The sequence below is a fragment of the Mustelus asterias genome, chromosome 2 (assembly GCF_964213995.1).
Source record: "Mustelus asterias chromosome 2, sMusAst1.hap1.1, whole genome shotgun sequence".
In the NCBI taxonomy this organism is placed as follows: Eukaryota; Metazoa; Chordata; class Chondrichthyes; order Carcharhiniformes; family Triakidae; genus Mustelus; species Mustelus asterias.
The window spans coordinates 104,594,645-104,702,546 of record NC_135802.1 but is presented as its reverse complement, the minus strand read 5'-3'; the positions used below and the strand labels follow the sequence as shown (position 1 = coordinate 104,702,546).

At 42.5% G+C, this 107,902-nt stretch overlaps 2 protein-coding genes across 7 annotated transcripts; one reads left to right on the top strand and one right to left on the bottom strand.

Annotated features, from left to right (window-relative positions):
- Positions 1–527: 527 nt before the first annotated feature.
- fkbp14 (FKBP prolyl isomerase 14) lies at positions 528–27,201 on the bottom strand. The gene is made up of 4 exons (XM_078239702.1): positions 26,875–27,201; positions 13,601–13,749; positions 9,775–9,902; positions 528–3,173 (listed from the first exon to the last, which is right to left on the bottom strand). Exons 1-4 carry the CDS (start codon positions 27,099–27,101, stop codon positions 3,015–3,017), a joined length of 663 nt encoding a protein of 220 aa, XP_078095828.1. The 5' UTR covers positions 27,102–27,201; the 3' UTR covers positions 528–3,014.
- Positions 27,202–27,357: 156 nt separating this feature from the next.
- On the top strand, positions 27,358–80,709 carry plekha8 (pleckstrin homology domain containing, family A (phosphoinositide binding specific) member 8). Of its 6 annotated transcripts, none has more exons than XM_078239672.1 (14): positions 27,358–27,477; positions 34,977–35,093; positions 43,951–44,106; positions 49,057–49,190; positions 58,400–58,552; positions 62,830–62,870; positions 64,710–64,843; positions 66,644–66,827; positions 67,738–67,823; positions 70,728–70,786; positions 70,931–71,061; positions 74,475–74,545; positions 79,024–79,085; positions 79,188–80,709. In XM_078239672.1, exons 1-14 carry the CDS (start codon positions 27,438–27,440, stop codon positions 79,383–79,385), a joined length of 1,566 nt encoding a protein of 521 aa, XP_078095798.1. In that variant the 5' UTR covers positions 27,358–27,437; the 3' UTR covers positions 79,386–80,709. The 6 variants fall into 6 exon arrangements, with proteins under 6 accessions (XP_078095798.1, XP_078095789.1, XP_078095780.1 ...); XM_078239663.1 differs by having other exon boundaries at positions 66,641–66,827; XM_078239654.1 differs by having other exon boundaries at positions 64,707–64,843.
- The last annotated feature ends 27,193 nt before the right edge of the window (positions 80,710–107,902 follow it).

Below are 107,902 nucleotides of genomic sequence, written 5' to 3'. Positions count from 1 at the left end.
AAATACAAGTTGGCAAGAGTGGGCTACAAGAGGAGAGAAGACAAAATAGAGCCAAAGTGAGAACATAAATATTAAGCTTGGATATGACGTACAAATGGACAGAAGGCATTTGGATTAGATGGTCTGACCATAGAGAACATGGAGAAGACAATGAGAACCTGCAGTGGCATGAACATATACATGGTGTGGAGTGAGCTGACAGTGCCGACAAATCAGTACTGAGATTCAGAGACATTTGTGGAGAGGAATCCAGCAAACAGGCTGGTATATGTTGTCTAATGAAATCAGTGGGCGGAGCTGGAAAATCACTCCAGCAACCAGAGTTGATTGTAATGTTCTAACCAGATGTGTTTCAGGTGTTAGCAGTACACACCAGCAGATCTGGTAGACCAGCAATAGAGTCAGAAACAGTGAGAGTGACCAATATCCAAGAGATGTCCTGTCATAGTAAATAAGTTTCAAATATAAATATTATAATCGGATATGGTAATGTAAATAAAAACATTTTAACATCATCTCACAAATAAGCCATTTAAATGTCATTCATTTTAATTTTGAGAGATCAAATTTGCTTCTGACATGTTTCATTACCATTTTTTGAACAAGTCAGCTTGGTGGGGATTTATACTATGCACTCGCATGTTGCCCAGATCCTTTGCCTGTGATGAAGGTCTTTCTTACATCTAAAAGGTTCAAGGAAAACTTAGATACGACTCTAGTTCTCTTTTAAAGCTACAATTTTACACAGTATAAATAAAGATTGTAGATACCAGAAATTAATAAAATTAAGATAAAAAAGAAAAATAAATTAATTGGATTGAAAGAAGCACTAGTTTTGTTCTGACACTTGTGGACAACCACTCATTGAGTTTCTAAACCAAACTGCCGAGAAATCCACAATGGTTGAGTTTCTGTTCGCAGGCTTCAACCTGCTAGATCATCTGGAGTCATTCGAGGAAAAAGAGAGTTCCAGTGCCCTGGGAAATTTAACAATCTTGGCCCCATCAGTGAGTCAGACTAGCTGGTCACTTACCAACAGCATTCTAGAGTACTGCAAATCTTCCTGGGTCAAGTATTGGATTGGTGATACTACGGTCATTGCTGGCAGTATCAATTGGAGTCAACTCAACTGTAGAGATCCTGCTTCACAAGGAGGGGGCCATTCACTAGGTAATTATTACACAATGACAGATGTCAATTTGAGCCTTCACCAGGCAGACAACAGATTACCAGGAACTCCTCAAGTGATGGATGAGAAGGCAAGGAGAACATCTCACCATTAAATATGCAAATACGTAGGAATCATCCTCCAGATGTTGATATGCAGTTGACCAAATCTTATATTACTTTCAAATTATGGATTCTCACTTTATGCAACTATTTCCAGATAAGCTGAAGTAATGTAACCTCAGGATAATGTGTAAACATTGTCAGAATTTGAACACCACACAGTTGCAGCCTATCATATCTACTGGCTATTAATTGTTTACAATACTGAACATATAGGAATGACAGTTTTAAAGATCTGTTGGTACAATTTCACACTAAGTGCTCTTCTAATTTATTTTGGCTTTTACAGCAGTAGGAAACCTTGTCTCATGTAGGAAAGGGAAAAGTATAATCTGTGACTGTTTTAAAATAGGTAAGTTTGAAATTTATAGATTTGACATGTAACAGATCCAAGGAATGCAGTGCATACTGAGCTATACTAGTCAGAAAACATTATGACCAAACCATGCAGTATCTTGTCAGATCACACTTTGAGCAGTGCATACAAATCAGGTTGCTGAGACTTGAGAGACATCCAAGTGCTGGAGGCAGAGCAGAGAAAGGTCACAAAGGTAGTGCTAACTGTCTGTGTTATCAGAAAAGACTAACATTTTCAGCCTGGAAAGGTGACATTTAAAAGGTAATCCTAGAAGTATAAAAATAAAATTGATTTAGATAGATATTAGGTGAGATTCTCCAGCCTCCCAGCCACGTGTTTCCCGCTAGTGGGAGGTGACACATTGTTTGCTAGCGGTGGGATTTTCTGGTCCCGCCATTGTCAATGGGAATTCCCATTGATTTTTAGAGATCTGGAAAATTCCGGCCATTATTTTAAATTGAAAGAGTGGGAGAAGAGGACATGCATTCTAACTAATAAAAGCTAAATTTAGAACTGCTGTCTAGTGTCCTTTACAGAAAGTGAGCAACATATGCAATACACTTCCAGACAGAGTAGTCAAGGCAAAAACTCTGGCACTTAAGAAAAACATTGAATGTGACATTTGGTGGACCAGAGGATCTCCCTGCATAGACAAATTAAGTTCGCTAAATTATCTTCCCCATCTATAATTAATTATCTTGGCAATGATTTAGCACAAGAAAGTATATTAAGTTACTTTCATAAACAAAAAGACAATCAAATTGAATTTTCTTGTCGTGACAGGGTGGAGGTGAGGAAAAATTACAAGTGGGAAATTTGTTTTAGATATCTTGTACTGTAAAAAAGCTCCCCTGGAACATATTTAAATATACTCTTCGTGTTTTAATGTAAAAAAAATCCAATGACAAAAAATTAAAAGGACTGTGCAGTTCACTGGTAAAGCACAGACTGGATTAACTGTTGTCTATCATATAAACACACAGCTAGGTGCAGAAAATAAGACTTCAGCAACGCGCAATTGAAAAGGACAGTGTCCCTTTTCAAAATGAACAATCTGTGGCGGGCTTGCGATTCCATAGCCCCTTCTCTTGAAGACTCACACAAATATGATTGATGTCAATGTCCACACTTACTGAGTGAATGTTTAAGATAAAACATTCAAAACGAGAGGCAAATTTGCCATCCAATGAACAATTCATCCAATCTTTTATAACATGCCATGTTTGGTTTAAGAAAAACGTGAGGGATTTAATACATCAAGCTTTTCAATGGAGTGATTTTTTTTTTCCTTTTTGAGAAATAAATCTTTGAAATCACAAATGCACAAGTTCTCATATGCTGGTGTGGAACAGAGCTATTAATTAATTTACAGCTCATCGTGTTTATATGTAAATTCCCTGGCAGAAATAAATCCATCTTCGTCTTCATCTTCATTTGTAAAGATGTCTTTAACCATAGAGTCCTGTTGGGTGTCATTTTGTGTAACTCCATATTTGTCGAATTCCCTGCGGAGATACTCTTTCACCTAATTTACAAAGATAGCACAGGATTAATATAGCAGAAAGGAATATTCAAAGGCATACATAATGTGTAGAAAGTTTATATGTGAAAAATATTGTAATACTGGGGAAATGGAAACGCAATTAAAAATAATTAAATGGACATAATAAAAAACATTAACAAAGTACAAAACATTAAGCATCCACATTCACAGGCTTTACTTATTGAAATTTCTTACCCATTCGGAAGGTAGTTATCAAATTATTTTTAAGATATTCTGGTTGGGTAAAGGTTTGGTGTGACATGTGTGCCTGTGTGAAGTGAGCTTAACGTGCCTGCTGGAGGTTTAAACTACTGGCACTGAGTTTATGGGTCGGGTAAGCTCTTTTATAATGTGGTAATAGGCACCTGGTTCAACAAAGGTTGCATTAATGGTACCTGTCTGCTTTAAAGGTAGCATGGTGCAAGTATGGAGTGGTTGGAGGCAGGATGTGGCTGAAAGCAATGGCCAGAATTTTATGCCCGTCTGTGGGGTGGGTGGGTAGTGAGAATTTGCATGAATGGGATTCCCTTCAGATTCCTGACTGCCGGCTCTGACCTGGTTGCAATTTCACACTGGGGTGGGCAGGGCCTCGGACAGGAAGCTCAAAAATGGCCACTTAAGGGCTTTTTTTTTAGGCAGGCAGATGACAGTTTGGGGGGGGGGGGGGGAGGTTCGATGAGAAAGAGGCCAAAAGAAAACAAAGTTCAATCTTGAACAGGAGTCAGGGGTTCCTCCATCAGAGGGCCTCTTCCGACTGAGGGCGTCCACCATCAAGCTCCAGAGCGCACCTCCTCTCACCCCCACCAGCCTATTCCTGACACTGTGATCACCCTCTGTCACGAGCCCCCAGGCATTCATCACCCTCCCAACCCTGGGACCCCTGCCACTTACTTGTCTTCTTTGTTCAAGTACTTAGTTCTGGGCAGCTTCTTGCAGTGTTTCTTACGACTACTGCAGTGCCTGGAGGCACAGGAGAGTTCCGGTCAATCAGATTGACCGGCAGTTCTCCAAGATGGGGCTTTTCCTAAGGGAGGGTGGAAGTCTCGCCTTATGTCAATCAACACTCTTTAAGAATCAAGCACCCCACCAAGTCTGGTGCAGAAGTCAGACGGGAAAGGAGGCCAAACCATGGCTTACATGGGAAATTAGTAGTAATATTCAATTCAAAGAAGAGGCATACAAATGGGCCAGAAAAAAACAACAGACCTGAGGATTGGGAGCAATTTAGAATTCAGCAAAGAAGGACAAAGGGATTGATTAAGAGGAAAATAGAGTATGAGAGTAAGCTTGGAGGGAACATAAAAACGACTAAAAGTTTCTATAGTTAAGTGAAGAGAAAAAGATTGGTGAAGCCAAATTTAGGTCCCTTACGGTCAGAAATAAGGGAAATTATAATGGGGAATAGAGAAATGGCTGACCAACTAAATACATACTTCAACTCTGTCTACACAATGGAGGACACAAATAACATAGAAATGTTGGGAAACACAGGGTTTAGTGAGAGGGATGAACTGAAAGAAATCAGTAGTAGGGAAATGGTGTTTTGGAAATTTATGGGATTGAAGGCCAGAGCCTGATAATCCACATCCTACAGTACTTAAGTAGCCCTAGAAATAGTGGACGCATTGGTGGTCATCTTCCAAGATTCTATAAACTCTGGACCAGTTTCTGCAAGTTGGAGGTTAGCTATTGTAACCCCACTATTTAAAAAGGGAGGTAGAGAGAACACAGGGCATTGACTTAGATAGTGGGAAATTCTAGAGTTGATTATAAAAGATCTAATTGCAGATCACCTGGAAAACAGTGGCAGAATCAGACAGTGTGGATTTACAAAAGGGAAACCATGCTTAACAAATCTACTGGAATTCTTTGAGGATGTAACTAGTCGAGTTAATGATGGGGAGACAGTGGATGTGGTTTACCCCGCCACAGATTTCCCAGCAGTAAGTGGTGTGATTAACAGGAAACCCTGCTGAAAATGGTGGGACTGTAAGATCCCGCCGTCAGCAAGCGCGCACCACTTCCCATCAGCGCAAAACACGTGGGAGAAAAATCCTGCCCAAGACTAACTTGTAAAATTAAAGCGCATATGACTGGGGGTATTGCACTAAGATGGATAGAAAACTGATTGGCAGACAGAAAACAAAGTAGGAATAAATGGGTCTTTTTACTGAATGGCAGGCAGTGACTAGTGAGGTACCACAGATGGGTGCTGGGACCCCAGCTATTCACAATATATATTAATGATTTGGATGAGGAATAATGTAATAGCTCCATTTTACAGAAGACAAAAAGCTGGGTGGGAGGGCGAACTCTTAGGAGGATGCAGAGATGCTTTAGTGTCGTTTGGACAAGCTGAGTGAGTGGGCAAATGCAGTATAATTTGGAAACGTGACAGGTTATCCACTTCGGTAATAAAAACAGGAAGGCGGATTATTTGAATGGCTATAAATTAAGAGAAGGGAATGTGCAACAAGACCCGAGTGTCCTCCTACACCAGTCGCTGAAGGTAAGCATGCATGTGCAGCAGGCGGTAAAGACACAAATGGTATGTTGGGCTTCATAGCAAGATGATTTGAGTACAGAAGCAAGGATATCTTTCTGCAATTATACAGGGCTTTGGTGAGACCATACTTGGCATATTGTGTGCAGTTTGGGGCTCCTTATTGGAGAAAGGACATTCTTGCTACAGAGGGAGTGCAGCAAAGGTTTACACCAGACTGATTCCTGGGATGGCGGGACTGACACATGGGGAGGGATTGAGTCAGTTAGAGTTATATTCACTGAAGTTCAGAAGAATGCAGGAGGGGCAGGGGATCTCATTAGAAACTTATAAAATTCTATCAGGACTAGACAGGGCAGATACAGGAAGGATGTTCCCAACGTTGAGGGTGTCCAGAACCAGGGGTCACACTCTCAAGGATACAGAACCGAGTTGAAGAGAAATTTCTTCACTACGAGAGTGGTAAGCCTGTGGAATTCGCTACCACAGGAAATAAATGAGGCCAAAACATTGAATGCTTTCATGAAGGAGTTAGATCTAGTCCTTGGGTGAAAGGGATCAAAGGATATAGAGGGAAGGCAGGGACAGGCTATTGAGTTGGATGATCATCCATGATCATAATGAATCATGGAGCAAGCTCAAAGGGCCGATTGGCCTCCTCCTGATTCAATTTTCTATGTTTTTATGTTTCTACCTTAAAAATTCAGGCCAATATTTTCTCATTTAATGTGAGAGACTCTGGAGGAATTTTATACTCATTCAAAATAATCAACAATATAACTGAGGAAAAAGTACAATTTTGCATCCAAATGTCAGTTAAGATTTGCCAGTATATGTCCACCTACGTTAAATATTGCCCATTTGCAGTTAAATTGTTGCATGTTTTTAATACAACAAAGCATGCAATGGACCTGGTTCACAGAATCAAATAAGTAGTTAATGCAAGGGCAGGGAAGCATCAAGCAAACAGTGACCACAATATTATTAGGTTGAATAGAAAAACTGAAAAGAACAGATGACATGACAAAGTACTTGACTTTTGATAAACAAACCTCAATTAAGTAAAAAGGGAATTAGTTCAGATAAACTGGAATGAAAAATGTTGCAAGAAGTCTCACAACACCAGGTTAAAGTCCAACAGGTTTATTTGGTAGCAAAAGCCACTAGCTTTCGGAGCACTGCTCCTTCGTCAGGTAAGTGGGAGTCCTGTTCACAAACAGGGCATATCTATTTACAAAATAATGGTTGGAATGAGAGTCTTTACAGGAATCAAGTCTTAAAGATACAGACAATGTGAGTGGAGAGAGCGTTAAGCACAGGTTAAAGAGATGTGTATTGTCTCCAGACAGGACAGTTCGTGAGATTTTGCAAAGCCAGGCAAGTCGTGAGGGTTACAGATAGTGTGACATGAACCCAAGATCCCGGTTGAGGCCGTCCTCATGTGTGCGGAACTTGGCTATCAGTCTCTGCTCAGCGACTCTGTGCTGTCATGTGTTGTGAGGGCTGCATTAGACGGCCTTCACAACACACAACTCATTTACAACTCATCCACTTCATCCTGGACCACACTGTCTTCACCTTCAAAAACCAGTTCTTCATCCAGATACACGGAACAGCCATGGGGACCAAATTCACACCTCAATATGCCAACATCTTCATGCACAGGTTCGAACAAGACCTCTTCACCGCACAGGACCTTCAACCAACACTATACACTAGATACATCAATGACATTTTCTTCCTTTGGATTCATGGAGAACAATCACTGAAACAACTATATGATGACACCAACAAGTTCCATCCCACCATCAGACTCACCATGGACTACTCTCCGGAATCGGTTGCATTCTTGGACACACGCATCTCCATCAAGGACGGTCACCTCAGCACTTTACAGTACTGCAAGCCCACGGATAACCTCATGATGCTCCACTCCTCCAGCTTCCACCCTAAACACGTTAAAGAAGCCATTCCCTACGGACAAGCCGTCCGTATGCACAGGATCTGCTCAGATGAGGAGGATCACCACAGACACCTCCAGACACTGAAAGATGCCCTTATAAGAACAGGATATGGCGCTCGACTCATTGATTGATAGTTCCAATGCACCACAGCAAAAAACCGCACCGACCTCCTCAGAAGACAAACACGGGACACGGTGGACAGAGTACCCTTCGTCGTCCAGTACTTCCCTGGAGCAGAGAAGCTACGACATCTTCTCCAGAGCCTTCAACGTATCATTGATGAAGACGAACATCACGCCAAGGCCATCCCCACACCCCCACTTCTTGTCTTCAAACAACCACACAACCTCAAACAGACCATTGTCCGCAGCAAACTACCCAGCCTTCAGGAGAACAGTGACCACGACACCGCACAACCCTGCCACAGCAACCTCTGCAAGGCGTGCCGGATCATCGACACGGATGCCATCATCTCACATGAGAACACCATCCACCAGGTACACGGTACATACACTTGCAACTCGGCCAACGTTGTCTACCTGATACGCTGCAGGAAAGGATGTCCTGAGGCATGGCACATTGGGGAGACTGTGCAGACGCTACAACAGCGGATGAATGAACACCACTCGACAATCACCAGGCAAGACTGTTCTCTTCCAGTCGGGGAACACTTCAGTAGTCACGGGCATTCGGCCTCTGATCTTCGGGTAAGCGTTCTCCAAGGCGGCCTTCATGACACACGACAACGCAGAGTCGCTGAGCAGAGACTGATAGCCAAGTTCCGCACACATGAGGACGGCCTCAACCGGGATCTTGGGTTCATGTCACACTATCTGTAACCCTTATGACTTGCCTGGGCTTGCAAAATCTCACTGACTGTCCCGGCTGGAGACAATACACATCTCTTGAACCTGTGTTTAACCCTCTCTCCACTCACATTGTCTGTACCTTTAAGACTTGATTACCTGTAAAGACTCACATCCCAACCATTACTTTGTAAATTGAGTTTGTGTCTTTATATGCCCTGTTTGTGAACAGAACTCCCACTTACCTAACGAAGGGGCAGCGCTCCGAAAGCTAGTGGCTTTTGCCAAATAAACTTGTTGGACTTTAACCTGGTGTTGTGAGACTTCTTACTGCATTTACCCCAGTCCAACGCCAGCATCTCCACATCATGAAAAATGTTAACAAATAAATTAGTACAGATACAATGGAAAATGCTGAAACACAAAATGGTAAGGGGGCAGATGGAGAGATGCTGTCACAAAGAAGAAATTGTAACGTAGCAAAAAGAGTTCCTTCAATAAGTACAGAAATTAAAATTAGACTACTCAACAAGGCATATGACAAATTTGATAATACTTTTCACTGTTACCAATACATGTGACAATAATACATCAAGTTGAATGGAAAGTCAGAGAAAATAAAGCCAAGTTGAACAAAAACAGAGGGGGAAACAAAAGAAATTAGGCTGAACACAGTTGTGAAAAAAGACTAGCAAGGAATCTAATAACCTGCATTTTGTGAAGAAAAAGCAGAGAGTATGAGTATTCACTGTTACTTTGGAGTAAATTGGACAAGAATTTCTGGCTTCTGCACATGCAGAGTTAAAGGCAGAAAATGGGAAGTTGCTATCTGATTTTCCTTGTTCTCCACAAGTTTCGTTACAACATTGATAGATTTGACATTAATATACATGAAATACATGAACCTGCAGTACTTATCCACTGGTTACTTGCTAATCATTCCAGTGAAGGTTAAGGCTGATGCATGCTGAAGTAATTGAATTTGTTTTAGTGGTATGATGAATCTTAATTCTACCAAATAACTTCTATGGTCTTAAATTTAATTTTACAAATCTAGGGCGGTATTCCTTCAAAATTTAATTATTGATGAATTTTTTTTTACATTAAAAATTGTATATATTTTGAAAATTCTCTGATCTATAACTAACTTTCTTGATTACATCTTTCTTTCCCTTTTTTTGCTTTCTGTACAGGATTTTATATTGAACTAAAGATTATAATTGATCTTTCCTAGTTTTAGATTTTTCGGCCTTGCTTTTAATCTGGAGTGTAGAGAATATTTATCGACAAATAATTTAAAAAAGTCTTACCTCAAGTCTGGACAATTTCCAGTCATCGTTGAGGTCCATCTCCTGGAATGATTCATGAGATCGTGGTCCATTTTTGATCTCAAGAAGTTCAACTTCAAATATCAAAGTGCTTTCAGGTGGAATTTTTCCTGCATAACATTTATTTTAGTTAAGAATTGGAACAGTTGCATTCAAAATTAAACAATGTTATGACTTTACTGAATTTTTGAGACATGATCCACTTCCATTTCACCATTTATGCCAAATAAAGCCAGTTAGTCAGGGATAATCATTTCCTGTCTTGCATCACTAGTTTTGTGATTGACATAAATATCAAGATATTCTTAGTAATATGGGGATACATTTTTGATGTCAACTGTTATACTATACACAAATTATTAATGCTATTTATTGCTTTTAAACTGTTTCCGTGAATTTTGTGGGAAATGGAACACTTCATAGAAACATAGAAACCCTACAGTGCAGAAGGAGGCCATTCGGCCCATCGAGTCTGCACCGACCACAATCCCACCCAGGCCCTACCCCCACATATTTACCCGCTAATCCCTCTAACTACGCATCTCAGGGACAATTTTTAACCTGGCCAATCAACCTAACCCGCACATCTTTGGACTGTGGGAGGAAACCGGAGCACCCGGAGGAAACCCACGCAGACACGAGGAGAATGTGCAAACTCCACACAGACAGTGACCCGAGCCGGGAATCGAACCCAGGACCCTGGAGCTGTGAAGCAGCAGTGCTAACCACTGTGCTACCGTGCCGCCCTATTCAGATTCTGGGCATCCAGAATCAGTACCAATCTCTCCCGAGAGATACAGCGTGACTAGACATAGAGTAAGTTTTCTCGACTCTGCCCCAGTAACACAAGTGCATCCATTGTATCATTTTTCCATTTGTCTTCCAGCCATTCTGGATGAGATGGTCAATTTATTGCTGAATATGGTGTGTCAAGTGATGTATACTGGTAACTGGATTAAAATTGGTCAGATTCATTTAATGAACAAAGTTTATAGGCAGCAGAGTGGAAATTCACATTTTATTATTCCCGCTGGATTTGAACTTTGGGCTGGAGAGTACCTGTTAATTGTAGAAGTCAACATCTGCCACATTTGCAGACTCTCCTGAATTGGGAGTGCTCAGGATAGGCACTTGCGATATGGTCACCTGTTGATGATATGCAATTATAGACCTCCTGAGTTCAGTGGCAGGATGTCAGCACAACAAATCTTTGAGGCTATTACCTCCTTGCAGGACCCTGGAATACCACTTTTAAATAGCTATTTTCCACATGTGAATATGGCCAATGAGAATGGATAAGCTACTAGAACTCAGGAAGCATCACAGTTGAGTTTAATGTTTTTAACATCCAATATTCAATGTTTATCTTGTCTTAACTGTCCTTCATATTTCTAACATACACTGACATCTAGAGATTAAATAGGTCTTAGCTGTTGAAGGTAAAAAGGTAACAGGAGTTTCAACCACACTGAAATTCAGAGTGGTACTATGACCACACGTATATACTATGGGGCAGATCTTGCCAGATTGCGTGCAAATATTAAGCATGATTATGATAGATGGAATTAGTCCATTATGATATTCCTTTCACTCACTTGCAGCCAACCTTACCAGAAAGTAAAACTGACAACAGCCAAAATCAGCATGCAAAGTTCACTGGGTAACGGAGATTTCAATTCAAGAGCATGCATTGAATATGCATGACCATGTTAGCTGTTAACCAAACAGAGAGAGCATGGAATGGTTAGTAATTTAACAGTAATAACATTAACAATTTTCATATTACCAATTGTTTAGTACATTAGTTGAAAAGGTGAAAAGGTAGATGCAGGATATTTTGGCTATAATATTAAATGCCTACACAAGCACAACATCTGGTGTTCTTCCTTGTATACAATATCTGCACCAAAGCAATTAGAACTTAAAACTGCAGACTGACTTTCCTGAAGCATGTATCATCTCTGTTAAGTCAAATTTTATGAATGTTGACCTTATAAAATGGTTATGTTTTAAGCTCTTTTAATTTAAAGTGAGGCAAAATGCCCTGGAATGGGGAATGTGACCATCTATGAAATCCGACCAGAGACAAACCAAGTGACCTGGTTGTCATGGAAACAGAGACCCAGATCAAAACATATTGAAAGAAAGAAGCAAGTTTTCAAACCTCATCACAATGAAGGTGGCAGTTAGCCTTGCTACTCACAGACTCTCAATCAGTCAGACAGAGATTTGGGGAAGAAGATTGCTCTGCTTCCAGAGCAGCACCTAAGGACTGCTTTTGTGTTAACCACCAAGCAGAGTTCTGGTTAGGATGGATTCCCTGTTTGAAGAGGCAAAGACCAAGAAATCACCAGATGGTGCCTTCCTACTGGTAAGGCCACACTTGGAATATTGTGTGCAATTCTGGTCACCCTATTATAGAAAGAGTGCAGAAAAGATTTACTAGGATGCTACCGGGACTTGATGGATTGAGTTCTGAGGAGAGGCTGAATAGACTGGGACTTTTTTCTCTGGAGCGTAGGAGGCTGAGGGGTGACCTTATAGAGGTCTATAAAATAATGAGGGGCATAGACAAGGTAGATAGTCAATATCTTTTCCCAAAGATAAGGGAGTCTAAAACTAGAGGGCATAGGTTTAAGAGGGGAGAGATACAAAAGTGTCCAGAGGGGCAATTTTTTCACAGAGGGTGGTGAGTGTCTGGAACAAGCTGCCAGAGGTAGTAGTAGAGGCGGGTACAATTTTATCTTTTAAAAAGCATTTAGATAGTTACATGGGTACGATGGGTATAGAGGGATATGGGCCAAATGCGAGCAATTGGGATTAGTTTAGGGTTTTTTTTTAAAAAGGGCTGCATGGACAAGTTGGGCCGAAGGGCCTGTTTCCATGCTGTAAACCTCTATGACTCTATTGTAGTCCATTTGATTATGCTCAGTAGGTGGAGTGATGGGACTGTTTTTAAAAAATGGGGGAGGGAAAATAGATCATGTTAAAGTTGTGAGGAGCTTGGTACTTTATATAAAAGACTACATCTCTGCTGGGAATGTGTTTATTAGTTGCCAACTATAAAACTAGTATGGAGCTTTCAGTTGTGTTAAGAATTTAACGCTAGTATCTTTTCTGTAGTTTAGTATATCAGTTGCCTACTAAGTAAATGTTTTGTCAATGTGGATTTTGGTTTATTTGTGACAGTAAAAATCTTAAAACATGAAATCTCGTCATGCAATCCTTTGTATTGGTCACTAAAAAATTCAGATTTTGTTTCAAGTTCCCAGTTCCTATCAAGATCATAACACAAAGCAGTTGTTCATGAGTCCCGACTAGAATAATGCTTGCCTTCTCATACTTGACCTAATACTGGAACTATAGAACTTTCACGCTATTTGATTTCTTGTACCCTCCAAATTACCTAACCCATCCCAAATGTTGTGCTTTTATTAGATTACTGAATGGCAGCTAAAATCAACTGGGTTGGATAGGAAATGACTCACTATAAAATATATTAAACACAATGTCGCAAAACTCATATACTTTGAAAGATTAGGTTTTGACTGAGCGATGTTTTCCAGAAATTACTATTTCAGCAATCCAATGTTAATCTTGTGCTATTATCTCAAAGTATCTAATATCAATCAGCATATCTAATCTAGTATCATATAGTATACATATCATTTGAGAAATACTTCCTGAGCTGATGGTTAAGTATTCTGAAAACCTATTTAGACTGTGCAGCAGGAAGAATGGATAGACTATATTTTCTGGATTAAGTATTAACAAAAACTCATCTGTGTCATTAATTCTGGTGCAATACCTCTTCCTTCTTTCCCATATGCAAGGGCTGGGGGAATGATCAGTTTTCTCTTCTCTCCTGCGCACATCTCACGTAACCCTCTGTCCCAACCGATAAGTGATTCTTTAATCCCAAGTGTGAACCAAACTGCCTCGCCATTGTTCTTATGACTGAAATACAATAAAACTGTTTAGTACCAAAATCTGACAGCATAGATATCATAAGTAGATTCTTTCAAATTGAAAAAAAATGATGAATAAACCACAAATGTACAGGTATACTGAAGGAACTTGTGCGAAGGAAATTATGTTTCGTTTCTTATGGTCATTAGCTCACACTGCCATCCATATAAAAATAAGGATATTCTAAAGGTACTTCATGGAAGTGTGATCAGACCTTGTCAGGCAGAAATAGTAGGTGGTGACAGTCCCTCTCCACTGTTCCATTTTACCATGAAGAGACTGTTTAAAACATAGCCGTCTCATAATACCTCACACTCATGAAGATCCTAAGGTGCTTCACAGGAGTTGTCTAAAGCAAATTTGGGCACTTATCCATATTAGGGTAGGTGACCAAAAGCTTTCTTAAAGCAAGAAAAAGAGCTAGAGGTTTAGAGAAGAAGTTCCAAAGCTTAGGGCCATATCAGCTTTTTGAACAGCCATGAATGACAGAGCAATTAAAATCAGGAATGCTCAAGAGGCCAGAATTAGATGAATACAGATATCTCAAAGGGTCGTGGAGCTGGAGGATATTAAAGAAAGGAGGAACAGTGAGAAACTGCAGAAATTTAAAAACAGGGATGAGAATTAAGAAAAAAAAAATGTTTTTGTCCAGGAGCCATTGTACGGCAGCAAGCAAGAGGTTATAGGTGAATGGGATCCAATGCAAGTAAGGATGGAGGCACCAGAGTTTTGGAATCATAGAAATCCTACAGTGCAGAAAGAGGCCATTTGGCCCATTGAGTCTGCACCGACCACAATCCCACCCAGGCCCTACCCCCATATCCCTACATATTCATCTGCTAATCCCGCTAACCTACGCATCTCAGGACACTAAGGGACAATTTAAGCATGGCCAATCAACCTAACCCACCCATCTTTGGACTTATGGAACTCATATCAAAGGCAGAATGTTGGCAGCCAGCAGTACTTTGGAATAATAAAGTCTAAAGGGAACAAAGGTATGAATGAGGGTTTTGGCATCAGATGAGCTAAGGCAAGGAGGAAGTCATGCGATATTATTGAGGAGGTGTGGTCTTCATGTTGGCATGGGTGGTTGGAAGTTCATCTTGAGTTCAAAGATTAAACCTGTGGTGAACAGTCAGGTTTAGTTTCAGTTAGCAGGGAGGGGGTCGAATTAATATCAAGAAAACGGTGTTTGGAGCAGAGACATGGCTTTGGTCTCATCAACATTTATATGGAGAAAATTTCTACTCATTCAGTTTATGGATGTCAAATGAGCAGTCACCATCTCATTGAATTGTGGAGCAGACTCGATGGACTGAATGTCCTACTTCTGCTCTTAAATTTGCGGTTTTATAGTCTGATATGTTGATAAAAATGGAGAAGAGAACTGGTAATGAAGTAGAGCTAGTTGCTGCCAGTGTATATGTGGAAACTAATATTTTGCTTTTGGATAAAGTTGCTGAGGGGCAGCATGTGGATGGAAAATAGGAGGGGGCCAAGTATAGATCCTTGGATGATCCCAGAAGTTAACCGTGGAGTGGGAAGAAAGCCATTGTCAAAGTCACATAGAATGCCTCTTCGAAGTGGCCCAGCTCCAATTTTATGATATGTCCTCCTGTCCATGATTCCCCCATGAATAATGAATAATGAATAATGAATAATACATTATTCATGTAAATTGAGTCTGTGTCTTATAAGTTCTGTTTGTGAACAGAATTCCCACTCACCTGAAGAAGGGGCTCAGAGCCTCGAAAGCTTGTGTGGCTTTTGCTACCAAATAAACCTGTTGGACTTTAACCTGGTGTTGTTAAACTTCTTACATGATTCCCCCATCAGAGGTAATCGTTTTTCTGGATTTATTGGATCCTTTTAACATTTCTAAAGACTTCAACCAGATCACTGATCAACCTTCAATATTCAAGCCAGGTCTATACAAATTATGTCATAATTTAATCCTCTAAGCCACCTTCTGATGAATTTGTGCGACACCATCTCCTTTCTGAAGTTCAATACCTAAAATTGCATTTTAGGGTAGGGACAGACTCTGCACACCTAATGCATAACTACTTCTTTTGGTAATAAAAGCTAATATTCACTTAGCCTTTTTGATTACTTTTTGCATCTGTCAACTAGATTAAAATGAGTATTGCTGAAAAATAGAGACATGTCAATGTTTTACATCTTTTAAAAAATTCATTCATGGGATATGAACGTCGCTGGTTGGACCAGTATTGCTCATCCCGAACTGCCCTCCATTTCGGATCATTTGAGAATCAACCACATTGCTATGGGTCTGGAGTCACATGTTGGCCAGACCAGGTAAGGGCAGTAGATGTCCTTCCCAGAGGACATTAGTGGACCAGATGGGTTTTAATGACAATCAACAATGGTTTCATGGTCATCATTAGACTTTTAATTCCAGAATTTTATTCAATTCAAATTTCACCAACTGCCATGATGAGATTTGAACCCGGGTCCCCAGGTCTTGCCCTGGGTCTCTGGATTACTGGTCCAGTACCAGTGACAATACCACTGCCTCCTCTTTTCAGTATAAATGGTTCTCCTACATAGTATAAATTGTTGTTTTACCCTTATACTGATACTCCTGAGAAATATCCTGAGGAGTGCAAGATGAAAAGCTTCAGCATATCTCTTTTTTCAATAATACTAAAGTTCTGTACTCCCAGACAACTATAAGTTAAAACGACTAGCGGAACAGAAGGGCTGATACTTAGAGATATCGGAAAGGTATAACATACAACATAAGACACAGAAAATGGAGGGAAAGAAAGAGGGAGTTCAACAAATCACTAAGAGAAAATGGCTTATCAAGCAGTACATTTCCCTCAAGTCACTCTCCCATCAGTAACTTCAAACTCTCTGCTCTACTTTCCCCTACCATTGGAGCCCTACTCTACATCTTCCCCCACCCTCTAACATCCTTTACCAACTAACAATAGCCACTTCTAGGCCTACAATGTTGCGTCCCTCCCTCAGTCTGGCACAGGGTATAGCAGTGCAAGGGGTTTTATGCTGCTATTGGAGTAACATGGAATACAAATTCAAATCCTACCATGACAATTTAAAAATTTTGATTCAGTTACCAATAACAGTTGTTCATTTACTGATATTGTATCAGTGACCATGAAACTGTTGGATCTTTCTAAAACACAAATACACTGCAGGGAAAGGAAATACCAGTCTGAAGTATGTGTGACTCCTGCACCAGACCAATATGGTTGATTCTTATTTCCCGCATAGTTAAATTAAACCTTCCAGCACCTTCACTACTCAGTCAGAACTCTCACAACATCAGGTTAAAGTCCAACAGGTGTATTTGGAATCAAGAGCTTTCGGAGCACTGCTCCTTCATCACCTGATGAAGGAGCAGTGCTCCGAAAGCTCCTGATTCCAAATAAACCTGTTAGACTTTAACCTGGTGTTGAGAGAGTTCTCACTGTGCCCACCCCAATCCAATGCCTGCATCTCCACATCTTCACTACTCAGATTTCAGTGGTTTACAAAGCCAACCCACAACAGCTTTCTCTGCAGAACTGGGGGTGGGTAATAAATGCCAGTCTTGCCATTGCTGGCCTACATCTTAAAACAATTTTTCTTTTAAATCCTTCATTTTGACTTCCCAGGCCAATGCTAGGGGACATTTATTAGGATCTTTAAAAAAATTATGTCCCACCAAAATCCTTTCCAATAAATGCTTTAAACAGAACACAACATGTAAATCTTTGGGATATGATTTACTCTCTTGATTGTAACACGTTTTCCAATCTGACAACATATCTGTTTATGGTCAAGCATCATCCATCATTTGTCAAGTTACAGACTGCCCTCCACGGAAATCAGAAACAAAAGAACTCTGAGCAAGGACACTATCGCGCATGCTTTTGGGACTACTTACCAATGGGTTGCTCTGTCCCAGAAACACAGTAGGAAGTTTAACAACACCAGGTTAAAGTCCAACAGGTTTATTTGGTAGCAAAAGCCACACAAGCTTTCAGAGCCCCAAGCCCCTTCCTCAGGTGAGTGGGAATTCTGTTCACAGACAGGGCATATAAAGACACAAACTCAATTTACATGAATAATGGTTGGAATGCAAATACTTACAGCTAATCAAGTCTTTAAGAAACAAACAATGCGAGTGGAGAGAGCATCAAGACAGGCTAAAGAGATGTGTATTGTCTCCAGACAGGACAGCCAGTGAGAGTCTGCAGGTCCAGGCAAGCTGTGGGGATTACAAATAGTGTGACATGAACCCAATATCCCGGTTGAGGCCGTCCTCATGTGTGCAGAACTTGGCTATCAGATTCTGCTCAGTGACTCTGCGCTGTCGTGTGTCGTGAAGGCCGCCTTGGAGAACGCTGACCCGAATATCAGAGGCCGAATGCCCGTGACCGCTGAAGTGCTCCCCAACAGGAAGAGAACAGTCTTGCCTGGTGATTGTCGAGCGGTGTTCATTCATCCGTTGTCGCAGTGTCTGCATGGTTTCCCCAATGTACCATGCCGCGGGACATCCTTTCCTGCAGCGTATCAGGTAGACAACGTTGGCTGAGTTGCAAGAATATGTACCGTGTACCTGGTGGATGGTGTTCTCACGTGAGATGATGGCATCTGTGTCGATGATCCGGCACGTCTTGCAGAGGTTGCTGTGGCAGGGTTGTGTGGTGTCGTGGTCACTGTTCTCCTGAAGGCTGGGTAGTTTGCTGCGGACAATGGTCTGTTTGAGGTTGTGCGGTTGTTTGAAGGCAAGAGGTGGGGGTGTGGGGATGGCCTTGGCGAGATGTTCGTCTTCATCAATGACATGTTGAAGGCTCCGGAGGAGATGCCGTAGCTTCTCCGCTCCGGGGAAGTACTGGACAACGAAGGGTACTCTGTCCACCGTGTCTGTCTTCTGAGGAGATCAGTGCGGTTTTTGGCTGTGGCGCGTCGGAACCATTGATTGAAGAGTCGAGCGCCATATCCTGTTCTTATGAGGGCATCTTTCAGTGTCTGGAGGTGTCTGTTGCGATCCTCCTCATCCGAGCAGATCCTGTGTATACGGAGGGCTTGTCCGTAGGGAATGGCTTCTTTAACATGTTTAGGGTGGAAGCTGGAGAAGTGGAGCATCGTGAGGTTATCCGTGGGCTTGCGGTATAGTGAGGTGCTGAGGTGACCGTCCTTAATGGAGATGCGTGTGTCCAATAATGCAACCGATTCCGGAGAGTAGTCGATGGTGAGTCTGATGGTGGGATGGAACTTGTTGATGTCATCATATAGTTGTTTCAGTGATTGTTCACCAGGAGTCCAAAGGAAGAAAATGTCATCGATGTATCTAGTGTATAGCATCGGTTGAAGGTCCCGTGCGGTGAAGAGGTCTTGTTCGAACCTGTGCATTAAAATATTGGCATATTGGAGTTGCGAATTTGGTCCCCATGGCTGTTCCGTGTGTCTGGATGAAGAACTGGTTGTTGAAGGTGAAGCTATTGTGGTCCAGGATGAAGCGGTTGAGTTGTAAAATTGCATCTGGAAACTGGCAGCTGTCGGCGCTGAGCACTGAGGCCGCTGCAGCAATGCCATCGTCATGGGGGATGCTGGTGTAGAGTGCCGAGACATCCATTGTGACGAGGAGCGCTCCTGGTTCAACTGCTCCATGTGTGCTGAGTTTCTGTAGGAAATCCGTAGTGTCGTGACAAAAGCAGGGGGTTCTTTGTACAATGGGTTTCAGGATGGAAACCAAGATAGAGTCCATATTCTCAACTTGCGCTCAGGATGCAGACCAGCTGCGAAACTCTGCCAAGCAGACGAGACAAAGGAACTACACCATCTACATGCACACCAAGAACAGGAAACTTGAGAAAATCGGCATCATCACCAGCAGGAACCAAGCCTCCCCCAGTACCACAGTAGAAAACAGTCCCACTGCAGGGAAGTCCATTGTCAACTTGTCGGACTACACACTTCAACCAGATGAAATCGAAGTCCTCAGCCGAGGGCTTAATTTTTGCCCCACCACCAAAATAGACCCCATCAGTCTCGCAGCGGACACAGAGGAATTCATCGGGCGAATGAGGCTGCGGGAGTTTTTCCACAAACCCCAAGAGGCCAACAGCGAACACAATGAGACAGCCAATGAACCGGAACAGCCGACAGAGATCCGCAGTACATCCGAAGAGGAAAGAGTCGAATTGGACTCCTCCAGCAGGCCGCTGCCCTCGACTTGACATGTATGCCCAAGCCATCAGGAGGTGCGTCAACACCAAATTCATCAGCCGATCTCACAAGACAGCCCCGAACATCACCCAAGCACAACGCAACGCCATCCGCGCTCTCAAGACCAACCGCAACATTGTCATCAAACCAGCAGACAAAGGAGGGGCCATCGTCATACTGAACAGAACGTATTACTGCAAAGAAGTGTACCGACAACTAAATGAGGAACACTACAGACAGTTATCCTCAGATCGGACCAAGAACACACCCGTCAACTCAACACTGATCAAGACCTTTGATCTGGACTTTCAAAGCACCCTCCGTGCTCTCATCCTACGTACTCGCCACGTTGGAGATCTCTACTGCCTCCCAAAGATACACAAGGCAAACATTGTATCGGGCAATGGGACCGTGTGAGAACCTCTCTGGCTATGTTGAGGGCATCCTGAAACCCATTGTACAAAGAACCCCCAGCTTTTGTCACGACACCACGGACTTCCGACAGAAACTCGGCACACATGGAGCAGTTGAACCAGGAGCGCTCCTCGTCACAATGGATGTCTCGGCACTCTACACCAGCATCCCCCACGATGATGGCATTGCTGCAACGGCCTCAGTGCTCAGCGCCGACAACTGCCAGTTTCCAGATGCAATTTTACAACTCATCCACTTCATCCTGGACCACAATACCTTCACCAACAACCAGTTCTTCATCCAGACACACGGAACAGCCATGGGGACAAAATTCGCACCTCATCTTCATGCACAGGTTCGAACAAGACTTCTTCACCGCACGGGACCTTCAACCGATGGTATACACTAGATACATCGATGACATTTTCTTCCTTTGGACTCATGGTGAACAATCACTGAAACAACTATATGATGACATCAACTAGTTCCATCCCACCATCAGACTCACCATCGACTACTCTCCGGAATCGGTTGCATTCTTGGACACACTCATCTCCATTAAGGACGGTCACCTCAGCACCTCACTATACCGAAAGCCCATGGATACTCTCACGATGCTCCACTTCTCCAGCTTCCACCCTAAACACGTTAAAGAAGCCATCCCCTACGGACAAGCCCTCGGAATACACAGAATCTGCTCGGATGAGGAGGATTGCAACAGACACCTCCAGACGCTGAAAGATGCCCTCATAAGAACAGGATATAGCGCTCAACTCATCGATCGACAGTTCCGATGCGCCACAGCGAAAAACCGCACTGAGCTCCTCAGAAGACGGACTAGGTGGACAGAGTACCCTTCATTGTCCAGTACGTCCCCGGAGCGGAGAAACTACGGCATCTCCTCCGGAGTCTTCAACATGTCATTGATGAAGACGAACATCTCGCCAAGGCCATCCCCACACCCCCACTTCTTGCCTTCAAACAACCGCACAACCTCAAACAGACCATTGTCCGCAGCAAACTACCCAGCCTTCAGGAGAACAGTGACCACGACACTACACAACCCTGCCACAGCAACCTCCGCAAGACGTGCCGGATCATCAACACAGATGCCATCATCTCATGTGAGAACACCATCCACCAGGTACACGGTACATACTCTTGCAACTTGGCCAACGTTGTCTACCTGATACGCTGCAGGAAAGGATGTCCCGAGGCATGGTACATTGGGGAAACTATGCAGACGCTGCGACAACGGATGAATGAACACCACTTGACAATCACTAGGCAAAACTGTTCTCTTCCTGTTGGGGAGCACTTCAGCGGTCACGGGCATTCGGCCTCTGATATTCAGGTAAGCGTTCTCCAAGGCGGCCTTCGCAACACACGACGGCGCAGAGTCGCTGAACAGAAACTGATAGCCAAGTTCCGCACACATGAGGACGGCCTCAACCGGGATATTGGGTTCATGTCACACTATTTGTAATCCCCACAGCTTGCCTTGACCCGCAGAGTCTCACTGGCTGTCCTGTCTGGAGACAATACACATCTCTTTAGTCTGTCCTGATGCTCTCTCCACTCACATTGTTTGTATCTTAAAGACTTGATTAGCTGTAAGTATTCGCATTCCAACCATTGTAAATTGAGTTTGTGTCTTTATATGCCCTGGTTGTGAACAGAATTCCCACTCACCTGAAGAAGGGGCTTGGGGCTCCGAAAGCTTGTGTGGCTTTTGCTACCAAATAAACCTGTTGGACTTTAACCTGGTGTTGTTAAACTTCTTACTGTGTTTACCCCAGTCCAACGCCGGCATCTCCACATCATGACTGTCCCAGAAAGCCAGACAGTGACAGATAGACATAGAACAAATCTTTACACACTTTTAGTAAGCTTTTAATTAGAAATACACATCACAAACATACAGCTCCTAGGCCAACAACCATTTTATCTGTTTATATTTATACCTCTTTTGTAGGATCCATCCACCATAAGGTGCCCCATTTATGGGTGTACAAGTGAATTCCCAACTACTGCTCATCACCTGCATACAGTTGACATAAAAATTAACATGAGCTGCCTGGGGACTTCAAAAATTTGACAGTTAACCAATTTGGAGTTTTGTTGTAGCCAGTGTAAACTTATGCTAGATGGCTCACGGAGGGGTTTTCACACTGCTTTACTGCGGTCAGAAATCAGAAACGGAAAAGCACACAATTCATGGCATCATTTTATACATGAAACCATTGCATAGCAATGTGAAAGTAAAGTCCAACAACCCTGTTACACACTAATTATAACTATCAGGGGTGTCACTGTAGAGCCTTCAGCATATGAACGAGGTTGGTACTTCAATGCAGTATTTTCACTTATTTAGCAAATCCAAATCCCCGAAGTCATGCAATAATCTCTTCATTTGCTGAGTTTAAGGTGATTAGCCTGTAGAGGGGACACTCCTCGGAAATGTGCAGCATGGATTGCCTCTCTCCACAGGTACATAAGGTGTTTGTACTGAGGCTTCAGCAGAGGAGGTTGGCTGCAAAGGGATGCTGGCCTGTCCGTTCTCATCATGGTAGTTCAAAGCCTGCCCTTAGATAGACGTGGTTTGTCGCAAAGATCTTTTTGGTGACTTCCTGTGTTTCCCATTCCTTCATCCAGAGGATGTTTGCTGTAAGATCTTGCTCAGGAAGGTTGCTTCACATAGGGTGTCAAGATAGGAGTGGGCAGCAGGTGGGCTCAATAGGTCATGACGGAGCAGTAGCTGAGCTGCAGAATGGATGGTTTCACCAGTTTTTGGCCTTCATCAATCAGCAGATGTGTGGCTGAGTGATGTTTGCAAGAATAAGAAGCAAGGGAGGATGTTGAATGGAAGCTTCCAGTTGTAATATGCATTTTTGCATTCAATTAAGTGTCAACAAGATGTGTGTTTGATGACCTTTGCCAGACAGGTGCACATTACCGTGCAGTGGAGTAGGATAGGGGAAATGCTAATATCCAGTGTTGTGGCAGCAGTGCCCCACTAGTTTGGTTCGTAGATAGTTTCTGATTTTGAACTTTGTTGCCGTTTTCTTCAAGTGTTCTGAGAAGAACAAAATCCTAACTAGAGTAATTTCCAAGTGTGTTGGGTTGGGATCTTGCTTTCGTTTCTGGCTATCCATGTAGATATTTTTTGACACAAGCATTGTCGAGGTGGAATACACTCAATTTAGTTTTAGAGGGATTCTTGAGAAGCCACAAGAAATACAATCAGTTCTTAGCTGGCTGCCAATGTGATATCCTTTCCAGGTTTTGAAATGGCAATGATTTTTGCCATGACACACCTTCAGGAGAGTGAGCTGATGGTTCTTGTGTAGCACTGAATCAGCTAGCCATGAGCATGGTGGCCTAGCTGTTTCAGATGCAATGTTGCCAAAGAACCATAGAATCCCTACAGTGCAGGAGACCATTTAGTTCATCAGGCCTGCGTCAACTCTCTGAAAGAGCATCTTACCCAGGCCTGCACCTCCCCACTCTCCTCTATCCCCATAATCCACACATTTAGCATGGCCAATCCACCTAACCTGCACATCTTTGGGCTGTGGGAGGAAACTGGAGCACCGAGAGGAAACCCACACAGACACGGGGAGAACGTGCTAACTCCGCAGCGACAGTGACCCAAGCTGGGAATCGAACCCAGGTCCTTGGCACTGTGGTGCTAAGCATAGTGATCTTGAAGCAATCATGACTGCATGTTCTCTGCACTGCTTGTGACGTTTTTCCAGTTCGTTTTGGGTGAGGCATTTTATTTTCTATCCCAGTGGTGCCCTCATGGTGACTGATGGACAATTTGGCCTAGAAGATTTTTGGGCTCCTTAAAGTTTATTTATTTATTAGTCACAAGTAAGGCTTACATTAGCACTGCAATGGAGTTAGTGAAATTCCCCTAGTTGCCACACTCCGGCGCCTGTTTGGGTCAATGTACCTAACCAGCACGTCTTTCAGACTGTGGGAGGAAACCCATGCAGACATGGGGAGAACGTGCAAACTCCACACAGACAGTGACCCAAACTAGGGATTGAACCCGGGTCCGTGGTGCTGTAAGGCAGCAGTGCTCACCACTGTGCCACCCCTCCTTCAAGCGGCTCCAGGATTTCTGACTGGAATGAGTGGAATTAAGTCCTGCTGTCATTTCCTCCCATTTGGTGTAGCATGCAGCACTTAGAGACTCAATGAGGTGGACTGTTGTATCAGGGTTACCAGATGATTCATACTCCTTCAGGAGTGGCGTGCTCTCTGCATCAAAGCATGGGACATGGTTGGGCCGACAGATACAAGTGATAGAAACCATAGAAACCCTACAGTGCAGGCGGAGGCCATTCGGCCCATCGAGTCTGCACCGACCACAATCCCACCCAGGCCCTACCCCCACATATTTACCCGCTAATCCCTCTAACCTACGCATCTCAGGACTCTAAGGGGCAATTTTTAACTTGGCCAATCAACCTAACCCGCACATCTTTGGACTGTGGGAGGAAACTGGAGCACCTGGAGAAAACCCACGCAGACACAAGGAGAATGTACAAACTCCACACAGACAGTGACCCAAGCCGGGAATCGAACCCAGGTCCCTGGAGCTGTGAAGCAGCAGTGCTAACCACTTAGCTTAACGGTTAGCTTAACTAACCGGTTAGCTTCACTTCTGTAGTTGGGAAAATGCTGGAATCCATCATTAAAGAAGAAATCGCAGGCCATCTGGATAAGAATGGTTCAATTAAGCAGACGCAGCATGGATTCATGAGGGGAAAGTCATGCTTGACGAACTTGTTGGATTTTTATCAAGATGTGACTAGTGCAGTTGACGGAGGGGAACCTGTGGATGCGGTGTTTTTGGATTTCCAAAAGGCGTTTGATAAGGTGCCTCACAAAAGGTTGCTGAAGAAGATTGGGTCACACGGAGTTGGGGGTAGGGTGTTAGCGTGGATTGGGGATTGGCTATCCGACAGGAAGCAGAGAGTCGGAATAAATGGGTGCTTTTCTGGTTGGCGGATGGTAACTAGTGGCGTGCCGCAGGGATCGGTACTAGGGCCTCAACTATTTACCATTTATATAGACGATCTGGAGGAGAGGACTGAGTGTAGGGTAACAAAGTTTGCAGGCGACACAAAGATAAGTGGAAAAGTGAATCATGTGGAGGGCGTAGAAGGTCTGCAGAGCGATTTGGACAGGCTGAGTGAGTGGGCGAGGATCTGGCAGATGGAGTATAACGTTTACAAATGCGAGGTTATTCACTTTGGAGGAAATAATAGCAAATTGGATTATCTAAATGGAAAAAAATTGCAACATGCTACTGTGCAAAGGGACCTGGGGGTCCTTGTGCATGAGACGCAAAAACCCAGTCTGCAGGTGCAACAGGTGATCAAGAAGGCAAATGGGATGTTGGCCTATATCGCAAGGGGGATAGAATATAAAAGCAGAGATGTCTTGCTGCATCTGTACAGGGCATTGGTGAGGCTGCAGCTGGAATACTGTGTGCAGTATTGGTCCCCTTATTTGTGGAAGGATATATTGGCCTTGGAGGGAGTGCAGAGAAGGTTCACTAGGTTGATACTAGAGATGAGGGGTGTTGATTATGAGGAGAGACTGAGCAGATTGGGTTTGTACTCGTTGGAATTTAGAAGGCTGAGGGGGGATCTTATAGAGACCTATAAGATAATGAAGGGGCTGGATAGGGTAGAAGTGGAGAGATTCTTTCCACTTAGAAATGAAGCTAGAACTAGAGGGCACAGCCTCAAAATAAAGGAGGGTCAGTTTAGGACAGAGTTGAGGAGGAACTTCTTCTCTCAGAGGGTGGTGAATCTCTGGAATTCTCTGCCCACTGAAGTGGTGGAGGCTACCTCGTTGAATATGTTTAAATCACGGATAGATGGATTCCTGATCGGCAAGGGAATTAGGGGTTATAGGGATCAGGCGGGTAAGTGGAACTGATCCACTTCAGATCAGCCATGATCTTATTGAATGGCGGGGCAGGCTCGAGGGGCTAGATGGCCTACTCCTATTTCTTATGTTCTTATGTATGTTCACTGTGCTACCGTGCTGCCCGTGATGGCTGTGCAAACAGCTTTGTGAACGGCACCACAAAAATGCAATACTGGTAAAGTGCTACATTCTTGGAGGTGCTTACCCTGTATATGAAATGGTAAACTTAGACCCTCTTAGGTGGACACAAAGGAGGCACTATTAAGAGCAGGAGTTTACCTGGTGTCCTAGCAAAGACTTATCCCTGAGGCAACACCTCGGCCTTTATTTCATTGATGTTTGTTGGATTTTGCTGTGCACAAATTGATTGCCAGTTTGGACGCCCTGAGGTTGTGAAAGGCACAATATAAATGTAAATTATTTTCTTCGCTGTTCTGCCTCCATTCGCTCAGCTTTCCTTATTACGCAGCTCGGATTTATTTTGTGTAAACATTGTAAAACTCTGAAATAGCTGTCAAGTCTTGAACCTCGCGGGCTTACCTGGCGTGAAACATGGTGCCATTCTCAAAGAATCCAGCGTAATGTATCAGTAACCGGTCACCTAGTTTAGTCTTTCGGTGACAGAGGAACGGCTTTTGCAACACGTCGATTTTCACTTCAGGCTCCGGTATCAGAGCACAGCTGGCGTAACCCAGCACGAAGGTGAAAATGAGCGCTCGTTTTAAAGACTTGGGCAACATCATGGACAAAGTGCTTTGAGGGAGCATGTCTATCTCTGCCCCGGCCCTCCCTGGTCCCCAGTGCCACACACGCGCAGACGTGGCAAGCGGCACCTCTCCAGCGCTGAGCTCTCACACAAACGTCATTGCCGCCCGAGCCCCGCCCCCTCCGGGCTTGCTGCCTCCCGCACGTCACAAAGGAATTGGAACGCCGCCAATAGGAATTGTTCCGCACCGGTCCGCCCGGCGTCATGACGCTAACCTGTCAATCATCGGGCTCCTGGTGTTCCTGGTTCCGCCCGGCTGTTGTCCTGTATCTCATTGCTGTGTGGGGGTAGGGACTGTGAATGAGTGAGTGAATGGCAGGGGGTCTGTACACTTATCATGGAAGGAATGCTTTATAAGTGGACCAATTATCTCAGTGGTAAATTCCCTCTCTTTTCTTTTTTTTAAATTTCAAGCGTGAGATTTGCTTTGGTGTTTGGCTCTGATTGGAAAGCTGGCGTGGCTGCTCAGCCCTCCTGTCCTGTAATGGACATTCTTGTGACCGAAGGGATTTTTTCCCCCTTCCCAGTTGACAGGCCTCCGAAGATGGTAGTGGGGCCTCTGGAGCAACCATAGGGTATTTTACGTGATCGTGATTATTTTAAATCTCTATTCGGGGTCTCGGCATGAGCAGGAACGCGGTGCAAATAGGAATATAAACTGCGCCAAGTAAGCTGCAGGCAGTGTTAGAATAGTGTGGTATCTGGGTCATACGGCAGCAAGTAAAGCTGGTCTTGTCAGGTTAGACCTAATCCTGTTGGCATTCATTTGTCATTAAAAGTCATTGAGGATGTATTATAATAAGCCTTAAATAGCACGTCCGCCCGCAGCCTCCTCTTGTTTCACTATCCCTAACTACATGTATCTTGAACAAATCTGTTGTCCGTGGGTCCTTTTTGCCATTTCATCCAAATCACTATGATTGGGCATGTTACATTTGATAATTACTGAGTGTTTTGGTTATTTTTTAAACAAACTGGAGAATGGGAAAATATTGAAGGAATCCCCACTTCAACATATTTCTCCCACTGTTGAACTTTAAGTATGCTGTATGTTTCTCTAAAATTATGTTTCATTGGGATAAGACTGATTTGCAAGTTAATTTTAGTTTGTCCACTGATAGCTTGTGTAGTGGGGTTTCTATTCACTTGCAGTTTTGTTTGAAATCAAATTAATAATTCATTAGAAGTATATTTTATATTGTAAGAGGGTGAACTTGGTGTGTGTTCATAGGCAACTATCAGACTGGATATTGAAGAGTTTTAGTCTGACAGCATTCTGCTTACATCGCCTGAGTGACACTTGAATTCTGCAGCCCAGCAGAGATTTCTGTACGTTTGCGTTTATGTGCACACACAACTCTGCTCCAGTTCCTGTCAGTGAACCAGGCTGGCTGATTGCTCATCAACATGGCAGACTTCAATGCTTTAACAATGTAGGTTGAACAGTCTGCATTGTCTCAAAGTTTTGGCTAGTTGTTGGGTAAGTGTAAAAGAAAAATAAGGAGGTCCAGAGGACATTCTCACATTTGTTACATCTAGTTTTATATTGTACCAGATTTACCTTGTACAGAAGTGAATTAGGAGTGATAGAAAACCCTCTGCTCCATGTTATTTTCAAGCTGTGCATTTATGCTACAGCTGAAATTTTGATGTGAAACTGATTTATAACATTGCTGATAATGTAGTGTAGCAGCACTGTAATTCTGTTCTTGTTATTTCTGGCTTTTCATTTTCACCAAACTCGTTCCACATTTCCGTTTTTCTGGCCCACGTGAGAGATTAAGGACAAACTGTGATGTGATTTATTGCAAAGTTTTCAAGGCTTGTTGTGTCTGCCACTGAATACTCTGCAGGAGGCTTAATTTAACCGTAGGCAAAGCACTTTACTAAAACCATGTGAGGGATTAGATTAAGCAATTGATTACTGGTAAACTGGTTATGTGCCCCTTCATTTAAGCATTAAGGTGTCTGGAATAAGTGGAGCTGACATGTCTGGAGTCAGGTGGCTCCCTCCTAACTTATTTGACTCTGGAGCCTGGAACCAAGTTAACCATTTGTGCCTATCTCATTAACCTAATGTTGCCCCAAATGGTTCCATGCTGGCCCAGTGTCATATTGATTATCAGTAAACGTGGCTTATTTTACAGATGGACTCTAGAGAGGTAGATCTGTCACTGAGCTGGAATTGTTTTCACTTAGATCCAGATAGCCCTGGAAACTGATGCCGCATTGAACAGGTAATCCTGGCTGGACAAGCACTGGGAAGTTACTCGTGTTTTGTGCAGGTTCGCTATGTGGTTTCATCTTATTAATCTCTAGCAGTTCCCCTCTACAAATCCAGAAGTCCTAAGCTTTAACTCATACTGACTTAACTCTATCTGGAGTTGGATGGTTGGCTATATTGCTTTAGAAAGATTGTGGTATATTTTATGGGGTCTTGGTTGTGATGGATGATGAGAGAGAGAAATTCAATCCTGGTTGCACTCATTGTGTTGAAAACCATATGAAGGCAGGAAGAGGGTTGTTCTGGGTGTCAGGTGCCAGATTGTTCCAACTAGCTGGGCAGACGCTGCTCTTGCAGTCTCTTGGTAGCTATATTTTCCAGGGTGTCTGCGTTAATTTTGTGAGATCATGCATGTGATCAATGTGTTCTGATAAATGCAACTGGTCCTATTTCATTGCATCCTGAATTCTAGTTATATTTAGGACTTGAGAACACCATGTGTATACCATATACACATGGTATATCATCTATACTAATGATACATTGACAATGGAAATAGTCAAGTTTCTTGATGCGACAGTAGGAGAAGATCCACCCCTTAAATCAGTTTAGAAGGAGATGAGAATAATTTGGTTCAATAATACTTTTCCTGGAGTAACTCCTTGTTCCTGCTGGAGTCATTGCTCAAGTTTCACAAAGGCTTTTCAAATCCATTGTGTGGTGTGGATTGTGATGTTCTGTTAGAGAACATTACTGAGGTAGCAGAAATGTATCTGTGACCTTAAGTGGTACATTATTGATTATAATCACAGGGGGATAACTGAATGGGTTGGACCATAACTTCAGTGTTTTTTAAAGTTGATTGTAAGGCCAAAACACTATGCAGCCTGAGCAAAGTAGTTGAATAAAAGCAGAATATCCTCAAGAACATGGTCTGTTAAAATTCTCATCTGTGTTCAAATCTTTCCATGGCCTTGCCTTTGCCTAAGTCCATAATCTCCTTGATCACTACAACTCCACAAGATCTCTGTGCTTCTCCAAATCTGATCTCTTGCACGTTCCCCCAATTTTCATCAGTCTGTCCTTCAGTTGTCTAGGTCGTAAGATCTAGAACTCCCTCCCTAAGTCAGTCCGCTTCTTTGATTTGATTTATATTGTCACATGCATTGATATATAGTGAAAAGTATTGTTTCTTGCGGACTATACAGACAAAGCATACTGTTCATAGAGTACATAGGGGAGAAGGAAAGGAGACAGTGTAGAATATAGTGTTTCAGTCATAGAAAGATCAACTTAATATAAGGTAGGTCCATTCAAAAGTATGATGTTCACCTGCCTTTAAAATCTACTTCTACCAAACTTTTGGTCACCTGAAATTTTTTAAAATATGACTCTATGCCATTTTTTTTAAGGAGCACCCCTGTGAGGTGCCTCGGGATGCTTTACTGTGTTAAAAGATTTTGTATAACAGCAAATTGTTGTGAGGGCAAGAAATGCAAAAACAGCTATTGGCATTATCTTTGTTTTTGTATGCAGCCGATGAAGGTTAAAGATGTCATCACCTACCACAGTATCGGATTTAGCATCCTCTGTCATCATTCTGAAACAATCCGTGCAGTACTGCAGCAAGCAGTATCCTCAACAGCACAGGGCAAGAACACAACCATGTACATTGTCAGTGACTGCAAATGGTGATGACACATAAAGCTGGCCTGTTACTCTGGCCAACATGCCAAGGGGAAACTACTAGACAATATTCATAGTTCTGCCAGGACATTTGTCCTTTAGAAGTAAATCCTGCAGTGTATCATGATTCACTAATTCAAAAATTTTAACACACATTGTATAGAAATTCTGGTAGCCTCCCCTACATTTTCCTTGATTTTAAGGCTTGGAAAAAAAAAACATCAGATGTTCTGTGGCCAACCTGAAAGCCACATGGTCTTTCTGGATGAATATTTTCTGCTTGTTGTTCTTTTAGTTGGCGGAGAATGATGTGGACGTGAATTTTACCTGCTAGTGATTCAAAGTGAAATTCCCAGTGCTGATTGTAGCAACAGCAATCACATTTGTGCTTGTGGAGCTATACAGCATCTTTGAGATCTTACACATTTTTGCATTCTCAGATTTTGTTGTAGAGGGCAAGGAGTCTCTTATTAAGCTTGTGGTCCCATGGGGATTGTGGATCTGCGCAGGGATACCATTCAAACCGATTACTCTTTCACCCAGCGTTTGCTTGATTGCAAATTGGACTTTAGCATTGGTAGTTGGGGTGGCAGGCTGGCCTTGCTATAGTATATGTTGAATGTCAGTTAGTGTGTCAGAAGACACTGCAGAGGGACAGCTGAAGATTTAGATGAAGTCGCTATGTCGATGTTCCCATGATTTCTGCTCGGTCAGTTAAGCATGTTAGTGCCATCTTCACTCAGAATGGGACCGTGTCTCTTGTTTTTTGGTCCATGCACAACCTGTAGATTATTGAAGAAGCATTTTGTGTTCCTTTTGGTCAGTGGCTGATTGCAGTACCTAATTCATCTTTCATTGCATTTCCCTCACAGAATGGAAGCTTAAGTTTGAACTAGCTGCCTTAATTGTTGATATGCAGCTTTCTCCACCATGAATCAAGAAGAGGTGGGCAATATGCACAGAAGCCCAAAAACAGTGATTTTGTTTTTGTTGTCATCAAAATAAGCAACAGTTTGTTTTCAAGGCTCCTGACAGTGGACTTTTGCACTTCTTGGATACTTAGCTGACCAAAAGAAAAAATTGTTTTCTTCATATCTTAACTCCTACATCCAAGCAAGGAAGTCACAACTGAAACAAGAATAGAGGACACTGGAAAAACTCAGCAGGTCTGTCAGCATCTGAAACAGAGTTAACATTTTGAGTCCATAAAGTTTTCATCAGTAGTGAAAGAAGGGAGAATGTGTTACAGCAAGAGAAACTGTAACAAAAAGTAGCAACTTTAAGAACAAACGACAGATGGCCTGGCTTGAGAGGGGGATGTTTTGCATTGAACTTGGCAAATTTGGGCACATCTCAGTCAAAAGTACTGGCCCTTATTTGATTGATTTGATTTATCATTGTCACGTGTATTGGGATACAGTGAAAAGTATTGTTTCTTGTGAGCGATACAGCCAAAACAGACCATTCATGGAGTATATTGAGGAGAAGGAATGGATAGGATGCAGAATATAGTGTTAGATTTACCGATAGGGTGAAAAGAAAGATAGGACCATTCAAAAGTCTGATGGCAGCAGGAAATAAGCTGTTCTTGAGTCGGTTGGTACATGTTTTCAGACTTTTGTATCTTTTTCCTGATGGAAGAAGGTGGAAGAGATTATGTCCGAGGTGCGTGGGATCCTTGATTATGCTGGCTGCTTTCCCGAGGCAGCGGGAAGTATAGACAGAGTCAATAGGCGTGAGGCTGGTTTGCATGATGGACTGGGCCACATTCACAACTCTTTGTAGTTAACTTTGCTGCAATAGTAACAACAACACTATGAGTACTTGTTATTAGAACATAGAACAGTGCAGCACAGAACAGGCCCTTCGGCCCACGATGTTGTGCTGAGCTTTATCTGAAACCAAGATCAAGCTATTCCACTCCCTATCATCCTGGTGTGCTCCATGTGCCTATCCAATAACCGCTTAAATGTTCCTAAAGTGTCTGACTCCACTATCACTGCAGGCAGTCCATTCCACACCCCAACCACTCTCTGCGTAAAGAACCTACCTCTGATATCCTTCCTATATCTCCCACCATGAACCCTATAGTTATGCCATTATTCCAGACTAAATCTCACAGCAACTTTGTGTATCCACATGTGTGCAATTAAACATGGAATTCTAAATGTTGCTGCCAGAGCTCCCCTGCTCCTCCATAGGGTGTACTATTGCATTCCTCGTGCATGAACTTGTGCTACTTGCTTACCAGTTCTGCACTAAAGATGGTTATTGTCAGGAAAAATCATGATAATTTGAAAATTTAAGGAAATCCACTAATTTGCAATGTGTTCTGCTGGTTATATGTTTTTAAAACCTATTCAAAAATGAAAGCTGTTTAATTATAGGGACAGTTTGGCTGGGTTAATGGAACAAGTGCTTTTGATATGTTGGATGAGCCTTGCAACACTAAAAAGATGTTTACCTAAAGTTGGTAACAATGGAGAATAGAGCATCAAGGATTTGAGTAAGATGTTAGAGGTTCAAAGGAGGAGAAAAGGTGTGAACTTTGCAATTACATTCTAAAAGGTGGACTCATGAAATTAGGGTAATTGAGTTTGACTTTTGAAGAGATTAGTTTTAAATAAGAAGATCAGTAGGGAAAACCATATATCTGAAGCTGTTTAACCTATGCAAGATTAGCTGTTTTGAGACATCAGTCCACAGAAAGCTGCCTCTGTGGAAAAGCCTGCTCGAACAATCAGTTGTTCTGTCCTACATTAGAAGCAAACCAGAAAGATATAACTGCCTGTTGTGGTAACTATTACTGGATTTTGCTTGTAGTTTTAAAAAATCTATAGGATGTTGTTTGGGGAGGATTGGTTCTGAAGTTAGGGAACTAAAGGTGTTTGGAACTGGGTAAATTTAGTGATACCATGTATAGCCATTGAGTTAGTTAAGTGTATTTCTAGTTGACTTTATTGTTGGTTATTTCATTATTTAATAAACATTTATTTAAAATCATCACAAATGTTGTCTGGGACATCATTCTCTGGTTTTCAAATCTTTCCTCACATTATATCAAATTGCAAAATACAATTGAGGGAAGCTGTTTCATGTTTCCAATCTGAGATTTGGAATACCCTGGCATTTACCATCAGCTAGGCTCTTAACATTATAAAAATGAGGGCAAGTGCAATTAGAAGTAAGTGAAATTGTAATGTTATAATAAGTGATAATTACTGCTGAGTAAACTCTGACCCCCAAAAATTTAATTTTGCAAGTGTGAAGTCATATTTCCAGAAAAGAGGATTAATGCTGCAGTTTTTAAAAAAGTTTCCTATTTTATCTCTCTCCCTTAACTCCAGTTGTGCATATGCCAATCTCTATTTCACTACTTGTACATGACTTAAGTATAATTTATATTCCTTGCATTTTATTTCCTGGCTGGCAGTCTACTTAAGTAAAGATACTTCAACCAATTGGATTGAAGGACCTTGCTGTTACTTGTACTGCTAATGATGCCCTAGTGACTGTGTGGAGTTTGCACGTTCTTCCCATGTCTGCGTGGATTTCCTCCCACAGTCCAAAGATGTATACGTTAGGTGGATTATCCATGGTAAAGGTGTGGGATTACAGGGATAGGACAGAGGGGTGAGTGGGATACTATTTTGGAGAGTTAGTGCAGGCTGGATGGGTCGAATGGTCTCTTTTTGCATTGTAGGGGTTCTAAATTGAGAGCTTAATAATCGATCCTTTCACAGTTACAAAAGTTATTTCCTAGTTTTGAATTTCAGGAGAAAAGGTAGATGCAAATCTTGAAATGAGGTGTTTGACTGTTAAATAAATTACTGGCACTAAGAGATCTATTGGTATGTTTGTGTACCTGTACAGCTATTGGCTAAACATTCCCATTTTGTCTTTGTAGAATCAAACGTTTGTTACTCTACAGTGTAATAATTTGATACTATGAATGTTTCTGCACAGGATGGCAGCCACGCTGGTTTGTTCTTGCTGGTGGAATTTTGTCTTATTATGATTCACAAGAAGACACATGGAAGGGCTGCAAAGGCAGCATTAAGATGGCAGTGTGTGAAATACAAGGTAAGGTACGAGGTGGATCACAACATCTCTGACCTTTAACTTTCACTTTTAACTTTCTTTTCCTTAATGCTGGTTTGGAATTGTTGGAAAATCTGATGTTGATGCTGATTTGGTGGGACATGCACTTGAGGTAAGAGGGGGAAAATTCAAAGGCGATGTGAGGGGCAAGTTTTTTTCACAGAATGGTAAGTGTCTGGAACATGCTGCACAGGGGTGGTGGTGCAGGCAGAGATGATGGGGGCTTTTAATATGCAAGGAATAGAAGGATATGGACCAAGGGCAGTCAGAGAGAATTAGTTTTATTTGGCGTCATGTTTGACACAATGTGAACCAAAGGGCCTGTTCCTGTGCTGTATTGTGTGATATTAAATGACATCTTACTAAATGTTAAAATAAAGTAGTGTTGTCAAATTCCTTTGGTTTGTGCTTATAGGAAAGAAAAGGAACTCTTAATTAAAAATTAATGCATCAATCCCACTTGCAGTTAGTGGTCAAGAGCTTTCATCACACAACTTTAAAATGTAACCTGTATGTTTAGTAAGTCAGGGTGGAATTTAATGGTCATGGCAGTTGGCTCATCCAACAGCTAGAAAAGCGATGCCAACTCCACTGCTGCCATTTTTCAGAAGCTCCATTGAGATTAAACTCCAATCGGGCAATTGTGGTCTGCCATCGAGGGTCCCAGCTCCTTCAGGGGAACTTCCCACATAGATTTCTCCTGCAGGGTGGATGTCCTGTCCCCAAGAGATGGTTATCAGGAGCGGTGGTCACTGCCAGCACTGCCGTTAGCCTGAGGAAGAGGATTGACACTGGAGTCCCAGAACAAAGGTAATTGGGGTGTGATCACCAGGCCTGGTTAGGGATGTCCCAGCAAGGGTGATGGCTTAGAAAGGGCAGGGGTTAGCTTCCTGTGAATCCCTCCCTTGCCAGGTTACCCCTGCCCCCTTCATCTCCACCCCTTTACCTTGCCGCAGACACGTCGCTAGGGTTTACCTGGCAGTTTGCCCAATGAGGTTTAATATCAGCAACAGGCCGTTTCACCTCAGTTGGATTTTGGGCAGGGAGTTCTCAATCTTTCCCACCCCAGAGTTAACTTGGGGGCGGTGTTTGGAGAGGGAGGGGTGACAAAGAGTTAGGCAGGCAAAAGGTTCTCCACTTCTAAGTGTGAGATATTGCACTTTGGAAGGACAAACCAAAGTAGGACGTACAGGGTAAATGGTAGGACTCTGAAGAGTGCAGTTGAACAGAGGGATCTGGGAATACAGGTACAGAATTCCCTAAAAGTGATGTCACAGGTGAATAGGGTTGTAAAGAGTGCCTTTGGTACATTGGCCTTTATAAATTGGAGTATCGAGTATAAAAGTTGGAGTGTTATGGTAAGGTTATATAAGACATTGGTGAGGCCAAATTTAGAGTATTGTGTACAGTTTTGGTCACCTAGTTACAGGAAGGATGCGAATAAGGTTGAAAGAGTGCAGAGAAGGTTCACAAGGATGTTGCCGGGACTTGAGAAGCTGAGTTACAGAGAGAGGTTGAATAGGTTGGGACTTTATTCCCTGGAGCGTAGAAGAATGAGGGGAGATTTGATAGAGGTGTATAAGATTTTGATGGGTATAGATTGAGTGAATGCAAGCAGGCTTTTTCCACTGAGGCTAGGGGAGAAAAAAACCAGAGGGCATAGGTTAAGGGTGAAAGGAGAAAAGTTTAAAGGGAATATTAGGGGGGACTTCTTCACGCAGAGAGTGGTGGGAGTGTGGAATGAGCTGCCGGATAAAGTGGTAAGTGCGGGGTCACTTTTAACATTTAAGAAAAACTTGGACGGGTTCATGGATGAGAGGGGTGTGGAGGGATATGGTCCAAGTGCAGGTCAGTGGGACGAGGCAAAAAATGGTTCGGCACAGACTAGAAGGGCCAAAAGGCCTGTTTCTGAGCTGTAATTTTCTATGGTTCTATGTGAGTTGTACCTGGAAATAACATTGAGATGTCAAAATCAACATTTGAACTAAGTTTTAGTGATACTGGCCTCACTTGATGGTAGTGCTGAGAAATGATAAATTAAAGATATCACATTTAAGCCTGATGGCAACTTTAAATTACCAGTGCAGAATAGGCCATTTGGCCCATCAAGTCTGCACCAACTCTCTGACAGAATATCTTAACCAGGCCCTCTCCCCCCACCCCATCCCTGTAACCCTGCACATTTACCATAGCTAATCCATCTAACCTACACAGTTTAAAGTTTATTTATTAGTGTCACAAGTAGACTTACATTAACACTGCAATAAATAAACTGTGAAAATCCCCTAGTCACAGCACTCCGACACCTGTTCGGGTACATTGAGGAAGAATTTAGCACAGCCAATGCACCTAACCAGCATTGGACTGTTGGAGGAAACCGCAGCACCTGGAGGAAGCCCAGGCAGACACGAGGAGAACATGCAGACTTTGCACAGACAGTGACCCAAGCCAGGAATCGAACCCGGGTCCCTGGTGCTGTGAGGCTCCAGTGCCACCATGTTACCCCTTCAGCCACTAAGGAGCAATTTAGAATGGCCAGTCCACATGACCTGCACATCTTTGGACTATGGGTGGAAACCGGAGCACCCGGAGGAAAGACACGCAGAACGTACAAGAACAGTCACCTAAGGCCAGAATTGAACCCAGGCCCTTGGAGCTGTGAAGCAGCAGTGCTAACCATTGTGCCACTGTGTCGGCCCACATTAAATGTGTGTGGATAGCAATGGATTGTACAGAATGAAGGGACTGCAGTTTTGATCAAGGAAGTTGTTTTGAAGTGACTGTATGTACGAAGATTGGATTCTGATTAAGATTATGGTGGAAAGATTTTTATTTTCATTGTATTGGTTCTGAGAAGGTACTATTGTTTTCATAAGTTTGGTATGAAATGTAACAAGTGACGAATCCTCTTCAAACAAACTTCTAGGGGCTTTTTTAATTCGATGGGAAGTATGTTATTTTATCAGCAGGATGATCAGCCTCTTTTAGAGAAAGGTTATCTTTTTAGGTGCAAACTTTACTTAAATTTGGAAATGCCCAGTAGAACACTCAAAATCTAAGAAAATGTTGATTACATAGAATGCCTTTCTCTTTCTGATGTTGTTCCATTAATGTTATCTGAAGTGTATGTTTTTCTTTGTAAGTGCTGTCTATGTTGAATAATTTAAGCAACAGCTATATTTAATTTTCTTTGTTTAGTTATGGTGTCACATTTCATGATGTATTTTCTGTGAGCTTCAGCAGCAAGTTTGCAATTTATCTGAATATTGTGACTTTATCAGATCAAGCAGTGGAAATCCTACAATGTTTTAATACAAACCTTGTTTTGTTTTGGTTTGTTACCATGATGCTAGTCAGACCTCTACACATTTCTGTTTGGATGAAACGTGGGCAGGAAACCCCAGTTAGAAACTAAAATTTGAAAACATACCTTTTGTATGGAAATACCACCACTTGTAATTTTACTCCATGTCGCACACCATCCTGACTTGGGAATAAATCACAGTTCCTCCATCAGTGCTGGGTCAAAAACCTAGAACCTACTTCCTAACAGCAGTGTGGATATATCTTCACCACTGCTTTTAGTGATTTTTATGTATCTTTGTCTCCAGATTCCTCTGTTCCTGTTCCTGTAACCAACTTAACCACTCTCCCTCAATGTCAACAAAATGAAGGAGATAGTCATTGACTTCAGGAAGTGTAGTGGAGAACATGCCCTTGTCTACATCAACGGGGACGATATGGAAATGGTCGAGAGCTTCAGGTTTCTCGGTGTTCAGATCACCAGCAACCTGTCCTGGCCCCTCCATGCTAACACTATAGTTAAGAAAGCCCACCAACGCCTCTACTTTCTCAGGAGGCTAAGGAAATTTGGCATGTCTGCTACGACTCTCAACAACTTTTACAGATGCACCCCTAGAAAGCATTCTTTCTGGTTGTATCACAGCTTGGTATGGCTTCTGCTGTGACCAAGGCCGCAAGAAACTACAAGCCCAGTCCATCACTCAAACCAGCCTTCCACCTATTGAAACTGTCTACACTTCCCACTGTCTCAGAAAAACAGCCAGCATAATCAAGGACCCCCCCCCACACCCTGGACATTCTCTCTTCCATCGGCAAAAAGGTACAAAAGGTTGAAAACATGTACCAAACAATTCAAGAACAGCTTCTTCCCTGCTGCCATCAGGCTTTTGAGTGGATCTACCTCGAATTAAGTTGATCTTTCTCTACATTCTAGCTATGACTGTAACACTACATTCTGTACTCTCTCCTTTCCTTCTCTATGTACGGCATGCTTTGTCTGTATAGCATGCAAGAAACATTATTTTTCACTGTATACTAATGCAATAATGAATCAAATCAAAATAAAGCCAGCTTGCTGATTCATTTTGGTAGGACAAATTTAAATGTGGATTACAGGGTCAACGGTAGGGTTCTGAGGAATGTGGAGGAACAGAGAGATCTTGGGGTTCATATCCACAGATCTCTGAAAGTTGCCACTCAGGTGGATAGAGCCGTGAAGAAGGCCTACAGTGTGTTAGCATTTATTAACAGGGGGTTTGAGTTTAAGAGCCTTGGGGTTATGCTGCAACTGTACAGGACGGACCTTGGTGGGACCACATTTGGAATATTGTGTGCAGTTCTGGTCACCTCACTATAAGAAGGATGTGGAAGTATTGGAGAGAGTGCAAAGGAGATTTGCCAGGATGCTGCCTGGTTTGGAGGGTAAGTCTTCTGAGGAAAGGTTGAGGGAGCTAGGGCTTTTCTCTTTAGAGCGGAGGAGGTTGAGAGGCGACTTAATAGAGGTTTATAAGATGATGAGGGGGATAGATAGAGTGGACGTTCAGAGACTATTTCCTCGAGTGGATGTAACTGTTACTAGGGGGCATAACTATAAGGTTCATGGTGGGAGATATAGGAGGGATGTCCGAGGTAGGTTTTTTACTCCGAGAGTGGTTGGGGTGTGGAATGGACTGCCTGCTGTGATAGTGGAGTCGGGCACTTCAGGAACTTTCAAGCGGTTATTGGATAGGCACATGGAGCACACCAGAATGATAGGGAGTGGCATAGCTTGATCTTGATTTCGGACGAAGCTCGGCACAACATCGAGGGCCGAAGGGCCTGTACTTTTCTATGTTCTTGCTATCCATTCTGCTACTTGTCCCCTAACTTCATGCTCTATGATCTTACCATGCAATACATTTATCAAAGGCCTTTTGCAAATCCAAATATATTACATCTTGAGGCAAACATTTAAATTACACTTAAATATTGGACCTCTAGAGGTTTGTCTTTAAACCACAAAGTTCAGGATTGGCACCAAGCTGCACTGTTGCCCTAAATCTCATAGTTCTGACAGTTTTAAAAACAGCTGTCATTCCTGTAGCCAGGGAACCATTATTGAATACAGCAGGCACCTTGACACAATAGTTCAGAAATCTCGACATATTGAAGTCATCCTGCAATTATAATCTGATTAGAGACTAGGGATGGGTAAAGTTCATTATATGCTGTAACAATTTTACTGTACTTGGAGAAAGAGAACAATCCACTGCCACAACAAAACTAACTGAAGGAACCAGAACAACCCGTTTTTCTGGCAGTCATGGATCTAATATCGCAAAACATTCATTTCCACATTTTTGCCATGCTGTGATGAAATACCAAACTGGTGACATACATTTTAGTTAGGAATAAACTATCCCATTCCTATCATCTGTTGGTACATTATCCAGCACATTAACAAAAATACGAGGACACCAATGAAAGCAAATTTGATTTCCCTACCTGAAGAATGATTAATCCCAGTGCCAGGTTTTTGTGATTAACTCCATGAGATGTTCTTTGTGGCCAAAGTAAGTGAAGTGACTGACTACTGTGTGTTTGCAAAACCTATTGAGAATAAGTTAAAGCTTTTTTTCCCAAATTTTTGTTCGGGCTTAAGGAAATGCTTGTCAGGCTGCATTTATTTACCATCCTTCATTGTCATGATAAGGTTTTTTAATTTAAATTGGTGAAGTCATATATGAACATACAAATTGAGAGCAGTGTAGGCCATTCAGCCATTTAAGTCTGCTCTGCCATTCAGTAAGATTATGGTTGATTTGATTGAGGTCTCAACGCCATTATACTGCCAACCCCAGTCCAAGTTCAAATGATCTAATGTAATGTGTTTGTGAACAATAGTGATCCCAGCACCAATTCTTTTGGAACACAATCTCTTACTTTTTGCCTATTGAAGTAGTTGTCCTTAACTCCTACTGTCTTAAAACCAGTTCACTATCCATTCTGCTACTTGTCCCCTAGCTCCACATGCTCTATTCTCTTACCATGCAATACATTTGTCAAAGGCAAATCCAAGTGTATTACATCGTGAGGCAAATAGACCCTGTGCAATGTTGTCCTAGCAGTAGTGTTAGGTAGGGAATTCTTGGCTATGGACTAAATGATGATGAAAGAATGGTGAAATACCATTATTTATCACATAATTGACTTGTCAGTAAAATTTCTATCAATGGGATGAAAAGACTATTGATAACATGCATACACTGGCTAAAAGAGGAAATGCTGGAAAATCTCAGGTCTGGCAGCAACTGTAAGGAGAGAAAAGAGCTGATGTTTCGAGTCCAGATGACCCTTTGTCAAAGATAAAAGGCATAGAAAGTGGGGGATATTTATGCTGTCAGGTGAGGGAATGAAAGATGTGTCATAGCCACAAAAACAAGGGGAAAGGCTGCTAATGGCAGTCCATAAAGTGAATAAAAGGTGTGAATGGCCAAACAGCAGAGAAGCTAAAATTAGAGGGTAAGCTGTGACAGATGAAGATGTAGGGGGAGAGGGGGGATGGGTAGGAGAGAGGCAAAATTGAGAAAAGGGGGGATAAAATAGGGGGAAAGAGTGGGGGAAAGAAAAAAATAAAGAAAGACAATCAAGAAATGAAAGGTAGAGAACAGTTAAAAATTAAATAAAATGAAAACAAAGGGATTGAGGTGGGGTAGAGCTAATCATCTGAAGTTGTTGAATTCGATGTTGAGACCGGAAGGTTGTAACATGCTTAGCCGGAAGATGAGATGCTGTTCCTCCAGTTTGTGTTGAGCTTCACTGGAACATTGCAGCAAGCCAAGGACACACGTGGGCATGGGAGCAGGATTGTGTGTTAAAATGGCAAGCAACCGGAAGGTCAGGTTCCTGATTGCACACAGACCAAAGGTGTTCAGCAAAGCGATCACCCAGTCTACGCTTGGTCTCTCCGATATAGAGGAGACCACATTGGGAGCAGCGAATGCAACAGACCAAATTGAAAGAGGTGCAAGTGAAATGCTGCTTAACCTGGAATGAATATTTTGGACCTTGGATGGCCCAGGAATGCCTACCCTGAAGAAGTACTGTTCTTATCTTCAACAGGATTTCCCTATGTCTCTTCCCCCACTCCCCAACCATCAACATCCACCTTCATTGCTTTCCATTTCTCTCTTAGTGTTCTCTTCATACCCCATTATCAATATCCACTCTTTCTATAATCTATTATGTTCAGAATCAATGAGCCATTGACAGGCCTGGCAAGTCTTTAAAATGCTCCTGGAACTGACACAATTAACAAAGCGGATTTGAAAATCTTCTCTGGGGGGAGGGGGGAATGACTCATCTTTCAATCTTGTAAAAATCAATTATACATGGTCATTCATAATATCAGTGACAAAAAGTTTTAATCTACTTCATCCCTCTCAGTCTTGTGTAAATAAACACACAGGAATTGAAAAATAACTCTTCAAAGAAAGATCAGGTTATTACAAGATAATAAAGATGTTAATCAAACAAAGCCAACAGTTTCAATATTGCCCAAAGGGCAGAGTCCATCAACCATTCTTGGAGTCCAGCCAAGCATTCATAATGCAGTCATCTGGCAATTATATCAACACAAGCAGGTTGAACAGATGATCTGATAAACCAAGTGTCTAATGGATTCAACACTGTAGGCTAAGTTGCAGAGCTTGCAGATGAGCGTTAGCATTGTTTGTTCCACACATTTATTACTTTGAAGTCTTTTCAATGCCTCTGACTACACAAGATTAAGAGGTGTGACATGGACTAAAATGTTTTGTAATCGGTAAGTACTATGAAAGGCTGTGATTAATTGACAGCTTTGAGAAGATAAGAGGGGAACTGTATTTCAAAGGGGTGTATTTCGTTTTGGTTCCTGTCTCTAGACTAGGGTTCTGCCATGGTTCGTAATTCCTCTGAGGTGCTGTGAATGACATCGACTAACAAAACAGGCTCAACTCGATCAATATTTGTGGGGTGTACCCCACAATGGACCAGCAAGGATGGGAGTGCTACATGCACCTTGCTATTTACACCCTTAATCTGCGCATAAAATTCCGGAAACTGGAATTTCGGGTTGAATCCCACATTTGGCTCTTGCCTGTTATTTTTAAAGGCTTCCCGACTTGGTCCGATTCCATGCAAATCTGGGCCACAGGACCTAATTTACGTTTAAGTTTATTAGTGTCACAAGTAGGCTTGCGTTAACACTGCGATGAAGTTACTGTGAAAATCCCCTATTTAACTCATTGCAAATGGTGGATTTAGTTAAAATCTTGTTTAATTTTTTAAACTTGAGGTGGATCAGAAGTTGAAGACCTTGTGCAGGTTTTTTTCTTTATAGAAGCAAAAGTAATGAGCCAAATATTTCAAGTTATTTTGCTTGAGTTTTTCTTCTATGTGTGTGGCAAACCTTGCATTAGTTATTTCTTCTGTTAGTTACATATTAATAAGTATACTTTTCTCTCCCCTATACCCTTCTGTCAGGGTTATTATAATCAGTTTCTTTCACTTGCAGTGCATACTAGTGACAGCACAAGAATGGAGCTGATCATCCCAGGAGAACAACACTTTTACCTGAAGGCTGTCAATGCTGCTGAGAGACAACGGTGGCTTGTTGCCTTGGGATCATCAAAGGCTTGCCTGACAGACAGTAGGACGAAGAAGGAGAAAGGTAAGTTTTTTTCCATTCTTGGCACAGAACTACCATTTTTGTCTGTCTTAAAGTGTAATTTGCACCAAAACAATTTGCTTTTTAAATTTTTTTTTTCTCCATCCTTAAAATTCCAAAGCCAATGCGCAGAGTGGACCGGGCAGTCCAAACCCATTTCTTGCTTGCTCCAACTATCAAATTCAAAATCCAATTGAAACCAGTTCATGGTTCCCCACAAGAGAGACAAACAAGATCCAAGCTGATACGTAAGGCACTGCACCCCATCTTGGGCTTGATCCGATGCTTGATCTTAGCCGAAAGGCCAAGAGATTTTCTGAAGAAGTGGCATGGTGGTACAATTGGTTACCACCCTGAACATGGGTAATCTGGCTAAATATAGTTTTGAGATATTTGTGGTAATACCATTTTGAAGTCCCCCCTGTTCTTAACACATTCATTTTGAGTTCAATAGTCCTGCGCCACCTCAATGTCTGACTCTGTTCTTTGACCCCAATCTACACATGCCCCTCACAAATGTTAATTCAATGTAAAGGCAAGAACAGAAGTTCAAAGAAGAAAAGACTTGCACTTGTATAGTGCTTTTCATAACCACCGTGTGTCTGAAAGCTTGGAAGCATGGCAACCAATTTGTGTAGTAAGAAGTCTCACAACACCAGATTAAAGTCCCAACAGGTTTATTTGGTAGCAAAATCCACTAGCTTTCGGAGCGCTGCTCCTTCGTCAGGTAAGTGGGAGTTCTGTTCACAAACAGGGCATATAAAGACACAAACTCAATTTACAAAATAATGGTTGAAATGCGAATCTTTACAGGTAATCAAGTCTTAAAGGTACAGACAGTGTGAGTGGAGAGAGTGTTAAGCACAGGTTAAAGAGATGTGTATTGTCTCCAGACAGGACAGTTAGTAAGATTTTGCAAGCCCAGGCAAGTCGTGGGAGTTACAGATAGTGTGACACGAACACAAGATCCCGGTTGAGGCCGTCCTCCTAAAATCCATATTCTCAACTTGTGCTCAGGATGCAGACCAGCTGCGAAACTCTGCCAAGCAGATGAGACAAAGGGACTATGCCATCTACATGCACACCAAGAACAGGAAACTTGAGAAACTCGGCATCACCACCAGCAGCAACCAAGCCTCCCTCAGTACCACAGTAGAAAACAGTACCACTGCAGGGAAGTCCATTGTCAACTTGTCGGACTACACACGTCAACCAGATTAAATCGAAGTTCTCAGCTGAGGGCTCAATTTCTGCCCCACCACCAAAATAGACCCCAACAGTCTCGCAGCAGACACAGAGGAATTCATCAGGCGAATGAGGCTGCGGGAGTTCTTCCACAAACCCCAAGAGGCCAACAGCGAACACAATGAGACAGCCAATGAACCGGAACAGCCAACAGAGAGATCCACAGTGCAGCAACTGAAGAGGAAAGAGTTGAATTGGACTCCTCCGGAAGGTCGCTGCCCTCAACTTGACGTGTATGCCCAAGCCGTCAGGAAGTGCGTCAACACCAGATTCATCAGCCGCACTCACAAGACAGCCCTGAACATCACCCAAGTACAACGCAACGCCATCCGCGCTCTCAAGACCAACCGCAACATTGTCATCAAACCAACAGACAAAGGAGGGGCCATCGTCATACTGAACAGAACGGATTACTACAAAGTAGTGTACCGACAGCTGAACAATGAGGAACACTACAGACAGTTACCCGCAGATCTGACCAAAGAACACACCCGTCAACTCAACAGACTGATCAAAACCTTTGATCCGGACCTTCAGAGCACCCTCCGTGCTCTCATCCCACGTACTCCCCGCGTTGGAGATCTCTACTGCCTCCCAAAGATACACAAGGCAAACACACCCGGCCGTCCCATCGTATCAGGCAATGGGACCCTGTGCGAGAACCTCTCCGGCTACGTCGAGGTCATCCTAAAACCCAGTGTACAAAGAACCCCCAGCTTTTGTCGTGACACTACGGACTTCCTACAGAAACTCAGCACACATGGAGCAGTTGAACCAGGAGCACTCCTCGTCACAATGGGTGTCTCGGCACTGTACACCAGCATCCCCCACGACGATGGCATTGCTGCCAGTCTCCAGATGCAATTTTACAACTCATCCGCTTCATCCTGGACCACAATGTCTTCACCTTCAACAACCAGTTCTTCATCCAGATACACGGAACAGCCATGGGGACCAAATTCACACCTCAATATGCCAACATCTTCATGCACAGGTTCGAACAAGACCTCTTCACCGCACAGGACCTTCAACCGATGCCATACACTAGATACATCGATGACATTTTCTTCCTTTAGACTCATGGTGAACAATCACTGAAACAACTATATGATGACATCAACAAGTTCCATCCCACCATCAGACTCACCATGGACTACTCTCCGGAATCGGTTGCATTTTTGGACACACGCATCTCCACTAAGAACAGTCACCTCAGCACTTCACTATACCGCAAGCCCACGGATAACCTCACGATGCTCCACTTCTCCAGCTTCCACTCTAAGCACGATAAAGAAGCCATCCCCTACGGACAAGCCCTCCGTATACATAGGATCAGCTCAGATGAGGAGGATCTCAACAGACATCCCCAGACGCTGAAAGATGCCCTCATAAGAACAGGATATGGCGCTCGACTCATCAATCGACAGGTCCGATGCGCCACAGCGAAAAACCGCACTGACCTCCTCAGAAGACAAACACAGGACACGGACAGAGTACCCTTCGTTGTCCAGTACTTCCCCAGAGCGGAGAAGCTATGGCATCTTCTCCGAAGCCTTCAACATGTCATTGATGAGGACGAACATCTTGCCAAGGCCATCCCCACACCCCCACTTCTTGCCTTCAAACAACCGCACAACCTCAAACAGACCATTGTCCACAGCAAACTACCCAGCCTTCAGGAGAACAGTGACCACGACGCCACATAACCCTCCCACAGCAACCTCTGCAAGACGTGCCGGATCATCGACACGGATGCCATCATCTTACATGAGAACACCATCCACCAGGTACACGTATATACATTTGCAACTCGACCAATGTTGTCTACCTGATACGCTGCAGGAAAGGATGTCCTGAGGCATGGTACATTGGGGAGACCATGCAGACGCTACGTCAACGGATGAATGGACACCGCTCGACAATCACCAGGCAAGCGTGTTCTCTTCCTGTTGGGGAACACTTCAGCGGTCACGGGCATTCGGCCTCTGATCTTCAGGTAAGCGTTCTCCAAGGCGGCCTTCACGACACACGACAGTGCAGAATCGCTGAGCAGAGACTGATAGCCAAGTTCCGCACACATGAGGATGGCCTCAACCAGGATCTTGGGTTCATGTCACACTGTAACCCCCAAGACTTGCCTGGGCAAATTCTCACTAACTGTCCTGGCTGGAGACAATACACATCTCTTTAACCTGTGCTTAACCCTCTCTCCGCTCACATTGTCTGTAACTTTAAGACTTGATTACCTGTAAAGACTCACATTCCAACCATTATTTTGTAAATTGAGTTTGTGTCTTTATATGCCCTGTTTGTGAACAGAACTCCCACTCACCTGACGAAGGAGCAGCGCTCTGAAAGCTTGAGGCTTGTGCTACCAAATAAACCTGTTGGACTTTAACCTGGTGTTGTGAGACTTCTTACTGTGTTTACCCCAGTCCAACGCCGGCATCTCCACATCATAGCCAATTTGTGCACAGCAAGCTCCCACAAACTTGTCAATATTTCCACATGCAAAATTCATGCTCTCATTGTACTCTCATAAATTCTTGGAGAGCTTAGTATAAAGACGACTTCACCTTGGCATTCAGAGCCTCTGATTTTAAAATCTTTCATGGGATGAAGATATCACTAGGTAGAGCAGCATTTATTTACCCATCCCTAGTTGCCCTTGGGAGGGTGGTGGTGAGCCGCCATCTTGAACTACTGCAGTCCATATGATGCAAGTACACTCAGTGCTGTGAGAGCAGGAGTTCCAGGATTTTGACCTAGCAACAGTGAGGAAATGGTGTTACAAGTCAGGATGGCGTGTGGTTTGGAGAGGACCCTGCAGATGCTGGTGCTCCCATGTATCTACCTCCCTTGTCCTTCCTGATGGTAATGGTTTGAATAAAATTGTGCACTGGTGAAAACCTTTATTCCTGGTCGCTGATTCAAATTTGTCCTCTTGGCTATTGTATTTGAGTTGGAGTGACAACCTCTACCCAAGGTTGTTTATTTGAGTTTTTAAAAAAAGGTCTATTTTTAATCTGGCTGCAAAGTTTCATCTCAAAAACATCTAGCTTTATTGTATATGTCCCCTTGTATTTCCGTTGTACCACACATGAATTTTCAGGATTAGTCACTCTAAAGTAGAGATAGAATTAATGCTATGTATGTCATGATTAGAGATATTATGAAGCCTACATATTCCGCAGTCGAAGATTTATTCAGTAAGTTTTCTAATCTGCCAATTTGATCTGGACTTCGGCGACATATACATAATGTATGAATTGTGCTGAGCAATTTAGATTGAGAAGATCTTTTGCTTTCAGATAGGTCAAAAAGCAGGCAATTGGCTTTCATATGCAATATCCCTGTTATGTTTACTCACAAATGAAGCTTGGGCACTGAGTGAAGAGGGGATTGAGTTGAACTCCTATCCCCCTGTGGGTGACAATACTATCTTTGCTGACCACTTCTGAATAAAGACCTGAAAGGTTGCTATGATTGTGAAACCAGACTGTATAGGATTTGTGGCCTTTTGCAGAGGCAAGAATTGAAATTAAGCTCATCTTTGGAAAATTCACTGATCTATTTGCATTTACATTAAAACTATTTCACTTGCAAAAATTACAATGAAATATAAGGCTATCAGAACACAAACAGTAGGCTTATAGAAAGTTGGGGGGGAAAGCAACTAATCTTTGTTTTCCCTTTTTATTTTTAAAGAAATAAATGAAAACACGGAATCCCTGAAAAAGAAGGTCTCCGAATTGAGATTGTATTGTGATCTTCTCCTGCACCAAGTGAATAATCTAAAAGAGAATGCACAATCTAATCAGTCTAACCCAACTGATTTGGAGGTATATATTCATTATTTGCCACTGCGTTGCATCTGTTGCTCAATAGATATGTTCATTGCTGCTAATGACCTTCTAATCTATGTAGTACACTGAAGGGAAATTATTTTTCTGGGCAATTATCCAGGTTGATATAATGGGATGTTCTACAAAGTAATGGGAACAAAACATAGCAGTAGAATTTGATTAAGTGCAATTTAAAAAGTGAGGCCACCAGCCATTCTGGCCATCAGAGAAAGCTGCTCTCTTTAATTATTTTGAGGGATGTGGACCTTGCTGGCAAGGCCAGCATTTGTTGCCCATCCCTAATGGCTCGTGAGCTGAGTAGCTTGCCACACCATTTTAGAGAGTAGTTAAGATCTACTTCTGTGGGTCTGGAGTCACATGCAGGCCATTCCAGGTAAGGGTGGCAGATTTCCTTCCCTGAAGAACATTAATGAATCAGATGGGCGTAGCCTGAGACCGTAGAAATAAACAAGCTGTAGCATGCTGGCAGGCCATTCCGACCAACCAATACCTGTTGTCATTTGCCCTCCAGTCAAACAAATAGTTCTAACCATGTTTACCTACCCTGTTCTGACATCACTTGATCCCTTTTCCGAAATTCACACATCTAACCTAATATTGAACGACGAGAAAGAGTTTGCGTCTTTCCTGACTTTGAGACAGTTCAAAGTGTTTCACAGCCAAGGAAGTATATTGAAACCATAGACACTGTTGTAACTTGGAGAATTTGCACACAAAGGTGCACAAACAGCAATGAATCGAATGACCCAGATCGTCTGTTTTGGTGACATTTATTGGGGATTAACATTGGTTAGAACTTTTGTTGTTGTTCAAATAGTGCAATGGGATCTTTCACTGATAGGGCTGTTTAATGTTTCATCTGAAAGATGATACCTTAGTCCAGAGCCCACCCAATACAGTGCTCAAGTCTCTTGTGTGAAGCTTGAACCCATGGCCTGCTAAATTATTGTTCTGTTTTGCAATTTGGGTGTAAGCTGAAGATTTACCTCTGGTTGTTTGGCTTCCTTTTATGTAAAGTGCCTGACCAGGTCAAACCCATGACCCACTATTTAATTGGCTGCATTTTTCTATATATTTGTTTTAAGTCAATATAGTTTTGAATCAGTGGGTGTACAAAATTACAAAATGTTTTGAAGAAAGGTATAAAAAATATAAAAATTTCCACTAAACTAATTGTAAAATCTTAAAATTTAGTGAAAGTGGGAATTTCAAACAATTGTGAAATAAGGTGAATTGGCTAACAAGTTAGAATGTGGTTGCTACGAATGTGTACTGAGTTAAATTTTTTCCTAGCTTTACTTTTATACATTCAGTGGAGGTTGGGTCAGATTTCGAGGATCGAATGGAAATGTTTGTGTTTTGTTTAAACAAATGTCATTTTAGTTCTCAAATGACTGTCAAAATTTCTCCAATTGCTCAATTGAAGACTTAGCGACTTTCTCTGAGAATAAACAGAAATGACTTGTTGGTCACCCAGAGGCAAAGAAAGTTCTCACATGGCACCAGAAACCTAACATTGAAGGGCAGTGAGAAATTATTTATAGCCTAGAAGTCACTGGCAACACCAGGCACGTCAGCTGAAGTTATAGTCATGTCACCAAGAGCAGATACAAGTGACTGGCACAGAACTGTTGGCCATGAGATAAGAAAATATGTATATGAAAAACATCTGCACTGACAGCAAAACTGTTGCAAAAGGAAACCTGAGTTAACAATAGGAGCTGTATGAAGGGGACCATTTGCATTTCCACACAATAGACAATGAAAGCTAACAGCTGTTTATGTTTGTTTTCCAATCATGAAAGAAAGCATTTACACTGAGTTTCTGGTAATACTGAATTTGAGGTTTGAATGGTGTTCCAGCCAGGATGAGAGGAATGTGCAGTTTATCCAGCCCCATTTCTTTGCTGGTCACACCATTAGTGTAAATGTTTAATTCGTTCACCAGAATGGCTAATTGTTTATCTTCGTTAGACCCAGAATACAAGAGACTTTAACCAAGCTTCCTTCGATAAACTCAGAATGATTGATTTATTAAAAGATAAAACTTTGCTTAAAAAATTGCAAGAACTGGTTAATGCACGGTTTGTAAATTTTGAGGTGTAATTATGTCACTTTTGAAATACCCCAGCTTACACACACAACAAACAAATAGGTTCTCTGTAGAGACTGGCTGCTAAAGAAAAACTTTCTGGAAAGGATAAAGTTCGCAGGGTTTCCAGTGTCTGGAGGCTGTCCCCAACAAGGGTTCAGTGTGGAGGAGAGTAGAACCAGATCAATCCTTGGGCTTTCCCTCTCGTCTCAGCCTCTCTGGTTTCCAAATATAGGCAAGTTCCGCTGAGATGAGGATTCCTAGCTGGATACTGATAACACTGTATTTCAGGCAAGGCACGGAGAGTGCGAATTGGGCAGCTTTCTCCCTTCTCTGTTTACTCCCAACTGAGCTTTAAAAAAAGTTCAAAACATAAACCCCATCTTCCTGAGATGATTTCCAGTAAAACGCCAAGGCCGCTGCCTTTAAAATTGTTTCCCCCCCCCCCCAGCCATTAAAGTAATTATAATTTAAATAAGCAAATAGCCCTCCTCCTGAAGTGCCATGCTGGTCATATAGTTGAAATCATGTGATTTCTTAGACTGCGAGATGGCATGCCTTTTCCAAAGTGAACTTACGACCTTTTTAAAAAAAAATCCAGGTCTGTTCCCAAATTCAAATAATGCAATGTCTTTCCAAATTTTCAAAGAAAATATAGTTTTTGAAGATTTTGTTTCCCAACATGGTCAGGACTTGTGCACAAGGTAGAACAAAAAGCAATCTTATCTGTTTAAAATAGAATGGTTTCAGTAGCATATCATAGATAGGTGGATGGATTTTACACTTGCCTGATGACTGGTTTAGAGGTGGGATGGGGGCAGTGGAATTCACTTAAGGGCCTCATCCTGCCACTGCCAGTAATTTATCTGCAGCAGGTGAGGCCTATGGTGTGTGTGAAGCCCGGCAGCTTTAGCTGCATGAGCTTATGATAGGCAAGGGGAAGGGACTCCTATTGTGGGCCTTAAAGCAATTAAAGTTGCTTGCTGGAGGATTTGCCCCACTCCACAACTCCAGTCCCCTTTATCTTTTAGCCCAGGCTCGGTGTGGGGGACGAGAACACAGCGCCCTGTAAAACCCAACCCGTCCTGTTTATTAAAAACTCGGTTTTTCGACTATGACTGACATTAATAAAAATTCACGATTAAACACTTCTTTATAAGTTAATTTAGAGGTAAATTTTAAAATTGATGCTACTGTTGGTAATAGCTATCTAACTGAAAAGTATGGGGTATGTCAGGTTTTTCTTACAATTTTTGAAAAGGTTAAGGGAATGAGTTAGAGACTGTTCCCTGCTAGTTTGTTTTGGTTCCTTTTTATTTTGTGACTGTTGTACATGAAGGCACAGTGCCACAACAGATCAGTGTACAAAATCTGCTCGTGACCAGCATCCGAGGTGCCGCTAAATTGTTGGCCTTAGCAAAAGATGTATAAACAGAAGCATCAGAGTCTATTTGCCATGGAAGATTTAACAAAGCTTGATCATTACTGCCTTTTTATCAGTTGTTCATCTGGACCTCTGCCTCATATTTTGTCTTTTACACTTCAGCCTGTGCATATGCTTCTTCTGCCACCTAGCTCAGATGTCGACAAGGATCTCAAAGCTCATGATTATGTAGAATAATAGCGGTTATGTTAATTGACTAGTAATCCATAAGCCTGAGCCAATTATCTGGTGCTGTGTTCAAACCCCACCCATAGCAGCTAGGGAATTTAAATTCAGTTAGTTAATTTTGGAACAAAAAATATATTTATGATGACCGTATATCTACTAAAAATCTATCTGGTTCATTAGTATCCTTCAGGAAAGGAAATCTGCCATCATTACCTTGTCTTGCTAATGTGATTCCAGACCCACCGCATTGTGGTTGACTTTTAGCTGCCCGCTGAAATGGTTCAGCAACACCTTCAGTTGTAACAAACTGCTGTGACATAAAGTATAGTTGGCACACAACTTGAGCTGTTTAAGAAGGTGGTTCACCACCAATGCCTCAAGGGCAATTAGGAACAGGCAACAAGCACTGGCCTTACCAACAATGTCTGCATTCTAAGAATGAATTGGAACAAAAAGGCAGAGCAGGGATAATTAGACCAGGGTATGCAGACATTATTTAGCACCTATTTGGTAGACTCAGTTTGGGTAGAGCTAAGAACATTAGAAATTGAACAGATCAAAAAGTGTCAGAAAGAAATGGTGGCAGTTGTTTATGGGCTCTGAACATTTGTTGTGGTGTAGGGCAGAGTGTAAGTAAGGAAATTAAACCATGTACTGAGGATTATACAGCAATCATTGGGTACTTTGATCTTGTAAGCAAGGCAAACCAAATTTGCAGTGTTATTTTTGGGGAATGAGTTCTGGAATCTTTTCTCGACAGTAGAGTTTCTTTTTCTGCAAATAATCAAAGACTATACATGTATACATTTATTTTTCACAATTACAGGGAAATTTTATTTTTACTCTGGATATATGTGAGCTGCATAGACTAAGCCTATTGCGTACGCCAATTTTCAGATGCAGTATAACCAGGCACAGTGGTTAGCACTACTGCCTCACAGCGCCAGGGACCCAGGTTCAATTCCGGCCTCAGGTCACTGGGTGGAATTTGCACTTTCTCCCCATGTCTGCATGGGTTTCCTCCGGGTGCTCCGATTTCCTCCCAGAGTCCAAAAATGGGTGGGTTAGGTTGATTAATCATTCAGATTGACCCTAGTTTCAGGGGGAATAGCACAGTAAATGTGTGGGGTTACGGGAATAGGGCCTGGATGAGATGTGGTTGGTACAGATTCGATGGGTTGAATGGCCTCCTTTTGTACTGTAGGAATTCCATGATTTCATGAATTATTCTGCAGTTTCCTTTTCTAAACATTTTCAATGTTTGCTTGCATTGGAGCATAGAATTTGTTGAGAGGAAGTAAAATGTACAAATCTGGGGTCTGAAAATCTGTAACCCTTCTGCCTCAACTCTGGTGGGAGTGCCACAAATTAGGCCGAGTCACAGCTTTGGTAAGGAGCTTCTGAGAGTTATTATCAGGACACCACCCCCTCCACACCAAACAAGGACAATGCCAAAGGAGAAGGTGTGGCTCGAGACCTGGATATCCCAGCTTTACAGTTTCCATATCCCTGGATGAGTGAAAGAACATTCTGTGTGGGATCAGGTGGAAGTGGGATCTGTCTTTGGGATGTGACCTGGATCCTTTGAGATCTAATGAGTGCAAAGTTTTTCCTGCTGACCTCTTTACGAATGTTGCTGATGGTCTCCTGTCTATTAGGAGACAGGACTTTGGCATTCCACTTCCTCTGAGCAGCCACATTTTGCAGCTTCTCTGCTATAATGGTGCCTAAACTGCATCACCAGATTATAACCACCGAGTTTAAGATAATGAGGTGACCTTTCCAGTATCTTAACCTTTGACAGGATTATCATGAGATGTCACTCTTATTTCCACTGTGATAAAGTGCTATGGATTTTTTAGCCTTTTGTTTTTTTATATAACTGAACATTTTGGATGCCTGTGGATACAAATATTTACATTCTCTAAATTGCCCTCTTGTTTCCACTTTTCACCATCACCATTCTTGGCATTTCCAGTGACTGTACCAGAGATATCCCCTGATTAAATTTTGGCAAACTAAAGACACTGTCTTCTGCCCCACCACCCATTCACACTCTAGCCATGGATTCTGTCCTTTTCCCTGGCAAGTGTCTGAAGTTGAAGCAGACTGCAACCTTGATATCATAATCGACTTGGAGTGAACTTCCAAATGCAAATTTGCACAATCATTATGATCACCTACTTTCATCTCCAAAACATTGGTTGACTCCGTTCTTGCCTCAGCTCATTTTCTGCTAAAACCCTTACCATGCCTTTGTTATATTTAGACTTGATTTATTCTGATCCCTTTCTGGTCAGCGTCCAACATTTTACCCTCTAAAATTTGAGGTTGTCCAAACCTCTGCTACCGAAGTTCTAAATAGCACCAAGTCCTATTCATCCATCACCCCTCTGCTTGAACCTACATTGGCTCCTAGTTAATTAATATCATGATTTTTATAATTCTCGTGCTTGTTTTCAAATTCCTCTATGGCCTCATCCCTTCTACCTTTGTAATCTTCTTGAGTCAGACAACCTCCTCATAATGTTGGCAATCCTCCAATTTGGGACTCTTGAGCATCCCCAATTTTAATCACACTATTGTCGATAGTGAATTCAGCTGCTGTGGTCTTAATCTCTGAAATTTCCTTCCCTAAACCATCTGCCTCTCTACCACCCTTTCCTTCTTTAAAATGCCAGGCAATTACCACTTTCAATAAGAGAACAACTACCTCCCCTTGACATTCAGTGGATTCACTGAATTCCCAACAACAAGGGCTGCCATTGACCAAAAAGTTAACTTGACCAGCCACATAACTACTGTGGCTATGAAAGCAGGTGAGAAGCTGGGAATCCTTTGGTGCATAATTCACCTCCTGAATTCTCAAAGCCTCTCCTTCATTAACAAGGCACAAGTCAGGAGTATGATAGAATACTCTCCACTTGCCTGGATGAATGCAGCTCCAACAACACTCAAGAAGCTCACAACCATCCAGGACAAAGCATCCTTGATTGACACCCCATCCACCACCTTAAATATTAATTTATTCCCTCCACTACTTACAGCAGCAGCAGTGTGCACCATATACAAAATGCAATGCATTCTGGGAGTCAGTTTAGATCAGTTGGCTGGGCGGCTGTTTAGTGATGCAGAGTGATGCCAACAGCACTGGTTCAATTCCTGTACCAGCTGAGGCTATTTGTGAAGGTCCCACCTTCTCAACTTTATCCCTAGCCTGAGATGTGGTGATCCTCAGGTTAAATCACCATGAGTCACCACCTATGGTCATCTGGGACTATGGTGACTTTACTTTTACTTTACTGCAACGCAGCTACTCGCCAAAACTGGATGAGGAAGAACATATAGGATATGGCACTCGACTCATCGATTGACAGTTCCGACGCGCCACAGCGAAAAACCGCACCGACCTCCTCAGAAGATAAACACGGGACACGGTGGACAGAGTACCCTTCGTCGTCCAGTACTTCCCCGGAGCGGAGAAGCTACAGCATCTTCTCCGGAGCCTTCAACATGTCATTGATGAAGACGAACATCTCGCCAAGGCCATCCCCACACCCCCACTTCTTGCCTTCAAACAACTGCACAACCTCAAACAGACCATTGTCCACAGCAAACTACCCAGCCTTCAGGAGAACAGTGACCACGACACCACACAACCCTGCCACAGCAACCTCTGCAAGACGTGCCGGATCATCGACATGGATGCCATCATCTCACGTGAGAACACCATCCACCAGGTACACGGTACATACTCTTGCAACTCGGCCAATGTTGTCTACCTGATACGCTGCAGGAAAGGATGTCCCGAGGCATGGTACATTGGGGAAACCATGCAGACGCTGCGACAACGGATGAATGAACACCGCTCGACAATCACCAGGCAAGACTGTTCTCTTCCTGTTGGGGAGCACTTCAGCGGTCATGGGCATTCGGCCTCTGATATTTGGGTAAGCGTTCTCCAAGGCGGCCTTCACGACACACGACGGCGCAGTCGCTGAGCAGAAACTGATAGCCAAGTTCCGCACACATAAGGACTGCCTCAACTGGGTTCATGTCACACTATCTGTAATCCCCACAGCTTGCCTGGACTTGCAGAATCTCTCTGGCTGTCCTGTCTGGAGACACTACACATCTCTTCAACCTGTCTTAATGCTCTCTCCACTCACGTTGTTTGTACCTTTAAGACTTGATTAGCTGTAAGTATTCGCATTCCAACCATTATTCTGTAAATTGAGTTTGTGTCTTTATATTCCCTGTTTGTGAACAGAATTCCCACTCACCTGAAGAAGGAGCTTAAGGCTCCGAAAGCTTGTGGCTTTTGCTACTAAATAAACCTGTTGGACTTTAACCTGGTGTTGTTAAACATCTTACAGACGAAGTCATAGACAGACCTGCAAACAGTGAAAATGCTGAGTGCTCAACCAATAATAGCCAAATTATTGCCAAATAATTTACAAAAATAGCAAACCGTACAATTATTTGCATAAGCTTTGCTGTCCTGGCACCACTGGTTCTGGAGCCATCAAACTAAACCATCTTTTGAAAAGATTTGCTTCCCTTGTATGGTGAGTGCACCATAACATTATTGAATGAGGGTAACCAAAAAGATCCCATTGCCTTTGAACTAATTTAGAACACAATCTTTCTTCTATTCCATCTTATTGCATTGGTTACTGTCCCAGAAAGGGAATTGCATTTATTACTTGACCCTGAATGTTAAGAATCATTGGTACTACTCAGTGCTCCCTTGTTCCTATGTTTGGTGCTGTCTATAGGTTTGGGTCTGCTTTTACATTGTTGTTGGAATTAAACTTCATAAATTCGTCAAAGAGGAAATTCTACACAAAATGTTTGCTGCTCACTAACAACTTTAAATCCCAAACGTGGAACCAGGTGGGAAAAAACTTAATGTTGTTGGTCTTTTCCCTGTTTGTTTATTCTGTCCCACCTGTGCACCACTCTCTCAACTCCCCAAGCAATCTTACAGTTGATGGTAAAACAAACTTTGCTGCCCCTGAACCTTCTATTCATCAATCTTATTGTGGTCTACATTGGCTTGATTCTCTGATAATCGCAATCAATCTTATGCAATTAGTTGTTCTCCGGCACTTTGTATTGATAGTGATACATCACTGTAAAATATTTTATTTAAAATAAAGGAGTGACTTAATGCCTGACTCTTTTCTGACTGGCTTAAAAAAAAATAACCAATTACCCTGCCGTGTATGTATTTATGCTGTGATTTTCAAGACGAATTGTTACTATTTTGCAAAGGAAGCCAGAATTATTTTATTGTGGTTTGCATACAGTTCGGTTTTAGGGACTGGAGCCCATTAATATCATTACATAATGGGTTAGCAAGCTTAGCCAATGTTTTGTCATCCATGACAATCCCTCTTAAATCATTAGACCATCTAATGTAAAATTGTTAATATTGTGCCTGTTTCTTTTTCCTAATTATGTACACACTTCACCAAGATTGACATGGCAACCCTTCTAAGATCAACCTGCAACACCTTTCTGAAGACGTTGGAAGAATGCATGCAAATTGCAAATGCTACATTTAGGCCTGAACTGCTGCAGCCTACACCTCCAGGTTCTCCACATGTGGCCGTCATAAAACCAAACAGAGTATGTTTGTTTTTACGCAAGTAGTTTTTTTTAAACATTCTATTTGACTTCAGTATATGGGATGGGATCTCTTCAAGTGAACTGATGCTGCATGCTGTTTCTATGCATTTACCTTAATTTGCTCTGGCAGGTTCAAATTGAAGGCAGAACACATTGCAGGAGTAAATTATATTACAAGGACATCAAACAGATTATACTACAAGGGCATTCAATGTACTAAAGTTACATATGATTTAATGTATTTATTTTGTTGACCTAACTCTTTCATTAATTTGCTACTTAAATACTACTAGAAAGAAAATAGGCAAAGTGAATAGAGATTTTAAAAAAGCAGTGGAAAGAGAAAGCTAGCAACACAGGGAGGATTTCTGTTTCTGAATTAATATTCCCTGGTTCCTCAGTCCCTCAGGTAATCAACCAATTAAAAGATCTGTTTGAGGTCGGAAATTCCTATAATGCTCTCATTTTTGATGTTTGTTTTAAAATAAAGGCAATGTAATAATTGTGATGGACTTTAATCTTCAAATAGTTGGACAAAGGTTGCCTGGAAGATGAGTTTGTACAATGTTTTCATGAGTTTTTTGGAACTATACGTTGTGGACCGAACTAGGGATGAAGCTATTACAATGTTGTGCATTGAGACAAAGTTTCTTAGTAATCTCATAGTAAAAGATCCTCTGAGGGAGAAAGTGATCATAGTACAACTGAATTCCATATTATGTTTGAAAGTGACATAATCAAGTCCAAAACAAAAACTTAACAAAGCCAATTACTAGACTGAAAGGTATAATGGTAAATAAACAGTGGGAAACGTTTAAAGAAACAATTCTCTAAATGTTCATCAAAAATACATTTCATTAAAAGATAAGAGCCCAGTGAGAATGATCCATCTATGGCTTATTATGAAGTTGAGGATATTCATAGAATAAAAGAAGATGTGGCACAGTGGTTAGCACCTCTGCCTCATAGTGCCAGGGACCCAGGTTTGATTCCAGCCTTGGATCACTGTCTATGTGGAGTTGCACATTCTCCCCGTGTCTCCATGTGTTTCCTCCGGGTGCACCGGTTTCCTCCCACACTCCAAAGATATGCAGGTTAGGTGGATTGGCCATGCTAAATGTGTGGATTACAGGGATAGAGCAGGGGGATGGGTCTTGGTAAGATGCTTTTTTGGGAATCTGCACTGTAGAGATTCTATGGTTGTATAATGTTGCAAAGAGTTGTAGTAAGCCTGAAGACTTGGAGTTTCAGAAACCAGCAAACCATGACCAAAAAATCAATATTGCTGAGAATAAAATAGTCAGGAATATGAAAACAGATTGTGAGAGTTTTTACAAAAGGCAAGTAGCTGAAGCATATGATGACCCTCAAAAGCAGGAGAAATTATCATGGGGAACGAGGAAATAGTGGAGATGTTGAACAAAAATTTTTTGTCTGTCATCACAGTGGAAGACACCAGTTGCACACCAGAAATAGGAGCTAATAAGAGTGAGGAACTTTAGATAATTAATATCACCAGGAAAAGAAATTCGAGAAACTTAAGGGACCAGAAGCTGAAAATCCCCAGGACATGGTAGCCTCATCCTTGGTCTCTAAAAGAGATAGCTACAAAGATATTGAGTGCATTTTTAAAACAAATTTCCAAAGTTCCCTTGATTCTGGAATGGCCCTAGTGGGTTGGATGATAGCAGTGCTATTCAAGACCGGAGGGTAGGCTAGTTAGCCTGATATCAGTCGTCAGGAAATGCTGCAATCTATTATTAAGGGAGTCTTACGTGGCTTTCGAAGTGCTTGTTATGATCAAGGAAAGTCAACATGGTTTTGCAACAGGGAATTGAGTCTGATAAATTTATTAGAGTTCTTTTGAGGATATAACTCATAGGATATATAAAGTGGAACCAGTAGATGTTGTTTTCTTGTATTTCCAAAAGGTATTCAATAAGATGCCACACAGGTTAATGTAATGCTTTTATGACCACTGATCTTTACCCCATTATAAAGCAAAATTGGCTTCTGTATGTTGCAAAGAAATGGTTTTTCATTTTGGCATATTGCCTTATAACACAAATGCTGATGGTGCAAAGTGCCACATCCTACAATAAAAAGGCTTTGTACTGAGAAAGTTATTTCAACAACCAGCTGCTTGGCAGTACAGAACGTGAATATTGCTGAAACGAGAGACATGTTACCGAAATCTTTCCTCTTGTACTCATCAAGACAATTGCAAGAATGCCAAACTTCAAACAGTCACAATTTATACCACAGGAGAAGAAAGGTGCTGGTTGGTTGGCAAGTTGACTTTTGGCAGAGGGGTTACCATGGAGAAAGAGGTATGGGCTCTCCATGCTTTCAGGTAATTCAAAAAAGACTTCAGGTTTGAAAGTAATCCTTCTGTTCACAGAGAACAAGTCCCTGCATATGAACATATGTTACTTCTAGCAAACTTAAATGAGCCTTGTTACAAGCTCAAAATAACAAATTCCCCATGAAAGCATCTCAAACATTTGAACAACAGGTTAAGCAAGCAGTTTTGTATTGCTTCTCTGCAATGGGACACAAGTGTATTTTCCACTTACAGGATGCTGTCATGAGTCCAAAAATACATTCTACCTCCCACACAATTGAACAACATTGTGCATGAATTTCAGTGCTGGTGTGAGGTATTAAGGTTGTACATCCCAATAATTGGCTGATCAAATTAAACAACATGTTCCTCTGGCTGTTCATAATAGATGGAGTCCAGACTGTTCTCAACTAGCTCACACTTGCGAAACAAAATACAAAATGTATACTGTTGGTTGTGATTGAACAGCGCTTGCTGAACAAGGCTGTATACACCAATAGCTACACCAACAACTAATTTTAGATAATTGGTTGAGCTCATAATGTGCTCATTTATTCTTGTAAGAAGCAACACACACTCATGTGCAGGCACCTGTTCTCTGCAAACAAAATCTTCAAGCCTTGCACCATTTTTGAATTTCACCAGAAGCATGGAAAGCCTATAGATTTCTGCTGCTTTCTCCATAGCAAAGCTTTGGTTAATTGGAGTCAACTTGCCAACCAATCAGCACCCCCTTTTTTCCTGTGGTATAAATTGGTATAATTGTTTGAAATTTGGCAATCCTTGTATTTGTCCCGATAGGGCAAGGTGACAATCTTCAGCAGCATCTTTCTCTTTTCAATATTCAGTTTCAGCAAACTAATGTTTTACTCAGGTTCTATTGGAACCAACTGGAATGAAAAAAGTGATCAGCATCAACAGAAAGGAGAAGTGTTTAAACTACATTTGAGAGAATTGTATATCTCTCTACATTAAAATGTGCATTGCAAAGATTGTTTTTGTTTACGAGATGTACCATATTATGCCAGCTGTCATTATATATAATCTGAAATGTCAGCTTGCATATTTATTATAATTTTCCCAGATTCATTTTGTAGTCTTGGCTAGTTGCCTGATCTCTGGAACAGTGCTAGATGTGCTACATTTGACTTCAGTGGCCTTGGTGTAAACTTAGTATCTTAATAAGGGGACAACTCCTTCCAGTTAGTAGGAGGGAAAATAAGTAAAGTAGACCATCAAATTGGCATAGCTTATATCTGTTTGTAAATCTTGCTTGCCTCCTGTTACAGCTGCTGGCTGGTCTCTCTCACAAGTCGGTGTTCTTTGCCAAAGAACCAGTACTTTTATTAAATACAGCATATGTTGTTGTCAAGGTCTAATGTGTAACTCCTGTTCATTAAATTATCTGAATCTATTATTCCTTCATTTTCAACCTTCAGTGAGCTTTGACAGACACTTCCCATGGCAGATGGTTGAAGGACATGCAGATGCCTAACAGCTCTGCCTGGAAGTTTTGTTTCTTCTAAACTAAGTGACAGAATTATATTTTTTTAATAACCCAAATCAAATAATTTTTAAAAACAATTTTCAAGAAGAAATGTTCTGCAAGGTTGACCATAGTTGAAGAAGTGAACAACCTTAGCACATACAGCCCACAATTGAAATTGTCACACATTTTGTAGCACGCATGATTCTACAAAAGATGGCCAGTGTGCACAACTCAAGGATCAAGTTATTACTGTACAAGACATATTAAAACTTGGTTGAGGCCCAAATGATATTGGGAATGTATCAATGAAACACAGAATTGACACACTTAAGGTCAGTAAGATAGTTACTGTGAAACTCATCAGCAACATTTTATCATTTGTTGACGATGTGTTGGGCATGTTGCCATTTTATTGTAATTTGTGTTCTTATACCATTTTTGTAGATTAAACACCATTATCCATCCAGTTACAGTTCCACAAAAAGGTAAGAATTTATATATGGCATGATCCCATGGAGAATGTGTTTCATAGATCAGCAGCATCTGACATACAATTTAAATTTTTTAAAAACAATTGTTTTACTTTGCTGAGCACTTTTGGTCTGTGGCCCATTGCTTGCCATTTTAACACACGATCTTGCTCCCGTGTCCACATGTCTGTCCTTGGCCTGCTGCAATGTTCCAGTGAAGCTCAACGCAAACTGGAGGAACAGCATCTCATCTTCCGGCTAGGCACTTTACAGCCTTCCGGTCTCAACATCGAATTCAACAACTTCAGATGATTTGCTCTGCCCCACCTCGACCCCTTTGTTTTCATTCAATTTTATATAATTTATTACTGTTCCCTACCTTTTATTTATTGTTTTTCTTCATTTTTCTTCCCCCCCCCCACTTCATCCCCCGCTTCCCCTTTACATTCTACCTCTGTCCCATCTTCCCCTCCCCTACCCCACCATCTTCATCTGTTACAGCTTCTCGGCCATTTGGCCATTCGCACCTTTTATTCTCCCTATGGACAGCTATTAGCAATCTTTTCCCCTGGTTTCTGTGGCTATGACTCATCTTTCATTCCCTCACCCTGCAGTATAAATATCTCCCACTTTCTATGCCTTTTAGCTTTGACAAAGGGTCATCTGGACTCGAAATGTTAGCTCTTTTCTCTCCTTACAGATGCTGTCAGACCTGCTGAGATTTTCCAGCATTTTCCCTTTTTTGGTTTCAGATTCCATCATCCGCAGTAATTTGCTTTTATCTGATGTACAATGTTGGACTCGCAGTGTCTTGGTTCAAACTCCACCCAAAAGTGACATTAAAATTTAGCAACCTATATTTGTTAATCTCAGAACCCCAAAGAGTGAATTACTTCAGCGACTGATAGCTCAGTAAATGTGGCAGGCTTTCTATGTTAACAATGTTTCACAGCAATAAAACGAATGAACAAGATGTTTCTTGTATGTTGTTGATTGGGTTGCTGCTATCAAACTATTTTGCTGCTGCTGTTAAGCTTAGAAGAAGTAGTATTTGGCACTGTGGACTTAAACCATGGATAAAATCCGTACAGTGCAGAAGGAGGCCATTCAGCCCATCGGGTCTGCACCCACTCTTCAAAAAAGCAATTACCCAGGCCCACATCCCTGCCCTATCCCTGTAAACCCAAACATTTCCATGGCCAATCAACCTAATCTTCACATCTTTGGGCTGTGGGAGGAAACCCATGCAGACACAGGGAGAACATGCAAACTCCACACAGTCATTCAAAGCTGGAATTGAATCCAGGTCCCAGGTGTCTGTGAGGCAGTAGTGCTAACCAGTATGCCACCGTATTGCCCCTTAAAGATGATGAATCTTTATATATAATATAAATAGATTTGATGTATGCAGCTTCTGAGTTTTGGTCTGCGAGTTGTTAACATACAGATTCGAGGCATATGCTCACTAAAAACTAGTCCGTTCTTTTCTTTCTCCTATTCTCAATAGCAGATGTTAACATTTTGGGAAATAAATGCTTTGCTTCACTTCTGAATTGCATGATTCCCTGGAAATGGAAAGTAAAATAATTTTTTATTAACAGAGAAGTACAGAAGTGCAGATTTATTTAAAAGTCACTTATTGTTTGAAAATGCATAGTCTGGAATTGCTGGATTGTTGCATCACGGTAATGGGAAATAATGGTGAATGCCATTTCTATCACTATTGATGGCCTAGTAAATTATGTTGTTGGTGAGTGACACCTCCGTTACAGTAAAAGCAGCATTTTGTTTGACTTCAGTGATGCTGTGCAACAAATTAAAATAATTTAACATAATTTATATTGTTTACAGCAGGAATGAGTTGAATAATGTCCAGAATGGATCAACAATAGAACAAGCCAACTTCAAGACTCAGGAAAGGTCACAGTCAGAAGATGACAATCAGCATAAAGTAAATTCAAGAAGGGACAGCAAAGAAAATGCAGAAGGTATATTTTTAAACAAAAAAGAAAATAAACAAAAAATAAGGATCAAGCTGCTGGAATAGTATTGGCAAAGTTTTTGGAGTAGGGTTACTTGGTTGTGGCCTTGATTGAAATGTTATATAACTGAAGATCCTAATGAACGGAGTACACGGTAACATATTTGCCTTTCAAAGATCACTTGTGTAGAAGTGCACCGCTGTAGAAACACTAGGTCAATAAGTTAGTTTTATCTTTCACAACAAAAAAATTAGAATTTTATTCTTCCGATTAGGAGCAGCACGATGGCACAGTGGTTAGCACTGCTGCCTCACAGCTCTCGGGACCTGGGTTCGATTCCAGCCTTGGGTCACTGTCTGTGTGGGGTTTGCCAGCTCTCCCCATGGGTTTCCTCCAGGTGCTCCGGTTTCTTCCAACACTCCAAAGATGTGCTGGTTAGGTGGCTTGGCCATGTTAAATTGCCCCTTGGTATCAGTGGGTTTAGTGGAATAAATACATGGGGTTACGGGGATAGGGCCTGGGTGGGATTGTAGTCAGTGCAGGCCCGATGGGCCAAATGGCTTCTTTCTGCACTGTAGGGATTCTATGGATGCAGTTTTTTATTAGCAGATGGAAATTGAGAGCCGTTTAGATTTGTGACATCTGAAGAACTAAATCAGGTTTCCCTCAATAGCCCCTTGCAATTTTTCACCTCTTAAAATGAGTGGGTGGATGATGAGCACAGAAGCACAAACCCTTACCCCCCCCCCCCCCCCCGCTGCCCTCCCCCCTGCCGCCCCCCCCACCCACTCTGCCAAATTGTCCTTTCATTGACTTATGAAATTATTTTAATGCTGCATTATGCTTAGCAACTTCCAGAAAAGTTTCCGAACTTTCTGAAAATTTCTCTTGCACTATGGATGTACAATATGGAAGTTGTGATGGTTATAATTCTTGCAATGATTTGATGCTGCCTTGTAAAATTTAAGCTCGATTTATCATGTAGTTTGCACAAGATCCTTTTTTTAAGCTGTTGGGAATCATTTCGCATGTGTTGCTTAAAGTCTGTTGCAGCATGAGAGGCTTTGTAGAGAAGTGGTTTTTATCGTAAAGCCTACGGAAATAGTTAATTTTATACCAATATCCAAAGCTCAATAAGCTTTCAAAAAGCAGCACAAATATTTCAAAGCAACCCAGTGAAAGGAACACTGCACAACCCAAGTAATCTGTCCTTCTAAACAATTGAATTTTCTATTCTTTTCCCATTATCTTTTGTTCTTGATGAGTGAGATAGAAGAATAAAAGGACTGTGTTTCGTGTCATCACAGTATGCAAATTCCTAAGCCGCGCATGGTGCAACTCAGCAGCAAGAGCCCTTGCAGTACAGGCTGTGTATCTGCCATGACTGCTGGCCTTTGTTTTCTACAAATGAGCCGGGCTAAAGCTGAATTGAGGCAGTTGTAGTTCAGATTTTTTGTTAAGTAATCTCACCAGCCACCAAGAGGTTATAAAGTCCATTCCTTGGAATAGTAACATTTCACATGCCAACAAAACTTGGTCTTATCAGGATTTCCACTGAACCTCCTTGTAAAGTATGTTAAAGATGGTACAGCAAACAAGTCAATGATTGCATTTATGTCAATTGCTATTTATGTGGGAAGTATCAGATGTTTATGTTAAAACCTTTTTCTAAAAAATGTATATTGGCTACCTAATTCAACCTGAATCTGTGTCATTTATATGTCGCCTAATCCAAATGATTTTCTTTTTACGCCTGTGAAGTCTTGTCTAATTCTGTGTTTTTCTTTCCCCTTGTTATGTAAGCAGAGAGGATGGACAACTCTGAATTAGTAGATGCAGCTACCGAGAAGTGTGGTGTGAATATTGAACTTCAGCCTTCTGGAGCTGAAGATGAGCCTGCTGAAGGCAGCAAGGAACTGGGGGGTACAAATACAACACTTCAAGCAGAAAAGGAAGAGATTCAGACATTCTTCAGTGCAATGGATCATAGGTATGAACAGTTGATACGAGAATCCCCATGTGTTACACAAGATGTGTTTCCTTCCGCGAAAATAGGACTTCGATCAGCTTGTGTCTTTTTTAATCAATATACTTGTATGTCTTTACACAAAGGTTGAACTTTGACTTATTTGTCCTATATCCAGTCATGCTCTTTAAATGAGGAACAATTAAGTGGTTAATGGTGATCTGGAACATGGTCAAACTTTGTTTCCAGAGCTTGAAATCCTCTGGATGTGATAAGTTATGAGTTGCAAATATTTTCCTTTCAAATCTTCTATTCAGTAATCTCTGAACTGCTAGAGTTTATATGGGGGGAAGGGAGAAGAGATTCTTCAATCTTTCACAGTAATTTCCAATCATTTCAATGAAATTCCTAGAGAAACAGCAAAAATAGCCATTTAAACAGTTCCTGCAGGCGTTGCGAAAATCACCATGGAAATACAGTTGTGAACAAAAATTACAGCCACAAACTAAACATTAGAAAACAATTAAATATTTTTGCTTCAAAGTTAGCCTCTACCAGTCAAACATTATAATCAGACTGCATGCTTCAGCTAATCGTTGATCTCATACTCGTAACAATCTCTATAGTGGTACAGGTCGGCTAATTCGTACATTTTGCTTTTTCTAATTCATTTGTACAAGTGATCAGTCAGGTAGCATTAGTGTCTCCTATTTGATTTGTTTTGATTTTACCAATTGTACATGTTACTGGCCCAGAATTTGCTGCAGTGACGATATTGGCGCCATTCCAAGTTTTCCATGATAGCATATCCACTTATTAATCTTTATTTGCATTTCCCTTTGGATGCAATGTCTCTGGAAGTTTGTTTTCCTCACCTTAATACTTTCTTTGATACTTCCCAACAGTATACGTGCAAATCTGTTTTCATTTTCAGGTTTAATGATATTGAATTTGAAGAAGAGAATGGTATTCCTACTCTGCCATTTCTGGAATCGTGTTATGCAATAGTTCCAGTATTAGGTAGGAAATCACACTTTCATTTTCTGCAATATTCTTATAGATTAATTTTAGGAAAGGGTGTGTTCTGTCATGGAAATATTTGGGGAGAATTGCAAACAAATTACTCTAACTTTTTAATTTTGAATTTATTTTCTCATTGAAAAATACATTTTTATCTTGTAAGCAAATATCATAACTCAAATATAATTGTGCTAATTACATTTTGTTCATTCGACCATTTTTAAATTATCTGTTTTCAGTAAAGTTTTTTTGTCCCATATCAGATTAAAATTTAGTCTCCCTACCAAGTCCCGTGGAATTATGAAAATGCGCAACTGATATTGGATTTTTCTCCTGCAAAATACTCGATTCACTTAGTATTTTTGATTTAAGAGAAAATTTTAATTGTAGAATTCTACTTTGTACACATCGCATTTTGACATTAGATTTGTTTCAGAAATTAGTTGGATCTTTGGCTTAATTTTAAGAAATACTCAATATTGGAATGGTAAGCTGCAGCTATTGCATGTACACAAATTTAGTTTTATCATAAATACTAAATTCTACAGCAAACTGTAAATAACTTAAAATTAATGATTGATAATTGCAGCAGTTCCATTGATTTCAAAGGAAGTGTTGTAACAGGCCCTTTAAAACATTTCTATCAAAACTATTACGTTTTAAGGATTCGTCGAATCAGTTGATGGGAATTTAAAAAACCCACATTTGTTAGATTTGACATTTTAAATCTGATGCCCAAGTAAAAAGATGAGGGCAGTAGTTAATGGACGTATGGGTATCATGCCTGCTGATTGGAGAGCCTGTCGGAGTCTCGCATTGCCTTTTATTTTCGGAAGAATTGCCAAATTAACTGGCCAGCCACAGCCATCCCAGGATCAAGGATCCCAGGGGCAGAAGTCTTACCTGATGATGAGAGCTGCCAGCCAGTCAGAGGCTGGAAGTGCTACTGAATGGCAGCGCTACCAGTGCTATACCCACCTGAGGCCTAGGATTGTTGCTGGATTCCAGGCCACAGATGAGTGATTGCAGGAGTTGGGTGGAGGAGAGGGGGGACGGAGTTGGCAGCAAGGGCAGGGGGTTGGCTCACACCTGGATCCCTCCTTGCCGATGTAAGATCCCTCAATCAGGCACTGAATGCTTTCTAAATGCCCTCTGGGAACCCTCATGCAACTCCACAAAGGGAGCCCTCTGCCAGCTGCTAGATTGATACCAGCAGCAGCAGGATGAGACACTTAAGTGCATCACCTTGGTATGAGAGGAAAAAGCCTGGGCTGGCTAACTGAGAGGGAACAGCAAAGGCACTGGTGGAGTGGCAATATTGCGAGCATGAATGCTGTCACCCTGAGAGGACAGCTAGTTTGTGATGCATGGAGTCACTACCACTACCACATGGGCAGTGCCTATCACCATTACTTGTAATCTGCTGGAGCATAGATTGTTTGACTGATGGCAGAGCCTGTTGAACATTAAGCTGTGTTGAACATTGAGGTCCCTTCTGTAATGGCAGCAGTTTGGGCCTGCATGCCAGCAGCCATGGATCTCATAACCTTGACCAGAGCTTCCATTGAAGCACTAAGACATCTGGTGTCATCTACCTGTGCTGCAGTGGCAGCTGAGACAGCAGACACTCCTCCATTGCTCAGTTGGACAATGCTTCCATGGAGTTGCTCCTCATTTCCAAGCTGGAAAGATGAGCTTCAAGTTCACTGTGAAGCCTGCTATCGGGCTGGAATGGGCCTCTCTGTGCTCCGTGTCAGTGACTGGAGGATATCTGGTGGGCCTGCCAATAAACCAAGCAGCTTGATGCGCATTGATAGAATCATAGAATCGTTACAGTGCGGAAGGAGGCCATTCGGCCCATTGAGGCTGCACCGACCACAATCCCATGGTATCCCTATTCCTGTAATACCATGTATTTACCCTGCTAGTCCCCCTGATGCTAAGGAGCAATTTAGCATCGCAAATCAACCTTCTTTTGACTGTGGGAGGAAACCAGAGCACCCGGAGGCACCCCACACAAACACAGGGAGAACATGCAAACTCCACACAGACACAGTCACCCGAAGCCAGAATTGAACCTGGGTCCCTGGTGCTATGAGCCAGCAGTGCTAACCACTGTGCCACTGTGTTGCGTGGTCATCAGAGCTCACATTAGGCAACATTTTACCATCATCCTCAATGGCAGCATCAGTTGCCACTGGCTTTGTGGCATTGGTCCCAATGATTTATTGGACCATCTCTTGAGAGTGCTGAGGGGATGCATGCAAGCTGGTTTTCCAGCCCGTCAGGGACCTCCTTCTACAAGTGAGGGGGCAGATGCAAGTGACTGTGTTAGTGTGTTTGGGTGATGTGCTGCCATAGCTGAAAGTGGAAAATGAATGGATCAGAGTCTACACTTGTGAAAGTGATATCCAAATTTCTTCCATTTACCTCGAGGAGGACTATCAAGTTCCTTTACAAGCATGCATTGTGACTTGGCTGAGCTTCTGATAATTGCCAATGCAAAGTGCTCTAGGGCACTCTCCCCTGTCGTCTTTAGGTCATGAACACAAACCATGCTGAAATTATTTAAAAACAAGTCCCTGTGCTTGTCATTTATGATAGCACTGATGGATTTTTAAATCTGCAGTGTAATTGTGATTGTGCGACTTCAAAATGTATCACTTTCTTAAAGGTGGTAACAAGAAATTCTATCAATGGAATTACTTTCAATGCTCCATCTATTTTAATTTTGAAAGAAATAATTCTCTCTCAACCTGCCTAATTACTTTCAAAAGCTTAAATGGGCTACTGTAAGAGTCTATGAATTGCAGAAAATTATTTTCTTACCTTTAGTTCCTATTCCAAATCAGTGTTTCAATTTCAGTATTCTATACTGAACTTCTGTCACTTTTCCTCTCGTAGATAAACTTGGCCCAACAGTCTTTGCTCCTGTTAAATTGGATTTTGTGGGTAATATTAAGGTAAGTGGGACATTATTTTGTTCCTCTGATACTCATTTACTGTTAGTCTATGACTACTTGTAATAACACTGGATAGTTAGGTTTCATGTGCTTTTTTAAACTATTTAAGTTGATGATGGTTGCAAAAAAGTATTCTACTTTCAGAAAATAAATCAGAAATACATCACTGATTCCATAAGGTTCACTACCCTTCAGAAGATAGTGCTGTATGAACTGGAAACTGATGAGGCTACAGTTAGAAATTCTGCTACAGAGGCACTCCTTTGGCTGAAGAGGTATGTATGTATAATTTCCTGTTCTTCCCAAAAGTTTATTTCTTGATCAGTTCTCTCCTGCAGGCATTGACTTATATTGGGAAGATGGCTGCACTCATGAAGTATTAGCACATTTCCTAGAGCTTATCCCAGTGGCCATTCCCACAGAAAGGGAGTAGCAGTCTAGTTAACTCAAGTAAACGCAAGACACTGAAAATCCATGGGACGTATTTCACAATTAAGGCCACGGAACAGCAATAATGAGTCATAACTATGGCTGTTATCTCCACACTTCCTTTATTTTCTTTACCACCACCAAAGGAGGCTGCAGCCACTATGAACCATAATCTGTTAATAAACCTGTTGGACTTTAACCTGGTGTTGTGAGACTTCTTACTGAACTCCACCTAAAGCAGGATTTGAAACCGAGAGCATTGAGAGCTCTGTAGCTGAGGAATGCATCAGGTTGTCTACTGAACCTCTAAGATGCGCTAGTCTATCATCATGTAGTAACTTGGCTCCAAAAGTATTAATGGACATACGACATTTATAAACAGTAGCAACTATATGCAGAGCAGTGCAGATTCGATGCTTACAGTCATGTCTCTAGGATCTAACTGTTGGGATAAGCCCAGACAAGTTGGAGTAAAGCCCCAACTTGTTCCCAATTGGTCAGCCTGAGTCATGTGACCCTTTCAAAAGATCGCCTCTTAAAGGGGCTACACACCACAGAGCCACAATGCCATTATTTGTTTATTCACTAATTATGTTTCTTCCTTAATTAAAATACAATACTCTTGCATATGTCAGCACTTTAGTGCTATTGCACAAGTTTTGTTCTTTACGTTATCATTTTCTATGTTTTACGTCTGTTTTAGCATTCTGATGTAAGTGAGACTACTGACCATATCTCATTGAGCTCTTATATACATACCTGCCTACATTTAGGCCTGGTGTGTTATACTCGAGAGTGTTGCCTTCTGCTGGTGGAGGGATAAAAAGTGTAATTTTATGATGGTATTCAATACATTAGCCAATAGCACATGTGATTAATTGAGAATCTGGATGTGGCTAATTGAATTTTTGATTAGTAAATAATGAGTAATTAGACAATCATTGAATATTCAGTGATTTCAATACTAATTTGCATGACGTATGCATGTATACTTTTTGTGGTTTTATTGGTAAAATAGGGAGAGAAATGTCAGTGTGTGAGTGAGTACTTTTTACAGCTTTATTTCCTTGGGTTCTTGGTTATCTGTTAACATGGTCTGTAATATGGGTAAAATAGCCAGACTTGGACATGGAAAACCAACAGCATTGTCTGGAGAGGAGAGCTTCTCTCGTGGTCGGGTCAGCCAACCCGAATAACTATTCCAGGCCTGCAGAATTAAATTGGCTCAATCTATATCAAATTGTTCCAACATATTATGTCATAAGCATAGTCTGACACATCTTTTGCAATTCCACATTCCCAGCCATTGTCATGATGAAGTCAAAGTACTGTTCACAACTGCAGGACAAATATCTAAAAGCTGCACTAAGATGTGCTAACTTCATGTCAAAATTACAAACTCCAATAAAAGTGAAAAGTTTTAAAGTTTCACAATGAATGGTAGTAAATATTTGATGTACTTTGTGAAGTACATTAACTCCCTATTTGTACACAGCGTTTTGCAATTTCTCTTGGGCCTCTGACTTTTCACCCTTGACTATTTTTATTTTGATAGTTAATATAGAAAATATCTGTTATGGCACATTTGACTTTAATGGGTATATCACAGAACACTTTGATACTATCATACCATTAAAAAGGTGTCTTTTTTTGTGTGTGGGGGCATGAGAACATTGGAACAGAAATAAGCTATTTAACTCCCTTAAGCCTGTTCTGCCATTCAATTAAATAATTGATGATCTTGATTCCAATTCTTGGCCTAGAAAACATCTTTCAGTCTCAGGTTTGAAATTTCAGTTGCCCAGCCTGGACACCATTTTGGGGAGAGAGAAAGTTTCAGAGTTCCATGGCCCTGTCTGTGTAGAAGTGCTCTCTGGAGCAGCCTAGCTCTATTTGTAATGTTGTGTCTCCTTGTTCTGGACTCTCTAACTCAGGATAATGGTAACTCTCTATCTACCCTACTGATTCCTTTGATCATCTTCAAACACCTCAATCATCTCTTTCATCTTTACTCAAGGGAATGAAATCCTAATATGTACAACCTGTCCTGATTATTTGACCCTTTTAACTTGGGCATGATTCTGGTGAAGCTCTGCTACCCAGACCTCATAAGAAACCTTTATTTCTCCACTATCTGAGCTCTCATCTCTGCAAAAATGTTACTTATTTTTGCTTCTGTTTTCTTCCTAAAATACAATTGATGGAATGTTGGGTGTAGCTATAGCTTATGCCGTGACCAGTTAAATACCGCTGCACTTCCATAGTAGCTCCATCTCGTATGTTATTTCACGAGGAGCTGGGGTTCATTTTTCACAGGAAGTGTAATGGTAAAATGTGAGCCCATGTACTGAAAGAATTTTATAACCCGATGGACAGAATTAAATCACAGAATTGTCCATTGTGCCAATGCTGGCCTTTTGAAAAGGCTATCCACTTCCTCTGTTCTTTCACCAAGTCTGTCACAATATTACCCCGTCAAATATTAGCCAATTCACATTTGAAAGGTGTTATTGAATCTGCTTCCACCACTCTAGATCATAACTCACTGCATTTTACAAACATCCTCATGTCATGTGTGGGCGGCACGGTAGCACAGTGGTTAGCACTGCTGCTTCACAGCTCCAGGGACCTGGGTTCGATTCCTGGCTTGGCTTACTGTCTGTGCGGAGTTTGCACATTCTCCTCGTGTCTGCGTGGGTTTTCTCCGGGTGCTCCGGTTTCTTCCCACAGTTCAAAGATGTGCGGGTCAGGTTGATTGGCTATGCTAAAAAAAAAATTGCCCCTTAGTGTCCTGGGATGCGTAGATTAGAGGGATTAGCGGGTAAAATATGTAGGGATATGGAGGTAGGGACTGGGTGGGATTGTGGTTGGTGCAGACTCGATGGGACGAATGGCCTCTTTCTGTACTGTAGGGTTTCTATGAAAAAAAAACTCCTGGTTCTTTTACCAATTACCTTAAATAAGTGATCATGTTCATATACCTTTGTTTAGAGATATTTTGCGCTTGTACGTTGATTTGTGTTGCCGACCTTGTAGGGCATGTGCCTTTTTTTTAAGCTATATTTTAGCCCTTCCATTTTTGTAGGGGTGTGTGAGTGTTTCTTTACACCATCTAGTGGCAGTTTTCAGTATTGGCTTTATCATCCAAATCCAAAGCTATTCTTTAAATTGTTCCAAATTTTGCTATAAAATGCATCAAGAAGTAACTGGTAATCCATGTGAAAATCACCATTTCCCCCGTTTAATGCTTATGTGACAGGGGATTGAAATTTCTGAAGGGATTTCTGGAAGAAGTGAACAATGGAGAAAAAGACATCCAAAAAGCACTAAGTAAGTCTGAGTTGGCCACGTATTTTGTGGGAATGCCTTTCTATTACTCTTGTGTTTAGTCAACACTGTGTGAGGAAGAGAGGAAAAGACCAATCAACATGAGAGAATGAGCATTTATATGATGTCCTAGGGCGAGTATTTGCTGTGTGGTTGGGCAGGGAGATGGGAACCTAAGCAGGATGACAAGGGAAAGAGAAACAAGGACAGTAACAAAAGAAAGAACAGCAAAATGCAAAAATGATAGATGGGGTAATCAAGGGTGAGAGGCAAATAGGGTCACCGTACAAAGAAAAGTCAGGATAATTAAAAGTGGCAAAAGGGCAAACCTGAAGGTTTTGTATCTTAATTTACAAAGCATTCGGAATAATGGAAATGAACTGATAGCACAAATTGAGGTAAATGGATATGATCCCATAGCCATTACGGAGACATGGTTAAAAGGAAATTAAAACTGGGAACTTAATATGCAGGGATATTTGGCATTTCAGAAAAGACAGGAAGGAAGAAAGAGATGGCGGGGTAGCACTCTTAATAAGAGATGAAATGAGGTCAGTTGTGAGAGACATCTAAGCTTGGATGATGCACCGTCCATTTGGGAGGGAGTAAAAAACAGCAAGGGAGAAAAGACATTGGTAGGAGTAGTTTATAGACCCTCAAACTAGCCATTCTGTGGGAAAGGGTATAAATCAGCAAATAGTAGGATAATTATGGGTGACTTTAATCTTCATATTGATTGGGTTAATCAAGTTGAAAAGGGTGGCTTTGACAACAAATTCATGGAGTGCATTACATAGGGATAGTTTCCGAGAGATAATAGTCATGGAGCCAACCAGGGTTGGATCTGGTAATGGGGCAGGTTTAATAAATTACCTCCGAGTGAAAGATCCCCTCGGAAGTAGTGATCATAACATGAAAGAATTTGATATTCAGTTTGAGAGTGAGAAACTTGGGTCGGAAACAATTTGTGCTTAACTTAAATAAAGGGAATTACAATGAAATGACGATAGAATTGGCTAAAGTGGACTGGGCGGATAGATTAGCAGGAAGGACTGTAAACAAGCTGTGGTAGATATTTAAAGAGGTAATTTATGACTCTCAGCAACAATATGTTCCAGTAAAGAGGAAAAATTCTAAGAGAGGGATAAACCAACCATGGCTAACCAGGGAAGTTAAGGAGAATATTAAGTTGAAAGACAAAGCATACAAGGAGTCAAAAGTCAGTGATGGCCCCAAAGACTGAAATAAGTTCAGAATCCAGCAAAGAAGGACTTAAAAGATAATAGAGAGAGAAAAAATAAATTACAAAGGCAAACTAGCGACGAATATAAAAACTGACGAGCTTCTTTAAATATATAAAAAGAAAGAGCAGGGTCAAAGTGAACATGGGTCCCTTAGAAAATGAATCTGAGGAGAGAGTTATGGGCAACAAGGAAATGGCACAGGAGTTAAATAGATATTTTGCATCAGTCTTTACGTTGGAAGATACTTTGAACATCCCATTAATACTAAAGAATATGGGGAAGAAGTTAAGTATCATCAACATTACTAGAGAAGTAGTATTAGACAAACTAATGAGGCCAGTGGCAGAGAAGTCCCCTGGCCCAGATGGCTTGCATCCAAGGATCCTAAAAGAAGTAACTCCAGAGATAATAGATGCATTGGTTTTAATTTTCCAAAAATCCTTGGATTCAGGAGAAGTGCTGGAGGACTGGAAAGCTACCAATGTGACAGCCCTATTTGAAAAGGGAAGGAGGCAAAAAGCAAGTTACGATAGGCTGATTAGCCTAACATCTATTGTTGGAAAAATGTTGGAATCAATTATTAAGGAAGTGATAGCAGCACATTTGAAAAATCCTAATCTAATCAAGCAGAATCAGCATGGCTTCATGAATGGGAAATAGTGTCTGACTAATTTATTAGAGTAGATGTGTTGTATTTGGACATCCAGAAGGTGTTCGATAAGGTATCTCACAAAAGGTTAAGTCATAAGATTAGAGCCCATGGTGTTGGAGGCAGTATATTGGCATGGATAGAGAATTGGCTAATGGGCAAGAAACAGTGAGTGGGGATAAAAGGTTCTTTTTCAGCTTGGCAGCCTGTAACTAGTTCTGGGGTTCCACAGGGATCCGTGATAGGACTGCAACTGTTTACAATATAAATGACTTGGAGAAAGAAAGCAAATATACTGTAGCCAAATTTGCAGACAACACAAAAATAGGTGGAAAGGCAAGTTGCAAGAGGGATACAAACAGTTCACAAAGAGGTATTGATAGGTTAAGTAAGTCGGCAAAAAGTTGACAAATGGAGTATAATGTGTGAAAATGTGAAGTTCATTTTGAAAAGGAGCTCAAAAGAACAGTATTATTTAAATTGAGAAAAACTGCAGAAAGCTGTAACACAAAGGAACTTGGGGGGGACTTGTGCACAAAACACAAAGCTAGCACACAGGTGCAACAGGTAATCAGGAAGGCTAATGGAATGTTGGCCCTTATTTCAAGAGGGTTGGAGCAAAAGAGTAGGGAAGTCTTGCTGCAAATGTACAAGGTACTGTTGGGACCACATCTGTAGTACAGTGAACAGATTTAATCCCCTTGTTTAAGGAAAGATATAATTTCATTGGAGGCAGTTCAGAGAAGGTTCACTAGGATGATCCTGGTATGGAGGGATTGTTTTATGTGTAAAGTTAAACAGGTTGGGACTCTACGTATTGGAATTTGGAAGAATGAGATGTGATCTCATTGAAACATATAGGACTATTAAGGAACTTGACAGGGTAAATGCTGAGAGGATGTTTCGCTCATGGGAGAGTCTAGGACCAGAGTGCATAGTCTCTAAATAAAGAGGTGCCAATTTAAGACTGAGATGAGGAGGAATTTCTTATCTCAGAGGGTTGAAAGTCTTTGGAACTCCTTGCCACAGAGAGGGGTAGAATCCTTGTGTATTTTTAAGGCCGAGATAGATTTTTGATCAGTAAGAGGATCAAGGGTTATGGGGAAAGGGCAGGGAAGTGGACATGAGGAATGTTGGATCAGCCATGATCCTATTGAATGGCAGAATAATTTCGGCAATCCCACTCCCCCCTGATCCCAGATGATGCCATGTTCCAGTTGCGAATTGGTTGATTGATTACACTACTTAATGAGAGATTTTACATCACCTTTATGTTGGTGAGTTTGTGTGGAAACTTTAGTTATTTTGCTTCTAAACCAGTATAGTGTGTAGTGCATTCTGGGCCAAATGGCCTATTCCTGTAGAAAAAAATAGCAGCCAAACTTTCCAGCACATTTGATAGCCAATGATTCATTTCTGCTCAGCGACCCTGCGGTGTCATGTGTCATGAAGGCCGCCTTGGAGAATGCTTACCCGAAGATCAGAGGCTGAATCAGAGGCATTCAGCCTCTGATCTTCGGGTAAGCGTTGTCCAAGGCGGCCTACACGACACCCAGGGTCGCTGAGCAGAAACTGATAGCCAAATTCCGCACACATGAGGGTGGCCTCAACCAGGATCTTGGGTACATGTCACACTATCTGTAACCCCCACAACTTGCCTGGACTTGCAAAATCTCACTAGCTGTCCCGTTTGGAGAGAATACACATCTTTTTAACCTGTGCTTAATGCTCTCTCCACTCACATTGTGCCTTTAAGACTTGATTAGCTGTATGAGCATTGATTAGCTTGATTAGCATTCCAATCATTATTCTGTAAATTGAATTTGTGTCTCTGTATGCCCTGTTTGTGAGCACATCTCCCACTCCACCTGACAAAGGGGCAGTGCTCCGAAAGCTAGTGGCATTTGCTACCAAATAAACCTGTTGGACTTTAACCTGGTGTTGTTAGACTTTGTTTACCCCAGTCCAACACCGACATCTCCACATCATCTCAGATGATGCCATGTTCTAGCCGCACATTGACTATGATTGACTACACTGATTAACCCTTAAGTTGATAAGCACGGGTTATTTCCCTTCAAAACTGTCACACTGCGTAATGCATTCTAGGTGCATTTTGCCGATAGCCCCCCTCTACACCAGCTTGTCTATTTCCTTTGAGAATGAAAGTCTACTTTCCTGGGGACCCTTGGCTTCCAAGCTTTGCATGAGCCAGCACAAGAATAGAGCTAACTTTTCTAACCTCCGGTCGGGTTGTTAAATTCCGGTCTATCTCTCGATTCTTGCAATAGCTGTCGCCTCTGCATTTGTTATCATGATTTATTTTGTGTTTCCATGGTGCCAATCCTAAAGCAGTGGTGGTGCATTCCTATAGTTTTAGAGAAAGATGGGCATTGCTAATCTTTGTTTCATTTCCTGAAAGATTGCACTGTGAAAAGAGAGAATGAGAGAAAAAGTATTCATGAATTTATAGTTATCCATTGTTAATCTAATGTTTGAAAAATTGTTGATGTGGGTGTTGTTTGCTACAATTGTATATAGCAATTGTATATAGTTTTGCACAAAATGTGTTTTTCTTTCTTGCTTAGATACTTCATATGGTAGAACATTGCGACAGTACCATGGTTGGGTTGTTCGAGGTGTCTTTGCAGTAAGTTTGTACCAAAACAAATGTATGTTTAGTGCATTTTTATGTTTCCTTTTTTCAGAGAAATCGTGAAGTAAATGTGATCACCTTTATTCTCATTCACAGTTGGCACTAAGAGCAGCTCCATTTTATGAAGGGTTTATGGCTGCCCTCGCTGTAAATGAAGGAGATGAACAGAAGGAGGCATTCTATGAAGGAATGCAGAGAGATTTAAACCAGTATCTTCCAGCCATGGGGAAGCAAATTGAGATCTTGGATGCTTTGTACGAAGAATATAATTTAGAATCTGATGAAGTGGTATAATGATATATCAATGTTCCGCACAGCATTGACTGAAAAGGAAGACATTTGACCCACTTGGGCATCCTGCACCACAAATGAAACGTGCAACTAATATTAGTTCATCAGTTTCAGTCAAGCCTATTGCTTCCACTTGAAATACATTCTATTGAATTTCAAAAATTGAATATGTGCGTACTGAACAAATGGGCAATGGAGGTACATTTCTGCAGGCTTGTTTTGAAGATAGCAGCATATTTATTGGGTGTTATGAATCCAAGCATCTTTGAGCTCAACTCATGTCCTTCAGAATAATTGCTGCCAAAATGATTGTAATTAATTTGAAACACTAATCACTGTTAATAATAATTATCATTGTTAGGTGGTCCTGAAAATAATTACATTGTTTTCTATTTTGTTGTAAATTTATGAACTCTTAAAAGTCTCTGATGTATTGCACAGAATCTGGTTGATTTTGGCATATTTTAAAATATTAAGAATTATGCAAAAGGACAAAGTGCTTAAGCAACTGACCATTGTCCACTAATTCTGTGCAGCCCTTCATATATCCATAAAGGACTTGACTGAAAGCAGATCCAGCCAGTCCAAACCATCTAATAATGTACGACTTTAATATGGTTTATGATGTGATAAAAGGTTTGTTGATTAAAGCAGAGGACATGATTTTAATCCATTTTATAACATTATACACAGCTATAATGTCATTATGTTTTAAAGCTGATTTGTAGAGTATGTCACTGAACTTTATTTAGAGTGAAAGCAACTTTTGTGGATGTTACAGCAGACCACTTTTCACTTTTTTATGAAGCTTTAAGCAGCGAAGTTGTTTTTCCTACCCGTACTAATCCATGCGACTATTAGTTTGCCTGTTCGACCTGTTCCAGTCCAGTGTTCCTGGAGTGAGGTGATCACAAATTTAAAGTGGTACAGTACCTCATTAGGAGACAAAACAATTAACAGCCAAGTATGTGCCAAAGTAATCCATCTCTCTCGCAAGTGGAATGCAGAGGCTTCTGCAGACCACTGACTGGGCACAGGGCTGACTCCAAAACATATTCAGGGAAAAGGCTTGGTGGAAAAGAACATATAGCATATGCTGACATGAACACTTCAAAATAATTGCTCAACATTGAGAAGTTGCCAACATTATTTTTGGCTAATCTATTGTCGTACCAACTTGCCAACTGGGATGACTGAGCTAACTTAGTCTAGTTTTTAGAAGTCTTTCTATAATGCAGTAAATGGACTTAACATGAAATTATAGCCATTAGAATTTATTTAACTGAAAAATGCACTGTTTGTGTGTAATATATATAATATATACAAATAATATATATATATATATATATACACACACGGATAAATATATGGATATATTTTGTACTTATTTAATAAAAAGTTGCACTTTTCTTGTGTTGTTTGGTGCAGTTGCATTGTTCATAGGAATATTTGTTGATCATAAAACTTTGAGTTTGTATGGAAATTCCAATTCAAAATGAAGTGATAGAAGTGCAGGAGAATGTAAATTGGCATCCATATACATCTTCCTCTTCGTACAATACAATTATGGGATGGAATAACTGACCCAGGAAACTTCAATGCTGATCCAGTACAAAATTTCACAGTACCGATTTACTTAATCGAGACAGGAGGCCTGGAGTCCAGCAGAGAAACCACCACTGTAGCAAACAGGAAAAGTAGGGTGATGCCATACTGCAGTGGTAGAAACTAAAACCAGGGATTAGTTGAAGTAAAAGGTCAGTCATTTTTGTTATAGTCTTATGGGGGAAAAAAGGTTGTTTCTGTCCCTCTGCTACTTTCCATTTCTCTCGAGTACTAGTTGCACGTACCTGAGCACGGTTGCCTTAGTCCTACATTATCATTTGGACTTCGTTAAGGGCTTCACTCTCCCTTTCCAAAACCACCCATTACACTCTGATTATTATAATTGTTAACTTCCTCCTCTGCTACAAAGCACTCTTTCCCGTCCCCTTACTCTCACTTCTCGTAACAAACTTGAAGCAATCATGGATTTTTTTTATACAATGACAAAGACACTTCATTCAGCTGCTACTATGCTATTGAAAGGACACAGGAAAGAAAAAACTGAATTGTTGACGGGATGGTGAGACTAGATTGTGAAGAACTATTAGGAAATTGGGCATTTTGCATTGGAAAAGGGATGGTTGAGAGTTGATCCGATCAATTACTGTTCTTAGGCACTGGATAATGTAGACCATGTTTAGCTATGAAACCTTGTCTAGAACCGTATAGAACCAGAGGTCACTTGACTGCTTAATTCAAAGCTAGTCTGTGGAAAATTTAGCCCTGATATTAGTGCAGGGGGATCTTTGGGATCAGGAAACACTGATTTCCTTCAGTTCCTGTTGAATTCGATGACTGGACATTATTACCATCTTTGGAATCCATTTCTTGGCTGCAGCCAGACATATTGAGAAGCTAACTCAGCATCGCACAGGTCAGCTTGTGGCACAAGGAGGTCAGCTTGTGGCACCAGGTCACAGTGGCAAGCATAAATGATCGGTGACGCATTGATCAGGGTGGGAACTGGGAAAGATTGGGTGAAGGGAAACATGAATTGGGAGAGGTGGGGTGATAACTTAGGCTGGGGATTGGGGTGGGAGAGAACAGCGCTTGGGAGAACTTCAATGGGGAATGCAGGAGAGCTCCAAAGTCGGAAATATTGTTGCAGAGCATGGGGGAGGGGCTGCAGGGCAAGAGATGTTAGGGGTGGGGGACATTTATTGGGGGCAGGGGAGGGGATGGGGTTGAAGAGATGGTACACAGAGGATATCATAAGACCATAAGACATAGGAGCGGAAGTAAGGCCATTCGGCCCATCGAGTCCACTCCACCATTCAATCATGGTTGATTTCAACTCCATTTACCCGCTCTCTCCCCATAGCCCTTAATTCCTCGAGAAATCAAGAATTTATCAATTTCTGTCTTGAAGACGCTCAACGTCTCGGCCTCCACAGCCCTCTGTGGCAATGAATTCCACAGACCTACCACTCTCTGGCTGAAGAAATTTCTCCTCATCTCTGTTCTAAAGTGACTCCCTTTTATTCTAAGGCTGTGCCCCCGCGTCCTAGTCTCCCCTGCTAATGGAAACAACTTCCCTACGTCCATCCTATCTAAGCCGTTCATTATCTTGTAAGTTTCTATTAGATCTCCCCTCAACCTCCTAAACTCCAATGAATATAATCCCACGATCCTCAGACGTTCATCGTATGTCAGGCCTACCATTCCTGGGATCATCCGTGTGAATCTCCGCTGGACCCGCTCCAGTGCCAGTATGTCCTTCCTGAGGTGTGGGGCCCAAAATTGCTCACAGTACTCCAAATGGGGCCTAACCAGTGCTTTATAAAGCCTCAGAAGTACATCCCTGCTTTTGTATTCCAAGCCTCTTGAGATAAATGACAACATTACATTTGCTTTCTTAATTACGGACTCAACCTGCAAGTTTACCTTTAGAGAATCCTGGACTAGGACTCCCAAGTCCCTTTGCACTTTAGCATTATGAATTTTGTCACCGTTTAGAAAATAGTCCATGCCTCTATTCTTTTTTCCAAAGTGCAAGACCTCGCACTTGCCCACGTTGAATTTCATCAGCCACTTCTTGGACCACTCTCCTAAACTGTCTAAATCTTTCTGCAGCCTCCCCACCTCCTCAATACTACCTGCCCCTCCACCTATCTTTGTATCATCGGCAAACTTGGCCAGAATGCCCCCAGTCCCATCATCTAGATCGTTAATATATAAAGAGAACAGCTGTGGCCCCAACACTGAACCCTGCGGGACACCACTTGTCACCGGTTGCCATTCTGAGAAAGAACCTTTTATCCCAACTCTCTGCCTTCTGTCTGACAGCCAATCGTCAATCCATGTTAGTACCTTGCCTCGAATACCATGGGCCCTTATTTTACTCAGCAGTCTCCCGTGAGGCACCTTGTCAAAGGCCTTTTGGAAGTCAAGATAGATAACATCCATTGGCTCTCCTTGGTCTAACCTATTTGTTATCTCTTCAAAGAACTCTAACAGGTTTGTCAGGCACGACCTCCCCTTACTAAATCCATGCTGACTTGTCCTAATCCGATCCTGCACTTCCAAGAATTTAGAAATCTCATCCTTAACGATGGATTCTAGAATTTTGCCAACAACTGATAGGGGGTAAGGAATGGGGCTGGGGAAGAGAGGGATAGGTCTGGAAAGGTCATGTGTCAAAACGAACATAAATTAAGGAGGTCATCAATGAACAGGCACTGGAGATGTTGGAGATCCAGGGGTTCATCAATTTGGGCCAAGAGAGTTCAGTGGAGAATCAATTTTTTGGTTGGGGGAAGACCATGGGGATCCATAGATGATATTGGGAGGATATCATATCAAAAGGGGTAGGGCAGACTCTGCAATTGCTGCTGCGGTTAACAGGTTTCTTCAGTGGGCAGTGGCTAGCATTCCTTTTCCTCCTGGCCCACAAGCAGTGCTGGACAAGTGGCTATGTATTCCACACAGGAGCCCTCGCCAACTTTTATCTGCCGGGTTTCCTCTCTTTCTTCCATCCTTGCTCTGAGGATTGACTGCACTTTAACTAATCTTTCTCCCCTGCCTGTTCCACGGAGGAGGCCAGTCCACATTCTGATATTATCCATTCATGCCTTCTTGGGTCAGTCTTATGCAAGTTTTCCAGTTGTTTTAATTTTGCATTCTCATTTTTAGAAACACTCCTTTCTGAACACATGTCCAAAATATGTGCGCTTCCTTGAAATTACTGCCTTAAAGAAGTTTCTCTTAACACCAACTTTCTTGAGACCTCATTTGTCCACCTGATTCTTTTATGACACAAGTGATATCTGTCTGAGTCCTTTCATTTCAGTTGCTCTTCTTCGAACCTCGTCAGTCTTCTTGATGGTCCAGTTTTCACAGCTATACGTTGTTACCAGTCACAAAGGCTTTCAGAAGACCAATTTTCATAGTAATCAAGATGTTGTGGCTTCTCCATACTGTTAAGTGAGTTCATAATGCCATGACCTTTGTTAACTCGAGCCTGAATTTCTTTGGTAGACTCTGAATCCTCTGTGATGAGTGACCCAAGATAGTAGAAGCTATCAACCTGTTCAAGCTGAACTCTTAATTAGGATCTTGTGGGTTTTTCCGTCCATTCTCCTCACTTTTGTCTTGTCAATGTTGACAAGAGTGCAGCGCAATGCAGAATACGGTGGGTATCCCATCAACTTGCTAATGAAGCTTTATTCTAGACAACAAGCTTCGGTTAGAGTATCCAGCACCCCTTTGCATTAGTTCAGAGTCAAAAAAAGCTGTTAAATAGTGTGTCCTTCCACCAGATTTATTCAATATCTTAGTAGAAAAGGTTATGAGAAAGACACTTGAAGAATACAAAGGCAAGATACTGAATGGCAGGTCGCTAGTCTTGGATCTTTGATATGCTGATGACATTACTCTGCTCGCTAACTCAGTGAAGGAGTTGGTGGATCGTCTTGATAAAATTAACTGGAAATACATGGTCCTCTGATCAATCACCACTGTAGGTGTCAGAGTACAACATGTATTTGTATAGTGCCTTAATATAATAAAACATCCCAAGGAGTATCATTAAGCAAAATATGATGACATCACACAAGGAGATATTCAGCCAAATGACCAAAACCTTATTCAAAGTGATAGGCTTTAAGGGGCAACTTAAAAGAAGGACAGGGAAGAGAGGTGGAAAGATTTAGGGCCCAGACAACTCAAGGCACAGCCACCTACAGTGGTGATTGATCAGAGGACCATGTATTTCCAGTTAATTTTATCAAGACGATCCACCAACTCCTTCACTGAGTTAGTGAGCAGAGTAATGTCATCAGCATATCAAAGATCCAAGACTAGCGACCTGCCATTCAGTATCTTGCCTTTGTATTCTTCAAGTGTCTTTCTCATAACCTTTTCTACTAAGATATTGAATAAATCTGGTGGAAGGACACACTATTTAACAGCTTTTTTTGACTCTGAACTAATGCAAAGGGGTGCTGGCAACTCTAACCGAAGCTTGTTGTCTAGAATAAAGCCTCATTAGCAAGTTGATGGGGTACCCACCGTATTCTGATCATCTTGGAATTTGCACATATTATTCTAAGCTTAGTGACTTGATCTCTGGTTCCTCTTCCATGTCAAAATCCAGTGCTCATCAGCTCCGTCTTTTTCCGGGTCAGATCCAGGATGATCCTGAGCAAGATCTTATTTGCATGAAAGATCAAAGCAATTGTTCTATAATTTGTGCGCTACCTTCATTCAGAAGAGGAATGAAGGTAGAATCAATCAAGTCCTCTGACCAATCACCAGTGTAGGTGACTGTGTCTTCAGTTGTCTGGGCCCTAAATCTCTCCACCTCGCTTCCCTTTCCTTTTAAGTTGCTCCTTAAAACCTATCATTAACTTAAGCTTCTGATCATCTGGCCGAATATCTCCTTGTGTGATGTCATTATATTTTGTTTAATGATGCTCTTTGGGGTGTTTCATCTCACTAAGGCACTATATAAATCCATGCTGTATTCTGACGCAGCATGTTGGTTCTGCGTTGCACTGCACTCCCTATCTCGCCTTCCATTGAAATTTGTTCTGAACAGTAACTGGTTTAGATGCTGTGGGAATTGTGGATTTGGAATTCCTTGAAATCTTACTGTGTGAGCAGTGTGAACCTGATCTGAGCTGTTCTGCCAACAACCTGGCCAATGGTTGGTCAACTTACTGTTTCCAGTTGGGCAAGAGGTTTTTCTGTTCAGTCATGTGACTTCGGTATCAGGAAACAATTGACTGCTGGGAAGGGTAAACAAGAGAAAGGGGTGACTGAGAGCTAGGGCTGAATCTCTTTCTCCCCCACCCCCACCAGAGGGGAACACCAAGGTGCTCAGTTACATAAGGAGGTGACTAAGCCCAGCACATGATGCAAATATCGTGTCCAAGTGCCTAAATTTCAGTCATTTTTTGGTTCACGAAAGTTTCAACTAAATCCCTCTGACCCAAGATAAAGGACATGGGAAGCAAGCAAAATACTGCAGATGCTGGAATCTGGCACAGAAACAGAAAGTTTGGACAAGATTTGTACCATGAGGGTGAGGGGTGGAGGGGCTGTAATAGGAAAGCAATGGCATAGGCAAAATGGCAAAGGGAATGTAAATTGATGATGGTAAAGGTTAATTTTCCTTGTCTTCAGCTCTGACGAAGGGTCATCCTGACTCAAAACATTGGCTCTATTCTCTCTCCATAGATGCTGTCAGACCTGCTGAGATTTTCCAGCACTTTCTGTTTTGGCATAGGATGCAATGGACTCTAAGATTATTATCTTAACACATCCGTTGAATGATGAAGGATAGAACATTAAATTCTTATTGCTAATGAAGGAACCCCATCTGCCTAACATCATGACCCTCTTTTTGATCTCCCTCAGTGACTCATCACTTTTTCTGTCACACTACCAATTAAAGTGATCGCAGATGTGTGCCCTGAATTGTGATTATTTATAAAAGGATATCAAGGGGAAATGTAGACAATAAGAAGGCACTCTGGCGATCTTAGTCAGTGTTTTGTGTGACAGGATGGCCTCTGTGTTCAGCCACTTCTATGCCATGCTCCAGTTGTGGCATCAGTGTGGTAGTGGCAGTCTGCTTACTGGTCATTGCCTGTGACAGTTGTGCCCATTGTGGAGGTGCCTGGGTGTGTGCTGCAGCTGCACCATTGCTGGGACAGTTTCCATGACTTGGCTCTGATGCACAGATGCTTCCTTAATGAGCGGAGCTGAAGGCACCTCACGAACAATGGCACCCTCACCCTCCTCAGTAACATCCTCAGCTCTCAGTTGGCACTCCAGATGTTGGGAAAGGGACACCAACACATTAGGGACGTGCTTCTCGCCAGTGTCACCATATTGAAACGAGTGCTGGAATACACAGATGAGAGTATCTTTGTTGGTGCATTGGTAAGATGTGATGATGCTTCCTTGGTTTTGGGAGGTTCCTGTGGGCTATGCTGGGAGAGGAAGTGGGTGTACTGGGGTAAATGCCTGCACCAGTGGGGGACACGTGAGGAAATGATGAAACCCCATAGAGGAGAGCAGAAGCCACTGCAGTACAAAGGCTACCCAATGCAACTCAGTGTTCTGCATGCTTCCAACATGGTACTGTTCACTGCACCCACCCCACTTCCAAACTGCGTACTTTACTCTCTGCAATCATCATCTGCATCACTGGTTCCCAACTTGGCAGACCCAGCCTTGTCTGCATTCAAAATCCTGGCTACCTCCATTGGCATTATCCTTGGTAAAAGGGAATCCCACCAACTCTCGTCCCTCTTTCCCCTGTATAATGAACCTGCTTCATCTTGAATGATGAAAGAGGACAAGATAAGGCACATTAAAGACGTGCATAAGGCATATAGGGTGCATTAGGGAGGTCCTTTGTGGCCATGGCACCTGCGCTGATCCATTTTAAGCTGCACGCTTCAGTGCTGTGGCTTTAAGCCATTCTTAAGGGTCATTAAGTGTCCTCCCATGTCCAGGAGTAACGTGCTCAGAGGGTTGTGTATCTGTTAGAGACTGGGGTAGCACTTGCCAGAGAATATCACATTGTTGAACCTCTAACACCAGTGGATCCATATTTATCTAGTAATGCCTCTTGCTGCTGCTGGTGCAGGTACCTCACTCCAGACCTGTTTAGTTTCAGTGGGTGACCACCTTCTGCCACCCTCCAGGAACGTAGCCTCCCTTCTCTCCCTCTCAGCCTTGAGCATCGCCTTCAGGTCTCTATCTAAGAACCAGCAGGCTGCCCAGCATCCAGTGCCAGGCCTCCACTGCCATTCCTTGAAGCCTTTAACTTGGCACAGAGACCTCCAGATTTCTGCCTTCATATTTAAATAGCAGCAACAATAATGACTGCTGAGGTGATTTAAATCAGACCAGTACTGCCTCAGGCCTGCTCATGCCTGTGTGGCCTCCAATTAGCTGCCAAACCTGGCTCCAACCCAATTATTGAGGTGCCCCCATGAAAGTCGTGACTTTAATATACTTTCACCTGGAGGCAGGTTCAGGAACCAGAAACAGCATCAACTTCCATTACCCATCTCCATCGCACAAAATTAGACCTTAATGTTTGCTCCAAAAGCCTTTTGTCTTATTTATTCTTTCACGGGATGTGGGTGTTTCTGGCTAGGTCAGCATTTATTGCCCATTTCTAAGTGCCCTTGGGAGTGTTTTTGTTAACTAAATGGAGTTCCAATACAACATTATTTTATTTGGAGCATTTCTGAATGTCATTGTGTGAATTATTTTATCCCCAGCCAGTAAGAATATTGTTTGATGTACATTGAAAATGATCAGGAGGTGCTGTAGCTAATTCTAATGCACTGATTCTAAGAATGACCTCTCAAACATTCTGTTCTTACACCAAGCAAAGTACATCACAAGACAGAATGGTCCAGTGAAAATAAACATTTTAATGACATTTTAGTTGCCAGTCAATCTAATGATATAAATATAATTTGGTATATTTGGTATAATTTTATGATTCTCAGTTCTAGTTCAACTGAATAATATTTATTCAATGGGCTTTTTAAATGCAACACCTCTGGTGACTGTGTGTAACAGTTAATCTGTGGTCGAGATTCTTGAGGGCCTCTCTTCCTCCACTCTCAAATTTATGTGAAATATGTTTAGATGTAGAACTTTGTTTCCATTCATCAGAAATTGGCTAAAATCTTCAGGAAAAACCACCATCAATCATCAAGTAAAACCAACTGCACCTTCTTTGAGGGTAGCACGGTGGCAAAGTGGTTAGCACTGCTGCCTCACAGCGCCAGGGACACGGGTTTGATTCCCGGCTCAGATCGCTGTCTGTGCGGAGGTTGCGCATTCTCCCCGTGTCTGCGTGGGTTTCCTCCGGGTGCTCCGGTTTCCTCCCACATCCAAAGATGTGCTGGCTAGGTGCACTGACCATGCTAAATTCTCCCTCAGTGTACCCGAACAGGCGTCGGAGTATGGTGACTAGGGGATTTTCACAGTAACCTCATTGCAGTGTTAATGTAAGCCTACTTGTGACATTAATAAATAAACTTTACTTTAAAACTTTGAGGTTGAGATAGGGGGAGCTGACCTATGGAATCTTCAGTTATTTTCTTCTTTAAAAGAACACCTCCTCTCTTGAAGCAGCAGTAATCTTTTCCTAACCCAGCTAGCAATCTTTTGTTTCTCATGTGTGAGCCGAGGCAGTGATTATTGGCAAGATGCTCAGAGTCAGGAACATGACAGTTGAGTTGAGTATTGCTCTTGCCTTAAATTCATATATATTCTACTCCCCTCTTCCCTCCAAATCCCCTCCCACCCTCAAATCACCCCCGAGTTGAGAAATTAAGCCAGATTTTGTAGTAATAACTGCAAAGTTGTTAGTGCTCAGCCTCATTACTCTAAAAGAGGCAGCAACTTACGATACTTGCGCATGTACAGTTACATGTGGCAATCCGGAAGTTGCTGTCAGTTCTTCCCCAATCCTCCAGGGGTATGCTGTTGAGGTCCTCACAGTCTTAGAAATCACTTGAATTAATGTTAGTCTCACCTTGAAAAGGTTATACGTTGCTTAATGCGCAACTGGGTTTTTAATTGTTATTGCATCTGAAAAACATCTCGGGCCTTGAAAAACTAATTTTATATTTGTGGAATGCTAAACTCCTTATTTATGATTTAGAAAAACATCTTTAAAATGAATGCAATATTTTAAAGTCTGATATTTCAGTTTCTACTATAATCCCATGTGTGTGTGTCACAATTTTCATTTGCTTTCCGAAGACTGGTTAAAAGATGAAGGACAATCATTGTTTTTTACTTCCTGGTTTGCTGTGAGAATCCTGCTATCTGATTGGCTGGTTAACTTGCTTGATGACATCACAAATCCTGGACACTGGAGATGATGCTGGAATGAAATTATTATCGGAAAGGGTGAAATCCCTCAAGCTATCCTTGAGGGCAGCTTTCTTCAAGATCCATGGCAAGCACTTGTGGGGAGCCTTTATTTATTTTACTTTTACTTTTTTATATAACATTTTAATAACATTTTATAACGGTGTATTTGTATCGACATTTTTACATGGGATAAATCCCACTGAAGCTTCAAGTTTCACTTGTGCTGGGGTCATGTTACAATGTTACAACATGTTGAGATGTGCTACTCTCATTGTCACTTACTCACAGTGTGTGATTTTGCTAACCTCAGCAGAAACTGCTAACTCATGAATAATACATGACCAGAGATTTGGACTGATCGGTGTTGGCCACCTTATGTGAACATGTTCAACGAACCAATGAATGTGAAAGGAGTGTTCTCTGAAATCATGTATAATAATGACTGTAAGGTAGAGAACAAGAGCAAGGGAGACTGGTGACATCATGTAAGAGAGAGAGAGAGAGGATGAGTGAGACTGAGAAGCTGGTGAACATCTTGTAATGAGACAACTGAAGGAACTTCTAATAAATACGTTTGTACCAGAGACCATGAGGTGTCAGTGAATTCTTGACTCTAATACACTTCGCCGCTGGCTGCTAAAATCATGGCCAATCATTGAAACCAACTGTTTTCTTCCATGGCCCAAAATGAGACCAACAAACTCAGCATAGAACAAGAACGAAACCTGGAACCATCGAGATCTGAAGGGCTCACCCTGTGTGCTGCATGCACTTACTTACTGAGCCATCTGAGTATTTGCTTTAACCAACATCCTCTGACCTGTAAGTGTTCAACAGAAAAATAATTGTAGAAATAACTTTTTAAGCTTGTAACTAAATTCTGAAAAAGGAAGTAAAGTTTTTTTAGAACATGAATGGGAAGCAGACACTTTTTGCTTGTTTTTCCTGTGCCATGTGGGAGCTTCAGGACATTTCTTGTGTGTCATACATGTACCAAGTGTGTAGGAAGTGTCTCCAGTTGCATTGAGCTCAAGCTCAGAATTTGTGAGCTTGAGGGACAGCTGGAGTCAGTGCAGACCAACAGAGAGGATGTGAGTTCCCTGGATTATACTTTTCAGGAAGTGGTCATCCCACAGGGAGTATGAGTTCAAGACAGGAGATGGTGGCCATCTGGAATAGTAGGAGGAGGCAGAAATACAGGAATCTTCAGGGTGTGTGCCACTCAAACAGGTACTCTGTATTGGGCATGACTGGGAATGATGACACCTTAAAGATGTGCAGTCCAGACCATGGTACCAATGGACAAAGGACTGCAGGTGGGGAACAGCAAATACAGTCGTTATGGGAAGTTCCATAGTTAGGGGGACAGGCTGGTATTTCTATAACCGTCATTGCAGTGGAATGTTGTCTACCTGAGGTTTAGGGTAAAGGGCACCACACAGAGCGTACAGAATATTCTGAAGGAGTAAGAATGTAAACTGGATGTTGTAATGTTTGTCGGTATCAATGATATAGAGAGGACAGGTATTGAGATCCTACACTCAGTTCTCAGACACAAGGACGCATGTTTAAAAAGTAGGACATCAAAGGTAGTAATCTCTGGATTACTGTTAGTGCAGTAAGAAGTTTAACAACACCAGGTTAAAGTCCAACAGGTTTATTTGGTAGCAAAAGCCACACAAGCTTTCGGAGCTGCAAGCCCCTTCTTCAGGTGAGTGGGAATTCTGTTCACAAACAGAGCATATAAAGACACAGACTCAATTTACATGAATAATGGTTGGAATCAAGTCTTTAAGAAACAAAACAATTGAGTGGAGAGAGCATCAAGACAGGCTAAAAAGATGTGTATTGTCTCCAGACAAGACAGCCAGTGAAACTCTGTGGGGGTTACAGATAGTGTGACATGAACCCAATATCCTGGTTGAGGCCGTCCTCGTGTGTGCGGAACTTGGCTATCAGTTTCTGCTCAGCGACTCTGCGCCGTCGTGTGTCGCGAAGGCCGCCTTGGAGAACGCTTACCCGAATATCAGAGGCCGAATGCCCGTGACCGCTGAAGTGCTCCCCAACAGGAAGAGAACAGGAAGTATTCGCATTCCAACCATTATTCATGTAAATTGAGTCTGTGTCTTTATATGCTCTGTTTGTGAACAGAATTCCCACTCACCTGAAGAAGGGGCTTGCAGCTCCGAAAGCTTGTGTGGCTTTTGCTACCAAATAAACCTATTGGACTTTAACCTGGTGTTGTTAAACTTCTTACTGTGTTTACCCCAGTCCAACGCCGGCATCTCCACATCATTACTGTTAGTGCCACATGCTAGTGGCACTAGAAATAGGAAGATAAAGAGGGTCAATGCATGGCTTGAGGCACGGTGCAGTTAGGAGGGCTTCAGATTCTTGGGATATTGAGACCAATTCTGGGGCAGGGGGTATCTATCCAAAGTGGATCAGTTACACTAAAACATGACTGGGATTAATAGCCTCACAGGGAAGTTCATGAGTGCACTCGCGAAGGGTTTGAAATAAATTGGCTGGGGAATAGACACCAGCAAATAGAAGGAGAAAAGATGAATAAGTTGAGAGTATCAGATAGTAGGGAAGAAAGTAGTACTTTATTAGATAGGATCTAGCCAAGATAAAATGGATCCATATGTTGACAGAAAAATCCGTAATAGAACAATGGATGATCTTTAAGAATTTTTCATGTACAGACTAGGCGCATCCTATCAAGGGTGGAAACCTGGTGAGTAAAAGCCAGTACCCCATGGTGGTGAAGGGGGTATAGAAAATAATTAAATAAAAAGAAGTATGATGCATATTGGGTAAAATCTTCATGTGGGAACCAATTGAAAGAAGAAATGAAGGAACAAAATATGACTGACAAAGAGAGAACATGAGAATAGAATGGCAGTTAACAGAAAAAGAAATCCCAAAATATTCTGCTGACATATAAGGAGTAAGCAGGTAGTAACAGGCAGGGAGAGTCCTATGAGGGAAAAGATGGTGAAATATGCTTAAAAGCAGAGGGCAAGGCTAGAATGTGGTTTTTTTATCAGTGTCTACTAAAGAAGAGGAAGCTGACAAAATGTCAGCTAAAGAGGAGATGGCAGAAGTAATGGATTGGGTGAAAATTGATAGGTAGGATTTACTGGAAAGGTTGCCTGGGCTTTGAGTGGATGTCACCTGATCCAGCTGGTTTATATCCTAGGTTGCTCATGGAAATGGGGTTGGAGATAGTGGAATGGCTTGCTATAATCTTCCTAAAATACCAAGGGAGAATTAGGGAGTGGCAAATATGACATCCTTATTCAAGAAAGGGTGTGAGAATATTCCTAGTAACTACAACCCAGTCAGTTTAACACCATAAACTATGGCCGCGATCCTCCCAAAAGTGCTGATTGGTGGGAGAACTGTTCTAAATCCTGACTGTTCTAACAGTTCAGCTTCTCACCTGAATCTGTGCACTGAAGAAGTCCCAGTCGTGAATCTCATTAAAAACCCAGGAGGGCAGGGCCTATTCACACCAGAGTTTGACAGTTCTGGAAATCTGCACGTGCGCAGTGGCCCCGATCTGTCAAACTCCTGTTTGCTGGTCAGCTTGATCGCTAGCCAGCCCGGGACCTCCGCAGTGCTGTCCCTCCAGCCTCCCCTCCCCACCCCCCCACTCCCCACGGCCTGATGCGGCCCCCACAACAATTCCCAGGCCGGCCCTGAGGAGAGGCAAAATAGCCTTAGTCCTACTGTTCTAAAGAGCGTGCATGATCAGAGGGACCTGGGGTTCATGTGTATAGATCTTCGAAGGTGGTAGAACATATTGAGAGAGTAGTTCACAAAGCATAAGGGATCCTGGGCTTCAGAGGTATTGAATGCAAAAGCAGGGAGGTTATTGTTGACCTTTATAAAACTCTGGTTAAGCTACAACTAGTGTATTGTATCCAGTTCTGGTCATCACAATTTAGGAAGAATATAAGGGTCTTTGAGAAGGTGCAGAGGACATTTACCACAATAGTTCCAGGGATAGGGAATTTTAGCTATAAGGTTAGATTGGAGAAGCTGGGGTCTTTCCTGATGCAAAGGCGATTGAGGGGACATTTGATAAAGGTGGAGAGGATTATGACAGGTTTAGATAAAGTAAATGAGGAAATGTTGTTCCCAATAGCAGATGGTGCAAAGACTAATGTTATAATCCCCATGGAGACCAGTAACCTCAACGAACCAAACTTAGCAAACCACACAACAAAAGAAACTGAAAGACTTTATAATTTTTACTTTAACCATCAAACCAAACTCTATATAAAATTAAACAAATTAATAGACAAATTGTATTCAACAGAAATTATGAATTACGCTTTAAGTAGCTGATACAACAAAAATAGAGCTCTTGGATTTATTCGCAGTCTCCTTAATACATTTGTGGCACCATGTGCAGCCATAAGTGGATCACAACTCTCTTCTTCAGGTAGAGGTAATCTCCTTTGTTTCATGCAAGATTTGACTCTTAAGTCATCTCCACAAATAGCTTTACACCATTCGAATTCCACAGATAATGGTTATCACCAAAAAGGGCTTCTACAGAACCACCTTGGCTTGGCTAACGACAGTCTTGATGGTGTAGATTCCCCAGAGTCACCTACATCCAACCACTTAACACCTCAGTACACAGTATGTCCAGCTCCAGTAAAAACTGAAGCATTGGCAGTAACCTTCTTTCCCTCTTCCTGCTGTAAAACGCAATCTTTCGTCTTTGATTTTTCTTGCATACATAGTTCCCCAGCCTCTTTACTGCTTTTGCCTCCTGCTGAAATCTGGGGGGGCAATTCTCCCAACCTCGCACATGCTTGGCATGGATCTCAAACCCTGCTTAGACACCTGAAGGGCATGCAACAAGTGACCCTTCCCCCAGGAACAGAATCTAACCAGTTCCCCTCACCGAGCACCCTTCAGTGGTGACCGCTTTCCCCGAAACTGCCAGCTCAATGCCCGAGGCACAGGCACGCATTGCGCACCATGCACTGCAATATGTTAATGCTTGCTGTCCACCTTATGTTCCCACAGGAAAAGAACATTCACAACGTACGTGAGATGACACAGACTGGTGGTGGTGTGCCTGACCTGCGGCAGCTGACCAGCATGGAGGAGCGTGCCATGGAGCTGGCAGGGGGTGATGGGCCTTCCCGAATGGTCACCGACAGCCAGGTCGGCGCCCAGCATGCAAGTGAGCAGAAGCACACCCTCAACCTAGGTCCTCCTCGAAGTAAGTGCGATGCTGCATAGAATGTTTTGCTTCCCTCCCCCTAATGTGTGTTCTTTTTTCCAGCTCTGGACTCAGAGGAACCCGGCCCTTTGGCTGTTGCCGCTGCCTCCGCTGCTCTGGAGCAAACTGCCCATGACCCCCTGGATGACACCTCGGAGGGAGGCACTGAGGAATCCTTAGAGGGCAGAACCACTAAAGCGTCACCGGTATGTACCACACAACCCACCAACACAGAGACAATCACCTGGTGGGTACTTTTAGTGTTGAGACTTCTGGGTCACGAACTGGTGAGCTCATCACAGCCGCTGATGCACATTGGATGGAGGTGGGCACATCCGAGGGCCGAGGGCTCAGGTACACGGAGGTCTGCCGGAGACCAGGATTCTGCTGTCCCCAAGCCAGCTGCTGGGCCTCTGGGTTTGTTCTTCCCAAGGCTGGTGGAGATGCATCAGGAAACCCGGGGAGTTGTGGAAGGGTTGTCAGCGACCATGCTGCGACTGCAAGGCTGTTTAGGGGAGTTGAACAGAGTGCTGTTGCAGGAGGTGGTGCCGACATGGCGTGCGAACCAGGCCAACACTGCAAGGTGGCGACCGCAGTGGAAAGTCTGACTCAGGGGTCTGTCCTCATGGGTCACAGGGTCCAGGCCATCCTGGAAACACAACGGGCCACGGGTGAGTGTGTTTCCGGCATCCAGAAGGCACAGCGTTCGATGGCCATGGGTGTTGGGGGCATGTGGGAGACACTGTTGGCCATGGCTGGGACTCACGCTGGCATTCTGGAGACACAGCAGGCCGTGGCTGTGAGCCTTGACAACTTAGCCCAGGCTCAGAGGGCTACTGCTGAGGGGCTCCAGAGCCTGGCTCACTCACAGAATGCTGTGGCGGAGAGGCTCCAGAGCTTGGCCCAGTCTCAGAGGGCCAGGGCTGAAGGATCATAAATAAGGGGCAGAAGCATCTAGGCCTCCAGGACTGGCAGAGCCCGGTGACGCCGGAACTACTAGAGCTCAGTACAGCTACCTTGGCATCCCATGGAGTGCCCCTGGGGCCTCTGGGCATCCCAAGGGAGGAGGAAGGACTTGAGCTCATGAGGGGCTTTCCACCCAGGAGATCCCGGATGTCCTGAGACCTTCCGATTTCTCCCCTCTTCCTCAGACCGGGGCATCTCAGGGCCAACGAGATGAACAGGGTGGCACCGAAACAGTGCCATCCGCAAGTCAGCCAGGGCCCTCCAGGTTCCGGCCACCCACAGGATGTCCGCCAAGGGCATAACAGGCAACGGGGCATGTGTCACAGCGGGACACCTCCATCTCTGATGTGTATCCTGGGGTAGCACCGAGAAGAAGCAGTAGACAGCACAAAGTAAGAAAGTTGTAGTTGACTAAAGGCATGGGTGAAGGTCACCAATAATCAGGGTTTATTCATCAATAATGTTAAGAACGCAGTAAACTGTTAATTGCAGCTCACAGCTGAGTGGTCCCGATTCCCAGTCCAGAGGTGTTTTCTGTTGAGCCTTAGAGACTCAGCCACATGTTACTACCTTCCCCAACATCCACCAGACCCTTGGTGCAAGTGTCTCCGTGCCCCCCCGCCTGCCCCCCACCCACCCCCCAACCCCCCTCCCCCCCTCCATTATCCAAAAACATGTGTCCCCAATCCTTACAACGTGCATTCGGAGTACAGGTTGGAGTCAGACTTGAGTGGCACCTGGGGCAGGATCCCAGTGTGCACAACAGCGAGTTGTCATCATCCTCCAACCTTCAAACAAGACTCGCAACCATTGCCAGCCCAGGCACATTAATAGGGTCGGATGTTTCTGGGGTATAGGGTGGTGGGATGACAGAAGCAGGGGAAGGGTGATGTGGTGGTTTGAGGGCCCAGGTCAGTTTGGAGGGGGAATAGCGGCTGCACTTGCTCCTGGGGTGTGGTGGATGTGTGGTGGTTGTAGCCCCCTCACTGCACGGCACCAGCTAGATGAAGCAGGCTGCAATCAAGGCGTCTCTCACTGCCCTTCCCTGCCGGACATCTTTCATTGCCGCCCGCCCTCTTTCCTCCGCTCTTCATATGGCGGGACGTCCACCTCGTCGCTTCGCCGCCTCCTCCTGCTCCAGCTGGTCACCCTGCTGCTGGGCAATGTTGTGCAGAGCAAACGATGATGATCCGTGAAGCACGCACAGGGTCATACTGGAGGCCCCCCCCCCCCGCCCCGCCCCCCCCTGCCCGCCAGAGCGGTCCAAGCAGTGGAACCACATCTTCAGCAGGCCATTGCATTGCTCTACGGTGGACCGGGTGGCTGCATGGGCCTCGTTGTAGCGGATCTCCACCTTGGTCTGGGGCCTCCGCACAGGCAGCATCAGCCATGACCTTAGCGGGTATCCTTTGTCGCCCAGCGGCCATTCCGGGACCCTGGGCTGGTCTTCAAAGAGCCCAGGGATGTCCGACTGCCTGAGCACAAAGCTGCCATGGACACGCCCTGGGTGGAGTGCATTGACCTGTATGTTCCTCATTAGATGGTTGCAGACAATTTGGACGTTCAGGGAGTGGAATCCCTTCCTGTTCACAATTTGCTGCGGTCCTACATGTGGAGCCCGCAAGGCGATGTGAGTCCCGTCCACTGCTACCTGGACATTGGGAATCCCGGCAATGGAAGCGAAGCTAACAGCAAAATTTATGTACAGCCCTGCCCGGGCATCTGTGACCTGCCGCACATATCTGTGCACAGAGGCCTGGGAGATCCCAGCTAAGTCGCCACTAGGTGCCTGAAATGAGCCGGAAGCATAAAAATTCAGGGCAGCCGTAACCTTCATATCAACAGGGAGCAGGTGGCTGCCCCTCCCCTGAGGTGCCAGGTGTGAGAGCACCTCACAAATGTGTCGCACCGTGGTCTTGGACAGGCGCAGCCGGCGATGGCACTTCTCCGAGAGGGCCTCGAATGAATTGTAGGGCCTGTATCTCCTTGCCCTCAGCACCCTCCGCCTTCTGTGCACCCTCTCGGGAGGCTGCTCACCCACCTCCTGGCCCTCAGCGGCAGCCCCCTGCCCTCCTTCCTGAGGGTCTAGTGGTGGCTGCTCCTGCGGTGATCTTTCCACGCCGGCCACATCCTGAGTTGCCTCCTCCTCCTCCTCCGCCCCTGCTGCCACCAACATGGCCAGCTCCAGATCGAGCAAACCGAGATCCATCTGCACAGTGGGCTTTGGAACGAGCATAGAATGATGGATTATTATCATTGGCTGCATGGACCCAGCACCACCCCAATCCCTCACTTGGGCCAGAGCCCCCACTTGTGGGAGCTGGTAACCCCACACAATCCACGGTGCCATGCGTGACCCGATTAGGGTTGTGTGAGATTCCCATCATGACAAATGCTGGCACAGATTATGTAGGTCGATGTGCAGCTGTGGGCAATGCGTACCCTTGAGCCATTGCTATGTGTGCAACTGCAGCACCTGTTACAGGCATGTGTTGCTGGTCCGTGTCACAGGGCAGGGACAGACTGCAAATCAGCACCAGATGTGTGCCCAGTGACAGCAGATTCCATGCAGTCCATGTCTGAACCTCTGCAACCCGGCCTGGAGCAGCAGCTGCTTCATCTAGTTAGGCCTCAGTCAGCACATGGTGCACTCCTCCCCCAACCCGGAACACCAGCACTTCTAGAGTCCCTGACCACACCCCGCGGCAAGACAATGCCACTGAAAAGTGCCCTGGAGGGGAAGGCTGAACAGGACTCCTTGAGGGTGCCTCCCACACTGAGCTACAGCGCTGCCGTGGAGGGGAGGGCTGAGCAGGACTCCTTCATGGAACCTCACTCAGAGAGCTCTGTGAAAATAAAAGCCCCCCATCCCCCCACCTCAGATATCACTGGTCCATGGGCCAGCACCTGAAGACAGCAGGAAGAAGCCCACCAGGCATCTCCAGGGCCTGCCTGCAACATCCCCCGCGCTCCTCCAGCAGCACTTACCTCCTCACGCCAGTTCAAGGCTGCCATGTCAGGTTGAGACTTTTATATACCTATTCTGATTCGTGCCAAAGTTACATCATGCCAAAGAGGTGGGAGACGCAAAGAGGTGGGCGGAGATTGCCGTGTCGATCCCGATAATGGCAGGCTAAGGTATGGTAAGTAATGCAAATCAGCGGCACGCCGGTTTTCAATGCTGAACTGGCGGCGCCATTTTTTCCTGTTGGGAGATGTGCGTGGGTCGTAAACGCTCACGGGGAACCTGCAAAATGGCCAACACGCGCATCTCCTGACCTGACCCGCCAGAAAATTTGAGGGTCATGATGGGAGAATCATCTCCTTGATCTCTGAGAGTCATGTTCCCCCACCCCCTGCCCCCCCCCCCCCCCCAAAATCAGCTTCCCTTTCCCTAGCAACCTAAGACCATAAGACCATAAGACATCGGAGCAAAATTAGGCCACTCGGCCTATCGAGTCTGCTCTGCCATTCAATCATGGCTGATATTTTTCTCATCTCCATTCTCTTGCCTTTTCCCCATAACCCCTGATCCCCTTATTAATCAAAAACCTATCTATCTCTGTCTTTAAGACACTCAATGACCTGGCCTCCACAGCCTTTTGCGGCAAAGAGTTTCACAGATTCACCATTCTCTGGCTGAAGAAATTCCTCCTCATCTCTGTTTTAAAGGATCATCCCTTCAGCCTGAGGTTGTGCCCTCTGGTTCTAGTTTTTCCTACTAGTGGAAACATCCTCTCCACGTCCACTCTATCCAGCCCTCGCAGTACCCTGTAAGTTTCAATAAGATCCCCCTCATCCTTCTAAACGCCAATGAGTACAGACCCAGAGTCCTCAACCGTTCCTCATACGACAAGCTCTTCATTCCAGGGATCATTCTTGTGAACCTCCTCTGGACCCTTTCCAAAGCCATTACATCCTTCCTTAGATATGGGGCCCAAAACTGTTCACAATACTCCAAATGGGGTCTAACTAGGTCTTATAGAGCCTCAGAAGTACACCCCTGCTCTTGTATTCTAGCCCTCTTGACATGAATGCTAACATTGCATTTACCTTCCTAACTGCCGACTGAACCTGCACGTTAACCTTAAGAGAATCTTGAACTAGGACTCCCAAGCCCCTTTATGTTTCTGACTTCCTAAGCATTTTCCCCATTCCTCCATTCCTCCTTCCAAAGTGCATAACCTCACACTTTTCCACATTGTATTCCATCTCTCACTTCTTTGCCCACTCTCCTAACCTGTCCAAGTCCCTCTGCAGCCTCCCTGCTTCCTCAATACTGCCTGTCCCTCTACATATCTTTGTATCATCTGCAAACTTAGCAACAGTGCCTTCAGTTCCTAAGGTCATAGCTTTATTTTTCCGGATGCCTTATGTCACAACCTGGAACCCAAGTTTACACACCCCCTTTCCCACAAACCTGAAATTTTGGTTTCTCTTTAATTTGGGGAGGGTCTCAAAAATCCAGACTTTGAAACCACAATTAGTGCTGACAGCAGCTCAAAAACTGTGGGTTTATCACAACAGGAGACACAGATTTAAAGTTTGGGGCAAGAGATGGAGGAGGATGTAAGGGAGGACTCTTTTTACACAGCAATTGGTCATGACTTGGAATGCACTACCTTGAGTGTTATGGAAGTAGAGATGAAGAATTATTTTTAAAGGAATTGGATGGACACTTGAGGAACATAAACTTACAGGGATAGAACAGGAGTATGGAACTTACTGGATTGTTCTAGAGGGCTGGCATCAACCCAATAGGCTGAATGGCCTCCTTCTCTGTCATAAGAATGACTATGACACTGACTTTATATGCAAAAAAAATCTTTGTTAGCTATCCATGTAAAAATGAGCATTTATAGACATATCAAATCTATCAATTCTACAGTGATCCAAAATGTGAGGTAGGTGTCTGACATTGACAGTGGATTGCTGATATCTATTCAGTTTAATAAATTTGATTTAGTGCAGTTTCCACTTATGTAGTTGTAGAAGTACAGTAAGTGCTAAGTTTCTTTCAATCCTGCTCTCTGTCAACACTTCCTGCTGCCTCGGAAAAGCAACCAGCATAATCAAAGACCCCATGCACCCCGGACAGTCTCTCTTCCACCTTCTTCCATGGGAAAAAGATACAAAAATCTAAAAACATGTACTAACAGACTCAAGAACAGCTTCTTCCCTGCTGTCGTCAGACTTTTGAATGGATCTATCATATACTAAGCTCATCTTTCACTTCACCCTACCTGTAATTGCAACATTGTATTCTGCACCCTCTTCCTTCCTTCTCCCCTATGTACTCTATGAATGGTATGCTTTGCCTGTATAGCATGCAAGAAACAATACTTTTCACCGTATCCCAATACATGTGATAATTAATCAAATCAAATCACTAAAGAAAGATATTTTTATCTGGTGGCCTCAGCAATAATAATATTTATTTTAAGTGCTGCAAAATCCAGTTTAAATACAAAATTGTTACAGAAATGGTTGGCGTTTTAAAATTTCATATTCATTATTGTAGATTTTGTTTTGTTATAAAGTTCAAAAGCCATAGGCTGGAACTTTTCGGCCGTTCACGCCCCGCTTAAAGCAAGGATGGGGAATTTGTCACTCAGCCAAATCTCCATTCACTGCAGCGGAACCAGAAAATCCTGCCGGCGTGAACAGCCAGAAAATTCCGGCCATATTCTCTTTTGCCATCTTTTGATATGTGTAAATAAGGAGAGGGGGAAATAATAGCAGATTGGTGTTTCAAGTAGGTTCCTCCCCCCAAACACCACATAGGTGAGGTAATCCAGCCCTGGAGAGTGGGCTGCGAGGCAGCAAATCGAGTGCCCGTCACTTGTCAACTCCATCTGATTCAGTCAAGGAAGGCGAAGGTCAAGGACAGCATTCTTGACAAGAGGCCAATTAAGGCCCTTAAGTGGTCAACTAATGGATACTTAAGAGCCTCTTCCTTCCGCCACCAGAGGATTACAAGCGGCATGGGGGTTAAGGGCCCTATGGTATGTGAGGAGGCTGTCCAGTTAAAGCTGGCAGCTTCCTTACAGACCAGGGATTGTGATTGGGGGTGGGTGGGCGGGGGGGTGGGTGGGGGGGGGGGTGGTGGATTGGGGTACTCTCCTGAATGGGCATCCTGTGGCCCATGGAGGGCACTTCCGACAAAGAAGGATGCCCAATTTGAAGAACTTTCTATGCTCTACAATGCCACCCCCCCTCCCTCTTGCTGGACTCTGCCTGATGAGCCCCAGGGGGCTTGACCCGCTTCTCTGGGTCCTCCCCCTTTGTAACTGCCCCAGGTTGGCTGTTATACCATCAGTGGCCACCACTGCCAGTGTTGCAGCTTGGTCCAAACAGCTGCTGGCCCTGCAACTGGCTGGCAGCTCTTGGAGGTGGGGTCTTCACCTTTAAAGGAGCGGGAGCTCCAATCCCAGACAGTTAACTGTCTCAAGGTAATTGAATTGCTTCAGGACTCCTGGAAAGAGCTGTGACAGGGTTGCTCCCAGCTTTCTAGCTGATGAACAGGGTCACTGCCACTGACGTTAAATTCAGCCCTTAGTGGCAACCTGCTTTAGTTTTTAGCCTCTTCTAGCAAAAAGCAAAAAAAAAGCAGCCACACTGTGGATTACTTAACCAACAAGTCAGAGTTTATTGAGATGGACGGCACAGTGGCACAGTACTTAGCAATGCTACTTCACAGTGCCAGGGACCTGAGTTCAATTCCGGCCTTGGGTAACTGTCTGTGTGGTGTTTACACTTTCTCCCCATGTTTGCATGGTTTTCCTCCGGGTGCTCCGGGTTCCTCCCACAGTCTAAAGATGTGCGGGTTAGGTTGATTTGCCATGCTAAATTGTCCCTTAGTGTCAGGGGAACTAGCAGATTAAATATGTACGGTTACGGGGATAGGGCCTGGGTGGGATTGTTGTCATTGCAGTCTTGATAGGTCGAATGGCCTCCTTCTGCACTGTAGGGATTCTATGATTCATCACATAGGTGTTTCAGTCTCTAAGATGGAAGAACCCTGTGAATGCCTCTGGTGACGTCACGGCACTTCATGTGATTAATCATACAGCAATGTCTTGCTTTACAATCCTCTTGTTCTAAGCCTGTTTAAATGCTGTTCATTGATATTTTCCAGTTTTGACCCAGAACGCTAATTTGTCCATTCTCTGCACACATACTGCCTGACCTGATGAGTGCTTCCAGCGTGTGTTTGGTTCAGATTTCCAGCATCAGTGATCAATGAGCTGACGATGTGAGCAATTGATCTGTTCTGATGTTTTGAAGGCGACATTCATGACTGAAGCTCCTGGCCAAGTATATTGAAACTAATTTAGCATCTGTTCCAGCGCTGATATGGTCAGCTCATTTGAACTCATCTGAGAATAACGTGCCTCACATAGTTTCCTATAGGTCACAGTTTTCCACTTGGTTTCACTTAACAGCTGGTACCCAGGCTTCTTCCTGCAAATAAGCCGCTGTGCATCAGTACAACCCTGGGCCTCTCTTCCTCACTATCAGCTTTTTACGGTTCCGTCGTATGACATTTGAGACTGGTACTCTGGTATACAGCACCCTCCTAAACTTTATACACGACTACTTTCCTATATCCAACAATTGACTTACTTTTTTTTTATATTGTTGCAGTTCAAGGCCAATAGGTCAATGATTAATCTCCGAGCAGATGAAACCTTTTCAAATAAATGTGTATGAATTGTACTTTCCCCTTTCCATTTGCATTCGAGCAGTGTTAAGCCAGCTGCACGCAAACTATTACACCATGGAGAGAATTCCGTTTCACATGGCATTGATTGTGTTAGATGTTATATTTAGATAACTTCTGTCATGATCCTGATTTACTGCTAATTGTTCAATAAGGTTTTAAACACCCTTCAAACTTTATAATAGTAGCATTAATGAATCCAAAGACTTGTAATATTAGCCACTACAATACTTCAATGTAAACTGATACATTTTCTTTTATCAATGACTTGTGTTGAAGGATTCATAAATAATAGCTTATTACAGAATGCAACAAGTGATAAATTAAAAGCTTTTTAATTAGTGTACTCCTAAAAATGCAAGGCTTTGCCATAATGGATACGAAAATCCCTTTGATAGGATCAGCATTACATGCCATAGACTGAACTGGTCATGGCCACAGAAGTTCAATGTGCTTTTGAAATTTTCTATGATGTTGAACTAAATGTTAATTAAGTTTCTCTTTTTTTTCATTATTGAAGTGCAGAGCCTTTAGTGTGACAATGCCTCCAATTTTAGTATGCATTTAGACACGTTCGGTGTGAAAATGAAAGTACAATGCACAGAGGTATGTCGTAGTGGCTGCCCTGATTCATTTAATTGCTTTGCCACTGTGACCCCCTTTGCACATGTCCACACTGGATTTATTCAAAGAATAAGAATACAAAAACTCTTGCTCCTGACGTGTTGCTACCAGGTTTCCCTGTGGCATGTACAAAGTAAACAGGAGTAACCCTGTCGGATCTATCATGGTACATACTTGCCTTATAGGCTAAACTGGAAATAGACTGATCTCTCATTTTATTTAACTGTGACAGCACCACAAATTGAGCATCATATACAAATGGAAATTCCCACATTTTTGATTTCATTTACAACATAGACATTCACTTAAATGAGAGTGAACATATTAATTGACAAACAATTGATCACGTGCATAATGCAGAGAAACAAAGTGTAAGTATGCATAGAGATAAAATATACAAAATAATTGGTCAATCTCTTTTATTTGTTTTCTCTCTACTTTAATAACAAATTAAGTAATAAATGTATATATTATTTTGCTTTGGTACAAGGTATTTAATGATTTGGAGCATGGAAACTTTAATAGTTAAGGGGAACATTTTTGAGACTGACTGTTGATGAATAGGGTTACCAACCCGCCAGGATTGGCCTGGAGTCCCCAGGAATTGAAGATCAGTCTCCAGGACACTGCTGCGTGCAACCCCGGAGAAAAATCAACAGGACATTAAAAAGAGGTTGTTTTTCTTTGTAATTTTCTTTGAACATTTCTCTTTACCAGATATAAAAGTATTGAAAATGCAAAGAAAAGGGTGTTTGGTTGTCAGCCGAGCATCATCCAATTGGGTAATGAGTCTTTTTGCTTTCGAATTGGTGAAGGAAGGCAGTGCGTCACAAGGATGGATGTGTTTGTGACTAATGGCAAGGGCATGGGGCAAGTCATGTGTTGAAGCCTCCAGGAAATACATTTAATCATAGTTGGCAACCTTAGTTGAACTTAAGATGGAGGATATCACATGTCACTTGTTCTGAGTTTGTAATTATAGTCTTATTTCTAATAGCTTGCTTTAGGACAGTTTTTAGATACTTATATATAGTTTAGTCCCTAATTATTGTAACTGATGTCAAACAGCCACCACAGACAGAGTATTTCTAAGTATGTTCCTTTGGATCATGCACAGCACTACAGGGGATATGGTCCTTTGTGTCTATTCTGGCTCTTTGAAAGAACTGCTCAGTTTCGTCCCAACTTTTGACCTGCAAACTAATTCTCTTTAAATATATGTGCAATGTGAAAGTTATGTTATTTGATTCCACTATATTTAACATAATGCACTCCAGACCTCAACAACCCCTCTGCGTACTTCCCTCCAGTCAGAAAAATAGCCGTACCCAAATTACCACTGTCCCTTTTATCCATAAAATAGAAAGGCACAGGTACTTTTTCAAATACCTGTTCAATGTCTGTGGCTGCAAAATTGGACAAGGGCCAAAAACTGGTGTGACATCACAATACAGGGTTATTCTGCATTCTTCTGATGTCCGATGCTTGTTAATTTAAATGATTGTGGCATATAACTAGCATTTAAGTGCACCTTTGAGGAAGGGGTACAAAATTGTTCTAGGTTATTCCCATGATTCAGCTAACCTGTGCTGCTTAAATTCAGCTTTATCTCTGAAAGGGAAAGTGCAACGTTGTTGGAGAAAGTGCTGGTGGTCATTCTCAAAGTGATCTTGATCTGGAGAACAAACACTAAGTAATGGCAGCAAGCAGCCTCTGAGATTTTGTAACATGTGAAGGCCTTGCTGAAAAAATGTGGAGAAGCAAAGAGATGTTCTCTATCCACAATGGTGCCTAGGGGTCCTCGGGATGAACCTAATGAAGGCAAGTCTAACAAAATAACCAGGTCGCGCCACAAAATGTTCAGTGCCCTCAATGGTCAAGGACAGTGAATATATCTTCAAATGCCATATCCCTCCAACTCCACTACTCAATGCATCATATCCCTACCAACATTCCCTATCAATTGCAACTCATTCCTAACATGGTTTCACCTCAATCCTACACTTTTAGCAATGCTGCAAGCCTCATACCCACTTCTCACAGCTTGCATATACTGTCAACTATTCACCATGACTGCCATAGTTAAAGATCAAAACAAACTGTTCTGCTTGATCATACAAAAATGTACACATATTCTTAAAATGGCTCAGGAGCATTTTTACCAACAAAGTTATACATTTTTGCACATAAAGTAGCTATTGTAAACTTGTAACCACCAAAAAAGACAACTTAAAATGTTTGAGTCTGGCAAATGAACTTAAAAATGAGCATATACATACAACTGAGCAAGAACTGATAGTTTAATTATGGATTAACTGGCATCTCCTTATTCAACTTAAACAATGAAGAAGTTATGAGCATGGAGGACAGTAAGGCTCAAAAGGTGAATTCTGAAGGTGAATTCTGAACAGACTATTGTAAAACCTGAGCTGTGAAAGTCACACACTGTGAATGTTTCATGTTTGGATAACAGTGGGGAGTCACCTCCTACTTGTAGTGAAATGGATTTTTGTAGGAAGAAAACTTTCAGAAATAATCGCAGAAGGTAATATTTTCCATCTTAAAGTGGACAGTGATTCCTGAGGATGGAATTCTGTGTGCTTTATCAAGATTGATTTGTGAATTTCATTGGGCAATGGGGGCTGATTTAAGATGTGTATTGCATGAGGTGAGTAAATTGTTAAGATATATAAAATTGTGCATTCATTTCCTCCTGGGAGCAGGTGTTGCAAACATTTGATCTTATTGGGAAATGAGTTAGGGCAGGTGATGGATGTGAGTGTGAGGGAACACTTTGGATCCAATGATCATAATGCCATTAGTTTCAACCTGATCATGGATAAGGATAGATCTGGTCCTCGGGTTGAAGTTCTGAACTGGAAAAAGGCCAAATTTGATGAAATGAGAAGGGTGGTGTTTTTTGAAGAAGTGACCAAAATGGTTGACGAAGGAAGGGCCGTGGATGTTGTCTATATGGACTTTAGTAAAGCGTTT

What these genes read in the sequence shown, in the direction of transcription:
- fkbp14 (XM_078239702.1), bottom strand. Translation starts at nt 27,101, where the DNA reads ATGCTCCCTCAAAGCACTTTGTCCATGATGTTGCCCAAGTCTTTAAAA. An exon ending in ATATGGGAAAGAAGGAAGAG is followed by an intron (nt 9,903 to 13,600) that starts GTATTGCACCAG and finishes AATGTTATGCAG; the next exon opens with GAAAAATTCCACCTGAAAGC. An exon ending in GGAAATTGTCCAGACTTGAG is followed by an intron (nt 3,174 to 9,774) that starts GTAAGACTTTTT and finishes TTTGTAAATTAG; the next exon opens with GTGAAAGAGTATCTCCGCAG.
- plekha8 (XM_078239645.1), top strand. Translation starts at nt 27,438, where the DNA reads ATGGAAGGAATGCTTTATAAGTGGACCAATTATCTCAGTG. An exon ending in CCGTCATAAAACCAAACAGA is followed by an intron (nt 58,553 to 62,829) that starts GTATGTTTGTTT and finishes CCATTTTTGTAG; the next exon opens with ATTAAACACCATTATCCATC. An exon ending in AGACATCCAAAAAGCACTAA is followed by an intron (nt 74,546 to 79,023) that starts GTAAGTCTGAGT and finishes TTTCTTGCTTAG; the next exon opens with ATACTTCATATGGTAGAACA.